Source organism: Tenrec ecaudatus, chromosome 14 (assembly GCF_050624435.1).
Source record: "Tenrec ecaudatus isolate mTenEca1 chromosome 14, mTenEca1.hap1, whole genome shotgun sequence".
In the NCBI taxonomy this organism is placed as follows: Eukaryota; Metazoa; Chordata; class Mammalia; order Afrosoricida; family Tenrecidae; genus Tenrec; species Tenrec ecaudatus.
The window spans coordinates 112,198,712-112,300,055 of NC_134543.1; the positions used below are offsets into that span (position 1 = coordinate 112,198,712).

At 42.5% G+C, this 101,344-nt stretch overlaps 1 protein-coding gene across 2 annotated transcripts; it reads left to right on the forward strand.

The window, feature by feature from the left end:
- Positions 1 to 4,748: 4,748 nt before the first annotated feature.
- On the forward strand, positions 4,749 to 72,090 carry AP4E1 (adaptor related protein complex 4 subunit epsilon 1). Of its 2 annotated transcripts, XM_075532137.1 has the most exons (21): positions 4,749 to 5,003; positions 9,583 to 9,654; positions 11,457 to 11,580; positions 14,698 to 14,771; positions 17,490 to 17,611; positions 20,433 to 20,592; positions 28,030 to 28,196; positions 30,408 to 30,481; positions 40,914 to 41,036; positions 41,140 to 41,249; positions 43,775 to 43,914; positions 45,046 to 45,158; positions 45,265 to 45,383; positions 49,091 to 49,393; positions 49,707 to 49,821; positions 54,742 to 54,865; positions 60,913 to 61,159; positions 65,379 to 65,918; positions 67,302 to 67,492; positions 68,866 to 69,023; positions 69,201 to 72,090. In XM_075532137.1, exons 1-21 carry the CDS (start codon positions 4,854 to 4,856, stop codon positions 69,359 to 69,361), a joined length of 3,387 nt encoding a protein of 1,128 aa, XP_075388252.1. In that variant the 5' UTR covers positions 4,749 to 4,853; the 3' UTR covers positions 69,362 to 72,090. The 2 variants fall into 2 exon arrangements, with proteins under 2 accessions (XP_075388252.1, XP_075388253.1); XM_075532138.1 differs by lacking the exon at positions 40,914 to 41,036.
- Positions 72,091 to 101,344: the final 29,254 nt, after the last annotated feature.

A 101,344-nucleotide genomic window follows, 5' to 3' on the forward strand; every position in this document is an offset into this window, starting at 1 on the left:
TTAGCAGCTGAGTGATTTAACCACTGCCTGTCAGGGCTCCTCAACCCAGCAGCGGGACCTGTCTGTAGACTCATAAAAAAAGCCAATCCCGTTCTCATGAAAAGAAAGGAGCCCAGAGGAAATCCAGTCCAAGAGGGTTTCATGGAATAAAGTCAGTCCTCATGCTATGCTGAGTGAAATGTCACGGGGCAGAGATGGAGATTACAGGAGGAAGAGGAGCCTGTATTGACCAGGGGTGGGGGGTGAGCCTAAATTATAAGCTCAAAAGAGAAACGTCCCAGCCTTTTCATTTGAAGGCAGGACTTGGGAGCCGACGTCTAGGGGCGGGAAGCCACGGCCAAGCTCTTCACTATCAATATCATGCGATGGGGGGTGGGAACGCTCCAGCCCCCAAGCCTAGATTTAGGGTTATGATTTTAGTTGTAGCCCTGAGGTCGTGTGAGCTGGGTCAAGTGGCTTCCTCAATCTGGCTCTCAGTTTTCTTTCCTCTGAGTTGATCAGCCATGTGGGTGACCTCCAAACGACCTTCCAGATCCTTCCTGCCTTCTAGAACTCTAAGCCCTCCTTAGAGCAGCGGTTTTCTCACCTGTCATTTCACTGCTGGACTTGGCTCTCTCTTTCAATTTTAGTTCTGAGAGGTGGGAACTACAGGAGGAAGGTTAGGGATTCAATCATGTTAGTGCTTAAATTACAGGTTAGGAAACTCTGCAGTTGTGTCAGCAATTTCCCACTCATACTCTGGTGAGCTGGAAATAACTTCATATTTTTTCCAAGTTTCTTTCTTTGTTTAAGATCTGTCTCCCTCCCTTATCACCATCAACTCTACTGGCCTGAACGCATTAGTGATGCAATGGAACAATCCCAGTCCTTCACAGTCCCTCCTTCAAAGAACTGAGCACTTATTGTGTACCATATAAGCAGTTCTCAAACTTTTGGGCTCCAGACTCTGCTATACTTTTGTTTAAACTTATATTTATGCTCAGGTTGTTTTTATCTTTTAAAATATATTTTATTGGGGGCTCTTCTAGCTTTTATAACAATCCATAGATCAATTGTATCAAGCACATTCAAAGTATTTTCTTGTACCTGAGCGCTTGGTATCAGCTCCTTTTCCTCTTTCACCTTCATGACCCCTTAATAAATTATAAATTGTTATTATTTTCATATCTTCATATCTTCTACACCATCCGCTGTCTCCCTTCAGTCTCCCTGGGATATGGAACTGGGGAGTTATACATTGATTATTGTGATTGCTTCTCCCTTTGTCCCCTTTCTCTCCCACCTTCCCCCTACTCTCATGGTATCATTACTCCCATTACTATTCCTGGGGGTTCATCTGTCCTGGATTCCCTGTGTTCAGAGCTCTTATCTGTACCAGTGTATAGCCGGTCTAGCTGTACCATGCTATACTCTTTTAAAAAAATCATCTTATACAATTCTTATCACAATCCATACATCCATCCATTGTGTCAAGCATATTTGTACATTTATTACCATCATCTTCTTAAAACATTTGTTTTCTACTTGAGCCCTTGCTATCAGCTCATTTTTCCCTTCCCTCCCTACGCCCCCTCCCTCCTGAACCCTTGATAATTTGTAAATTATTATTATTTTGTCATGTCTTACACTGTCTGATGTCTCCCTTTACCCATTTTTTCTGTTGTCTGTTCCCCTGCCTGCCCTCTACCCTCCCAGTATCACCACTCTCACCACTGGTCCTGAGGGGTTCATCTGTCCTGGATTCCCTGTTTCCAGTTCCTATCTGTACCAGTGTACATCCTCTGGTCTAGCCAGATTTTTAAGGTAGAATTGGAATCATGATAGTTGGGGGAGAAAGCATTAAAGAACTAGAGGAGAGTTGTATGTTTCATCATTGCTACACTGCACCCTGACTGGCTCATCTCCTCCTCATGACCCTTCTGTAAGGGGATGTCCAGTTGCCTACAGATGGGCTTTGGGTCCCCACTCTGCACTCCACCTCATTCCCAATGATGTGATGTTTTTTGTTCTTTGATGTCTGATGCCTGATCCTATCAACACCTCGTGATCACACAGGCTGGCATGCTTCTTCAATGTGGGCTTTGCTACTTCACAGTTAGATGGCTGCTTGTATATCTTTAAGCCTTTAAGACCCAGATGCTTTAACTTTTGATAGCTGGGCACCAGCAGCTTTCTTCACCACATTTGCTTATGCACCGATTTGTCTTCAGCGATCATGTCGGGATGATGAGCATCATAGAATGCCAGTTTAATAGAACAAAATATTCTTGCATTGAGGGAGTACTTGAGTGGAGGCCCAATGTCCATCTGCTACCTTAATACTAAACCTATAAATATATGCACATAGATCTATTTCCCCATCGTTATATTTATTTACATATGTACATGCCTGGATTTAGACCTCTATAAATGCCCTTTGCCTCCTAGCTATTTGATCTATTTCCTTTTACTTTCCTCTTGCTCCACTATCATGCTCAACCTTCATTTGGGTTTCAGTGATTCCTCTCGGTTACATTGCCCTTGATCAAGCCCTACCAGGCCTCTTACACCCTCCTTGGCACCGATTTTTGGATCACTTGTTGTTCCCTTGTCCCTGGGTTTGTTAACACCACTTCCTTTCCCCCACTTCCCTCTCTTCCATGAACCCCTAAAAACTTCAGTCCAGTTGTTTTCTCCTCCAGATTATTTTTCCAGACTATTTTATCTAGATAGATCGGCAGAGAAAATAGTATGCACAAAAACAAGACAGAGCAAAAGAAATTAAAACAACAACAAAACCGAAGAAAAATCTGTAAATAGTTCAAGGTCTGTTTGTTGACCTTTAGGAGTGTTTTCTGGTCTAGTCTGAAAGGGTGCCATGCCCTGGCCCCGAAGTCTATTTTTGGTATTCCCTGGGGACTTCCTTGCTCTGCTTCCTTTGCTGCTCTGTTGCAAGCCCTTAGCCTTTTGCCTCGGGTGTGGTAGGGTCCGATTGGGCGTAATTCCTACACTGTGTCTCCAGTGTTGTTCCCTGTATGGTCATGGATCAGTGAGGGATGTCGAGTTATAGTGGGGACAGCCCTATGGTCCTCTCTGTGCACTGGCTTCTCTGAGCAGGGATATTGTCCTTAAGGCTTGGTGGGCCAGAATGTGCTCCAATCTCTCTTCCTCCCCCTTCATTTGCTCCAAAGAGCTTTTGTTTATGTGAGTTATGTCTATGGGTGGTTTCTAGATTATTTAAAGAAGAAATTAATGAATTTACTGACAAATAACAATAAGACTGTTGAATATCACCCTATTTATACTTATTTGTAAGTGAAAATCAGCTATCTATCCAAACCAAACAAAGAAACAATCAGTGCAAGACAGTGGTGTGGTTTCAGAATTTTGCAAATCATCAAAATGTCAGGCTTAATATAAAAACTGGCTTATCTGGTCTGATTCTGCATCAATCTGTTGTCCCAGAATTTGTGTATCATATTTCCTGTGGTTGTCATTAATAAATTATTACCAACTTGGTGTCTTAAAAAAAAGGGTATTTGCTCTCTCACAGTTATTGCGCCTAGTGGTGCAACAGCAGCTCCGCTGGGCTAAACTCAGAAGACTGGTAGGGCTGAACATCTTGGGAAGGAGCCCAGGTGATGTAGTGGTTATGCTTTGGGTGGTGATCCGCATGGTCAGCAGGTTGAAAACACCAGCAAATCCATGGGAGAAAGACTGGGCTTTTTACTCCTGTAAACAGATATGGTCTCAGAGACCCACTCTCCTTCGGAGCCCTGGTGGTGTCCTGGGCTAAGGGCTAGACTGCTAACCACAAGGTCAGCATTTGAACCACCAGCCCTCTGTGGGAGAAACACGAGACCTTCCATTCCTTAAAGAGCTACAGTCTGGAAAACAAGCCCCAAGGGCAGTTCTACCCATAGGGGTTACTAGGGGTCAGGATCACATGACATGACTTGTGGCTTTGCATGGACCCAAGAATCCTCTCCTGGCCTCTTCTGCTTTCTGGTGCTGGTGGCCTCATTACTCCAATCTGTGCCTTCATCTTTCAGGGTCTTCCTCTCTTCTGTATGTGTTGACTACTCTTCTCCCTTGCTGTCTTTTTGTTAAACAAACAAACAAAACCACTTGTGATGATTTTCATCAAAGATTCTCTAGAAGATTCCTGATCAGAGGAGGGGAAACGCAGAACAGATTTTCACATTTCCACAGGACCTAGACTTTCTGGAGGCATGGTAGCTGGAGGACTTGGAGATAATCTGTGAGCCTAAGACCAAAAAGTATTTCCCGAAGTCTTCTTAGAACTGGCAGGGCTGCAGGTAGACCGCCCAGTGGGTGGTGGGCTCTGGATCTCAGGCTCCCTTCCCTCTCATAGGTCCTTCCTCCTTTTTGCACACAGGCTGGCAAACCCCAGGGGGTCGCAGACAGTGAAGATTGAATGAGCGCGGACGTCCCTAAAGAGGGAATCCAGTAATAGGGGTTTATCTCCGGCAGCATGGCAGCTAATAGGAGAGACTCCGGGGGGTGCGGTGGGGACAGGGGAGGACGGGGTAGGGATTGTAAAAGGGACGCACCCCGAGAGCTTCCACAACTAATTCCGAGGTGCCACCTAGGCTGCGTTGGAAACCCCAAGTGTCTGACCCGACCCTCCTACCAGCGGGGTTTTCTTCGCGGACTCTGGCGCCCCCTGGCGGTTGCTCGGGAACATGGTTTTGTTCACCCACGACGCCAATAAAGTTTTCGCCTTCAAACAAACCGGAAGTGCCTACGGAAGCCGGGTCGGCGACGGCGGCAGCTGCGGCCGGGCATGAGGCCGGGCGGCTCCGCGAGGCCGGGCGGTGAGCGCGAAGGCGAAGGCGAAGGCGAAGGCGGCGATGAGCGACATAGTGGAGAAGACCTTGACGGCGCTGCCCGGGCTCTTTCTGCAGAACCAGCTGGGTGGCGGGCCCGCGGCCGCCAAGGCGTCCTTCTCCTCGCGCCTGGGTAGCCTGGTCCGTGGCATCACCCTGCTCACCTCCAAGCACGTAGGTGCCAGCCGGGCCGAGAGGTCAGGGGTGCCGGGGCGCGGCTCCCCTCGACCGGACAGCGGGACCCGGGGGGGCCCTTCGGGGACGACCCTCTCTCGGGGTGCAGTGGGGGCGTATTTACCGGGACTGACCAGGCACGAAGGGCTTCCGTTTCCGTACTTGGCGCTGCTGCCGTCAGCCCTCCGCACCTCGTCAGCGTTTAGGCGCAAAGCGGTAGGTGAGGTGCAGGCGGTGACAGTGCCCAGTGCGACGGCGCCGGGCGTTCACCTACAAGGTCCCCCGACTCCGTTGCGCTCGCCCCTGTTCCCTTCAGCTCCCGGAGGTCAGACGCCCGTACAGATCCTGCCGCCTGGACTTGTAGCTGCACACTGTTGGGGGGCTTTTAGGGTCTTAGGTTAGACAGTGTTGCACAAAACGGGGGGTGCCGCTCCCTGGGGGGGTGTCTGGAACGATCCCGGGGTGTATGTGTGGTGTGTATGGGGGTGTTTGTATCCTACATTATGGGCTATACTACAAAAGTTTTTAACTGCCGAGTTGGCGGGGGCGGCTGATGAATTTATTTTTCTGTAAAAGGGTCAGCAGGCCGTATAAGTTTGGGAACCAATGGCTTCCAAGGGCCCTCAAACTTTTTAAACAGGGGCCAGTTCACTGTCTCTCAGACCCATTGGAGGGCCGGACTATAGTTTTTTTTAAAAAAAAAACTATGAACAAATTCCTATGCATACTGCACATATCTTATTTTGAAGTGAAAAACAAAACGGGGCAGAAACACCCGGTGGGCCGGATAAATGCCCTCAGTTTGAGAACCCCTGGTTCACTTAGACCAACAAGTTGGACAGAAAAAAGGGTAACTCTTCCCAAAAGGTACCATTTGCCAAGTAAGTTACTACCTCCCACAGTCTTAGTTGTAATGGATAGTTATTAAATTGCTGTAGGCATTTTAAAGGAGGCCCGATGACCGCTCCGTGGGAAACAGATGAGGCTATCTGCTCCTGGGAAGACTTAGAGCCTTGGAAACCCCTTCCAGTGTCTCCAAGAGTCGTATTGACTCCATGACAGTGGGTTGGGAAAGATTTCTTTTTTTCCAAATAAAAATATTTGTGTTTTTGGTAAAAAAAAATTACTAAGCAAATTAGGTTCCTATCTAACAATTTCTACATAGTTTGTTCAGGGACATTGGGTACATTTTTCACAGTGGGTCAAGTTTCTCGTTATTCCTCTTCTGGGTGGTTGGTTTCAGTACTCCGGTCTTCCTGTCTGGTTGCCTTCTCATATTTGTTTTTGAACAAATGTTGACTCTTTGGTCCCTTGGACACGAGACGGGTTTTTAAAGGAGCATTGGACGCACGGATGATACTGCTTATTTCACGAGCCAATCTGTTAATTTAGCCAAAAGCTCACCTCACAGAATAGTTTTGGTTCAAGATTTCAGGAGCACCTCACGGCTATAGTCTTGGAGAGTCCTCTGGTTTCAGTGAGTCCAGCGAGTCCAGCTTTGTAAGGATTTTCCTCCTGTTCCGCCTTCTGCTTCCATTCTCCCCAGATCCGTGTATTGTGTTGCTGATCAGACAGTTGGTACCTGGGCACCTTCTAGTTGTTCTGGTCTTGGATTAAGTAGGTGATGCTGTCGTTCATGTAGACTATTGTTCTGTGCACTAGTTTCTTTGGGTCTCTTCCGTCCTGACTCATAGAGACCAGTATAATTCATTCCTCACTTACCTGTATGGTTAGTTCCAAAGAGCTGATTGTTATGTGAAAATCAGGGTTGTGGGAAAATGAAGGATGACCACATCAGGTCACAGGAGGGAGTACGATGACTTAGTTGCCTAACTGCCAAATCACATCATTACATGATTGCCAAATCACTAAGCATCCTGGCTCAACCACGTGGACACCTAATCCTAACCAGCACAGTGACGTCACTCTCACCTCACGCCTCAGTGTTCACTACAGCCAAGCACATGTCGTCAGTAGTTGGATAGTAGAGTTTTTACTATTGTTTTCAATGCACAGTGTGTCAGAAAATGAGATAATCAGTAAGTGAGGAATAGTTGTAAAGTTACATGGACTGTGTAAGATATTGATCCAAAGCTCCGGTCTTATCACTTTATGGCATTATTTGTTTCATATATTAAAAAAATCCATTAACAAATGTAAAATAGATTGCTTTTTAGAATATGCCTGGGCAAGCATACAGCAGTTGAAGTGTCTACGTGTACAACGCAGTGTCATTGAATATATTCTCCAAGTTGTGCAGTGCTCTGCCTGCTTTTCGGAGTTTTTCCTCCTCCACTACCAGAGACTTGGCCCTGAAGGTTTCCGTCTAACCTTCCACATTGCTGTTGTCAGCTTGATTCCTCATAGGTAGTTCTTAGGAGAGCGTATTAATCAAGGCAGACTTACCTTACTACTTTTAGCTAAGCTGTGGTTTCAAGGAATGTTTTGTGGTCTACATTGTAGATGATCTGGAAACAGTAGTTGAACGTTTCACCTAGCCCCCGTGGCTCCAGAAAACCCATGAGAGTTTGGAATTCTGTTTCCCCTTTGATCAGGATTTTAAAAAGAGAGTCTTTGATCAAAATGTTCAGTAATGATAGACATCATATAGTTCTGGGTGTTAGGGAAGTGGACAGTTAGCCACACATTCCATCTCCTGCTCCTAGTCCTGTCTCTCCTGTTGCTCTAGGCATGTAAACTCCAATTGTCAGGCCTTTTCAGACCCCGGCACTAAACATGTGCAGCAAATTTTTATGGAACAAGGCTGTATGATACACAAAGAGGGAAGCGATGTAAAGCAAATTCTCTTCTAAAGCATTTGTCACCTACCCTGGGCTTAAGTGTACATAGGACTAGAATGCACTAGAAGTGCCACGAGAGAAGAGAAGCAGAGTGTCCTGAGAGTTTAATATGTTCTTTAAAACTAAAATAAGGTGCTCTTTTACTGGAGAGGGTTTGCTTCACTCCAGAATCATTGCGTGTGTGTGTGTAATTTTTGTCCTTTGTGTTTTACTCACTGGTAACTTTTCTGAGGTGCTGAATTAAAAAAAAAAGTTTTAGCTGGCATTTTGAAGCTGTATATAGAGTATCCAAATGTGACATCATTTCCCTAAGAGTTTATGATCCTCCACCTAAGAACACCTGCTCATTCAGTGTGATTTACAGATAGCTTTATAATAGCCAGGAGCCCTGGTGGGTGATGCGCTGGGCTGCAAACTGCAGTGTCAGCGGTTTGAAAGTACCAGCCGTCCCTTAGGAGAAAGACGAGACTTTGTTCTCCATGAAGAGTTAACAGCCTTGGACACTCCCAGGGGTAGTTCTGCCCTGTCCTATCGGGTCACCGTGAGTCAGTATGGACTTAGCGGCAGTGGTTTGGTTTGGTTTTTATAGTCTATTTCAAGTGCTAGCAGGTGAAGTAAAATGTGGAGGGTAAAGTGACCACTTTGGAGTGTTTATTACTCTGTGTGTTATGGGGAGCGAGGGACGGGCCAGTAGATGCAGAATTCGCAATAGATCACCCTAGAGGGCCATAGCGGACCTCCTCTGGCTCTCATGGCCATAAGACAGGGGTTCCATAGACCTCCAAGGTCCGTCTTTTTACCAATTCTGTCATCAGCTCTTCCTCCCAGGCCACTCTATCCGTGCCGGTTTTGATAATTTATTGCATTGACCACACAAAACTCACAGTTAAGGTGGTGTTTGTTTTTTTTTTTAGGGAAATTACCATATGTACTTGTGTATAAGCTGAGGTTTTCCAGCACATTTTTAATGTAGTTTTGTGGTAAAATTGGGTATCTCGGCTGATATTCGGGTCAACTTATACTCGAGTGTAGGCGATAATAGGTTGCTTCGAGTCAGAATCCTGAGACAGTAAGGATACAGTCATTGGCCTCCTCAGCCAGCAACCAAGCCTTCTGCAGTTCCCAGCCTCTCAGCCACATAGTCCCTTGGCCTTTGCCTCCTCGGGCCCTGGAAGGAGCCCACCTGTCACTCCATCCCCAAGTTCCATGGTCTGGGGCCAGATGAGGAGGAGAAGGTGCTCCCTAGTCTCAGTAGTGTTGTGCCTCTGAGTCTCTAGGCCACCCAGCTTGTGGAGCATCTGGTCTCTGTGGCCTTCGCCACTTCCTACAGAGATTTTCAATGCACTTTTCCAAGGTCCTCTGGGCTTCTCTCTTCTCCCGCTGCTTCAGAGATGGCCAGGGGGATGGTAATGAAAATTCACCAATCCCCTCTCAGGGTTACATATGCCCTGTTTGCATAGTCCCCCCCCCCCCCAGTTATTAGGTGCACCTTACTGAGACTTGAGTAGAAGGGCATATTATAAGTTTTCATCACACCACAAAATTAGTTTCCTCAACTCTTGTTTCCACCTGAAATCTCTTGACAGTCTTTGAGGGGAGTCACTCTGTGCTCTGCAGGGTGAGCCGGAGGCTGGGGAGATGATGCCTTTCAGCAAATGGTAAACAATTGATATACTCTGTTTTAGTATAATGTCTCTTTTTAATGACTTCTCCCTTTAAAATTAGTTACAGCTTAAAATGATAATTATTCAAATGTTTAAATACATTTTCTTTTTCAGGAAGAGGAGAAATTAATCCAGCAGGAACTGAGCAGTTTGAAAGTGACCGTGTCTGCCCCTACTACAACCCTGGTAAGTTTGCATATCTGACCACCCCGCCCCGCCCTCTGGTGGCTCTTGCCTCAAAGCCATTTCTATCAGAGTAAGGTCACTTTTGGTAGTAGTGAGTCAGACATTCACGTCAGCCTTGTCGTACCAGACACAGGACTTGCCTAATTGAAGCACTGAAGGATTGTTAGACTTTTAAATAATTGGAAAGACCTGCGTCCTTTTTGTACATTTAATTCACTGCCGTTGGGTTGATGCCGACTTCTAGTGAGCGTACAGGACAGGGTAGAATTTCCCCCAAGCTTCTGAGATGGTAACTCCTTGTGGAAGTACAGTGCCCCATCGTTCTCCTGGGAGCAGCTGCGGGTTTCGAACTACTGACCTTGTAATTAGCAGCCCAGTGTGTAACCACTACTCCACTAGGGCTGCTTTTTCACACTTATATAAAGATAAATAAGACCATGCACCTGTTCCAGCTTATACACTAATTTGACTTAAAGGTACACTTTAGAAGGGGTCTTATTCCGAGTGCCGGGACTCCCAGTGTGTTAGTGCACCGGGGTTGAAATCTGATCATTTGGCTGAATTAGCACTCTTACTGCTAATTGATATAGAACCAGGACTTCTAGTAGTTTTTGTTTTCGCATTTTCTTAATTAGTAGTCTTTGTGTGTTAATTAATTAAGTGACCTTTATTAAATCTTATTCCCACAAATCTTATGGGTTATTTTAAAAACTCTTTGTATGTATGATGGACTTTCAAAATGTTCCTGGAATATGGAATTAAAAGATAATAGAATATTTCCATGAACTTCATGAAGCCCTTCCATGTGTCCCTCCCTGCCAGAGTTGATTCCAATTCATAGTGACCCTCTGTAGGGTTTCCAAGGCTGTAGATCTTTATGGGAGCAGACAGCCTCATCGTATTTCCCTCAGAGTTGCTGGTGGATTTGAACTGCCAACCTTGTAGTTAGCAACCTAGTGCTTACCTGACAGTACCACCAGGCATCCTTTATGTGTTACCCTTTCTTTAAAATATTTAAATCTTTACTGAACCATCATGCCCCTTAGAGGATAATAGTTGTGATAGTTTTTTTTAAGCCTATAAAGGAAATTAATGCTTATTATACATAGTATAACTCTGAAGGAAGTATAGGTGCAATTTGATTTTTTTATGTGATAGAAAGTATCTTTTGCAGAAATGATCAACTTCTGTGAATTTATGGATGTTTTAATTTTCGATGTCACATTTTTGAAGCCAAGAGAAAGCACCAATCGATGAAATTTTGTCCATGTGCCCCAGAGCACAATAACTAAATTTAACAGTAGGGGCAGATAGAATTATCAGTAGCTATAGTTAAATTCTATGAGCCCTGGTGACATAGTGGTTAACTGTTGGGTTGCTAAACACAGGGTCATTGGTTCGAAAACTCCAGCCACTCCTTGGGAGAAAGTTGAGGCTTTCTACTTCCCATAAAGAGTTACAGTCTTATAAAACCCACAGGTGCAGTTCTACCCTGTCCTAGGGTCACTCTGAGTCTGCATCAATTTGATTCCATGGCAGTGTTTTTTTTTTAATATCTGAATTATAGTGTTGCCACCAATAAAATATTAAACTTCCAGTGAAATAATTTTCTAAAATTAATACTGTTGATAGTTAAGTTCAAGAGAAACTGGCATACAGTATACACACTCTGGAATTGTGTAATGATTTTATAATACAATCTTCACTGGCAGGATTGAAGTAAGACAAGATTGTACTACTAAGTGATGGCTAAACAAAACATTCTCTTTATTTATACAATTACTACATGTTTTGCTTTTTAGAAAATGATGAAGGAATGCATGGTGAGACTAGCATATTGTGAGATGCTTGGATATGATGCATCCTTTGGCTATATACATGCAATCAAGTTAGCACAACAAGGAAACCTCTTAGAAAAAAGAGTGGGTACGTATGTGTATGAGACGTTTGTATTTTAATGTCCTTAGAGTCCTAATGAGTGTATAAAATGAGTGAAAGTAGGTATAAAAATTGTTTCAAAACAATTGTAATTGTAATTTCCAAAGCTTTAAAACACTTCAAAGATTCAAAGCCTATCAAAGAAATCAGTTTTCCTAATTCACAATATTTTAGCATTATAGAGATGATTAAAAATTATCTGATCTTGGGATGGTTGTTCTATATCTCTATACATTTGTGAAAACTCGTTGAGTTGTTTACTTGAAATGGATAAGTTATATTGCCTGTAAATTACTTTTATATAGCTGATTAAAAAGTCTGTATAACCTCTTCAGATTAAAAGCCAGAAATATTTCTAAATATAATAAAACCGAAATCAAGTGGAACAATTTAAAATATTTTTTTCTTAATTTCATGAAAGTTAGTTTTGAGGATTAAAAGTTAAAAAGTTTTGTCTTTGATTTCAATAGCCTTTGTGACTGTTAGGGAAAGTCCTCCCAAGGACTTAGCTCTAGTAATATGTTCAGTGTTGCGTCAGAATTCCCAGAAGGAAGCATTGTGGAAGGAGTACCACATGCTCCTTATTGAAAACTAGAAGTTGAGAAGGGTCGTGCTGTTAGGGACCCACATTCTTCCACTAAATCCATTGACCTGTGCTGGGGTGAAGGGTGCCTTGATAGCGATTCTGAGACTGCGGACTGTGTTCCACTCAGAGAGTCTCTGCTCGCTCCTTGTTTGGCTGCCATGGAGACAAGCCCCACTTTGTCTTGCACCATCTTGTCTATAGGTAGAGAAGTTGTATTTTGTACTCCAAGGAGAATGCTTTCTGGCTCTGTGGATACTTGAGGCGACTCCTATCATCTGTTACCGTATAGCACAGGAACCATTTGAAGATTTATACCATCATTCCAGGCCATGCTGGTTAAATCTCTCTCCTCTAGTGTGATGGCTGGAGCTACTTCTGTTTGATGAAGCCTGCGTCATTGGCTGGGATCGATGATTTCCCAGTCCTCTACAGCCTGAGGGCCAGGTGTTCCCCACCCCTGCCTTATGGTGATGTCTTCTTAATGCCTGAGCTCCCAAACTCATTTCAAAGTAAACAAAGCAAACCTAACCTTGCCTGGATCCCTAAAATCAAGCTTTTGAAAACTTTACAGTCAGTAACCATGAACTGATTGAGTGGTGGTGGTTTTTTTTTGTACAACTGTTGACTGTATTCTGCTTATGAGACAACATATAATTAAAATTTTTCAATTTAATTTGTTTTTGATGTAAATTTTTACATGTTCTAAAGTTAAGAATTTATAAAAAGGTATATTCAGAGAAGTCTCACTTTCATATTTATTATGTCTGTTTAGTTGTCCCCTACGTACTTAGCCTTAAGTATGACTTTTTAATAAGTTGTATTCAAAGAAACAAGCCAGTGTGCACACACACTTATAGACCCTTATGTAAAAAGTAGCATATTACATTACCGTATACAGTTTGCACTTTGAAGAACACACTACAGTGCAACCTGTGAAAGCCAGACCTGGATGACACTGCCTTACAAACCCCGTCTTTGACAAGGTGCAGTCTTAGCACATCCTCTCACTTGTTTTGGTGAGGAATATTGTTTTCTTTCGCTACCAGGCTTCTGCCGTACATAGGTTCTAGCTGGCATAGATTTTACTGTATAGACTGTCATACACCCGGTTGTGACAGCTCATTGTTTTACATATGGATTTGCATAATCTGCTGGTTGGGTGCATTAGGGTGGCTTTTTTTCTCAGACTGATCCCATTCATGGATAGATATGTGGGTTGTTTGTTGGCTTTACTGTTGCACATAATGTCTCAGTAAATCACGATGATACATGCATTACTTCATATGTTTTAAGACCTTGTAGAATTTAAGGCCTAAAAGTAATTTTTATTGAAATCCATGTACTTGATTGCGCAGTTTTCAAATATATTTAAACTATTATAGGATATATGAATTATATGCCAATGAAAACTGTTTAAAAATACATATTAGCGGAAAGAAATAAATTCAGGTACTTGAGAAGTCTTACATTTTATTGCCAACTAGGAAGACATTTGTAGATATTAGATTGTCAGAAAGTTCATTTTTTATGGGAAATTCCATTATCTTTTTTTTAACTATGTATTTAAATTTTTGTACAAAACAACCTTTCACCATCAAAATACTCTCCATTACACTTAATACATTTTCCAAATATGCAATTCCATTCTTGGAAACATTTTTCAAGCTCTTCTGTTTGCATGGCTGACAGCACCTCCCTCATTTTTTTTCTTTTTTTAACATTTTATTAGGGACTCATACAACTCTTATCACAATCCATACATACATCAATTATATAAAGCACATCTGTACATTCTTTGCCCTAATCATTTTCAAAGCATTTGCTCTCCACTTAAGCCCTTTGCATCAGGTCCTCTTTTTTTCCCTCCCTCCCCGCTCTCCCTCTCTCATGCACCCTTGATAATTTATAAATTATTGTTTTGTCATATCTTGCCCTGTCCGGCGTCTCCCTTCACTCCCTTTTCTGTTGTCCGTCCCCCAGGGAGGAGGTCACATGTAGATCCTTGGAATTGGTTTCCCCTTTACACCCCACTCACCCTGTACCCTCCCAGTATCGCCCCTCACACCCCTGGTCCTGAAGGGATCATCCGCCCTGGATTCCCTGTGTGCATTATCTTTTAATGGCAGTTTCCCACAGCCTTTTTGAGGCCCCCTGTGCACACAGCAGAAGCTGGACCCCTTGGTGGTCTCAGCACGTGCAGTTGTGGGACATGAATTGCATGCTCCTACGTGCACAGCCGCACTCCCTCCTTCCTGAGCTGTACGGCCCTTGGTAACATCAGCTGACCCTTAAGTTACCTTGCTGGTCTTTTGTGTAAGCCCTGATTTTGAAAGACTTCAGGATGCAGACCATCTAAGTTAGCGAAATGTTTTACATCTCTTATCTCATCATTTTAAAAATATTTATATGTACTTGATTTCTTTGTTGCTTAAGAACGGTTCTATTTTGTCATCTGTGTAGCTTCTTGTGAACAGGTGTATTTTTTGTACTAATGAAACCTTTATCATTAACTTCTATAGGTTATTTGGCTGTTTCTCTATTTCTACACGAAAATCACGAACTGTTGCTTCTCCTTGTGAATACAGTTATAAAGGTATTGCATTTTGTGGGGGGTTCCTGTGAAGTTTCATTCACTCCTGTAGGCCCAGACATTTCTTCACAATTATATTGAGCTAGACAATTAATTTGGAAGAAAGTGGGGTTAGAACGAGCCCTTAGATCAGTGTCTGTGCCTGTAAGCAGCTGCTGTTCTTGTTTATTAAGGCTTCATCGAATGAAGCTCTGGTTGCAGCCTGTCGCACTTTCTAGCAGGCTGCTGTCTTTTCTCTAGACTCTGTGTAATGAAATGGAGTTGTAAATAGGACAACGGAAGACTGTACACTTTAAGACCCTTTAACAAAAGAGAAAATAGGTGAGCAGTGGAAATGTACAGATAATAAAAACCAAATTTAGTCCATACTCAACAATATTTTCTGCTAAATTTTCAAATAAAAGTTGATAATGAAGTGTAATTGAGTGCTTTAACTTTCATGAGTTATGATCAAGTGACAGTCTGTGGATAATATGTGAATATAGTGTAGTGTATAAAGTATAGTGTATGTAGTATAGTGTATGTAGTAGAGTGTATAAAATACTACAGGATAATATTTGAAGGAGTTTTCAAGATCATACATTTATGAGCTTAAGTTTCCCCAAACATTGGAGAACCTGTTTTCAGATTCTGTTATACTTACTTATAAACTCTGTGCATACCTCATCAGACTTGATCAGAAAACATTCATAAGGGTCAACAGACAGGCCTGGAAGTTTTTATAGGCCCCCCCTCCATGTTTTCCTATATAAGATAAGCAGCATAAATAATCCTGAGGTGAAAACAATGGGCTGATGGTTCTGGGGACATGGGGGAAGGGGAGGTGCCAAAGGAGAGTGTAGAATGTCTGGTGGGGTCTGATCAAGGGCAATGTAGTCAAGAGGAATTACTGAGAGCCAAATGAAGGTCGAACTTGATAGTGGGACAGGAGGAAGGTAAAAGGAAACAGAGGGAAGAACTATGATACAAAGATATTTATTGAGGATAAATATAGGCATGTGTATATGTAAATATATTATTTGTAACGATAGGGATATACCGTATATACTCATGTATAAGCCAAGTTTTTCAGCACAAAAAATGTGCTGAAAAACGGGTTCAGCTTATACTCGGGTCAGTGGTACCCCAGCGAGATGTAACATCTCACGGGTGATTGCCATTCTTCCGCTGTTCATTCAAAGCCCCGTTGACACTGCAGGGCTTTGCATGTGTGTTTACTCACATCTAACCAATCAGAGCCGTCCTATGACGTGGACGGCTCCAATTCGCAGAAGCACCTGTAGTGATTCACTTACACTGGCAGCTGACCTGGTGAGGATGTGTCTGTGGCTGCACTCCGGCTCTCCCCTCTGGTCTCTGTGTTAATTCATATCCTGCATGTCCCACCCTAGGCTTATACTAGAGTCAATCAGTTTTTCTGATTTCCCAGGTAATAATTAGATACCTCAGCTTATACTCGGGGTCGGCTTATATTCGAGTATATATGGTAGGTCTGTATACATATGTTTATATGTTAAATGTCCAGATAGCAGACGGGCATTGGGTTTCTATTCAAGTCCTCCCTCAGCACAAGAACACTTTGTTCTAATAACCTGGCATTCTGTGATACTCACCTTCCCAACACTATCACTGGAGTCAAACGGGTGCCTAAGCAAATGTAAAAAAAGCTGATGGTGCCCCGCTATTAGAGGATAAAGTGTCTGGAATCTCAAAGGCTTGAAGGTAAACAAGCGGCCATCTAGCAGGGAAGCAACAAAGCCCACATGGAAGAAGCACACCAGCCTGTGTAATCAGAAGGAGTTGACGAGATCAAGTATCTGGTATCAGAAGACCCCAAACAAACAAATACACTGATGCAAATGATGGGGGTCATAGTGGCCATTCCCTCACAGAAGGGTCACAAAGGAATGAACAGCCAGGGCGCAGTATAGCACCGATGAAACATGCAACATTCCTCTAGTTCTTTATGCTTCCTCCCCCCCACTATCATGACCCCAGCTCTACCTTACGAATTCAGCTAGACCAGAGCATGGACACTGGCACAGATAGAGCTCTCAGCACACGGACTCCAGGACAGATAAACCCTTCAGGAAGGAGTAGCAGTATCTTTGAGGGTAGGGGAGAAGGAGGAGAAAGGGAGACCTGATCGCGATGATCAGTGTATAACACTACCCCCTCCCCAAAGAGGAATGAGCAACAGAAACGTGGGTGAAGGGAGACAGCAGAGTGCAAGATATGAGAATAATAATAATTTATAATTTATCAAGGGCTTGGGAGGGTGGAGGAGGGAGGGAAAAAAGAAGAGTGGATATCAAGGGCTCAAATAGAAAATGTTTTGAAAATGATGCCAACATATGTACAAATCTGCTTGATACAATGATGTATGGATTGTTATAAGAGCTGTAAGCACTCCCAGTAAAATGATGTATATATTTAAAAAACTGTATATATAAGCATATATGAATGCTTGTATTTCATTATATATGATGTGGTGTAACTTCCTTTGAAAGTTCCATTCATATTATTGCCGATGAAGGAGTTTGAAATGGTTTTATTACTGGTGTAGAAAAGCTTTAAAGGCTGTAGTCAGGAAACTATTTTGGACAGTATCCAAACAAAGTTAGTGGACTGTACGAAGTCTATAGGACCAGGACTTAGTTGAGCTTACCACCCTAGTTTGAGCAGTTAGCTGGAAAGCTGTCTTTGCTCTCATTCTGTCAGGACTTGCAGAGTACCAACTTGGTGGAAGTCTGTATGGCACTTACAATCGTCAGCCAGCTCTTTCCCCGAGAAATGATTCCAGCTGTTCTTCCATTAATAGAAGATAAACTGCAGCATTCTAAGTAAGTGTGTTCTTTTTGGATCAGTTTCTGTACCATGTATTTCAAAGCAGAATATTTGTTATGCTCTGACGCTGTTAGAGTAGACACTACTCCTACTCCTCATTCATTGATGTGGCTGCGTTGCCAAGACCAGGTAGGCGTGCAGAAATGACCGTTTTGGGAACTTTGGTGACCACATGCTCCGGGGGCGCTAGGGACTGCTTTAGAGGCCGCTCTTCAGGACTTCTCCCTGCCCTGCAGCTTCCTAGTCAGAGTAGTTTGGACAGACAGCACAGCCTGGGGTTGCGGTGCCTTTTCAAACTGCGCCCAGAGCGACCAGGAGGGAACTGCCCTACCTCGACCTACACGGAGCCTTGTTTTTCTACAGAAACACCCACTCAACTGTAGTCCACGCGCCCCACTGCCCCCAAATGCACAAATGGCTGACTCTGGCATAGTGGCTCCTACATGTTCCCCTCTCCCACTTTCACCTTGACTCTCCCAGACATGCAGTCTGAAGCCACCAACCTGTGATCACAACTGAGAGTCAGCAAGGTTCACGTGTGCAGGCCTGGAGTACAGCACCCCCACCCTTTTTTTTTGTTTTTAATTCAAAACTCTTATTTGTATCCAAGATGGGGAGAGATGTGGGAGGGAAGGAGCCCCTTACCTGGCTTCCAGGTGCTTTAAGTAGATTTGCGAAATGTTGGGTAACAAGATAGTTGCTTAGTGAGTAGATGTATTCACTAAGTGCCAGATGTAATGCAGATTTATTTTTATGTGAATTTGGGACAGTGTTAGACTCCTTCCTAAAGATAAACAGAGACAGTGAGGCTCAGTATCAGGAACCCTGGCTTACTTCCCAGTTCTACCACTAACGAGCAGTGGTCCTGTTTTCCCCTTGACTTGGTGGGGTTGCTGGAAGCTCCTTCATTCTGCTCACAAAGTTGCTTGAGGATAACGTGGGATGATGGGAAACATTTGGAAATGGTTCAGATACCGTGAGTGCAAAGCGTTGGTGTATTGGGAAGATCCTGTAGTCTTTAAAACCACAGTGCTCAGTTTCTGTTTGTAGCAGAATATATCCAAGTGAACATTAACTTGTAGTGTTTTGCTAATCTTTTCTTATAGGATTCCTTAACTCTGCCCTTACCAGTTTGACTTACATTTTCACCACACTTTGAATATTACTTTATGTTCTCACCAGATTTGGAATTATTTTTTTTGGATAAAGCCCTTTAGTCTCATAATTGTTAAATCTTAGAAGCACTTTGCAGTCATTTTCCATTTTTCCTTTGTGACTATAATATAGACATTCTTGACAGAGAGTATTTTTGTTATTCATACTACGTTTCTTTAATTCATGTGCATCTCTTAGAGCTAGGAGACTTTGGGCTGTGAGTCTTTAGCTAATGTGATTGTATTTACTGTGTATTATAGTCTAATGACATACTTTTATAATCTGTTTACGTTTAGTCTGTGTTTGGAACAAAAGATGGATAGAGACTGTTACTTGGAAAGGAATATTTGCTTGTTTCAGATCATGATAGCCAGCAGCAGATTTGTAAATAACTTTTCCTCCCCAGTATTGTCTTGTGGTGGTAGCCCACACATAGGCCCCGTATGAAATCCTTTAGAGAGGTTTTCTTCTGCCTCCCATTCACGGTAGTTTCATCCTAGCCTCCTTTCTTTTCCTTGGAGTTCAGACTCTTGCAACCCTGCTTCTGCAGTTAGGGGCATTCCCAGCTTCATGCTTCAGGAATAAAGGGCTCCGGAATAGGGGCAGAAGGTGGATAGCCAGCAGGTGTCAGAAAGAGGATGCCGCAGACTTGCCTTAAAGTCCCTGCCATGTTTGAGCAAGCCAGACCAGAGCCAGAATCCAGTTCTGCTGGCGTCTTGTGAGGTACTGCCGTTTGACCCAGGCTTATGGATTCCTGAGCCTGTTCAGAGTTTGCAGTCTTCCTCCTCTTCAAGCATTTACCTACTGTCTAGTACTGGTTAGCATCCAGTGACGTTCGTATAAAGAACAGCTCCTCTGGAATGAGGATGGTAGAGACTTCACCATTGAAGAGACTCATGTTACTAGTTCTCTTTTTTCTGATTTCAGAAGTCAGATATGGTTGTTACACCTGCTCCCATAGACAAGAGACTTCAGTAATCTTTTTTTCACGTATTCAAGATTTCCACCTGTATTTAGAGAGATGCAATTAGTGTTCATAACTCCTAGTTCAAAGTTCTGTGCTGTTAGCAATGCATCATGTTTTTTACTCATTTATGAAATTTGATTCTAAAGGAAAACCACAAGTCAGTATGCCTCCATGGAACACCTGTGGACCATTGAGTAACTCGGAATTCAAACACATTACTATTGAGTCAGTGCTGACTCATTCTGACTCTATAGGACATCTATTACCCTTGGGAGTTTCTGAGACTATTTTTTTTCCAAAGCCATTTTATTGGGAGCTAGTACAGATATATCATTCTGTAGTTCGGTCATGTCGAGCAGTATTGTGTAATTGCTACCACAATCAATTTCAAAACATTCTTTTCCTCCTTGAACTCCTTGACATCAGCTCCCTTTTCCATCCCCCTGTACTGAAGGAGACTTCCGTAAGCTTGTGGGGAAATTTCCTGTCTTTCAAGTCCGTGAATTTTTTGGAGACCCTTCACATAACATGGATAGGCAAGCCTCTTGTTACCTGACCTTTTAGAGATGATAGTGACATTATATAACAATATATAAATTGTAAGGTTGTAGTCATTACTTTGAACTCATCTGGGCCATAATCTTGGAACTAAATACCGGTGACGGGGTTGTTGACATTTCATTTTTTGTCTTCAGGGAGATCATACGAAGAAAAGCTGTTCTGGCATTACACAAATTCCATCTAATTGCTCCCAATCAAGTGCAGCATATCCATATTAAATTTCGGAAAGCACTCTGTGACAGAGATGTGGGGGTTATGGCTGCCTCTTTGCACATATACCTTAGGATGATTAAGGTAAGTTGAACATTTTTGCAGGCATGAAAAATGAGAAAAAATATGGAATTAAAAATCTTCCAGCAAATAGCCTTATTAACATTTAAGGATTTTACTGCTGATTGACAGTAATTCTTGCAAATTAGAGTTGTCAGACTGGTCTTTTTTTTTAATGCCTATGATTTTTTCATAGCAATTTTTCATACGAACATAAGAACAATTGTGAAGGATGGACCAGACAGTGTTTTGTTCTGTTATGCATAGGGTCACTGTGAGTCAGAATGGGCTCAATGGTACCTGACAACAACAAGAATTTTTTTCATGTTACAGAAGCACGGAAAGATACTGGCTGTAGAAGGTGACTTAAATATGCAGATCAGTGCACGGGTATAGCAGTATCAGAGATGAGAAGTAGTTTTGAGCTTGTGCTAGATCTACCCAGGTGGTGTTGACGTCATATCTCAGCCCAGGAAAGAGGGGTGAAGAATGGCAGACAGGGCCTGAAAGGTGTCCTTGTACTTACTCTACCAATGAAAACTTTGTTGGGTTTTTTTTTTTGGATTAGCAAATTTGTCTTTTGTAAATTTAAAAATAATTTTAAAAACATCATCTAATACAACAGTTCTCAACATGTGGGTCGTGATCCCATTGGGGGTCAAAAGAGGTTGCCTAAGACCATCGGAAAACACATATATTCGATGGTCTTAGGAACCGAGACACCACTCCTCTATCCTTCTCCAAGCTGGTCCGCCCACATGCAGATGTGCTGATCTGGTGAGAAAGAAGCTATCTCACTCTTCCCACTGAACGTTGGCTTTTTATGCATACTGTCGCAAAGTGTAGCAATGTAGCTTACTGTTGATATATTAAGACTGTTACCCATGCTACACCATGCTTCAAGACAAAATTTCATTTATTGTAATTAGAAATAAATATTTCACAATTTATAATAAAATATTGTTTTTGTCATTAATCACTATGCTTAAATTATGTTCAATTGTAAAAATGCAAATACATCCTACATATGGGATATTCACAATTCATAACAGTAGCAAAATTATAGTTATAAAGTAGCAACGAAAATAATGTTATGGTTGGGAGATCACCACCAGATGAGGAACTGTAATAAGGGTCTTGGCATTTGGAAGGTTGAGAACCACAGCTCTAATAGGTGCAAATAGTTGGGGAAAATGCTCCAGGGTTTATTGAGAAACAGTAACCCCTATGTCTGCCCATTCTCTTCCCCTACTGCCCTGCCTCTGTTCTGTTTCCCAGTAGCAACCAGTATCTTAATGCTTTTGGCCATTGGCTTAATTGTTGGTTGTCTGAGTTAAGCCAGAGTTTGCATTGCTAAGGATATCTAAACAATTACCTATCCTGAGCTAGTCATGATTCTTTTCTTTACAGTATTGTATTTTCTTCTATTTACATTTTATTTGCTTAGTTATCTGGGCACCTGCTATTGACTTTTCCTCCTGACAGATCTATGTTGTACCTAGTACTTATTTCCCAAATGGATTCTCTCTCAGTTCCTTCCTCTCTGCTCTCACTGTTCCCTCAGGCAGGTGGCACATTGCTCCCATCTGGGGCCTCACTGCATTCCATCAAAAGGGACTTCAAAAAGTTCCTGGAAAAATGAATTTGAAAGATGATGGGACTTTTTGAAACCCCTTAGTAGATTCTAAGACAGGATTTTTGGAAAGTAAGTATCTTGAGCACTTGTGTCTAAAAATATCTGTATTCTTCTCTTACACTTGATTGATAGTCTGACCGTAGCATCCTCTGTAAAATCATGTTTCTTCAGAAATTTGAAGGCCTTGCTCCACTGTTTTACAACTCCCTTTGTTCGTAAGAAAATTTTCTAACATTCTGATTTTGTATCTTTTACACGAAACTGTTCTTTTTCTCTTTGGAAGTTTAGAGGATCTTTTATCCTGAAGATTTCCATGAGCCCTTTCAGTACCGAGAAGTGGTCTCATGTTATTTCTTGGCTAACTCCCTCATTCAGTCACTGCCATAAGTTAGTTGTTAGCTCCCTGCATTTGTTCTTTTTTTGTTTGTTTTTTTTTGTGGATTGTGTAAAGGTCTAGCGAGCTGAGCAGTTTTCCATTCAACAATTTACACGTATTTTGTTTTATGTCATTGATTCTAAGCGCCACCATGTAGTAACACTTACCCACGCCCTCCTGCTCTATACCTAGTTCCTGAGTGTCTTCTGCACTTAGTCCTGGGTAAATGATGCTGCTTTAATCTGAAATGGTTGGTTAGTCAAAGGGGTGCATATTTCCTAAGTGATACAATTCCCCTTCTAGACCTATTATTTGGGTGAGTTCATTTCCAGGCCTGAAGGGTGACCAATGGCAGGATTTTACCATTCTCTATTCTGCCAGTACACTTTTTTCCTTCTTCAGGATTTTCAGTTTTATTCCTCATTCCCTACTCTATCCCGGAATCCCTAATGGGGTCTTCTGCAGCACAGTGGGTGGGGAGCAGGACACACCCATCTTCTGGAGAGGCAGAGAAAACTGTCACACCTGAGAGCCCCGAGTTTTTCTTTGAACTTCCTCTTTTATTCTCCTAATATTCATTTTCTCCTACATTTTAGCAACTCTTAAAATTAATTTTGCTGTCATTTTATTTTCTTTCAAAAATTATTACTCTGAATGTTCCTTTGTATGTTTAAACATTTAAAAAATAGAATCCTTTTCTTATGTCAAAAATACTCTTTACTCTGCTTTTCTGAGGATATTTATATTTAATATGGGTGGTTGGGGTTTTTCTACCTGCACTGCCTTAGTGTCTTGTGTTTTTTTTCTGTTTTACTCACCATTTATTTTGATACAGCAATATTACCATGACTAGTGATGGTTGGCTATTCTTTTGTTTAAGAATGGGTCATTAGAAAGCTGATTAAAAGCTTGGTATGACTGGGTAAGAGTCAGTACTGGTTGACAGAGCCATGAGAAGACAACTAGGCTTTGTAATTATATAGACATTTGGCTGTAGCTTCTTTCTCTAAGACCAGGTTTTAGATGAGGATTCTCAGTTCTCATATTCGAGGAATGCTAAGCCTGCATGCCTGCTCTCTGAGAACTCGGCAGGGATCTCAGCACATAGTCTTCAGTGGGTTGTACCTACTCCGGGCCTGCTTATTTCCCCTTGCCACCACGTTTGCTTTATATTCCCACCTGTGGAATCTCTATAGTTCAATTTCTCTGGGAAATAATCCTCCCGTTTTCGATGGGATTATGTAAGGTAGGTGTCACTTTGCGCATTTGGGAAAAGAATCCTGGTGCTCTAACTACAAGGTGCACATACAGTCACTGAAGCTTCTTGGTTGTTTAATCTTGCATCTTCTCTTGTTAGTGCCTGGTGCCTCCAGTCATTGAGCCTCAGGAACTCTGTAAGGCAGGTTAAACTTATGTAGCTCCTTCCTGCAAGTCCTGAGATTAAAGCTTCCTTTACTCTGCTGCTAAGCTAACAGCTCTTCTGTTTCCTTTCTTCCACCTACCCAAACTTGATGCTAACTCAGAGAGACCCAATAGGACAGACCAGACCTGCCCATAGTGTTTCCCAGGCTGCAGTCTTGATGGCAGCAGATGGCTACACGATTCTTCCAAGGGTGGCTTCAGACGGCTGCCCTTTCAGTTAGTAGCTGAACAATTACATCCTGCTCTACCAGAGCTCCTTTCTTGTTCTTCCACAAATACATTGAAATCTTTCACTCACTCTTTTGTCTCCTCTCTCATTTTTTAAAATCATATTTTGGGGGGCTCATACAACTCTTATCACAATCCGTACATTCATCCATTGCGTCAAGCACATTTGTACATTTGCCATCATCATTCTCAAAACATTTGCTTTCTACTTGAGCCTTTGATATCAGCTCCTCATTTCCCCCCCTCTCCCTACCCCCCTCCCTCACGAACCCTTGGTAATTTATAAATTACCATTATTTTGTCATGTCTTACGATGACTGATGTCTCCCTTCACCTTCTTTTCTGTTGTCTGTCACCCAGGGCGGGGGTTATATGTAGATCCTTGTGATCAGTTCCCCCTTTCTAACCCCACCTTTCCTTTACCCTCCTGGTCTACTCTCATTATTGGCCCTAAGGGGTTTATTTGTCTTGGATTCCCTGCGTTTTCAGCTCTTATTGTGCCCGTGTACATCCTCTGGTCTAGCTGGATTTGTAAGGTAGAATTGGAATCATGATAGTGGTGGGGAGGAAACATTAAAGAACTAGAGGAAAGTTGTATGTTTCATCATTGCTACACTGCACGCTGACTGGCTCGTCTCCTCGCTATGACCCTTCTGTAAGATGTCCAGTTGCCTACAGATGGGCGTTGGGTCCCCACTCTGCACTGCCCCTCATTTACAATGATATGATTTTTTGTTTTTTGTTGCCTGATACCTGATCCTGTTGACACCTCGTGATCACACAGGCTGGTGTGCTTCTTCCATGTGGGCTTTATTGCTTCTGAGCTAGATGGCTGCTTGTTTATCTTCAAGCCTTTGAGACCCCAGACGCTATATCTTTTGATAGCCAGCCACCATCAGCTTTCTTCACCACATTTGCTTATGTACCTGCTTTATCTTCAACAATCGTGTTGGGAAGGTGAACATCATGTAATGCCAGGTTAATAGAACTAAGTGTTCTTGTGTTGAGGGAGTTCTTAAGTAGAGGTTCCATGTCCATCTGCTATTTTGATACTTAACCTATAAATATATGTACATAGCTCTATTTCCACATCATTATATATATGTATATATATGGCACATGTACATGCCTATATTTAGACTTCTATAAATGCCCTTTGCCTCCTAGTTCTTTCCTCTATTTCCTTTTACTGTCCTCTTGTCCCACTATCATGCTCAGTCTTCATTTGGGTTTCAGTAATTCCTCTTGGTTACATTGCCCTTGATCAAGCCCTACCAGGCCTCCTACACCCTCCTTGCCATGGATTTTAGATCACTTGCTGTTCCCTTGTCCCTTTGTTTGTTAACACCCACTTCCTCCCCCCCAACACCCGCCTTCCCTTCTCCCATGTCCCCCTGCAACCGTTGGTCCCATTGTTTTCTAGATTGTTCATCGAGCCTGTCTTATCTAGATAGACTGCAGAGAGGATCATGGGAGCTCTGGTGTTGCTGTGAGCTGGGTGTTGGGTACTGAGTGTAAGGTCCGTCGCTCAAACCCCACAGCCGTCCCTGGGGAGAAATAAGAGGCTGTCTTAGGAACTCTAAGTCGGGTCGCTGTGAGGCAGAATTAAGTTGGTAGCGGTGTGTTTGGTGTTTTTTATGGTCATTCTTTTGCCTTTAGGGATAATATCGACTTTATTTTTTAATAATTAAATCATTTTATTGGAGCTTGTACAACTCTTATCACAATCCACACATACATCCATTGTGTCAAGCACTTTTGTATATTTGTTTCCCTCGTCATTCTCAAAACATTTGCTTTCTATTTGATAGTATCTCTTTTGAAAACATTTTTAATTATCAATTTTATTTGCTCTTGTGTTGTGTTCAATCCTCCATGTTTAACAAGTTAAAAAAGAAAAAACCCAACTAAGCACTCTGAAGCACAAATAGCGTTTGTTAATTTTGGTATAGATTTAATCTTGTGAATTAGCATTTTTTTCATATGCATTCTGTAACCATGTTAGTACTAATTGACATTGTGCATTACAGACCTGTTTATATTAACATGCATTAAGTGTGTATAAAATATAGGTATGTAATTCATATATGTACACATTTACATACATACATAACTCGTACTTTTCTACTCGAGGGTTCTACAGTAAACCTCTTTATGCATATTTCATTGTGCCCCTAGGATATATTCTTACAAAATAAATTCCTAAAAGTAGAATGACTATATTTAAAAAGAGCAATATATATTTGTACCACTAGTTAACTAGAGGGCACTTTTCCTTTATTTTGGAAGCACGGCCAAAATACTTGCAACCTATGTCATAGATGAAAGGGTAATATCTTCATTATGGAAAGAGAAAATCCATAAGAACAGGATAAACAACCGAAGAGAAAGATGGTTAAACCATGTGGAAAATCACATTGCTGATGAGTAAATACAGTGGTTCACGACTGAATGAAGATGTGCCCTACGCCAGAGTTCAGCAGACTCTCTCCGACTGTCCAGATAGTAACTATGTCGGGGTTCACCAGCCTTGTGGGGTCTGTCACTGGAGCACAAAAGCAGCCCGAATGTTGTGCGTTGTCCTCCCGTCACCTCTGACCCAGCGTGTGGACTGGACGTCCACTGCTCAGGGTTTTCAGGGCTGTGACATTTGGAAGCAGACCACCAGGCCTTCTCAAGTGGGTGTGGATGACGGCCTTTGGGTTGGTAGTTCAGCACTAAAGCATTTGGGCCCCCTAAGGACTCCTTAAAGCAGATGTAAACCAAAGAGCCAACCCACTCCCATGAAGTCGATTCTGATTCATAGCCACTCTAGGATTTCTAAGGCTTTATTAATATACACGAGAGCAGACAGCCTCATTTTCATCTGCAGAGCAGCAGCTGGTGGATTTGAACCACCAACCTTAAAGTTAGCAGTCTAGCACTTACCTGACAGCGCCACGTGGGCTCTTTTCAAGCAGCCATTGGCAACACATAAATTAGCAAATGTGACTCGTTAAAAGCGAGTGGGCTATGGCTGCCATCGTGCACTTGCTAGGAGCTGGGGACAGTGGACAAAAGGACAGAAGAGATGTGTTTGAAAGCCACCTCCTTGATGACACCTTGCTGCTCTGTTTCACTCCATAGCACTTCTCACGTCCCAGTGTGCTATACGATAAAATCTGTACAGTGTACTATATGGTGTGCAGCGTACATTGAAAAAACACAATGTAAATTATGTGCCAATAAAACTAGGGGAAAACTAGTGGGCATTAATATTACCAACCCCTGCTTCAGCGTAGTAGTGACCAGGGAAGCGCCAATTACATCATGTTTTTCACACTGAATTTCAGACCCAATTTCATTTACACGAGACCTCGTGTAGAAAGTGTAGGAAGTGGAAAACAGGCCTTGGTTTTCATCAGAAGTAGAGGTTTCCCTGCCCTTTCTCTGCATGGCAGCTTGTCTTCCTTTTTGCCTAATTACTGCTTATTGGTTTTAAGGATTTTATCTAAGATATAATTATAAGAACTTTTAAAGTGTGATTGAACCATGTGTGGGAGGAAGAGGGGAACAGGGAAAGCTTTTCTGGGGATGATTCAGCTTGGGATCAATCAGGTAGCTGGAGTTTAATCATGAAAAATGATACACAGAATTAGAGCACTGCTTTATTAAATGTGAAACCTGCAACTTGTAATGAGCATGGATTCTCTACGGCTCTATACGTTGCCGATGGCACCATTTCCGCCATGTCTGTTTTGTATTTGATCAGGTACTATTATTGAGAGATGGTTTTTGTTCTTTTGCCTTTGGGGTGTAGGAGAATGCATCTGGGTATAAAGACTTGACTGGGAGCTTTGTCACAATTCTGAAGCAAGTTGTTGGAGGAAAGCTCCCAGTAGAGTTCAATTACCACAGCGTGCCAGCCCCGTGGCTACAAATCCAACTCTTGAGAATCCTGGGACTCCTAGGAAAAGACGACCAGAGGTAAGGTCTTCCAGGTAAACCACTCGATGACCCATCTTCCGTGATAGCTCCCAGGTGAGGCAGCTAACGGAGGCGCTGTGAGAAGGACCGTCCGCAGTGCGGGGCTGGTGACCTGCTCTTGCTGAGCCATGGGCCTGCGGGGCCCTTTTCCTCTGTGGCTTCTCTCTGTGCAGCGGTTGGCCACCTGCTCCTGGAAGGCCCAGGCAATCGCATGGATTGTGGGACATCTGTTACAACTTTTCAACCCCACTGTTAAGACGGAGGCTGTCGTGTATTATAATGTAAACGAATGAACATGGCTATATTCCAGGGACACTTTTTATGAACACCAAATCTTGAATTTTATGTAATCCTCCTTTTTTTTAACTTCCCCAAACCATTTAAAACTCTAAACCCCATTCTTAGCTTGCAGCTGCCTAGTAACGGGCATCAGATCAAGCCTGTGGGCCGAAGCTTGGCAGCCCTTGATCTAGTTAGATGTGAAGATTTCACTATCTTAATCTGATCATCTGAATGACTATATTGACCAGTAATTTATATTAAACTTTTATGGGTACCTTCTTATTATGCATGTATTTTTAAAATTATAGTAATACAAAAAGCTATTTATAGAAATTTCAAGATTAGTACACAGAACTCTGTTTACATTTTACCTAAATTCATTGGTTATTTACATTTACTTCATCATTCTTAGTTCTCTTTGCATGTGCATGTACATGCATGCACAGATTATTTTCATTAAAAAAATTCTTCTCATCACTTGTGAACATGCCCAACATAGATTGTAGTTCACTTAAGAGCAAAGTGGCTCGGGTTTTTTGTGTACCTACTGTCCTTGATAGATAACTTTTAAAGGAAATCTTTGATAAGCGGTGTTTTCACTTCCTGAGAGCTGGTTCTCTTTTGTGTAGAGTGTAATTTTACATTCCAATTTGTTAGTCTAGTTTTGTAATTAAACCTTCCTCTGGACTATTGCTCCTGGAAACTAGAAATGCTTGCAGTTTTGTTCCTTAACCCCTCACCGTCCACCCCCTGCCCCCTTTGTAAGACACTCCAAAACATAGCCCCAGAGAAGCCATCATTTTCACATTGGCCTCTTGGGGAGGAATTTTGTCGGCTTTGTGGTAGAGCTTTAGTACTCAATGAAGCACTGCGTTTTCCTGCAGTGCTTCAATAGCTTACTTTGATAAGTGACCATCACGACACGTGAATGACACAAAGCTATTAATCCCATGAGATGTAATGCTTTACAGTTAACGTATAAGATAAAAGTGCACTTACTCTCATGGACTACGTTTCCTAGAACCCCGTGCTACCCTAGAGGAAGTTCCTGAGAGTCGTCTGTGCCTTTAGCAACACTCTCGATGTGATGGGGGTGAGGGTGGGGCAAGAAAAGCTAAATCCAGCTATGTTAGTGGGGTAAACTTTTCTTCCTCCTGGAAGCTCCTAAAGAAAACATTTTCTTGCGATGCCCGTAGCTTCCAAATGTAAATCTCTCTCTTGCTAAGACAGGACCCAATCCCAGTAATATTAGGAAAGTGACCTCATGTGGCAGCAAAAAAGACAGCAGAGGAGAAATAGAACTGAGACATACCAGCAGCCTGTACTCAGCAAAGAGAAGCTGAGGATAGATGATCTAATGTATGATTAGAAGACTGTAATCAACTCAAATAGATGTCACCTTAGCATGCTTCCTTGCAAAAACAAGAGGATCTGGGGCCTGGTGTGAGCAATTATGGACTTATGTAAGAGATAACCTTATGACTCCTACCCTTATCTATTTTATTGTAATTTTTCCTGTTGTCCTGAGAACATGTGACCCATGGACACAGTCTTAAAAGTAAATATTGATATTCCTGCAACTAAAAATGTGTGTGTGTGTATATATAGAGAGAGTTGCTGATCAGAGAAAGACTGATGTTTGAATAATCTTGAAAAATATCTAGTTAAAATACAGATAATGCATTGTCTGTGATATTTGGATATGTGAGTTATAGCTATAGCCACTTAAAATGTGGAGATGTCTTACTGCAAAGAAAATTATAAAGGAACAGTAAAGGAAACCTTCATAAAGGGAAATTTATACAATTCATTATAAAATGAATTTATTTCACTTCGGTCAGTCTTCACTTTAAAAGCAAGAATATTTGGGAAAATTTATTTTGGTTAGAGTATTGTAATTCGACTATAAATAAAATATCTTTTGAACAGGACCAGTGAATTAATGTATGATGTTCTCGATGAGTCCTTACGAAGAGCCGAGTTGCACCACAATGTCACATATGGTAGGTAGTGTCTGTGCTGCTGTAATGACTAAAGGGGCCTTGTAGTGTCACAGCTAAATCTCTGTTACAGTGCTCGACATTCCGATGAAATTCTATGCATTATTTTTAGGATAATTTTTATGAGTTATTATTTTTTAAATGTTAGCACTGAATGACTAATAGAAATAATTTGAAATGATGGCATTGTTCTATGTTCTGACCTAAATTTGTTATTGTAATTTTCTCCTTATTAAGTCCATTCGTTACGCCTCCGATTTACTGTAAAATACCCCAGCAGATGTTTTGTATCTGTAACGTATATGTGAAGGATATGCCAGCAGTTTTGTAAAATGTGAAGCTAGCGCTCGTCAGCTAGTCAGCTAGTTGTCAGATATTCCTCAGAGTTGTATTTGTCACGAGGCCCTGTGTGAAGGTGCTTGGACTACAGCTGTGAATAAAACAACAGAACGGTGGGGCTCAGACTGGACAGATCGGAATGACGAGCGTTGTCGACGAGGGTGACAGGGAGACATGGGAGAATACACGAGAGTGCCAAAAGTTTGTGGGAAATGGAATGAAAGACAGTGGAATTTTTTTCATGCGTGTGTAAAAGTCCCCTGATTTGGCAGCGAGGTGAAGGAAGAACAAGGAAGGCTTTTCTGAGAAAGCCATAGTTTAGAGGGCAATTGAGTGTGAGTAGGACATAGAGAATTAGGTACGGGTGTAGAATAACAGCTTACGGTGCTTGTGAAGAGACCATACTCACTGTCAGTTAGAGCTGGGAGACACGATTAAGCAGGAGAGGAGGGTAGAGAACTGAAGAAGTGAAAACACCACCCAAGCTTAACAGCCAGTGGTAAGAACTAGTTATTAGTTCATTTTTAGACAGCTGGGAGAGCCGTATCAATGACGAAACTGACATCTTAAAGATACTTAAAAGGTAGGCCTGTAATAGTTTGAATTTTGCATGCTTTGGAAAATAGCAATACAGGAGACATTTTGAGAGGGATAACTCGAATGAGGAAGTTATTTCTTAATCTGATAAAATATTATAAAGTGTGGGTGATGACCATTCTTTCAAACAATGGTAAACTGATGTTAATTTCTAAGAACAATGGTTATGAAAGTGTGAGATAGAAATTGAACTAGTTGAAAAAGTGTTTGCCATGGACACAAAGAGCCAGGAGAAAGGGTAACATGCAGGAGACTTGTACAGGAAGAGTATGCACATGATAGTTAATTGCAGTAGTAAGCTTCGGAGATGGATTTGTATTTTGTGTGAGTAATTGGTAATTAAGGCAACAAGAATAGTTTATTCATAAAATAGACCAGTATTTATTGATTGTCTACCAAACAAAAACTTGATTTGTAAACTAGATATAGATTGAGGGAAAAGTTGATTGGCTTCTTCTATATTTGTCTGTGCTGTGTGAAAGAAATAATAAGGTAGACACAGACCTTGCCCTTATGAATGTATAGGATAATGAACAGTTGACATAATTTAAGTTCTTGATACATAGCACAACGAGGAAGGGACCAGCGACAAGGGTGGCCGTTATTGTCGCTGGTGGTTTGGTTGGAGGCTGTCAGAAAATCCAGGAACTAAAATAAAAGTTGAGATGTTTCGTTTGAGGTAACAAGATCTAGGATATATTTGAAATGATCTCAAAAGATTCTGCTTAAAATCTGCCCCCCAGCCCTTTTTTTCTTATAGAAAGTTACTATTTGTTTATAGTTGACATTTCAGCTTTGATTTTTTTTATTTTTTTGAATAGGTAATATTTGCACATGGTTCAAATTCAAAAGGGTATACAAAGAACAGTAAGTCTCCCTTCTGTCTTTATCACCCACCACCCAATTCCCTTCCTGGAGACTCCGCTGTGACCTGTGCTTTTTGTTATGGAGAATACTGTATACCTGAGGAAATTTATTTCTATTTATTTGTTTATTTTTGTTCTCACTGGAGGACTTTTATTAAGATTACTTGAACCAACACCAGCCAGTTTTTTCTTTGTAAGCTGTCAGTCAGTGTTTCAACTGGTTGTTGTTTCCGTGTACTAGTTCATTGTTCTTTATAGCCATTTGTATTGGTGCAGTCTAGAGCTTACATGGCCTCTATCAGTGGGAGAGCATTTTCAAGGAAACCTCATATGAATCTTTTTTTGTTTAAGAATGTGAATTTTCAATTATCAACTTGATAAGGGCGGAGACTGTGTCTGCCTTATTGCTCACTATATCCTCAGGATCTGGCCTTAGTTAGTTGATGATTAACAAGACTTAATTGAATTAAAGGAGGAAGAAAGTTATTTTTCTTTTATGTTACACAGTTGGGTTTGGGTTAATACTTCCTAAACCGTGTTTTTATAGTGGTTTATGTACACAGCATTCCGTTTTTTTAACTTATCCTTTTTTCAAATCAAGAAAGAAACCATATCAAGACATTCGTTAAGTATCTGCTATGTACCAGGCATTGTATTAAGCTGTTTAGCATAGTACAAGATATAATCTCTTTCCTTTTGGAGTCGACATATATTGGAAGGCATAACTTATTCATGAAAGTGTACTAATAGTATAAAAGAAAATACAAAGGGCTGGAACAGGGCATAACTGTCATAGCAGTCAGACAGAGATCACTGTGGACTGGAGGATAGGCCAGGATTTATTGATCGAATAGAGCCTTGAAAGATATGAAGGATTGGGCTAGACAGGGCGCAGGCTGAAGGGGATTCTCGGTAAAGGAAATCCGACAGAAGCTCCTAAGTGGGTATGTTTAAAGCCGTGTCAGAGAACACTGCGTCACCCTCCTGAGTGGAGCAGGAGGAACGGGGACCAGTGGAAAGGTAAGGCTGAGGAGGTTCTCATGGCAGCCAGAGGAGTTTGGAAATCAGAAGATTCTGGGTAGCGTACTGATAAGATGAGACTAGTTTTTTTTTTTATTAAATTGGAAAGATAGTATAGATTGGGGAGGTGGTGCAAGTGCTGACTATAGTCAGCCGCTAACTAAAGGTTGGAGAGTTGAGTCCAGGGACACATTGGAAGAAAGGGCTGGCAATCTGCTTCAGAAAAACCCACTGTGAAAACCCTGTGTGCACAGCTCCGTGACCCACACGGTGGCTGTGATTAGAATTAACTCAAGAGCAAATAATATATAAAGAATGGAGAACAATGGACAGAAGTACCCCCAAATACTTAGGACAGGGTAGAACTGGCTCTGTGGGTTTCTAAGACTCTAACTCGTTGGAGTAGAAAGCCTCATCTGTCCTACAGCATGGCTGGTGAGTTTGAACTGCTGAACTTGCAGTTCACAGTGAAAATTGTAACCCACTACACCACCAAGGCCCTTTTTACTTCCTACTAAGTACAACTAAATCCTGAGCATTATATATAAAGCAAGGATATGACTTTAAAAGATGGAGAAAAGACACAACAGCTAGGGGCCTTAAGACCCAAGGAACAAAGTTGAGGTGAGTCTCCCAGGTTTACTTTTTCATGGACCACAGTCTGGGTGCTGTAGTCAGCACCCTGCACACACACTAACCGAACAAACGCTGCACAAAGCCAGCGTGCTCTAGTTTACCCAACTCATCTGTTAGTTGTCGTACTCTGCTTGCTGACATTTTACCGACTTGCTCGAAGCTATGTCACTAGTACTTCAAATGCCAGGAAGATCAGCTTGCCATGGTAACTAAGTTTCAGTAGAACTTCGAACTAAGCACAGACAAGAAAGAAGAAAGGGGTGGTCTACTTCTGAATAACTGAGCACTAGGCGCCTTACAAATAGCAGCAGAACATTGTCCGTTAAGTGACCAAAAGATGGCCCCTTAGGAGAGAAGGCTCTCAAAATATGACAGGGAAAACTGCCCTCTCAAAGTAGAGTCGACTTGATGAAGATGGAGCAAGCTTCCTGGATGTCATTTACTGATGGGGACACTCAGATGAGACAAAACAATTGTGCACATCTATTAACAGATAGAATATAAAATGTGTGAACGTGGGAAAACTGGAAGTCATAGGAATGAAACACATAAACACCAGTAACTTCAGGCATTAATGAGCTGACATGGCTTGGCATTGGCCGTTTAAAATCAGACATTTATATTTTACTGGGCTGGGGAGGGCATTGCAGAAGACTGGCATTGCATTCATCACCAAGAAAGGCCGTTCCAAAGGCGTTCTTAAAGTGCCGTGCTGTCTGCGACAGGGCAATATCTCCTCACCTTTAAGGGAGACAATTAACACAACTCTTCACATGTAAACCCCAAACACCAATGCCAGTGATGAAAAAATTGAAGAGCTACTCTAGTGTGAAGTTGGTCAAACATGCAGTCAAGATGCAATGATAATTATTGGTGACTCTAATGAGCAAATTTGACACAAAGAGAAAAATCAGTAGTGGGAAAATAGAGCCTTGGTGATAGAAATGTACCTGGAGATTTCCTGATGGAATTTTGCAAAACCATTTTTCATTGCAAACATAGGGGTACTTTGGTTGTTGAACTCAGTTTGTGCCAAACTTGCCTTTGAACATTGAAAAGTTTGAGAACCGAACGTATTTTTCCCACATGAAATAATGAAAAACCAAATAACTAGTTTTGAGGCCTCCAAATTACCACATATACTCATGTATAAGCTGAGTTTTGGTGGTAAAATTAGGTGCCTCAGCAGATAATTCAGGCTGGCTTATACTGGAGTATATATGGTATATTTATAACTTTGCTTTTCTAGGACTTTAATAAAAAGTTAACAGCCTAGCTTGTGGAAATCCCTTCTAAAACATCTAAACACAATAAATACAGTGCTTTAAATACCCAAGCACCCAAACATGATACAGTAAATAAAATGACGGTATCTCACACAAAGCACCCCCCCAAAAAAAAAACGCACAATAAAGAATGTCCGAATGCCCTCACAGTGCCTCTCACTGTATGTTGTCTGAGCGAGGGTGAGCTTAGACTGAAGTGTCACCGCTTTGTATTCACAGCGAAACGTGACCTGTGACTCACTCTTAGCCCAGACAGGTTTCGCAAGAGTTTCAGTTCGACGATCAAGCAAAAATATGAACACCAAGCAGATTTTTTTAAAACTTTGCTCTTTGAGTACTGTAAAATTTCTAGCTTGGAGCAATTGGACATCCGAGGTAACACTATCTTTTTTCAGCAATGTAAAAGACAACTTTATGCCTGCACCTTGCCAGATGCAATATACAAGAATCATACTGCATATCTGTGGGAAGAGACTATGACTCACTATCATAGACTCAAACAAGGTAGGGCTGACGATGGAATCTCAATTGTTTGTATGAACTGTAGAATCTGAAGAAAATTAAACTCACAAGAGCCAAAAATGACCTTGAGTGTATATATCTCACTGAGACAATCTCACAGATTTAACACATTGAACATTAATGACTGAACAGTTTAATTGTGGGATAACACCAAAAACATCATACTTGAAGATAGCAAAAGGTCATTTAAAGGACAAGAAGGGAAAGAAAAAGACCAAAGTGGATGTCAGAAGAGACTTGGAAACTTGCTCTTGAATGTCGAGTGGCTAAAGCAATTGGCTAAAATAAAGAAATAAGGAAATAAAAGCTTAACAGAAAATTTCAAAAGGCAGCTCGAGAAGACAGTATTATAAAGAAATGTACAATGACCTGGCATTGGGAAGCCAAGCGGGAATACATGCTCAGTGTATCACACGCTGAGAGAATTAAAGAAGAAAAAAAACCAAGCCCCCAAGTTGGGCAAAATATTGAATCAGGCAGGATGCATCAAAAGAAGATGGAAATAATGCACAAGTCATTGTACAAAAAAAAAATCAACATCAACTAGTTCAAGTGATCGCATATAATCAAGAATAGAAGGTTTTGAAAGAAGTGCAAGCTGCACTAAAGGTATTAGTGAAAAAAAACCAGGCTCCAGGAATTGATGGACCAACACTTGAAATGTTCCAACAAACTGATGGTACAATGCTGGAAACACTAGTCTATGCCAAGAAATTAGGGAGACAGCTACCTGGCCAACTGATTGAAGACAACTATGTTTGCATCCTTCCCAAAGAAAGATAACCTGAATGTAGATGTTATCTAACAATATCATTAATATCACATGTAAGTAAAATTTTACTGAAGATCATTTAAAAATGGATGCAGCACTAACTTGACAGGGAGCCATTAGAATTTAAGCTAGATTCAGACTATGAGTGGGAAGGGATTTCCGATTCATCTTGGCGGAAAATGAGAATACCTAAAAGGTGGTTACTTCAGGTTTTCTTGACTCTGCAATGTGTGGGTCATAACCAAGTATTGATAACATTGTGAATAATGGAAGTCCCAGCACCACTAGTGTGCTCATGTAAAACCTGTACATGGACTAAGAGGTGGTTGAAACAATAGGGGATAATGCATGGTTTACAATTTGGAAAAGTGTGTGTTAAGGTTGTGTCCTTTCAACATACTTATTCAGTGTGTGTGCTGAGCAGATATTGAGAAGGTGGCCTAGAGGAAGAAGAATGCAGCATCAGGATTGGGGAAGATGCATTAACAATCTGTGATGTGCAGATGACTCTTCTTGTTGCAAGTGAAGAGAACTTGAAGTTCTTGCTGATAAAGATCATTGACCGTATCCTTCAGTATAGATTGGGACTCAGTGAAGAAGAACCAGAAATCCTCACAATTGCACCAATAGACAACATCGTGGTATGCAGAAAGGTTTAAATAGTTAAGGATTTCATTTTACTTGGGTGTACAATCGCCATTCATGGAAACAGTAGCCAGGAACCCAAGCACTGTATTACCTGGAAAAATTTGCACGAGACCTCTTTAAAGTATTAAAGAATAAAGATGTCATTTTGAGGACCTTATACGTTGCTCCTGACCTAGGCAATGGTAATATCAGTCACCTCATCCATATTTGGAAGCTGGAAAATGAATAAGGAAGACCAGAAAATTGGTGCATTTGAATTATGGTCTTGAAGAAAGAATATTGAAAGTATTGTGATAGGTGTGTGTCAACTTGGCTGAGCTGGGACTCAAAGCTCGGCGGTTGAGGCTTCCCCCATGATATGACCTCTGGCGTAAGGTAACAACTCCATGATGGGATTGCTGTAATCAGCCAAGCTATTAGGGGAAGATTAGGGTGGAGTGCAACCTCATAGTACAGCCACAGTCTGATGACGTCTCTTTGGGGGTGTAACTTAATAATTGTCATATACATATATGCATATACACACACACACCAATAGACACTGTGGAAAATGCTTTTCCCTGCTTGTTGGCCAGGATCGTACATCTGGTTGTTTACGACTTGGGCCAGTGACCTGCCTTGTAGCCTGCTGACTTTGTACTGATTAGACTCGGCCTCCACCAGCCTGCTTCCTGCTTCCTGGTGAGTTGGCACTCATAGGTGGATGAGTTGGGAAAGGCCTGCAGCTTAGCATATGCCTCACAGACTTGAGCACATTGGGCTTATTTCTTTTGTGTGTGTGTGTGTGTGTGTGTGCATAGTTCTTAGAGAACCCAACCTAACATAACCATGGACTTCCAGAAGAACAAACAACTCTGTGTGGGGAGAATTACAGCTAGAGCTCTCCTTAGAAGCCAGTTTGGTGAGACTTCATCTCATGTACTTTGGAGATGTTACCAGGAAAGCACTGGGCCCAGGGGGACATCATGGATGGTCAAGTTGAGACTCAACAGAGAAGCCGTAGCCCCTCAAGGTGATGAATTGACATCGTGGCTGCAGCAATAGGCTTCACTGTAACAATTGTGAGGGTGGAGCTGGACTGGACAGTGTTGTAGTAGGGTAGCTACGTGTACATCAGAACTAACTCAACAGCATATAACAATGAATCTAGTCCTAGTACCATGAAGAAAGAGGCCAAATAGCAAGACAGCAAACAGACAAATCCAATTATTCCTTTCAAGCACCGCACAGAACCAGCTGTGGCCCTACTCTTGCCACATAGTTCCAGTAGAGCGCCACGACTTCCACCCTCACCAGACTGTCATGAGGGAGCCCAAACCCACTACTATGGTTTTAGAAAAGACCGTGTGGAAGCCACTGGGCAGCAAACGGCCCCCTCCTGTGCCATGAGTGGAAGCCATGTGGGAAGCAGGATGTCCATTCACCCTGTAACTGGGTACTGCAAGGGTCAGAGTTAATGACTTCCCATTTCAGCAGTAATGAGGTGGCAGCCATGTGGGGAGCAAAACAAAGTGCCCTCCGTTTCCTAGGAAGGAAGTGTCCGCCAAGGACTCGGCATCTACTGCCCAACAAAGACACGCAGTAACTAGAACGGTAACCCCAGGGTCAGAGGAGACTGAGAAGAGGACCTGCGCTTCCATTTCAATCTTGTAGCAGTAAGGCTGTTCCCTGTTACCTGCTTCAGCATATCTCCAAGTGGAAGCCTCAAATCTAATGCCCACCACATTTAAATATAAAATCATAATATCAAGAACCAGAAGATCTCAAACCGAATAAGACAACCGATGCCAACACTGAGATGACAGATGTTAGAATTATTTGACTGGAATTTTAAAGCAGTCATCAAAATGCTTCACAGAGCAATTATGAACAAGCTTAAAACAAATGGAAACGAAGTTTAAGCAAGGAAATACAAAGATATCTTTAGAGACATTTAAATGTGAATGCTTAAGATAATTACTACATAAAAATAGTAAATCAAATGGAATTTTCCCCCCACAAAAAATATAGTATTAAAATAGAAAACTCAATGGATCAGCTCAACAGATATCAAAGAGAACTCATTTCAAGAATATACTGACAATTCTCAAAACTCAATGATAAAACTGTCCAGTTAGAAACTGAACAAAAACATGAAGGGACATGCCACTGAAGAGGACAGACACATGCAAAAATATTCACTATCAGCATCTAGGGAAATACAAGTCAAACATAACATACATTACTGTCTTAAATACTGTAAGTAGTGGCAATGTTAAATTCTGGGGCAAATGTGGAGAAGCTTGTTTTCGCATACTAGCTAGTTTGGGAAATTTGATTCTTAAAAAAATCAAGACATGGACTTTTAAATAAAAGTAGATATGGAATCTTCTGTCTATTTAAAATAAAAGTAAATTCTGACTGAAAGATAAGATGCTAGAACCTCTTTAAATTTTGATTGAATATAATCTAACCCAAAATGTTTATGATAAAACTCATTGGGTGTCACATTTGTAGTTTAATCATTTTATATGGTGACGTGTGTGCACGTGTGTGTATGCGCACGTATGATTTGATGAGGGGCGACGGGACAGGAAAGGGTTTGCGAGCCCAGGCGTGAGGACTTTTCCCAGAGCTGGGACCTCTCAGAGACCCAGGTGTCCAAGGTCTGGTACGAGTGCTGTGTCCCCAGTAGATGGTGACATTGCAATTAGAATTTGGGTTGATAACTGAAACATGAAAATAACTCTGTATTGCATTTTTAATTTAGAAATTGTCAAAAATACTTATATTTTAAATATTGCCACTTGGCTGCTGTTGCAGTTAAGGAATTACATGCATTTTTGTAGTGTTAAACAGTACAGGGACTTACGCAGTTCTAAGTGGAAAGTTAATATAAAAGTCTATTAACGTTCATTTTCAGTTCATTGCACTGACTGAGCTTAATAGTGAGTGCAATATTGGAACTAGTAATTTAACTCCTGTGGACTCCGTCCGAGGCCAGCGGTGGCACACATGTCAGTGTAGTTGACAGGTCGGTTGGTCAAACCCATCCAGAGGAGCCTTGGAAGACAGATGGGCCTGGCGCTCTGCTTCTGAAAGGTTGTAGGCTTGGAAACCCCACGAGCGGTTCTACCTTGCGCACATAGCTTGGCAGGAGTTGAAATTGACTTGATGGCAATAGGTGTTCAATAGCTTGTTCTATAAACCATCATGTTAGAGAAATAAGTTGAACTTGTTTGAGTAGTGGTCCTGTCTCTGAAATAAGTGTTCGTACATCCTCATTGAAATAAGTTACGGTATACCAGTGTTTGTATTAATTCTGGAAACTGCTTGAAGATAAACTATTAAATATTTAAGGAGTATTAGAATGATCGATTTACGTGGGACCAAGTGAGTATTCTATTTATGTGTCTTTTAAAATGTTAGCTACTTGAGAGCAGGGAGTTTGTTTGTTTTGTTCACTGCTGTATTCACAGTCCCAGAACAATGCCTGGCATATAGGAGATGATTAGCAAATACTTCATGGCATGAAGGAGTGTATCATTCACCTGTACTAGTAAATATGATTCTCTTTAAATTAAAGTATGTTAACCTAATCCTAATGATTATATAGGGCAGAAAACATAATTTTCTGTAACTAAGTTTTGTTTTTGAAAAAATTAAAGCAGGCCTTCTAATTAGTTTGTTTTATTATGAGTTCTACATAAATTTGCTGTTTAATTGTGCCTTAACACAATGCCTGCTATATTTATATTTTCTTTCTCTAGCTATTCTGTTTGAATGTGTGCATACAGTCTACTCTATTTATCCTAAATCAGAGTTACTTGAGAAGGCTGCCAAGTGCATTGGGAAATTTGTTCTGTCACCTAAAATAAATCTCAAATATTTAGGTAAGCTGATTGGCTGTTTTACCATAATTTACAAAGAGAGATTTTCAAGTTTGCTGGTTCCTTTGTTTCAAGTCACTCTGTGTAATACGATCTTTGTTTGTAGGACTGAAGGCTCTTACCTATGTTATCCAACAGGATCCGAGCCTGGCTCTTCAACACCAGATGACAGTAATTGAATGCTTAGACCATTCTGATCCCATTATTAAGAGAGAGGTAAACTGAATAGTGCACACAAAGTGGTACAAGCTTTAAATGACTCACTGGTGTTATGGAAAGAGTTTCCATGTGCTGGGCAGTGTGTATGTACATGGGTGTTCATATATTTTAACTTGCGAATACATTTCTTCCTACTAAAGTTTAAGGAACTTTTCTAAAAAATTAATTCTTTTTATACCCAAAAGAATGTTCGTAAAAGGTGAATTGGAGAGCTGAGGTCCAGATACATGGGGGGTTTATTACTCGCTTTTTGGTCTAAGTATTGTGCTCATAGGAAACCTGAATTTCTTTTCCCAGGTCTTCCTATTTGTACAACTTAAGATGCATTCCTGTTATCTGTTAATATATGATCTATTATGCAATTTCAGATCAATATTTACCATTTTTCTTGAATGTATAAAATTAAAGGCATAGGAATGTTTAAACAACATGATGGGAACTTTTTGAAAGGAAAGGTATATAATTTACTTAATTTGTTTTTCATCTATTTAGATAAGATGATTTTGCTTCAGTGTTTGCTTAAGTGTTTATATAGATAATCCTATTCTCATCACTATATAATAAATTTCTATTAATATATAGCGATTCTCTTATCACCATTTGAGATCATTTATAGGACCTGTCTAAGAAGAGTGAAAAATTTTGATTTTATAAGTAACAAAGATAAATTAAAACCTACCAATCAAAACTATTTTAAAAGCAATGAATTAGTAGTTTATTAAGAAACTACTGATTTCCATTAAAAATTGTAATTTTAAAAAGGTGACCAATTTTGAATTTTAAAAAGTACTTTTTAATTTATGAGAAACTGCCTTTTTAAAGTAAGAAACTTGTAAATGTACTAATGGATTTCTGTGTGTATGTTTTACAGAATAAATAGATATACAACCCTTCTACTTTAGACAGATAAGAGATCAGATATAGAACATACAAATTTTTCCTTAATTGACTGCTAAATCGAACAGGATCTGATTTAAATATAGGGTTGTTTTATAGCATTTAATTATTGCTCTTTCCTTTAGAAATGAGACGCAAGGGGAAAACCATTAAGATTGTGCATCTGATCTATTTGGTCTCTTTCCAGCCACGAGGAAAGTAGCTTGAATTCCTTGGGGAAGAAAGTACTGTAATGTTGTCTCCTCAGTACTATTGTCATTTCTAGCCTCCACCAGTAATAACGTGGCAGGGATATGGGTCCTGCCTGTTGCTCAGGATTAGGAGTTTCTTTTACCTGGGCATTCCACCTCTCTTTCCTACGGGAGAAGATAAGGCGAGAAGGCACTACTTCAGGCTGAAGAGATAAAGCTTCTAGCAATGCAATTCCCATCTCCACACTCCACGCAATTCTGGAAATGCTAAATTACTTAGTCTTCCAGTAAGAAATGAATAGAGTATCTTAAAATACATATCATTGTTTGGAGTTGATAAGGGAGCATATCTGAAGCAGCACCATAAGTTGAAAGCTGTTGATAGGAGACTTCTACACACACACACACACACACACACACACACACACACACTTTAAATGGAGTTGAGAAATAGCCAAGATAAAAACCAACTTCTGTAAAGTATGTGGAAATTATCTTGTAAGTAATATTGCTGATCTTAAAATGTCAGTAAAGAATTGATTCCTAGGAGCTATGATATTATTAGAACCTCTCTCTGGGGCTTTTGAAAGTCTGCCAAATGGAAGTGTACTCTGGCATTGATCTTCCTTTATCTCACTTGAGACAAGAAGTATATTTCTCAGCACCCAGGGGAAAAAACTCTCAAACCCAAACCCACTGCCATCGAGTCAATTCCAGGTCAGACCAACCCTGCGTTGGGTTTATCGGCATCTTTATAGTTGCAGACAGCCTCATGTTTCCCCCCAGGAGCAGGTGGTGGGTTGGAACCATTGACTTTGCAGTTTACAGTTCACTGCTTACCTGACAGTGCCACCATAGAGTAACTGTGAAATAGTTATTCCATGATATCTGAGGTTGGAAAGAAATGCTGGAAGTGCTTGAGCCACTCACCTGTGCCACGTGGAAGCGATTCACCCTTAACTGATCCTGTTACCAAGTGAGAGCTAAACCCACTCCAGTGCTCTTTTCTGTTGTTGAGAGTGGGAATGTAGTGTATGCACGTGTGCACGCCACTGCATGTGTGCCACACCCATGTGTGGGCCCACCCGTTGGAGCACATGCGTGCACAAACACATGCTCAGTACAATAGGTTGAAGAGGCTGTTATATTTTAAGGAAATACCTTTTAACTTGGTATTGTTTATGATGCGTATCATGTAAAAACTTCAAGACTTACAGGCTTTGGAATTTATCATAATTCATACTTTTTATAATAATTTTACCTTAAATTTTGTTAGTACTAAAATTTTCATTTCTTGAAAATGCTTTAATGACTGCTAAGTAGAGCTGCGTTAACGTGTATGAATCACTTATATTATAAACCTATGTTATTGTCTTTTTTGGTGTTATAATAATAAGTTTTATAATATGGTTTAATTTATTTCTCCTTAAATAGACGCTGGAACTTCTTTACAGAATTACTAATGCACAGAATATAACCGTTATTGTCCAGAAAATGCTTGAATATTTACAAGAGAGCAAAGAAGAGTATATCATTGTCAATTTGGTTGGCAAAATTGCAGAACTGGCTGAGAAATATCCTTTTTTGGGGGCCATGAATTATAAAATTCATGTTTCATTTACCCAGTTGAGTTGAGAAGCCTAGCATTGGTACCCCTTCCTGGTAGTCAGTTTTCTCTGGTCTAAAGCGGTAATTTTGCAGATTTATTAGGGGGTGACCTGCCCTTCCCCTCCTGGGTACTTTTATTCATTTGTCATTAATATGAGCAGGGAAAGCAAAGAGCCATGTGTCTGGTTCCTCTTCCACACCCTCTTCCTCTCTGACTTTAGTTCTTACTCCGTTTTCTTTCCGGTTAAACTCTCGTTTTGTTTTGTGGTTGGGATGACCATAGTGGTTCTGCCATGATTGATGCTGGAAAAGGGCACAGCGGAGCAGGGGGCGCCACTCACAAACTGCTGTGTTCACACTTCTTAAAAGTCACACTCGCTTAGACTTGGCTCGTTTAGAAGGTATCCCATTCTTTAAAGATGCCTATTATTTAAATCTAAGAGAGAAAGTAGTGAATAATATTCATTATCCTGGAAATTTTCCAGGTATAGTTTTGTCCTCACCAGAGTTAGCGCTCTAGCAATAGAATCATAAAATTGTAGAACAGACGAGGAACAGATGAGAAAAGAGGTTAGACAACATGCTCACTTAGACCAGCAGTTCTCAACCCCTTTGGGGGTCAGACGACCCTTTCATGGAGGTCGCTGAGTTCATAACCGTAGAAAAATTACAGCTGTGAAGTAGCAACAAAAATAATTTTATGGTTGGGGGTCACCACCACATGAGGAACTGTGTTAAACGGCCGTAGGAAGGCTGAGAACCCCTGCCCTAGACACATCACAGCATATGTCCTCTCTCGGGTATCTAGGTTTCTGTTATTTATTTGTTCATAGTTAATAGTTCCTCCCTCCCTTCACCCCCCACTGTTTTTGCATTTATTAAAAGCCTATTATGTTCCAGATTAGGTATATGAACTCAGTTTATTAAGTTAATGAAATAAGCTTCTGGGAAAACTGGGGCATAAGAACTGTTGCTGGAAGTTAAATGTGAAAATGCTTCTCAAGGATGAGTTGGGATTCTTTTTGTAAAAGTATCTGCCGAAAGGATAATTTTGAGAAGTGGTCTGTGGAAATGTACTTGTTCTTGACACCGGGCACATATGCTCCTGACAACGCATGGTTTATCCAGACAATGAATGCTGTGTTTTCAGTGGGAGGGGACGTCATGCATCCTGATATTCCCAATAACTTTCTCAGACTACTCGCAGAAGGTTGGTAAGCAATTGTGTTCTGCAAGATTTTAAAATAAAGTGTGTTTATTGCAGAGTAATTAGCGAGCTTATTGGATATTAAAATGCTGTATTAATTTCTTTATAGGTTTTGATGATGAAACAGAAGATCACCAATTAAGACTTTATGCTGTTCAGTCTTACCTCACTTTATTAGATGTGGAAAATGCGTTCTATCCACAGAGATTTCTGCAAGTTATGAGTTGGGTGAGCAAAATACATTAAATAATTTTTTATATTTTTATAGAAAACAAATATTGGCAAGATATATTTTCTTCCACAATCAAACAAAAACAAATTGTTGAGAACGAGGGGGGTTCAGAGCAGAGACCCAGAGCCCATCTGTAGACAGTGGGACATCCCCTCACAGAGGGGTCTCAGGGAAGGGATGCGTCAACCAGGGTGCAGTAAAGCACCGATGGAACACAGTATTCCTCTGATTCCCTGAGACTTCCTCACCCCCCGCTGTCCTGGCCCCAGTGCTGCTTCTCACTGTGGACTAGATCCGAGCATGTACACAGGTATACATAAGAGATAGAGCTCACAGCACACGGAATCCAGGAACAGGAATGGGAATAGCAATACCAGGAGGGTAGGGGGAAGTGGAGGGAGGAAAGGGGATCCAATCATCATGACTGACACATAACCACATACACCCCTCCCGGGGGAAGAACAACAGAAACCATGGGGAAGGGAGACAGTGATCAGTTTGAGATATGAAAACAATAACAATAATTTATAATCTATCAAGGGACCACGAGGGGTGGGGGAGGGAAGGAAAAAAAGGGGCTGATACTAGGGCTGAATAGAAAGTAAATGTCCGGGAAAGAACAGTGGCAACATATATACAAATATGCCTGATACAATTCAAGTGTGGATTGTAATAAGAGTTGTAAGAGCCCCCAATAAAATGAGCTTTTAATTAAAAATAAAAGAATATATTTTCTTGCAAAATCATTCATTGATACTCAGCTCTTTCAGCTGTCAGTCTCCATTCCCAGCGGCTACCTTCTGTCACCTGTTATCTACTCTTTCACTCTACTCTCTGACTTGTCCAATCTTTTCAAATATAATTGGTTTACAATTCATTAATTGTATTTTCTGTGTTGAGCCCATATTTGAATAGATACTGGGTATCTGTGCTGTAATACTTTCCAATAGCGATGTTTCCACATTAACTTTCCACAAACTTAATGGTTTAAAACAACACACTTTAATTATCACAGTTTCTGTGGATTAGGAATCCTGCCATGGTTTAGCTGGGCTTTCTGCTTAGGGTCTCACAGGCTGCAGTGAACATGCTGGCTGGAACTGTGGGTCATGTGAACCGTGACTTGGAAAGGCTCTGCTTGCAGGCTCACGTAGTTGTTGGGGGTCTCTTATTTCTAGCACAGGTAGTATTGAGCGTTACGTGCTGGCTCTTGGCTTTAGGCTTCCCTCTGCTCACAGGTCGCCATCAGTTTCTTGCCATCTGTTCTCCCAGCGTGATTGTCTGCTTCATTGTAGACAGCAAGGGAGAGTATTTTTGCAAGACAAAGGTCAGAGTTTTATTTAATATAATCGACATAATTGGGCATGCCCTTTTATGTATTCTAACAAAAAGCAAGTCATAGGTTTTGCCAGCACTCAGAGCTGGGGGGTGGAGTAGCAGTGACTCACATATGCGCAGGAACACCACCAGATGTGGATAGTTTTCTTTGCTATGTGGCCTCAATAGGAGAAAGTACATCTATTCAATTTTCCTAGATGCAGAAGTCTCTTGGTTTTTGAATTTGCAATTTAGGTTACTTGTTTTCTCTGGGACTGTCTTCCATCTTTCAGTTTGCCACTTTAGAAATTATCCTACTGTTTAAGGATTGAACTTAGCTCTGTTTTTCTTCTGTGTGGACAGGTGCTGTGTAGTCGAATCGGGTCTGACTTGTGGCAACCTTGTGTACCACAGACCCAAACACTGCCCAGTCCTGTGCCATCCTCAACAATTAGTGATATACTTGAGGTCATTTTTTTAAAATCATTTTATTGGGGGCTTGTAGAACTGTTATCACAATCCATGCATACTTCCATTGTGTCAAGCACATTTGTACATATGCCGCCATCATCATTCTCAAAACATTTGCTTTCTGCTTGAGCCCTTGGTATTAGTGCCTCATTTTCCCCTCCCTCTCCGCCCCCCCACCATGAACCCTTGATAATTTATAAATTATTTTGTCATGTCTTATACTCTGACGTCTCCCTTCACCCACTTTTCTGTTGTCTGTCCCCCAGAGAGGGGATTATATTTAGATCCATGTAATTGGTTCCCCCTTTCTACCCCACCTTCCCTCCACTCTTCTGGTATCGCCACTCTCACCACTGGTCCTGAGGGGTTTATCTGTCCTGGTTTCCCTGTGTTTCCAGTTCCTATCTGTACCAGTGTACATCCTCTGGTCTAGCCAGATTTGTAAGGTAGAATTGGGATCATGATAGTCGAGGTGAGGGGGGAGCATTAGAGGACTAGAGGAAAGTTGTATGTTTCATCATCGCTACACTGCACCCTGACTGACTCGTCTCCCCCCTGTGACCCTTCGGTAAGGTTGAGCTCATTTTTAAAAACCGTTTTATTGGCACATAATTTACATAAAATGCAATTCAATAGTGCAATCATAAAAAGAAGAGTTGTACAATCATTAAACACAATTTTAGAACATTTTTTTCTCTTTTGTACTCATTGTTAATAGGTCCTCATTTTAACTCCAACTTCCTCTACCATACCCCCAAGAAACCATTAATCTAGTTATCCTCTCTCTAGGTTAACTATCCTGGATTTCACATACAGAAACACATACAAAAAGAAAGAAAGCAGAAAAACTAGCAACAACAACAACAAAGTAAAACAGGGAAAAACCTCAGTTGAAAAGAAAGCAGAAAATATTAAACACTAGGGTAAATTTAAACTGTGTCAGCATTTGAGCGCATCATTGCAGCCTCCATGCCAGTCCCTTTCCTTCAGGACTTGCCCTCCTCCAGACGTGATGCCACCTTGTTACCAGCGATAAATGATTCTCTCGCCCATCGCCACCTTTTATATTTCTTTCTCTTTTTAGATTGTGCCACTTTACAAAGAACCCAACTCCCACTGCCATTGAGTCCATATTCTGGCTCATACTTACTCTGAGGCTCGGGCTGATATTCTATTAGAAATATGAAAATAGTTCATAGATGCAAGGAGACCTCAGAAGGCTTGTGGAACATTTCTTTAAGTTCCATTTTCCCACATTTTTTGAAGCTCCTTCATATTATTTAAAAAGATATGACACTCATTAAGTACCTGTTTATTAATTATTCTTAGAGCTATAGGATTGAATTAGTCACCTAAGTTAGATTTTTTAAAAGTGATACATGGAGGCTTCAAAATTCCATCCCCCACCCCCCAATTTTTGATAAACTCTTTGCAGCCCTTTTGTCTAACGCTATTCTTTAGAGTCTGCTTTGTGGACCATCTGTATCAGAATCACCTGAGGCTTGTTCAAAATGTGTGTCCTAGGTCCCAGCCTATTAATCTTTGGAGATTGAGTCTAGAAATACGTACTCTTAACAAAGCATCTCAGGTAATTCTTATCATCTTAGTATGGGAGAGTCACTTATTTATGTGCTTTTTGGAAAATAATAACAACGTTGGTTAGTGAAAACCAACAACCAGCTTTGTAATGTCAGAAGAAAGGTATACTGCTGTATGCATCGTTAACGACTGAGGCGTGGGGAACCTTTTGTATAACGTTGCAATTCTTGTTATAAATTTCAACCTCAAATATATATCTGCATCTTTAAAATTTTCCTTGCTGTGAGAGGATATTTCATCATGATTAAACTTACTCCGTTTAGTTTGCTGGATGAATTGTTCTTTGTGTATAAATGCCTTTTTGTTTCACTTGTAGGTGTTGGGGGAGTATTCCTACCTTTTAGATAAGGAAACGCCTGACAAAGTCATAACCAAGCTTCACAAGTTACTTTTGAATAACTCCATTTCTTCAGAAACAAAAACCTGGTTAATTGCCGCCGTGACCAAGTTGACAGCCCAAGCACATTCCTCTAACACAGTTGAGAAATTAATCCAGGAATTTACCACATCCTTGGATACATGTTTGAGGCAGCATGCTTTTGAATTAAAACATTTGCAGGAGAACGTGGAACTTATGAAGCGTGTGCTTCCGCTTGATAAGAGTTGTGACGACATGATGGTAAGACATCTCTTCCGTCCTTTGGAAATTTCATTGTCTCTAAATGTGAAGTGATGCTCGGACTTGTGACATATCAAGAATAATAACAGAAAATGACTTATACTGTTAGAGTCTTAGCTGGTTAATTTGATTATGTTTTAGAAAGCTAGAGAGTTGGGCAACAGTTTTAGAAAGGAAACTTCTATTTTACCCTTAATTTTTAATTTAAAAAATAGAAAAGCTGAAATAATTAGGTGAAGGTACAGCCTACTGTGTAGAGTTTGGGATTTTTTTAAATTCCTTTTTTTTTTTTTTTTACTTCATTTTAACCTAGGTAGATGCGTCCTTGTCTTTTCTGGATGGCTTTGTGGCTGAAAGACTCGGTCAGGGGGCAGCACCTTATAAACCTCACCACCAGCGCCAGGAAGAGAAACTTTCTCAGGAAAAGGGTAAAAAAATATTTTTAATTGGTGGAAAAATATAAGACGTTTACTAATTTAAATTTTCTATTGCTTGTTTTAGAGACACCATTTAGATTAATCAGGCTGTGCGGCCATCACCGGTTTAGAGTAAGGTCGACGTGAGGGCATAATATTTTGTGTAAGGGGTGCTATAGTCATATAAGTTAATAAATAAGGACATTCAGTTATTCAGTCTTTTACATTTAACCCTTTAACTCAGCTTGTGATTTGTTTACCCTGACCAGAACTTCATATTTAGGAAACAAGACTCAACAACCTTGTATGTGGGCAGACTCGATATGGATAGACACCTAAGACAGGATGAGAGCCCTGGTGGTGTAATGGATCGGGAGTTGGGCTGCCGACTGCAAAGATAGCAGTTCTAACCGACCAGCTGCTCCTCAGGAGAAAGATGAGGTTTAGTACTCCTGTAAAGATTCACCCTCCTGGAAATCCAAAGAAGCAGTTCTGCCTTATCCTTCAGTCAGAATTGACTTGATAGCATGGAGTTTGAGGGCAGGATGACAACCATCCTAGAATTAGAAAGAACTCGAAGATTGAATTATCATGTTGGTCACTGTTCTAAATGGTTAAAAAAATTATAGAAATTCTGGCTCCTATGCTCTCTCCTTTTTATCCTGAGCAGTCAGTTATTTCTTAAGTGTTTTAGGATTTTTCCTTCAGCACGACGTCTGGTTAGTGAGCTTAGGAACAACCAAGGAAGAGAAAAATGCCTACATGTAAGAGCTATGACCTGACAGGGAAAGCTTGTCATGAGTAAGATAAAGGGGAAATCATGGAGACCTGGGCTGGTGAGTGGGAAGCATTCATCTGAATAAAGGGAGATTAGTGAATACAAGCTATTTAGGAGTTCAGATCTATCTTAATACTGTGTAATGCTGGACACGGTTTTCATATTTTCTGTCTTTATTCATCAGTTAATGATTTAAAGAAGTACTTACGTTTTCTAGGTTTCGTACTAGGCAGGACATTCCTAGGTGGTACAAATGGTTAATTTGCTAACTGAAATGTTGACTTGAATCCATCCAGAAGAACCTGGAACAAAGGCACGTCAATCTACTTCCAAAAAATGCAGCCATTGAAAACCCCATGGAATACGTGTCTGTTGCCCCACACAGGTTACCCTGACTCGGAATGACTCGATGGCCACTGGCCTCTGACATCCGGGCATTTGAGTGTGACTGAAAAGTTGATCTTAAGATGAGACCAAAAGTTAAAATGCTCTTGTTAAGCCGGATGCTGTATGTTCACGGAAGCACTTTTTTTAAAAAAGGCTTTTGCTGTTGTATAGAACACACGGGTAACTAATGGTCTAGAGGATTTCATTCTCCCATTTTTTTTGCATTTAAGATATTTAAAAAATTATTATTGTAGATTGGATGGTGGTTTAGAGAAAATCAGCTTTCCACCAGTTTCTCTTTTCAAGAGTAATCAGTTTTCTTCCCATTAATGCTGTATAGCTTGGCAGTATGTAGCGGAACAAAAAAAAATTAAAATTCTGATTTACAACTGTGTGCTCTGTGACCCCCACAGATATAAAGGCCTGTGATACTAAGGGTACAGAATGAAAACTGCTGGAGTTCTGGAGTAGAGAAAAGCGATCTATTGCAAACCTTTGGGGACCATCAGCTGCCATAACTGCAAGCCAGGGACGGAGGGAAGGGGAGGTCAAAGAGCGTAACATTCTTGGCACTACCTGTTGTTGCTTTTTTATTAAAATTAAGTTTAAATAATTGACAAAGATGATAGATAGTCCTGGAACTCCCCAGCTGATGAATTCCTTTGCCAAGTATGTTGTGTTCTATAAAACCATTATCTTATTGGAGTTAAGCTTTTAAAGTAGCCTTTTCTCCTTTCCTTCAACATCTTTTCTAAATTTCTTTAAATCAAAAGAGATTTTTTTGGTCTTAGAACATCTGTTACATTATAGAAAGGGAAGCTGCCTTTGAGATAGAACACAGCAAGCACTCAAAGAATCCTTGGAGATACATTCTAAAATGTGTCTTAGAAATAGAACCGACTCTGACATAGAATAAAAATGGAAGAAAAATAGTATCAGTTCTGTTACTATTCTTATTTGAGTTTTAAAATAATCCGAGAGTGTAATAAATAAAGCAGTCAGTTTTGGACAAGATCCTTAGAAGAAATGATCTTGGGTAGAAAAATGTGAAGTTTATAAAGATAAACATCAGGGCGATATTTTTAGTTAATGAGAATTGACAGACGTAGATGGGCTAGAAGGGAAGAGAGTTACTACCAGTACTTACTCAAAGAAAGCATTTAGGAATTAGAGTGAATTAGTTGATTAAAAATGTTGATTTAGAAATGGTATAGCCCCAAGTTAGAAAACACCAGCAGTAGTAAAGAGAAATAGCAATGTAATCTCTCCTCTACAAAACTTTTCCTTTTTGAAAAACAGGTCAAATGTGGTTTATTAGCCACTCAAGGAATAAATAAATAAATTTGAACTGGACATGCAGAATATAGCCCAATGATGATGGTTTAAAAGAACTTCAGTATGAGATAAGATAAACAAAAATCAGCTGTCTTTGAGTTATTTTCAGCTCCTAGTGACTGTATTTTGCAGGATTTCAACGACTGGGGTTTTTGAAAGTAGATGATCAGACCTTTCTTCTGAGGTGCCTCTGAATGAACTTGAGCCTTCCGCCTTTCAGTCTGTTAACCAGTTAGCACCCAGAGACTCCCAAGTTAAAGAAGGAGGTGCATATAATTAAGGCCTCTGAAAACACGAAGGCTACAAACAGGTTAAATGTTGAATTACTTATCCCCTAAGTAATATACATGCTCTCTCACCTGAATTGCTTCCGTTCCTGTATCTAGTGAGTCTTTCAGGAACCCTGGCGGCGTGGTGGTTACTCGTGGGTCCGTGGGGAAAAGATGGTGCTTTCTGCTCTCCTAAAGCGTCACCGTTTCGGAGGCCCCAGGGCAGTCTCCCCTGCCCAGGATCACTGTGCGTCAGCATTGATGATGGCAAGGAGTGGAGGAGCCTTTCTGTCTCCAGTCGGGTCCTGTCAGCTTCATCTTCTGCTTTGTTCTCTAAATGGCCTCTCCCAAACAGTGCTCTGCTGTGATTCTCCTCCTCTTTGGTGATACAGTCGTAATATTAAAACAGCCAGACACCAAGTCATGTCAGATGCATCCCAGGACTTCAGGGATGGTTCAGCATTAGAAAATCAGTGTAAACATCTGGACAAAGGGAAAGGACCACACGATCTTCTCTGTGGCTGCAGAAAAAGCACTTCCTTGATGGAAACCCTAAAGAAAACCAGAATAGAAGGGAAGTTACTCAATGGGATTTAGGCCATATGCAAAAGCCAACAGTCAACATTACACGCAAATGTAAAAAGACCGAGAGTTCTCTCCTTAAAATGAGGAACAAGACCAATCGCCTCCTATTACCAGTGCATTCAGAATTACAATCAGACAAAAAGAAATAAAATTTCCATATTGGTAAGAGAAAGTAAAATGATCTATCTTTGTGGATGATAGAATCATATATATATATATATATATATAATTATATATATATATATATATATATTCCCAAAGAACTTTCACAACTAATAGCGGAATTTAGCAAAACTGCAGAGGCCAAAGACAACAAACAAAGGTTAGTTGGGTTTCTATACACCAGCAATGAGAAATCTGAAAGAATAAGGACATTTTTTCTTTTATAAAGAAGAAAATGCTTAAAATGGAATCTAACCCGGGACTTATACAATACAGACTACAAAACATGGCAGAAAGAGCTAGATGAAAGGAGACTTACATAAGTGAAAAGATGTTCTCATGTTCATGGATTGGAAGACTTATTTTATAAGTTGTCAATGCATCCAAAGTAATCTACAGATTCAACACAGCCCTTAACAAAAATCCAACAGCCTTCTTTCCAGAAAAAGCAGCAAAAGAAGGAAAAAGTTTTCTTTTACAGGAAGATTTTTCCCTGAAGCTGCTAACAAAAACTGTGTATGATTCCATTGGCTAGTACTCAGTCACATGGAGTCTGGGAATGTAGTTTTTCCTGAGTACTCATGTGTGTACCTCGCTAAGAACCAGGGGTTCTGTTACTTGGGAAGAAGTGAAGAATGGATACTGGGCAAGGCAATAGCCCCACCACAATAGCAATGTGGATTTTCATGGTTCTGAACTTGAGTAAACCTTGTACTTTGTCAGTAGGTCTATCTCACACTCAAGTAACAGAGTACCTTAGAGTGTTTTATTAACTCACCAACCAGTTTTGCATGAGAGCGACAGCTTTTTAGTCGGCAGGCTTTGCCTGTCCTCTTTCCCACTTGAAGTTTCCTATTTTCTCGGGGAGAACAAAAGAAAGGAAGGATAGTTTGCTTTGGTCACTTAGCAGAATGGAGATTTATTGTAGCTTTCAGTGAGTGGTAGCTGCTTTACTATTACTATAGTTAGTCCCTAGGTTAAAAACCTGCTTTGTGTGAGCGGTTCCTTGCTTTTTAATGTGAATGTACTTTCATTTTGCAGTGGTGGGACCAACTTCCAGCAACAAATTCATCGGTCACCTTCACTTGCTGCACATGCAGCTTTTAAACAATTGAAAAGGCTTCAAATCCTTTTTTTTTGCATAAAAGTATAAGTAAATAATTATATATATCTCCTCTACATTACCTGCAAGTCAGACTTCAGGACACAGCAAGGAGCAGATCTCGTTCGTATTGCAGGGTGCCACCTGTACTATTGATAATTTAATTGTGTAATTTCCACACTGCCGGTTTAAAAATTGTCCTCGGGCTTGAGTGTTCGAGCAACTTGGATCATTTTTCTCCTCTCGCCTCCTCCATACACAGAAGTTTTGCTTTGCTTTAATTAAGAAATTCTGTTATTGTTTTAAAATTCCAGTTCTCAATTTCGAACCATATGGACCCTCCTTTTCTTCGTCTGGTTTCACTGGACGACAGTCTCCTGCTGGCATTTCTCTCGGTTCCGATGTATCTGGGAATAGTGCGGAGACAGGGCTGAAAGAGTAAGTTCTTTTCTTGTTCAAGTTGAGAATGTGTGAGTGCTTAAATGTCTTGGTGTCCAGTTGCCTTCTGCATCGATTCATCATCGTCATCTACCTGTTTCAGGGTGACATCCAAGAAGCTTATTATTTCAGTAATTTTCATATAAATTTCCAAAAAAGGCACATTTATGACAATGTGTTTTAAGATGACGACTGAAAGGATCGTTGAAAGCCAAATTCTGTATGGGCCAATTCTTTTCTCTTTCCTGCTCTGAAGGTTTTGGTGTTACACTGTATATCCCTGTGGTTTAAGTGCTTATCTTCCAAGACAGGACCGAATGGGTACAAGTGTTACATGTAATAATAAAATAATAGCACATTTGGTATTGTTTTAAGGACTAATAGCTGAGCTTAAATACCTGATGTATTATTCTGCATTCTTCATAATCTATTCTTCTGATAAATACTTAGAACCATCTCAGTGCAAGATGGACAGATAACAGAGGTGAACATAAGATACTTACTTTACCTGACGAATCTGTCATCTTTGCTCAAAATGCTTTTGAAGCCTCCTTCCAAACATGTTGAGAATGGGTGATACGTTTGTCTAATTGTCTTACATGGAGCCACATATTCATCTGCTGAAGATAGATTTTGTTTTTAGAGTATCATTAAATGACCTTTAGAAACACAATAAGATTTTAAAAATGTGATAGTATATGTAAAATGCCTGTACAAATCAGTAACAGTAACTGATAAGTGGTAGCTACTATCGTTAGGAAAAAATCTCATTGTCATCATTACCTAGAAATTAAATTTACCAAATAAAATTAGCAATAAATCTGGATAATTTTAATCAGAATTCGAATGTGACAATTAAACTTTATTGTCTCTGAAGGTTAGAAAATGTTAAACATGGCTGGAGTAGAAACAAGGCCCCCAAATTGACAACTTTGAAAGATAACGTTTGTATTTTGAGATTCTGTGTATTCAGGGGTCCTCAAACTGCAGCCTGCCGAGAACATTTATCTGGCTTGCCGGGTGTTTTGCCCGTTTTTTTTTTTCACTTCAAAATAAGATGTCCAGTGTGCATAGGAATTTGTTCATAGTTTTTTTTTTAAACTATAGTCCAGCCCTCCAACTATCTGAGGGACAGTGAGCTGGCCCCCTGTTTAAAAAGTTTGAAGACTCCTTGTGTATTTATTAAATCAGTCACCTATTTTATGTTCATCATTTTATTTGTCAGTCTTCCTGTGGGATGGCTGTAAAAAGTAGTTTTCAGAATGATACAAATATACTATTAAGAATATTGAATGATATATCAAATGTATTAATCTATATTCAAATAACTTAATAATTTTTCTCCTGCTCTGTTGACACTAATATTTTCTTTCTCAGGCATCTCATGTTGATATCTAAGCTTGGGGAGCAGATACAGTGTTATGACAGGTGATGGTGGAGCTGATAGCAATTACAGGTCCTTGAGAGGCAGGAACCTTCCAAACCTAACAAAGGACTTACATTGCACCTTACAAGCACCCGTGTAACAGCTGACAGCACCTGCCTTTTCAGTCCTGAATTAGTATTTGGGGAGAGAGGGGTGGGGGTGGTAGGACCCTGCAAATCTTATATCTATCTATTTACCACCCTCAAAGAAATAGCATTTGACAAAGTTGGGGATCTCGAGAGTAGAATCAGGGCACATTTCTAATGTTTTGCAAGATTCTTAGTCAGAATCTACATCTGTGTTTTGATGGTCTGATTAAGACCCGTAGAAAGGCACATCATATAAAAACCTTGTATTATGTAACAGTGTCGTTAGAAACCAGACAGATGACTCATGTTTTAAAAAAATCCTTTTAAGAGATATTTTATGTCATAAGGACGTATAATTTGTGAATAAAATGGTCTTCTAGTTCCTTATATATTTCTCTGACTTGTAGACAAATTCATGTCTTGAAATTGGCAGGTATGTAGGTGAAGTTAGCTAGAAGAAAATTTTAAAATAGCTGAAGAATCTGCAGACTTCTTTCCCCACCATTCTCAATTTGCATGTTGTGAGTTAGTTTCCCTGGGAAGCACGTTCTGAGATGGAAATTGGCATGTGCAATATGAAGGCGTGCCCCTTGGAATCAGCACATGTGGAAAGGGGAAAGAAAGCAGATTTGGGCAGAGGGAGAAGTCAATGCAGTGCATACAGTCCTATCAGTAACCACTGCCAACCCCATGGGGGGCTCATGGGCTAAAATGGCCTGAGTCCTGAGTGGCCCAATATGGGTGGCTAGGACTTTGTATTTCTGTGGATCAGTCGGTGGGTGTGGACTGCCTGGGAAGGGGCGTGATCTCAGACTAGATAGTTCAAGCATTCTCTGAGTGGCCTAGGAACAATGTCAACTGCCAGCACTCCCTGTAGCTGTAGCTGCAGCTGCAGCTGCAGCAAGTCCTTCACTGGAGTATCACAGTGTTCACCCGCTCATCCCTTGTTTTGTTAAACTAGTACTTGAATTACCGTATATACTCGTGTATAAGCCGAGTTCTGCAGCACAAAGGGGTTCGGCAGTGGTGCCCCAGCGAGGTGTGACATCTCGCACGCAGGTGGTTTCCGTTCCTCCACTGTTGGTTCAAAGCCCTGCTGACACTGCAGGGTTTTGAATGTTTGTCTACTCACATCTAACCAATCAGAGCTGTCCTGTGACGTGGACGGCTCCAATTCGCAGAAGCACCCGTAGTGATTCACTTATGCCGCAGCTGAACTGGTAAGGATGTGTCTGTGGCTGCGCTCCGTCTCTCCCCTCTGGTCTCTGTGTTAATTCACATCCTGCATTTCCCACCCTAGGCTTATACTCGGGTCAATCGGTTTTTCTGATTTCCCAGGTAATAATTAGGTAACTCGGGTTATACTCGGGTCGAGTATATACGGTATTTATTAAGCGGAGTTATTTGGGGATTTGCCCCCTTTCTTAAAAAAAAGAAAGAATGAATGAAAGAAAGGACACAGCGTATGTTTTTGGTTAAAGGGGCTACGGAGAGAGTGTATCCTGCTGTGGGTATTCGTGTCCGTGAATCTTCTAGAATTTGCGGCTTTTGAGCATCCTGGAGAAAGAAGCTGGTTTTAGTGCTTCCCAGCTGCACTTTTGGATCTGGTCTTAGCAAGAACTGCCCATTTTCTTCTAGGGAGTTTATTAAATAGCTAACAGGTTTTTGTTACTGTTGTCGTTTATCTTTTTAAATTAAAAAAAAAAACAAAGCTCATTTAATTGCTTGTTCTTGAGAGGATGGGGGAAAAGAACAATATTTGTAAAGGAATACCCAGCAGCAAAAATCATTTAGGAGGAAGAACCAGGTTCCTTTTATTAATTATTAATATTTATTCATTACATTTTAACATTATATGAATTACATTCTTTATTAATGTTTAGATTTTTCTTTACTCTTTTATTCACTAGGTGGTATTAGTTCTCACTTAAAAAGAAAAATTATTTTGTTGTTTATGATATACTATAGAAAGTGGAATTGATATTCCTATTCAACAAATTGGATCGAAATAATACTCAGTGCAAATGCTTCTAAGTCTTCCTTGTAGATGCATTTATCATCTGTCTCATAGCACAAACTTTAAAAATGTTGTTTTAGAGCATGACAAGGATGCTTGACTGAGCCTCGTGCCGTGGGCACATTGCTCACCTAGAAACGATAGAGGAGGGAGTCTTTGATTGTGTCATCCTGCACGGAGGGTTGTATTAGTCACCCTCGATTCAGCATTGTAATTTTTTGAAAACTGTAAATGAGTCCAAAATCTAAACTTGGCCCTGGACTTTTTGCCTAGCAAAAGCTTTATCATAGGCACCTGCGCAGGACAACTAACTCTCAATCATTATGTTAATTCTTCTTCAAGTTAGGTATTAAAAGTTTCCAACCTTTATGGGTTTTCCTAAAATCCTCTTATCTTTTTTATAAAGCAAACTTTATATTTTTAATAAAAGTGTGCTAGTAATAGTTGAGAAAATGTAGCTGGTGCTAAGCTTTTAAAAAACCTTTGGATTAAAGTAATGTTATACTTAGGAGTTCATTTGAACAGTTTTTGGCTTTCAACAGTAATTTCTTGCCTGAATTTGTGTTGGTTTAATGTTTTTACTGGGTGGTAATAGCTAAGAAGCTGTCAGAGTCATGCCTGATGTGTATGTAGCCCATCAGATTTAAAGAGAAAGTAATTTTGAAAAATCAGTGGGGGAAAGGAACTGATTTGCTACAGTTCTCTTTTTATATAACTTCTTCAAGTAGTTAAGTGAAAATTAAATGATTGGAAGTTTTACTCAGTCTAGAGTTCTACTTTAAATTCTTTGAATGGAGTTGGGGCAGAAGATGTAAAAGAAGGTTCTCAATTATGAAAACATAATCTCGCCATCCAGATTTTACTTCTAGCCTTTACAGTATAATATGAAAGCTATTTTTAAAGGCAATAGGGTACGATTTGTCGGAGGCGCTGGGGCGCAGTGGGATCCCCAAATCCACTGTGCAGATTAGGTCTCTGACAGAACCCCTCTGAACACACTTGAGGGCCTCGACTAGCATTGCTCACCAGACAGAGATTTTGGTGAACTTGATTATGGTGGATGGAATTATTGAATAATATGGTACCTGCTCATTTGCCCTCCCTCGACTCCTTCTGGATTTGTTTTATATATGTGTATACACACACACACACACATACACACATATCTATTTGTTTTTTGACAGAGATTTTCTCCTTGGCTTACTATTATTTTTATATGAGTATACTGTTTTCATTCTATTTTTTTGTTTTTATTTTTGTTTCCTTGTTTATGAAATACAGAAGGTACAAGGAGTTGGGGTTGAGGTTGGGGGGTGAGAGTATTTGGAGAGCAACTAATGAACCCGAGATGGGGAAGATGCACTATAGCTGTGGTGACATCAGGTGGTGGTGGGGGGGGAGCAGGGGGGGGGGACCTAAAAGAAACTGGAATTTTTTTTCAAAACTATGTATTTAATATTTTTTACAAAATAACCTTATCGCCCTCAAAGTGCTCTCCATTACACTTACTACCTTTGTCAAATCTGTGATTCCATTCTGGAAACATTTTTCAGACTCATCTCTTTGGATGGCTGACAGCACTTCCCTTGTTCTTTTCTTCACCTCTTCTAAGTTATCACATTGCTGCCCTTTCATGTCCCTCTGCATTTGGAAAAACAAAAAAGGCACAAGGAGAGAGGTAAAGTGAGTCAGGTGTATGGGACAAGAGAGGCATACTGCTTTTTGCCAACACTGGCTCACTGAGATGGCTTTGTGAGCATGTGCATTGTCATGGTGGCAGAGCCAGTCCCCTGCCTGCCACAAATCAGGCCTTTTTTGTCACTCACTCACTGTTGCGTAATCTTTTTAGAACCTCTAAATAGAAAGTTTAATTAATAGTCTGACCTGGTAGAATGAACTCCAAATGCACTGAGTCGATATTTGTATCTGTCAGGGAAGCTGACGGGGTGTCCAGAATAAGGTTTGTCATCAATCGACATTTCACCTTTTATGCAATGAGAAAGCCACTTGTACACTTGAGTTTTTCCCATAGCGCTGTCCTTGTAAGCTGTGTTCAACATTACAACAGTTTCTGCGGCATTTTTCCCGAGTAGGAAACAAAATTTCACAGCTGCATACTGTTCTCTTAAATCGGCCATCACAAAAAACGAGGTTTGAGCGAAACTGTGTTTACAAAATTCACTGTGACCAGAGGACCATCCTAGGAGACACCACTGGGCGCACTAACTCATATTGAGTGGGAAAAATGCCTACTATGAAAGCTCCACTCTGCCCGCACAATTCTGGGTGTTTTGGAGTATCTCTTGGTAGCTATAACTCTTTTTAAATTTGAGTGAACTATAGATATATGTGGGTGAATTATGTTTCAATAAAACAATTGAAAAATTTCAATAAATAAATAAATAAAACAGCAACACATAAATAAATGCAATGGTGTGTTTTGGAAAAAGAATGGTGTTCAAGAAGAAAATGATTTAAATTTAAGTTGATGAGATGTTATATACAATCTCCTTAGGACAAATAGCTTGAAGCTGGAAGGTATAAAGAAGCTGTGGGGAAAAGAGGGTTATCTTCCCAAGAAGGAGAGCATGACCAGTGATGACGTGGAGCCAGTGGAGGCTGGAGCCCTGGAGAAGGTAGATCAGACGGCCATGAGGAAGGACCCTCCTCCCGCACTGACACCGTCCAGAGAGGAGAGAGAAAAGCAGCTGCTGGCATCCTCGTTGTTTGTTGGCCTAGGTTCAGAAAGCACCATCAATTTGGTAAGTCGTGCGTTACATTCATCTCAATTTCTCTGCTCCCTGTTTCATAGATATATAAAGGTTCTGGGGAAGTTCCTGGCTGCCCTTTGTTTAAGGAACCCAGGTGGTGCAGTAGTTAGGCACTGCGATGCCATCCAGTAAGCCAATAGTTCAGACCTACCAGCTGCTTCATGGGAGAAAAGACTTGAAATTTGCTCCCATAAAGATTTCAGCCTAGGAAACCCAGTCTGGCCATTGTGCCCTGTCTTGTAGGGTGCTGTGAGTTGGAATGGACTCAACAGCAGACAACAACGCTGTTGTCTACGTGGGGTGGGAATACATGTCTCAGGCTCGGGCTATTATCTTCCAAGCTCCTGTCACTGATGACCACTGAAGAGAACACCGAGTTGACTCATTTCAGTCAGTCCAGTCAGGGCGGGCGGCCCAGGATAGGGTTTACAGTACAAATGACCCAAGTACTCACTCGCGGGTAGATGAAACAGTTTCTAAAGAGAAAGGGTCTTGATTGGAATATTCTCGGTAATTACAGTTAAAAACTATTGGTGATGTTTGTAGGAAAAAGGTGAGTCCTGGTGGCTCCGTGTGTTAAGTATTGGGTTGCCAAGCAGTTTGGCCCTACCAACTCCCTCTCTGGAAGAAAGGCCAGACAATCTGTTCCTGAAAATATCGGTAGCCTCAGAAACTACAGGACACTGCTGCTAGAAAGATTTACATAGCTACGTAAATGGGCACACACACACACACACACTGTCCATGGACTGAACGCTAACATTTGATAAATACGTCCATTCTTCTGAACTCCATCAATAGATTGAATGAAACCCTGTCAAAATCACAGCAGGCTCTCTGCTAGAAATTGACAAGCTTACCCTGAAAAAAGACATGATAGAGATAGAGCATCCCGTCAGTCCCAGTCCTGTTGTTTTGCCCTAGTAACAGAGGAAAAGTTGGGGTTGAGGAGTGAGAAGGTAAGTGCTAATTTTACATAATCACTTGCTTCTGCTTGATGCTGAGACCGTTCAAATCACCTGATCCTCAAAGAACACAGGAAATACATGAAATAAAGGGAGATCAATTCCATCTTTAAAATTGTTTTTCTAGGACCAACCTACATTATGGAATAGCCCCAAAGGCTCAGCATTATTTAAATAGAAAAAAATCTAAAATTTTGCGATTTCATGTCCGCAAGAACAAAAAATTCGATACCAATCTCTGAAATTCTCTTGTGACTCTAGCCATGCACTGCGTTTAAAAGATTCACAAGGCAACGCTCCCCATCCTTGGTGTGACCTGACAGCTGAGAACTTGCACCTTCGGTGCCTGAGCACGTGCTGGCACCTTCTCATCAGTCTGCCTAACGGTTACAGATCCAGTATCAGCCACTGGGCTGCTAAGCTTCAAATGGAAACTGAGCGAGCACTGAGAGCTCTTAATGATTACTTTCAGGGTCACTGTGTGTTCCTAGTGCGTTGAGTCTGACAGTGACCAGAGCCATGGAAGTTTAATCGCCTCAAATGCATGTGCAGGTTTGAGAATGAATGAGACCACAGAACTGAAGCATTTGAGTGAAAGTGTTGGCAAAGAAAACTGACGAGGTCGTGACTTTCTATCGTCTTGTTTCTCTGCTGAGCTTTCGCTTACTTTACTCTTCCCCTTGGTGAATTAAAATCCATGTGTGGGTCTTAGGTGGGTATTTAGCAGTGTTGTAAGCTCCCCGTTGTTACTTAATTAGGATGGGGCTCATGCTTTTTGTGAACTATGCCAGTCTCTTATGAGACCATGATCCTCTAGCTTGCAACCCCAGAAAACCAATTTCAGGTGTTTGGTTATATCTGAGAAGTACCAGTTTTGTGTCTTCAATGAGGATATGCAACTGCACACATGTATTTATATTTACACGTACCTGTAGATATTTCTCTACTACTGTCAGCTTGTCGTGCTCTGGTGACTTGCGTGTTGCCCGTATGCCAGATGCCACCAGTATTTAAAATACCAGCAGGGTCACCCAGGGCGGTCAACGGAGCTTCCAAACTCAGACCGGGAGGGTTAAGATCAAGTGATCTACTCCCCACTACCCCCACCCCCCAAAAAACCACTGGCCACTGAAAACCATACAAATTGCAGTAGAATGCTGTCTGATATGGTACCAGAAGATAAGCCTCTCAGGCTGGAAGGCATTCTAGATACCCTGGGGAAGAGCTGCCTCCTCAAAGTCAGCCACAGTGAGAGAGATGGAGTGCAGTTTGGGGGATCTTCATTTGCTGATGGGGCACAACTTGAGAAGAAACAGCTGCAGACATCCATGAATACTTGCAGTGTGCACTGTACAAAGTATGAAACTGGGAAAATTAGAAGTTATCACAAGTGAAATAGAGTCCATAAAGATGTTCCCATGAGGAAGCTGGCAGTCTGAGTGCAGAGCACTGGATGCAGGGGGCTGCGGGGTCCTTGTTGATTGTAGCATCTACATCTGTGCCTCTGGTGTTCCTGACTCCAATCTTTCCCTAGGTCTCAGAGGTTCTCAGCGTAAAGACCCGGGGTCTCTGTGTCTCTTGAGACTTGATACATTCAGTTATTTTATCCATTAGTTAATTGATTCTAGCTTCTGTCTGTTCTACTCTATTGTGTGTTTCTGTTGCTTTTTCTAGCATAGTCTGAAAATTACCAACATTTCTGTGGGAAAGTTTCCCTCATCTTCGTGTTTTGGTTCTGATTGATCCCTAATGATTTTGTGTGTTTTGCTATTTCTTTTTGAACCTTGCCATTTTCCCTTCCTCCCTCCCTCCCCCCCTCTTTCTTTCTTTCTTTTCTTTTCTTTTCTTTTCTTTTCCCCTCTCTTTATCCACTCTGTTGTTATCGCTCTGAAGGCTGGCTGTCCACGTAGTTCTTTCTGTCTTGGGCCTCAGTGAGAATCAACAGCACTGTCTCAGCAGTGCCACGGTCTTGCTTCACCCCTCCCAGTTGCATAGCTCATGCATTACCTCTGCCAGTCTGTACCACTTAAAATATCAGACTACAGCTTCCACAGATTAGCTACCTTTCTATGCTCCCTGTTTGGGGTACTGCCCAGACCGTCCCAAACAGCTTGATGGGCAAGTGATCCTGTGTGTTAGTGGGCGGGCAGGTTCCTGCAGCTCTGGGCCCTCTCTACCCCTCCCCCCCTACTGCTACTGGACTCACAGAGTATGGAATCTGCCTGTGTGATTTTACTCCTTTGTCTTTTGGGTCTACTCCATCCTTCCTCAAATATTCCCTTGTTATGAATATTTTCCACTTAATTCAAAATAATTTCTCATTTCCTTTGTAATTTTGGGGGGTGCTATGTATGGGTTATTTGCAATGTGTTTTCAATTTTAAGTATTTTGGGGGGCTCTTTTTTATGTTTGTTTGTTTTTTTCCAATCATTTTATTAGGGGCTCATACAACTTCTATCACAATCCATACATACATCGATTGTGTAAAGCACATTTGTATATCATTGCCCTCATCATTCTCAAAACATTTGCTCTACACTTAAACCCCTGGCATCAGCTCCTCATTTCCCCCCTCCCTCTCCACCCCCCCTCCCTCATGAACCCTTGATAATTTATAAATTATTATTTTGTCATATCTTCCGCTGTCCGACGTCTCCCTTCACCCACTTTTCTGTTGTCCATCTGGGGGGGGCCCTATCGTATCAATTTTTCTTACCTATGATCACATGCCATGAAATCACGATTATTACAGATTATTGAACTGAAGTTTGGGTTATTTTGTGTATTTTAGGCTTTCTTACACTTCTACAGGACAATTGCAGAAACTAGAAAAGTGACTATTTTTGTTGTAAATGTATGTATCTATCTGTAGTACAACTTTTATGATTTCAGCATTTTTTTCAGGTATACGATTTAGGTTTCACATTTTTAAGTGTGTGATCTAAATGTTGAAATTTAAGAGGCTTTTTGAATTGTTCACAATTGACTTTTTCACTTTATTTTTGTTTCTGATTTCATGTGTTTTTAAAGAGAAAGTAAATTTAGCTAGTGATGCCAAAAGTAATGTACCTGTCAGGGTTTCAGGGATTAAATTTTTGTCTAATTATTTGTTAAGTTATACCTTATAGATAGAACCTTGGCAAGTTAGTACATTACTCATTTGAAACTATAGAAGAATATTTAATACTTCTGCTCAGTAAACAGATTTATTTTTATAATATTGTTGTTGTGTTTTATTTTTAAAGCTGGGAAAGGCAGATACAGTATCTCACAAATTCAGAAGGAAATCAAAAACCAAGGAAACAAAAAGTGGAGGACCAACCAGTGCTCATCCTAATTCTTTGTCAGATGCGTCATATGCAGAGGATTATTATTTGGATACTTTACAGGATAGAGGAGACAAAGAATTAAAGAAAGTTTCCCTCGATTCGGAGCTTTTAGATTCTGAGTCATTCACAGAGCTGCACTTGCTTGAAAAGCCCTCCGACTGCGACGGACCCAGGCCCTCTTTGTTTGCTGATAGCAACCTGGAAATTGTTCACCCTTCTCAGTCTGCTGGAGCCTCGGCTGCTACTGAAATGTCTGTAGCTGCTGCTTTGTTGGAAGAGCCGACTGAACACGTGCACTCCCCGGTCCTAGAAGTCTGTAGTGATGAAACCATATCGGCATCCGTCTACAAAATTTGGAAGGATGATTGCTTACTGATGGTCTGGTCAGTTACTGGTAAGAGTGGTGCAGACTTGAAAAGTGCTCACATAGAAATTGCTCCTGCCGAGAACTTCCAGGTAAGATAATGAATGATTCATCTTTTCTACCTGGAACGGACAGTGCTTACTCAGTGTTTCTGCTGCAGAAGAAGTGTTCCACACTTGTTCTTATTTGACACGGGTTTATTACTCTCTAAGTAGGGGGAATTGTTCAGTAGAGACAAAGCTGGATAAACAAGATAAGCAATAGGTGTGATGAAGGCCGTGTGGAGAGAGGCCCTCTCTGGAACGTGAGCTGTGTAGCACACAGTGATGTAGTGCATTCGCTGTACTCGGGCTGCTGCACTTGAACCTGAACCTCTGGTATTAGCAGTGTTACCCTGGGAAGCTTACTTTAATTGCTCCAGTGCCCAGTTTCCTCATCTGAAATAAAGATTTACTATTGTGCTCCTGTTACTGTAACTTACATGAGGTGTCTTGACTCTCACGGAGGTGCGTGTGAAGTGCTCTTGTGCTGGTATTTTAAGGGTGTATGTTGCATTCTCCTCTCCTGGACTCTTGAAATGTGCCATTTATATTTGTCCTAAACACGCAAACTAAACTCTCTATCACTAGGCTTGTGTTCATCCATGGATATTGGAGTAAGAATATTGGAAGACAAATGCGTATACATACCGTCAGATTCTTGTTCTCCCTGACTTATTCTCTGCTGAGTACATGGGTAGCAGCTCTGTTTCCCTGTACTTGTAAGAGGCTGCCCTTGGGATTCCTGGCAGGGGGCTTAGTGCATTCTCGTCTGGACACCCTTGGGGGTGTGTGTCATAGTGAGGTGTGGCCAGATTATCAGTCTCAGAAAAAGCTGAACCAATTTCTTGTTTGAGTTAGAACGTGTTGAAGAGCAATTGCAGGTGCCACTGTAAGGACAGAAGCTTCTGTCTCTAGATGTGTATTCGAATGAGTCACCAGGAGGATTTAAATATAAGCAAGTAAAAGCCAGTCCACCTGTCTGAGTTCTACAACCAGAGCTTTAGTAGAGGTGGAGAAATAGAAGATAGAAAGAGAAGATACCTGGTTGTGTTAGTGTGTATGTGTGTGTGTTTAATTCTTCCAGCTGTGGAAATCTGTTGTCAGCAGAATTGAGTATCATAAGACTAGAATGTAATAATCTTGTTTAAAAATTATATGTAGATTTTATGTGTGTGTGTATTGTTCTAATTATAATGTTTTCCCCCTATATATGTTATGTACTTATATATAAGTTTCAAGTATAATGTTATTTGTTCTATAATTATTTCTTAACTATCTGTGCTAGGGAATTTTTAAATGAGAGTGTCAGGGGTATTGTTCTAACATGGCTTGTTTTGACTTCTCACAGTAAATTCTTTACCACTTTAATTGAATAGAAAAATAGTATCATAAAATAATCTGTATTGATCGTCTTTAAAATACTTTTATTTCCAGGTCACTGAACAACTTGAAAGCTGTTTACCAGTAATCGAAGCAGAAAGCACAAACATTTTCCAACACAGTGTGCAGATGGAGAATCCTTTTACAGAAGGGACTCTTTCTGGTTTTATAAATTATCAGAAGATGGATAGTCACAGTGTTCAGCTGGAGTTTTCAGTGACCTTATCACTTTTAGATTTCATTAGGTAAATATTTTCAGGAATGTAAATTCAAATGATTCATTTGGCACACATTAATTATCTTCTCTGGACAGGGGCACTGTGCTAGGTTGTGCATATTGACTGAGCCGCGCTCCCAGGTGGGGAGCCATTGGACAGCCACTTCACTGCCTGTGTTGGGCCGCAGGGAAAGCAGCCACGGGCAGAGACTACACTGTGGGGCCTGGCTTACCTGCAGTCTGAGAGGAAGCGCCATTGACGCCGAAATCGCTTCAAAGATGACTCATGGCTCTTCTTTCTTTCTTACTTTAAAGCTTTGCCTTGATTTCTGTTTCTTGCTCTCATAAGATCTGTTTGTTAAGCTTTAGACATCTAGAGCAGAAAACAAGTTACCACATTTTCAGTAACTACTCACTAGGGTTTGGCCTTATCGGGGACACTGTACAGTGTTACCAACATTATTAGAAACCCTCTGTTAGCTATTCTGCCCTCTTTTGATTCTTCAAATACATTATACTGTAAGTGAGCCATTTTTAAGTAAAAAACATTTTTTTAATCTTCGTATATCTACTTGTTTTATATTACCGTGATTTTTCCTCACACTTTAATAAGTCTTTTAGTTACACTGTCTATGAGTCTGTCAGAGTGTTGATGCCAATGATGGTCATATAAGATAGAATCCTGCCATCAAAAGCATATGTTCTGTGACTGAAGGTTTGTCCCAGAGCAGTGAGCTTTAGTACCCTGAAGATGCACAGTATAGATCTACCTAAACGGTCATCTGCTTATTAAGAAAATCCTCTGTATCTTTAACCAAACAGTCTCTTTTGGTTATAAAATCAATATGTACTTGTAAAAAATTCACGTTACCGAAAAATAAACATAGAATATGAATTTTTCATACAATCTCATCCATAGAGATAGCTAGGTAATTATTTTACCTGTAGAGTCCCATTAGTCTTTAAAAAATGTTTTTTTGTTTACTTTTAGACATTTGTTAAAATTCTTAGTATAGTTTATACAAGGTGGGTCTTTGTATTTCTAATCTTTTGTGTAGTTCTGATGAATACCTCATTATCCCCAAATACAGAGTATACATGAAAGTAAGGTTTTGTATTTCATTTAAAGAATGTGTGACATTAATTGGTAAGATATACCTGGATGACTACATAGAGGTAGAACTGAGGAAGTTTATTTAATTACATCTGCCTTCACTATTTTATTTGATCAGATTGAAGTATTATGCTATGTGTTTTAATCATTATTGGTTTTAAAACACAAATATGTAAAATCTAGATTTCTATTGATCATGTTTAATTCTTGTATTTCACTTTAAGTCTATTTGCTTAGAGTCTTTTTGCTCTTCTGTATATAAATCTAATTTTGAAGATTATTTTCAGGCCATTAAAAATCTCCACCGAAGACTTCGGCAAACTTTGGCTATCCTTCGCAAATGATGTGAAGCAACATGTAAAACTGTCCGCATCTCACACTGCCCTGCCTTCTGCTCTAAAGACCCTGCAACAAAAACTAAGACTTCATGTTGTTGACATTATAGGTGGGTAAAATGATAAAAAGACAGCCAGGTTGTAATCGAGGCCTCTTAGAATCATAACCAGTTCTCTTACTAGTGTCAGGTTTCTTAGCGGCAGCTGTTATTTCTTGTTATGGGCGTCTTTCAGAGGGGTGTGTTGTTTGGGCAGTGTAGCAATTACAGGTCTGTGTTTCGTTGCAGGTAATGAAGGGCTCCTGGCCTGTCAGCTCCTCCCGTCCATCCCCGGCCTGCTGCATTTCCGAGTCCATGCTGACGTCTTAGTCCTGTGGGTCAGGTCCTCCTGCTCTGCTCTGCCTGACTACCTACTCTATCAGTGTCAAAGAGTGCTGGAGGGATCCTAGCGGAACCTCTGCTGTGCTTTCCTCCAGCAAAAGAAAAGGTTTACACAGATAAAGTTATTTACCAAAGTAAAAGCACTCATGGTACTTGTAGTGAACATGGGGATCATTATGAGCTGTGGTTTTGCTGTGTTTTATGACTGTGTCAAGAGGGTCCTCAAGAAACTATATCCTTAACCTTTTACTCAGGATTGTACAGTATGCTTGGGTCCTAAAAAACAAATGACCTAAGCTAATGTTATAAACTGCTAATGATTTATATATCACTTAGTGTAGAGGGACTGAAAATATTTATTTTGTTACAAATAATTTTATAGCAAATTTACTGCTAGCTAATTTGTGGTGACGTTTGCTGCATTAATCGAGACGAGACATAGACTTGACACTCCAAAGGAATTTGTCTTTGACTTTGGAATGTAGTGTGTCCTTGTTGGTGGGCAAGTCATGGTGTTTGCAAAGGTCCGTGTTGAACTAAATCGGCCTAATCCACATTTGCACTTATACAGGATTCGTGAGCATGCAGGGGGTGAGGGGAAATCAGTCTGGCTATGACAGATGTTTTTAATAGAGAGAATGTATTACATGTAATTTGAGATAATTTGAGTATCAAAATATATTTGTTTTCCAACTGCATTTGCTATTAAAATTCAAAGTGAATAGTGTTCTTATCTTTAAAAACTCAAAGCCATTTGTTAACTATTATCGTATAGAAACAAAATCCCTAAGAGCACACGGTACCAAAGCAGAAGGATATAAAAGAACTTGTGAGCTATGACAAGTATCTATGGCAAATAAGTTATAACTTTGGACGATTTAAACTTGGGATTAGATAAATGGCAAAACCATTGTTCCTGCCTTTGGGTCCATTGGTATTCAGAGAGTAGCTGAAACAGAGCCTATCCTAAGGTAACAGACTAAAGTGAATATGTTTATCTTAGCGCTGTGTCTAGGTGGCCACTGTCAGAACTATTACCAGTAAAAGATGAGCTTAAGTTTAATGAGCGGTAGACCAGAATATTGAGACTGTCCATTAGTGTTAAAAACTGACGTAGTGTTTTACCAAACTTCATGGTGCTTTGGGAAATGTTTATTCTTTCACTCTGTTGGATACTTCTCCCTGGCGACTCTTCCCAAGTGCAGTTCTGCGTCGTCGTAGCTCACAGTGGCACTGCTTATTGGCACTGTTTGTCCCTGTCAGGAACTCTGGTGGGAGGTTATCTCATTCATCACAGCTGATGAAGATGGTCAGGGCTTCCACAGAGCAGATAGATTTCCTTAGTTATCTGTGTCCCGAGTATGCCTCTCATACACAAAGGCAGAGGTTTTTGTTGTTCTTTTGTGGTTATTTTTAGTATTTTAAAATGTGACAACTTACTAATTTTGTTCTTTTGGAAAATCCAGTAAAATCTTGCTAGAAGAACAATAGGTTCCTTCAGTTGAGAGAAAGCCAGCCTCCTTCTCAAGCTCTCAGCAGTGGCCTGGTGCAGGAACATGCTGGCTTGGGCGTGGGGGCCTGCTGGGCCCTCCTGTCCTGAGCTTTCTGTTCCTGTCACAGGGAGAGAGAGAGAGAGAGAGTTCCCTGCAACTTCTTGAAGGAGTGCAGCTTACGGCCAAGGAGGTGGTGTGTGGCTCCCCTCCCATGAGTGCGAGGCCGTTGGACTTGGGTCCCTGTGAAGCACGGAGTGTGAGGTGCCCAGCGAGCACCTTATGAAGTGACCGCAGCAAGCTCTTCTGCTGCTGTCAGGAGTGGGTTGATGCGTGCACGAGCAGTTGCAGGTTAACACACTTGGTGCAGAGACCCTTTTTGAGAGAATGCATGTGACTGGAGGTTGGGGCAGGGCACGTGGATTTTGGCTCAGCTAAAGGGAATGTGGTTCACTTAGGTTCTTTCTGAATCCACTGGAGGAAAGGCAAGGTGACAGATTTTCTCACTGAGATATTTAGCAGAATGTTTACATTTTTTTATATTTTTGTAATAAAAAAGGTCGTTTTTAAAAACTTTAGTAGATATTCTGCCTAATCTCACTGACTCTTTTAAATTCTAAATCGGCACCACCAGTGTTTTTGCCGCGCTACAGTAGGAAGCGTGAGCTTTGTGTGTAGAATCATGCCCTTAACCCTGTAGCCACAGCTTAGAAGGGAGCAGCCTCCCGAGGGGCAGGAGTGCTGGGGGGGCGGGGGGCTCAGTCCCAGTTCTGTGCCCGGCGTCTGCGCTGAGAAGGGAGCTGCAGCGTGAGTGTGGTGAGAAGAAACGGCAGGCAGACAGGACAGCTTCGTGAGTCGGGGGAGGAGGGTCGGGCCCCTGGATGAGTAGCCCTCGTGGGGGCAGGAAGAGGGACACTGAACCGTGACCAGGTGCTGATGTGCCAAGCATGCCAAGCACCACGTGTGTTCTGCACGGGAGCATTCTTTACATGTACTCTGTTATCCACCAAAAGCATTGCGGTGAAACTACAGGATTTTGGTTTTTCCTTATGTTATTTCATGCCATTAACATGTTAAGATGTTGTGTTATCTGCCTTATATTTTCATGTGTAGATGTAGTCTTTGTGTCATGACTGCGAGCCACTGAGAGTGCATTGAACCTACACATGTGTCTTTAAGTGTTTTGCTCTGTTAACATTTTAGGAGGGAAAAATGAAAGTGAATGACAATTTACAGACATGAATTTCCTTACTTGAGTTGAATACTGTAATTTGAAAAGTTCATGTAAACATGTAATAAATATAAAGTGACCTATACTGTTTTATTTCTCTAAATAGTCTTTATTACCTAAATAGCTGAATAATAATTAAGTCAGTAATTTGGTAGAAGTTACAGGAAAAAGAGCAGAAGCAGTTTGTATGGAGTAGAAACAGCAATTGACTTAGGACAGCCCTGAAGCATCTGGTCTGACTGGTTAAAATGAAAGGTACAAATCTGTGTGTGTGCGCGTGTGTATGTGTGTGTATATATGTGTGTGTGTGTATGTGTGTGTGTGTGAGTGTGTGTGTATGTGTGTGAGTGTGTGTGTATGTGTGTGTGAGAGTGTGTGTGTATATGTGTGTGTGAGTGTGTGTGTATGTGTGTGTGTATGTGTGTGTATGTGTGTGTGTATGTGTGTGTATGCGTGTGTGTATGTGTGTGTGTGTGTGTGTGTGTGTGTGTGTGTGTGTACGCAGAGAGGAGTGTGGACCAGTCCTCAGGCTGGACATGCCACTCTTGAGACCCTAGCCAGACGGGAGCAGTCAGAGCAGTGCTTTCTGTTTGTGAAATCTTTCAGGGTACAAGAAACAAAGACCAAAGAGTCTATGTGTCCTGGCCACCCTGCACGGTGTAGCATAGACCACAAAGCCACAGCAGAAACAGTCTAAATCCCGCTGACATGTACCTCTATAGGCTGTAAGTTGTTACGGGGAAGTTTTGCGACTTGGCCCCTCACTGGGGCACTGAAGGGAAAATGATACTTACAGGTACCACACCCATTGCAGTCCGTGAACAGAAGAGGTTTGTTGAAAGGAGTGGCCGCCAGCTGGGCCAGGGTTAGTGGTTGGGCGACGCTTGCGTGTGTGCGTGCATGTTGAGAGCCTGAGCCTTTTACGACTAGGAAGCATGTGTCTGTATATTTTTAATTGTAACAATGTATACTGGGGGTTTCAAAAATGGGATGGAAAGGCAATGGAACCTCCCTTGTATGTCAGAATATTTCAAGCCCTCCCTCCTGTTTACAAAAGCAATTGTATTAATTAACTGGCTATTACCTTTTTAGTACGCTGTCTCCTATAATTGACTACCGTGTCCCGTAGAAATATTGTATGCACAAATGCATCTAATGGACCACTGACCCTCTGAACACCGATCACCTGTGCAGTTCAGTGACATGAAGTATGTCGCATGTTGCGCACTTATCACCACTCTGTTTCCAGATTTTTCCCATCACCCTCCACATGTGCTCATGGATAGAAGACTCCCCTGTCATATGCTCTATAGGTACCTTTTCCAGAAGTCGTGAACCACACAGAGATATCCTGAATCAGAGCAACTCTGTGTACAGTGAGAAAACAAGGCCCGGCTCTGCCTCGCAGTCGTTCAGTTCGAGCCCCTTGTTGCAGCCCCCAGTCCAGCTTCTCGATGGTCTCCCCCCCTTCCGGACCTGCTGTTCCAGTGACTTCTCTCCTGACAGCATGTCCCAAGTGCGTGAGATGAAGCCTAGACATCCTTCCAGTGAGCCGCCTGGCTGCACTTGTTCCAGACCGATTTGTCTTCCTTTTGGCTGTCCATGGCACTCTCGGTGCTCTTTGATAACAGCGCCGTTCAGATGCCCAACCTCCACATGTGCCTGAGGCATTGGAACTACCTTGGCCTCGGTCAGGCGCTCCTTAGTTTTTAAGCTCTTTAGCACTCTGAAGAGGTCTACTGTAGACCTTAAATTAAGCTCGGATTAAAACAGAAGCTCAGCATATCTTTTTATCCCCCCTCTCCTTTTGGGTCTCTGTTTGGCACCCGGTTTAATGAATTTCTCAGAAATAAAAGCTATTCTGTGTGTGTGTTTGTGTGTTTAAAGAACTGTATCGGCCACTCACTGGTGCCCATGTTTTATGTTAGCACTGTGCATATAACATCCTGGGCTGCAGAGGGAAACCCCCCAACCCATGGCCATCAAGTCGCCTCTGACTGAAACCAAAACCTCAAACCAAGTCCACTGCCATCAAGTTTATCCTGAATCAAAGCGATCCTCCCCGAGTTTTCTGAGGCTGCTTTCCCAGGAGGCCGCTCGTGGATTTGAACCGCCACCCTTGTTGTTAGCTGTCCCGTGCTCTGCCAGCAGTGTGCATCAGAAAGTCGATCCAAAGCTCAACTAAAACCACTCTTTACAAGAAAGGAAGTGGGTGCCACTAAAGTCGGTGTCGTGTGCTTACAGTACTATATTAAAAAGTTCCCTTTTTTAAAAGCTTGGGGGAGGGGAGGGAGGCCATGGCAAAGGTCTCTCCCCTGCTGGGCCCCATGTGGCTTAGGGGTGGGGGCCCGGTCCCCTCATTGCACAGGCAGAACTGAACACGTTTCTTATTCCTGGGGCTCTTGCTCACTCCCATCCATCATTAAGCACTGGCTATTGACATAGGCCTGATTGGGACAAGGACACTTCTCTACTGGCTTCTGAAAGGAGTCCGGAGCCTTCAGTCCATACTGGGCTTATAGGTTGGAGGTCCACAGGGTCCACCCTATTTAACACATGGTGTTCGATTTCCCCTGAACATCAGTCTCCCCACCGCGCCCCGCCACCGTCCCACCCAGCACCCGAATTACTAGCACACAGACCTGGTTGGGTCGCTGTAGGAGTGGGCAGACCGAAGCGCTCCAAGGAGTAGTGCTTGGTCTCCCTGAGGCTTAAGTGCCCAAGAGCACTTGGCGGGCTGTTTGTCCATTTCTCAGGCACACAGTGGCCGAGCAGCCAACCTGTGAGGTCCTTGCTTGTGGCCTTGGGCCCCACACAAGTGTCCCCAAAAGCCAGCCTCAAGTGATGACTGATCTTCAATGCCTCCACCACCATGCATGCCTCTGAGTAGCAGGCAGACCAGTGAGAACCACAGTCCCAGGGGCTTGCCTGTCAGCTGTTGCCAAAGAAGGCCTGGGTGGAGGGAATGGGTCCTGGAGTGGACCGCTGGAGCCCCAGGAGAGAGCTGAAGACTGGTCATGGTAGATCCTGTCCAGCAAGCCTAGCTTGCACACCAGCTCAATGCCTTCCTTCTCTGTGGACCAGGTCTGGTGGGCATTTCAGTGGCTTCAAAGTGTGGGAAGGACTCCGGACAGCAGCTGCCAGTAAGCACCTTACAGGCGCTCCACTAGGTCTTGCAGTGGTATCCCTTGCCGGCTCCCTCCTTGGTTTACAACTGGAATCCAGGTGATCGTATGTGGCTAAGAACTATGGATATGTAAGACCCCCCCGGGCCAAGTTGGTGGGTGCCAGCACTCTCAGCTGCATGCACACCTGCATGGAGGATTGACCAACAGGGTTAAAGTGGGTGACCACCTGACTACCAGAGCCGAGTCTTGAGAACAAAATCTGTCCAGAAGAGTATATGGTATGGATTGAACATGACCTCATTCATGTCCCTGAGTTACCCCTCCTTTCTCCAAAATGTCTGGTCTCGTTCACAGAAATAAGTCAGTAGGTTAAGGTTCCCATGCAGATAGCATGCCGATTTATGCCAGACGGGCGAGAGGAAGCATGACAGCTTGAGAAAGCCCTTACTCCCCTGAAAGCTGTCACAGAGGAATGCCAAGCCGCTCAAGAGCTACTCTGCAAATTCAATGCTACAGGTTCAGTTATGATGTGGGGAGGATGTCTTTACCGAATTACGTTGTTACTCTTGTGTCGCCCTGTGCATTCTGATTCATAGCAACTCCATATCTAGAGGAGCACAGACGGCCTGATTAGCATTTTCAAGGCTGTAACCTTTGGGAGCAGATCGTCAAGCTTGCCTTCTGCGGAGTGTTGGAGTGGGCAAAGTCTTAACTGACCTAAAGAGCTTGTTCTAGGATGGAAAGCAGTGGATCTTTGGTCAAGGAAGTTAAAGACAGGAAACTAGTGGACATGCTAAGGCCGGCTCACCAGCTCTATTGGCATCACCTGTGTACACGGGTGGGGAGGAGGACATGGAAGAATAGCATCAGCAGGCACAGGAAGGTTGGAAACGAAAAACCCTCTGAGATAAAGCAGCAGGAAGGTTCGAGTTACCTAAAAGGAAATGGGTGCATGAGACAGAACACTTGTTCTGATGGGTCCATGGACTCAGGTAGGTGGACGCCCTGGAGTGTTTCCGGGTGGTAGCTCCGTTCCGAGAAGACGGGCCAGTGTGGAGAGAAAGCAGATGGCGGCAAATCCCGTGACTTTCCCGGAGCACCTTCCACGCTGGACAAACAGTGGGCCCTGGTCAATGGCTGTAGCTAGATTGTAGGCTTCTTTCCAGGAAAAAGAATCCATTTCCTTTAGTGATTTTAAACGGTTTTTGCAAAGTGGTTGAGTTCTTTTCTTCCTCAAAACATTAGGCTGCCAATTCCATTAGACGGCTGACCTCAGGAAATTTTTCCGTGATGGGATCCAGCAGGACTTGAGCCAAGCAGATAGAGACTAGAGCATGGAAATGATTTGTGTTTCCGTGGGAGAAAAATACATAGAAACCAGATCAATCTCACATCTCCACTCCCTAGAGTCCATAACTTGTCTGTCAATTTACTGTACCGCGGTGGCTTGTGTGTTGCTGTGTTGCTAGAAGCGATGTCGAGGGCATTTCAGATGCCAGCAGGGCCACCCTTGTTGAACAGGTATGAGCAGACTGTCCAGACTAACAGTAGACCTGCTGGTGTACTTCTGAAAACTGGCCATCCAAGACTAGCAGCAGCACATTCTCTGACATAGAGCCAGAAGATGAGCTGCTCAATTTGGAACTCATTCAAAATACCAGTGGGGAGAGTCCACCTGCATGCCATGGGTGGAGTAAAACTTTAGTTACCAATGTGACATGACTCAAAATGAAAAGAAACTGCTGTACATATCCATTACTGACCAGAACACGGAATGTACCAAGTATTCCACCACCATTGAATTCATTTTGACTGAGAGTGACTTTATATAGGGTTTCAGAGACTGTAAATCTTTATAGGAGCAGAGAGTCTCGTCTTTCTTGCATGGAGCAACGGGTGGGTTTGAATGGCCAACCTCTTGAGGCCAGTAGTGTCACCAGTGGTCCTTGTACCAAATACGAATCTATGAAAGTGAAGGTCATCAGAAATGAAATGGAAAGTATAATGATTAACATGCATTAGACAGTTGAATTGGATTGGTATGGCCATTTTGACTTGGACAACCATTTGTTCTTCTGTGTCAGGAAAGACAAATGGAAGGTGAATGGTGTCACATTCATGGTCAAAAAGAACAAGGTCTTTATTTTTTTTTGACAGGACACCTGTCATTGATAGGATAATATCCATATGCCTACAAGGAAGACTAGTGATTACGAGTGTTATTCAAATTTATTAAATGACCACTGAGGCCAAAGATGAAGAGACAGAAGATTTTTACCAACTTTGTCAATCTGAACTCGATCAAACACCTAATCAAGATGCATTGATAATTACTGGTGATTTGGGAATGAAAGTTGGACACAAAGAATAAGATTCAACAGTTGGGAAAATCTGACCTTGGTGATGGAAATGTTGCCTGAGATGACATAGAGTAGACTTTGCAAAACCAATGGCCTATTGATGGAAAACTTTGATTTTCACAATGTAAAAGGAAACTCTCCCTATGGACTTTGTTAGAGGGAACACACACAAATGGACTACATGTGTGGAAACAATATTATCCACCAGAACAAGGCCAAGAATAGACTGTGGAACAGATCATCCATTGCTCATATGTATGTTCAAGTTGAAACTGAAGAAAATTATAGATAAAACCTTGAGTGTTTCCCACATGAATTTAGAGACCATTTCAAAAGTAGATTGGCCTCCTTAAACACTAAGGCCTGAAGAACACTGTGGATGACTTCAGGGACATCATACATGAAGAAGCAACAGGTTGTTAAAAAGGAAAGAAAGAAAAGAGTAAAATGGGTGTCAGAAGAGACTCTGAAACTTGCTCCTTTTTGAAGGAGGAGTAGTTAAAGGGAATAGAGGATATGAAGAAAAAAGAAAGATGATAAAGTAGACAAGTTGAACAGAAGAATTCAAGAAGACCAAGTTAAGTATTATAATGAGATGTGCCAAACCTGGAATTATAAAACCAAAAGAAAAGAGCATTCTCAGCATATCCCAGGTGGAAAGAACTGAAGAAGAAATTAAAATCTCGAGTTGTAATATTATATTATTCTATGGACGATATATCGCATGCTGTAGGAAGCACCGAACGAAGACAGAAAATACACAGAATCATTATGCCAAATCAACGATTTCTGAAAGTAGCAAATCAAGAGCCTATAACATTGAAAATAGTCCCTGGTGCACTGAAGGCATTGGTGAATAACAAGGCCCCAGGAATTGAGAAAACAGCAATTGAGATGTTTCAACAAATGGATGGAACGCTAGAAGCACTCACTCATCAAGGCCAAGAAGTCAGAAGACAGCTACCTGTCCACCTGACTGGAGGAGATCAAGATTTGTGTTCTTTCCAAAGATTCAACAGAATCTGGAAATTACTGAACGCGATTCTGAATATCACATGCAAGTCAAATTTTCCTGAAGATCATTCAAAAATGAGAACTAACAGACACTCAAGCTGGATTCAGAAGAGGGCATGGGACAGAGGAGGTCATTGCTGGCATCAGATGGACCTTGATTGAAAACAGAGAATACCAGAAAGATGTTTTCCTGTGTTTTATTGATTATACAAAGATACTTAACGGAATTACAACAAACTATGTATAACATTAAAATGAATGGGAATTCTAGAATATTTATTTGTGCTCATTCAGAACCTGTACTTAGACCAAGAGGCATTCATCAACCAGAACATGGGGATACTGCTTGGTATATAATTTGGAAAGTGTGTGTTAGGGTTGTATCCTTCTGTGTATATACTTTGTATGAAGAACATGGCTTTGGGATTGGAGGAAGACTTATTAATATGCAGATGACACAACCTTGCTTGCTGAAAGAGGGCTTGAAACACTACCCTACCCCCACCCACCACACACACACACACACACACACACACACACACGACAAATCTGTGTCCAGATTACCACTTTGAGAACTAAAGTGTTCTTGATCCAAGCCATGAGAGTTTCATTCACTTCACAGACAGTGGAAATATGAATTCAGCAGGGAATCAAGCCAGAATAACCTGCATGGAACAAATCTCTCTTGGAAGAAGTACAGCCAGAATTCTCTTTAGAGAGGAGGATGTGATACTTTGCCTTATGTGCTTTGGACATTTTATCCGGAGGGACCAGGCGGTAGAGAAAGATGGTATGCTTGGTAAAATAGAGGGTCAGCCAATGAAAGGAAGACTCTTCCATGAGATGAACTGACTGGCTGCAGCAAGGGGCTCAACATAGCAATGATTGTGAGGAAGGGCAGGACAGGGCGGTGTTTTGTTCTGTTGTGCACAGAGTCCCTATGAATTGGAATCAACTGGACGCCACCTACTGAGAACAGCAGCGCCTTCCCTGACAAGTAGAAAGGACGGACTAGATATTTAAGGAATGGAGGCAAGTGTATTCCTAGGGGAAGAGATTTTGTCAGACATGCAACCACATTGTTTAATGAAGTAAGGGCAAAACCCAGTGGCTGAAATAAAGTGGCTTCCATTGATAATAGATATCCAACTATGACCCTTTCATTCTTTCCCCTCTCTTAGTTGACTGATTCATGATTGATTGGACTAGATAGAATAGTTTTTGTGAGTTGTGGGAAAGATGAACTGATTTGAACTGAAATACTGAACCAGGCTTTATCTGCAGCCATAGATGATGCATATATTGGGAGCCAAAAAGAGATTGTGGAGGTATTAGGCGCTCACTTCTTGTTGTCTATAAAGAGGTGTAAAAAAACCGGAGTACTTTCTGGATGAAAACACTTGAAAAATCACTTAACAGCACTCAATTAAACTAGAAAGAATTTCTAGGCAATGACTTTCTTATACATTCCACTTTGTGGAAGATGATTACTCAAAAAACAAAAAGAACCCAACTGCCTTTGGGTTGATTCCCACAAGACAGGGTAGGACTGTCCCTGCGTGGGTTTCGGAGTAGAAAGCTCCATCGGAGTAGAAAGCTCCCTCATTCTTCCTCAGAGCTGCTGGTGGTGTCAAACTGCTGCCGCTGTATTTAGCAGCTCAGACCGTAACCACTGTGCCACCAGGGCTTGATCAGGACATTGAATATTGCATTTCCTGATAGCTGCCACCGAGACTAAATGCAGTCTAACACGGAATATCTGAACTGCGATAATTGTTTACATATTTTGTTATAGAAAATTCAAGCATATGCAAAAGAAACAGTATCATAATGGACCTCATGCACATCATCCAGCTCCAATAACTGTAAGCACTCTTCTGCTCGCATTTCTTCTCTACTTCCCTCGCCCTTGCCCCACCCCACCCATTGCTTTTTCGAGTTCTTATGTTTGCATATATTGTAATGCACAAATCAGAACTACTTACCTTTATCAAAGGATACTAAACTAAACCACACCCAATGCCACAGAGTCAATTCCGACTCATAGTGGTCCCGTAAGAAATCATTGAGCTGGCCCATAGGGTTTCTGAGACTGTAACTCTTCATGGGAGGAGGCTGCCTCAGGTTTGTCCTGAGGAGCAGCTGGTGGGTTTGAACCACCGACTTTTGGGTTAACAGCCCAGTGCTTAATCCATTCTGCCACTTTTATTGAAGTATATATCCATATAACTCACCTTACTATAAGCTGTAAAACATTTTCATGATCCCAGAGCATTTCTCCTGTCCCTGGCCAGTCAATCCTTGTGCTTCCTCATCCACCTGCCCTTTTCTGGTTTCCCCCTCCCCCAGTCGTGGTTATGTGTTGGGCTGCTAATTACAAGGTCAACAGTTGAAACCATCTGCTGCTCTCCAGGAGAAAGATGTTTTACTCTCCCAAAGAGTTATCGTCTCTGAAACTCACCGGGGCAGGTTTCCCCTGTCCCATTGGGTCGCTATGCATTGGCATTGACTCACGACAGTGGGCTGTTTTGTTTTGTTTATGCACATTTGGCTGCTGTGTTAGTCCGGGTAGACTAGAGAAACAAATTCATAGACACTCGTATGTGGATAAGTAAGAGCTTTATATAAAGAGTAATTGTATATTAAGAAAATATCCCGGCCCAGTCCAGATCAAGTCCATAAGCCCGATATAAGCCCATATGTCCAAGACTAGTCCATGAATTCTACAGACTCACCCAGCACATGCAATGATACCGAAAGCAGGAAGATCACAGGTCAGTGGGTGAAAAGGCTTGTGGAAACCTTTCGGCGCTGGCATGAATCTCCCCAATGCTCCTCCAGCTCCAAGGCTCTGTCTGCCATCAGCATAGCTCCGTGTGGCTTGTCAACAGAAATATGTCCCAGGGAGAGTGTGGGTGTCCAGCCTCCAGCGAGTTATTTATCTCTGCAGCCTCCAGATGAGGTCATCAAGCTGCGACCTGATTGACAGTCTAGACTCCACCTTTTCGCAAGTTAACAGAGATTATGTAACTGCCACAGTTGCTAATCGTAAGGCTGGCAGTTCAAAACCACTAGCCTCTCCTTGGGAGAAAGATGAGATTATCTATTTCCATAAAGATTGGCAGTGAAAATTGTGGCAGAACTCACAATTCTACTCTGTCCTATGGGGTTACTCTGTGTCTGAAAGGACTTGATGGCAGTGAGTTTGATTTTGAGTTAATAGATTAGTTTTGTCTTTTCTTCATGTAAATGGGATCATTCAGAATGTACTCTGTTGTGTCTTTTTTTTTAAGCCAGTGTTATGCCTGAGATCCACCCATGTTGCTGTGTGTGCCAGCTCTAAGGGAAACACTGGGGAGCCTGCGGGGAACCATGGGCAAAGGGCATGCGCAGGACCAAACTTAGGAAGTGTGAGTTTGATGGGATGTGCGGGTTGTCGGAATATTCCTTAACCTGACATGCGTCATGTTCCTGAGTTCTCATGTATTTTGTCCACCCGTTAATGCATCTCTGGCATGTAGAACAAATGAAAATGACATGTGAACGAAACACAGAAGGGTTGAGTTACAAAAAATAATATGATTTGTGAACCAAACTGAGAGGGAGATGTGGAGTTGGGAATTTGTGGTCAGGAAGAATAAGGGAGCCCCCTGGATGGTTTGCAGCAGACTCAACCATCTCCATTTTTGATATTTTCATCATGCATACAGGGATTATGCTCGGTGTGACCAATGTCAAGCACGGTGACTCCCAAACATTTTAGATGGTAACCCTCAGTAAAAAACACTGTGTATACCATGACCTAATTCACAGATTATGTATGTAACTAAAGTGGAAAATGCATGAAAGATCACTTAATCATACTCAGTGTGTGTGTGTGTGTGTGTGTGTGTGTAGTTTGATATTTCCTATTCTGATCTATTATATTTTTCCCTCCAAAAGCCTGTTCTATCCATTACATTGATTTCATCATCCAGTTTGGATTATGACTTGCCATTTGAAAAACACGGATATGGATGATCACAGCAAAGGGGAGTTTTAATTTAGAAAATAAATTCCCATTATTTCCTCCCAGAACAATTCAATTCCTGCAAATGTTGCTACATTGGCGTTCCGTGGCGAAGGGGAGATGCATGGCTTAAGATCAGCAAAGATGTGTGTCCGAGCTGTATCCTTTCACTGTATGAATTCAATCTGCATGTTGAGCAAGTAATCTGAGATGCTGGACGATTTGAAGAAGATTGCAGCTTCAGGCTTGGAGGAAAATTCATTAACAGTGTGATATGCAGGTGACACCACCTTCCTCGCGGAAAGAGAAGAGGACTTGAAGGATTTCCTGATCACAGTCAAAGACTACAGCTTTCAGTATGGACCACAGCGCTATATAAAAATCCTCGCAACGAGATCAGTAAGTAACGAAACGTCATGATAAACAGGCAAAAGATCGAAGTTGTCACAGATTCCATTTCACTTGGATCCGTAATCAATGCTCATGGAAGCGTCAGTCAAGAGAAGAAAGGACAAGTTGCTTGGGTAAATCTGCACTTACCCTTCGAAAATGTTGAAAAGCCTGGATCTTACTTTGAGGACGAAGGGGCAGCTGACACAAGCCATGGTATTTTCTGTTGGTATTTCAATTTTCATATGCATGTGTGTGGTCGTTACATAATTCCATGTCAACTTGATAAATAGAGTGAAGGGGTGGAATTTAGCCTGACAATCAGGTCACAGCCTGATGATGCTTCCTTGTGGGTGTGGCCTTCTCATGAGGATTCTGGGAACTTCCTCTCCTTCTCCTGGGAGGTGGGCCACGCTCTCCCTCCTTCACCTTCCTGAGGCGGGAGCCACCCTCAGAGAGCTGAAGGAGCATCACACCAGCTGAGATGCTTCCACTGCTGCTGGATCCACGAGGATTTTCACCCACCGGCCGGTGATCTTCCTGCATTTGGCATCATTGCATGTGCTGCGTGAGTCTAAAGAGGAATTCATAGACTAGTATCAGATATTTGGACTGATATCAGACTTATGGACTTGATCTGGCCTGGACTGGGATGTTTTCTCAATGTACAACTGCTCTGTGATATAAAGCTCTCTCATACACATATGAGTGTCTGAATTTGGTTCCTAGTTAACCTGGACTAACACAATGTGCAAGCTGGACAGTGAATAAGGAAGACCAAAGGAGAATAAATTTGCATTATGGTGCTGTCAAAGAATATTGAAATGATCATGGACTTCCCAAAGAACAAACAAATCCATCTTGGAAGAAGTACCACTTCTTTAGAATGCTCTCTAGAGGCAAGGATGTAGAGACTTTGGCTCACGTACTTTGGACATATTGTCGGGAGAGACCAGTCCCCAGAAAAGGACATCATGCTTGGTACAGTAGAGGGGCAGTGAAAAAGAGGAAGACCCTGGACAAGATGGATTGACATAAAATGGGCTCAAGTATAAAAAAAAATAATGGGGAGCAAATAGAAAGCAAATGCTTAGAAAATAATGATGGCAATATCTGTACAAATAAGCCTGATGCAATTGATGTATGGATTTCTGTAAGAGCTGTAAGCAATAAAATGATCTTTCAATTCTTTAAAAATTGGGAGGATGGTGCAGGACTGGGTAGTCTTTTGTACGTAGGGTTGCTATGAGTTGGAACCGATTGAGGGTCCCTAACAACCACCACCACAGCTCAACAAAATGGTCTCATGCAGCGGCTGCAATAATGGGCACAGGCATGACAATAGTGACGATGGCAGCGGACTAGGCAGCGCTTGGGCTGTTGGACACAGGTCACTGAGGGTGGGCAACGACTGGAGGGCACCCGCCGATAGCAAGAGCAACATCACCTGTGCTTTGAAACCTCAACTTCATTTCCTTTTGTTGAGCACTTGCCCCCCACCCCGCCCGCCATTTTCACTTTTTAAAAATCTCCTTTTCACACTCTGTTTTTCTGAAAACTTTAGTGTTTGTTCACCCTTATGTTCCGTCTAGTTTTAATATAAAAGATATTGTCTTTTCTTCAACTCTATCCCCCAATTTCATGTAGCTCTAATTTACGTTGTTCTTTTTACATCTTCCATCATTTTCTTAATTTTATTTAGCTTTGTTTTGAAACAGTCGTTATAACTTTTGTCTGTCTTTGTGGGCACGTTATGCTACTATGCTTTTATTTTCTGCAGGGATGCGATTTCACTCCTAATTTCGCCCTTTTTGTAATAAATGCATATGGCATGGATATTTCGATAATATTAGTTTCCCTAAATGTTTAGAAATGGTGTAGGTGGAAATTTCACGAAGCTCCTTTAATTTAGGTCATGTTAAGTGTTTTGGAAACTTACTTTCTGATATCGTCTGGCTCTGGCACACTTTCCCACTTTTATCCTGACCTTTTCCTTTATAGTTAATATCCCTGTCCTGCGCAGTGCAGTGAATTACTTCCTGTGGCTCTTCAAGACGTAGTTCTCTATTCGGTGATGTGCTGTCAGTCGGAGCCTCTCCCTCTGTGATTAAGGAGCTCTGGTGATGTTGTGTGTTATGGATTGGCCTGTTAGCCACGAGGTTTGCCGTTTGAAGCCACCAGCCACTCTGCAGAAGAAAGATGAGGCTTTCCGCTCCCAGAAAGATGTACAGCTTCAGAAACCCACACGGCCAGTTGTAATCTATCCTGTAGGGTCCTTATGAGTCAGAATTGACTCAACGGCCGTGAATTTGAGTTTGATGCCTATTTTCTAGTGATGGTCACATTTTCTAGTGAGTTGCACGTATGTTAGTGGGGGTAGAATTATGGTGGGATGTATCTTGCCTCGCTGCTTTGCTAGAGGCAAGTGAGTTTACTCGACTGATTTAGTTTCCTAGGGGAATGAAATACAAATGCTCAAACTTCTCTTTCATACTCTGGATCCTGCGTCGAGCTTGTCTTCATCTGACCTTTAGTTACTGGGATTTAAGTCAGTGGTCTATCGTCTGAGCAGATTTGTCAGCTTCTACGGCCTTGTGAGTCAGCAGCCTGTTGTCTGAGCTGCCAGTTTGGGTTCATCAGCCCTTTCAGCCAGTTCAGTCAGGAGAGGCCCCAGACTAATGTCCGACCCGTGGATTTCGGACTGGCCAGCCTTCACAGTCATATAAGCCATTTCCCTGATAGTTTGTGATTGGTTGAAGTATTGCGACAAACTTTGGGATCCAGATATGGAAAGGAGACTATTGAGGGGACAAGTTGTCGTTGATATTGGAACTGATGCAGGCGTATAGCAGCATGACATTTGGTACATCTTTAATTGCCACCCCATAGCCTTAAGTTGATTCTTCTAGAAGAAATTGACATACCTGCTCTTTCCTCCCACCTCCGAGTAATATGAATAAACTGCAACAAGAGAATGATAGATCATACTCACAGGAGCTATTATGCCTATCACCTTATTTCACAATAAATTGAACCCCAAATCTAGTCATCTAGTTTTGGCCTCCCTAACTTCAGTCTTCAAACTCTGGTAAACTCTCTCAGGATTTGCCCTCTCTGAACTGTGCCCAGGAAACTGCCCCTAGGCAGTGAGGGGCGGGGGCAATTGGAGAGCTTGCCTTGCTTTTGCTTCTCTTCTGCCAGGGAGAGTTTGGTGCTGCTGGTGTTTCAATGTCTGGAAATGCTGGTGTTTCATATATTTGGTCCAGTTTTCTAGTTGATTAAGTCACATGCCGAAATCTGGTTCTTGTTGTTCTAAAGGGACCAGAAGAGGTTCTGCCCTCACCAGGTTTTAGTTTCACAAAGGAGGCATTCCCAACCTGTTCTAGGAATTCCTGAAGCACTCCATCAAATTTACTACAGAATTTGGAAGGCAGAGGTGTCACCCTATGCAGATACACAACCCACTTCTTCACGTTTTAGGTTGGCTCAGCTTTTAACTGCCAGCGAAGCTGTAAAAGTTACTATGATTAGCATCAAAGAAGAGACTCTTGTTTTGGCACCAAGGTATTGGTTGAAAGAAGTGAGTGGAATTCGAGAGGAATTCTTAAATCTTCCTATCAGAACGAAGCTTTTGAATTTGTACTAACTGATCATGCTAAACAGCCTAGGAGGACTCAGAACTCCTGGCAGAGGGTGGTGGTGGGGTGGTGGTGGTGGTGGGAGTCTGTACTCTCGCCAGCATTTGGGGGGGGCGTAGATTGGAGGGGGTGCTCTCTGTGGGAGAATGCTGTGAACTTGAGACTACTGCCCCTAGCCTGTTGGCATAACAATTTTGTAAAGGGGTAGAAGAGGCTTGTTTCTTAAATCTCCTTCTGTGTATATCAAACTTGCAAATATTGGAAAATGTTGTTAGCCCCTAGGCTGTCCAATCGAGTCTCTCTTTCCTACCCTGTCTTCACATTTCCAGGTAAGGGTGTAAGTTGTAAAGTGTTGTCTCCTTAAAAAGCTGTCATGATAACCCATGGGCCTTTGTCAGTACAGACTGTACACACACACACACACACACACACACACACAGGGGCTTCAAAAGTTCATGGGGAAAAATTCATTAACTTTTAATTCCACCTGTCCATTAATGTGAAGAAGCCCCCTTCCTATCTATCTATCTATCTATCTATCTATCTATCTATCTATCTATCTATCTATCTATTTATCTATCAATCATCTATTGAAGTGACTTTTGAATGAAGGGTTTCCTGGCTGAAGAACTATTATTATTTATTTGAGCCTCTTTTGTCAGGTTGGTTACCGTACTCATGGCCAGGGCTCCCTTTGAGCCTCCCCAAAGCACAAACTCACTGCCATCAAGTAAATTCTTACCCCTCGTGACCCTGAAGGACAGACTAGTACTACCCCTGTGGGCTTCTTAGCCTGTAACTCTTTACAGGAGTAGAGAGCCAGGTGTTTCTTCCATGGAGGGGCTAGTGGGCTCAAACTGCTAACCTTGTGGTTAAGCAGTCCAACAAGTAAGCCCTCCACCATCAGGGCTCCTGCGGTTGTGACTCTTATGACTCTATGGGGCAGGGTAGAATTGCCCCCGTGAGTTCTAGAGGCTTAAACTTCATGGGAGTCACCTGATCTTTCTCTCGTGCTGTGGATGATGGTTTTGACCACTGACCTTGTAGCTGAGGTGTGACCACAACACCACAAGGGCTCGCTTTTGTGCATCCACAATTGGAAAGAAAAATGAAAAGGTTACCCATCCTCCAGTAACTCAACTTCAGAGCCCTTCTGGACAAAGTCTGCAGACCCATTATTACTAGTTCATCTGAGTTGCCACTCAAAGAGAAATCCACCTGTGCTTGCTGCAGGAAGCACATGGTATAAACGGGGCGGATACATCAAGCTCTCTCGTGTAGGGGGAACATTAGACTGCACTTGCATCTCAGGTTTTTCTTCAGGTGACTTGGCTGCGACACACAGTCCCCTTGGCTTCTCACGAAATCCAAAATGCCTACAAAAAACAGCCGTTCTGGAGCCCACAGCAGAGGAAGCAATTAGGGAGTGCCCCTGGCTCAGAAGCTGCTTTGAACACTATTATATATCATTTCCATCAAACACTGGAACGCAGAGAGCGTTTTTTATTTCACTGACGGGGAACCTGAGGCTCAAGAACTTAGGGGGCTTGCCAGATGTGGCCCCATCTGTCTGTCTGTCGCTATGGAGTCAGCACATGGACTGGGACTCTCTCCTCTTCCCTGAACAGTCTCTGCTTTTGTTCTGCATTTGTCCCCGCTTCTCTTTCACACCTCTTGACTCGGGTGACAAGCAGCTGGCCCTACAGGAACTCTGCCAACAAGAGGGTGTCATAATGTCTGAGTAGATTGGCAAGTCACAGCCTGCGGCAGGCACTTGCTTATTCTACTGGAGCCAGGCACGTGGGGCTGTCGCTTGTCTTGGTCCCCTGCAGGTCTGAGGCCGTTCTGCATGTTGTTCCAGCTCATGGGGAGAACACGGAGGGACTGCTGTCACCGACCTGATCACAGATCGGTTTGGTAGTTGTTAATTACGCTGTGCTTGTTTGAGCCCACGGAAGCAGATCATTGTTTTAGCCCATGGAAGCAGGAAAACGAGTTGCAGTCAGGGAATCAGTGTGAACGGATTATTCACTGCTTTTCCTTGTTGTCGTTGTGTGGTGCTGCGTTTGAGCCTAGCTTCCCAAACACCTGGGTCCTTGGTGAAAGGACAGCTCCTTGGTCCCGCCCCCTAGAGATTCTGATTCGTTAAGTTGCGAACAGAGTGGTGTCTTTTTATCACATCTCCCCAGGTGATTCCAATGATCAGCCAAGTTTGGGGACCTAAGTATTAAAAAGCAATCAACACCAACAGTGCGTTAGAAGCAGAGAACTCCAGCACTAATCATGTGTGTACACAGAGGGTTGTCCCTGTACACACACACACACACACACACACACATATGGAATAAGCACGATGGATTTTCAACATTTTCTTTACTTGCGTGACGTCCCCTTTTCAATAAAATTATTTTGCCACATCAGCTTGAGACGCTTGGAAGATATAGTTTCTTAGCCAACGACTCAGGATTATCTCCCAACGGGGTACCTGGCAGAGAGTGCTGGAAGCAAGTATGGGGGTGAGGCTGATGAGGTCTCTCTCTGCCTGAGGCTGGGTCCGCAGAGGCTGAAGGGCCCAAGATGCAACGTGAGGGTCTGGTCAGGTCTGTCCCAGAGGGCGGGCTGCCAGGACCCAGTCCAGAGAGGAGGAAACAGGGCAGGTGCCAGTTCCCTAGAGAAAAGATGAAGCTCGTCAGGAGAGGATGAGGGTGGCGAGGAGGGGAAATTGCCCCTCCTCTTCCTACCGCCCCTTCCTTCCTTTCATCATGCTTCAAGTACAGTTTTAAAACAGTTTTATTGGCAGGCCATCCACATAGCGTACCATTCAATAGTTCGATCACATCAAGAAAAGTGGTACAATCATGACCACAATCAGCGCATTTTATAGGTCAACCCTAGTCCTGGAGAGCGAGACCGGTGTCCTGCCTTTGGCGAGTTGCTGGTTTGGAGGGACTAGCTGATGACCCAGGCTGGACTGGCAAAGTGTCCAGGGGAGTGGGGCATGGGTCACTGTGGCAGCCCCGAGGAGACATCTCAGTGAGGTTCTAGAGTGTCCTGCTGCCCGCTGCTTGTGGGTATTGGGACAATGGCCTATTTCTTTCTAAATAGGGTGTGCTTGTTGGAAAAGCTAAGACAATTTTGGGAGGGTACGGGGCTTTAAAATCATTTACAGCATACAGTTTCAGAAGTATTAATTTTTTCTCACCCCAAACTGGTTTTATTGTATCAGTGGAGCAGCAAAATAATTAAAATCAATTAAAAAGCTGTTCTTAACCCTTCATTTTTGCTGGAGGTAAAAAAAAAACTATTCTTAACAAATGGGGGTGGAGTGGGGAACAATAGCTAAATCATATAAATCCATGTGCTTCAAAGAAAAATGGACACGTCTTTATATCGAATATCTTCTCATTAAAAAATAACACAGACAGGATCATTTTTCTTAGCATATATTTACATATCTTTAAAAAATATTTTTCTTGGGGGATCATAAAACTCTTTTTATAATCCATCCATCCATTATATTTAAATTTCTTAGTCATGTTTAACTCCCAAACTGTGTCACTGGTAGTTTTCCAAATAATGTATTTTTGGAAACACATCGTACTACCTTTTCCCCCCTTAAAATTACCTGCAGTCTTGTTCAAAAGTTACAGTGGATGGTCCCTAAATGGTTGGCTTTCTTCTCCAAAGTCCATCGTAGGTGTGAATGAGACAAGACAGTCTCTGAAGGTGCTGAGGGTGTTCATGAACTTGGGCAGCCTTGTTGACTGTGAGCTAGCTGCGTTGTCCCAGTGACCAAGTGGAAGGACTTGGGCCTCAGAGATTCACAGGCACACTCCAGAATACCTTTCCTTCACAAATATTTTTAGCAAACAAAGCTCACCACGTAATTATTTCTGAGTAGGCCTTACTGACATGTTTCGTCAAATTTAGATACCGCAAGATTGATGTGGAATATAAAAGTACCCACTTAACATTTGGACCGCCATCAAAAGATTCTTCCCATAAGGCGAGTCGAGCTTTTCCAAAGTGCAATTATAGAACGTCAGAATTAGATCGCATCACCCTTGAAGCATTCGTCATTTCATATGCTCAGCCCTCTCCTGGCTTTTGCAGAATGACATTTCAGTCTTTCTTTTAACACCCTTTGTCTTCCATAACGACAGTGTTAGAAAAGCTTCAAAAATAGAAGCTGTCGTCACTCCGCTCAGGGGCACTCCGATGAAAGATTTCCAACCGATTTTGGAAATAAGTGCAGTCGAAATGTAGAGTTTACAAAATGTCATTTATGCAAACACCAATGCCATTTAAGATCCTTGAGTTGATTTCAAAAGCAGTTCTTCAAAGGTTCAAAGGTGTCTGAAATCCGGTTGATGATGGGGAGTAATGGAAACATGTCTAGGGAATCCAATCCTTATCACAGAAGGGGGGGTTACATTAATCTGCTCATGAAAAGTACAACTACAGCAGAGGCCCAAAGTCCACCCCCACCTCAGGGTATTGCAATATAAATATGTGGCCATATAAATAAATATATTGCCATATAAATTGGCTTGGGCCAACACCTCTATTTTTGTGGATTAATGTATTTACATATGTACACCGCTATGTTTATACCTCTATCCATTGCTTTGCTTCCTTGGTCCTTCCTCTGTTTCCTTTTACCTTCCTCCTGCCCCACTGTCTCTTTCCCCATATTTCTACCTCTTGGTACCGCCTCTTAGCTAGTTTGCTGTTGTTCCGACACCCCTCCCCCCCTCGGATCCCTATCTCCTCCTTGTTATTGACTCCAACACCCCAGTTCCCCTGTCCATGGCACAGCCTGCTCACCACCCCTCCCCCCACCATCCTCACCTCCCAGGTCTCCCCGGGACCGTTGGTCCTGCTGCTCTCTCCTTGGCATGCCTCCCGTACTTATCCTGCATAGGTAGGCACACTGACTATGACATAGCCCAAACTGATTTTTTAAAAAATGAAAATAGTAAATAAATAAGAAAAAATTAAAAGTTTTAAAAAGAGAGAGAAGAAATATACACAAATCTTGGGTCTGTTTGCTGGCCTTCAAGCCTGTCCAGGAGCTGCCCCTCCCAACCTGGAGTGCCCCTTGGGGCCTACTCAGGGGCTTTGTGGCTCTGTCTTGCTCCGGCTGCTGATCTGGTGTGCTCCCTTCTTAGTTTGCTTAGTTTTGGGGGTTCAGACCTCTCTCAATACAAGAACACTTTGTTCTAACCAATCGGCAGTCTGGGATGTTCACCCTCCCCACATAGTCTCTGAAAACACAATGGGTACATATGCAAATGTGGTGAAGAAGGCGGATGGTGCCCAGTTATTAAAAGATATAGTGTCTGGGGTCTTAAGAGCTTGAAGTTACACAAGCCGCCATTCAGCAGTGAAGCAACAAGTGCACATGGAAAAAGCACACCACTGGTGCGCTCATGAGGAGTCATAGGAACTGAGTAATAGGCATCAGTAGACACATAAAAACAAAAAACATATTGTTGAGAACAAGGAGGACTGGAGCAGAGACCCAAAGCCCATCTGTAGACAGTGGAACAGTCTCCCCACAGAGGGGTTACAGGGAAGGGATGAGTCACCAGGGTGCAGGAAAGCATCGATGAGACACACTATATTCCTCTGGTTCCTTGAGGCTTCCTCACCCCCCACTACCATGACCCCAGTGTTGCTTCCCAATTCAGATTAGACCGGAACATGTACACAGGTATGGAACAGATGGGAGCTCACGACACCCAGAATCCAGGAACAGGAGTGGGAATAGTGATACCAGAAGGGTAGGGGGAAGAGCGGGGAGAAGAAGGGAGAAAGGGGGGACTGATCACAACACATAACCGTACACCCCTCTACAGGGGGAAGAACAATAGAAAACATGGGGGAAGGGAGACAGCGGTCAGTGTGAGAGATGAAAAAAATAACAATGTATAATTTATCAAGGATTTATGAGGGGGGGGGAGCTGATACCAAGGGCTCAATTGAAAGTAAATGTCTAGAAAAGAATGATGGCAACATATGTACAAACATGCCTGGTTCAACTGATGTGTGGATTGTGATAAGAGTTGTACGGTCCCCCAATAAAATGATTAAAAAAAAACCCAGTATCATTACGGCTGCAGTTTCGAGTAGATTCCCATGACTAACTTGTGACATTAGGTTATGAATTCACATGGTCTACAACCCATTCCACGTAGTTTTGTCTTATAGCATCTTGAGTTCTGAAGACCATTGGTCTGACTGCGGTGCTCATCTCCGTCAAGTTTGTATTCGTGCTATCACTGCACAAGTAAATAACGACCGCTTCAATGTCGAAGTTTTAATTGGTTTCACAGTAAGATTCACAAAACGGTCAAGCATTTCACTTCTGATAAGCAAAAGTTTAAAAGTTGCACTTAGATAAAAAAATGGGGGCATTATAATGAATTTTCTGCGTGAAGCATTTAATGACACTGGTGTTAAACTGGCATCATGTAACTGATTACAAAGTTGTCCTGTCGACTCACTCTTTTTTTCTGCACACGAAAAAATGTGAATAAAAATGAGCAAAATCAATTTAAGAGAAGAATCATTTAATCTAGACGAAAAGCCATCTTTTACAGTGTGACATGTAAACACACCCTTTGCAGCTGCATATATTAAATCCTTGCCCCTGGGCACCAAGATTCCAAAACCAAACTCAATACCAAACAGTCGTAGCAGCCCTACAGGACAGGGTAGAACTGCCCCTGTGGGTTTCTGAGACTGTCACTCTTTACCCAAGCAGCTGGTGGATTCCAACTGATGACCTAGAGATTAGCAGCCCAACTTGTAACCATGATGCCAGGGGGAGCCTCTGGGTACAGTTCTAGATGGGTACTGTTGCTTCCGCGGCAGATTGGTGTCTTCTAACGCGCGTAAGGTCAGTGAGGGCACAATGGTGGATGGTGTCTATCCAATAGCTCGGGTAAGTTACAGATTCATCATCAACTTTCTTGAGAAATGGAAATTTGGTACCTAGCTTTTCACGAAACATTTGACTGCATTTTTTCATCTCATTGTTGCTGGAATGATTTACTACGTAATATGAAATTGTTACCAAACAGAAGTAACGGTAGCTGAATATCATATAATCAATGCCGAGACACACAGTATCAAGACTGCTTGGGCAACTTTATGTATGTGCCGTACCTCTTTTCTCCTCACATGTTTTTTGTACGCTAACCCTACCACAAGGAACGCTGGTGGCATAGTGGTTATGCCTGGGGTTGTGACCACAAGGTTAGCAGTTCAAAACCACCAGCTGCTCCTCAGGAGACAGATGAGGCTTTCTACTCCCATAAAGAATTACAGTCTCAGATACCCAATGGTTTAGTCTGGATAGACTAGAGAAACACATTCATAGATACTCATGTGTGTTTAAGAAAGAGCTTTATATATAGAGCAATTGTATATTGAGAAAACACCCTAGCCCGGACCAGATCAAGTCCATAAGTCTGATATTAGCCCATATGTCCGATACCAATCTATAAATTCCTCTTCAGACTCAAGCAACAGATGCAATGACTCCGAATGCAGGAAGATCACAGGCCGGTGGGTGGAAAGTCTTGTGGATCCAGCAGCAGTAGAAGCATCTCAACAGGGCTCTGGCTCCATCAGCATAGCTTATCAACAGGAATGATGAAGCAAAGGGAGAGGGAGAGTGTGTGTCTGGCCTCCAGGGAGGAGGACCAGACTTCCCAGAATCCTCAGGAGAAGGCCCACACAGAAGCCTCATTGGCTATGACCTGATTGACAGGTCAGACTCCACCCCATCGCAAGTTGACAGGTTATGTAACTGCCACGCCCACAGTGGCAATTCTACCCTGTCCCACAAGGTCATTGTGAGCTCTGAAAGCAACCGTTACCCAAAATAGGCATCTAAGTACATGCATTGATGATTTGCAATAAAAAACCCGCTCTGACAATTTACTTCACAGTGCGTGAGAAAGTGGCAACATTGTAACTATCAGCAAAGATGGTATTTCAGCCACTCTCATAATTCCCCAGCTCCATCAGGGTTCTGGCCAATTTTAGAAGTTTCCATGTAAATACATGACTATAATCGTAGAGGGGGAAAAATGAAAACAGAACTAAATGAGGTCAAGTATAACATCTAATCCACAAATATTATGATAGGAGGTGAAATTATTTTATTGGTAGCTGAAGTGAACCTTTTTGTGGGGGAGGAGGTTTTGGGGGTTGCCACCAGTCTAAAGAGAAAGGGCTCCTAAATAGGGAAAAATCCCTAAATAGGGAGAGACGCAGGGAGGCGGCCTCTTTAAGACCTCTCCTTGTGTTAACGATTTGGTGGTGTCTTGAAATACTCGGCCCAGGACACTCATACTCATCATAAACGTTTACACTGGTGCTTTAAACCCCAACCAGCCCTGTTGCTGCGGAGTGTATTCCAGGGCACGGCGCCCTCAGGCGTTACAGAGTGGAACTGCTCCCTAGGGCTGTCTTGGTGGTCAGCTTTGTCCGCAGGCACTGGGAGACTGTCAGCAGGAGGTCATCGTGAAGAGTGCCCAGGATTTACAGCCATGTGGCCGCTCAAAGAGAACACGGAGAACAAAGAAACGGTCGCGCAATCGTGATAGCAGCAGACCCCTTCAGTTGCAGGCAGGGTGACAAGAGGAACCGTGATTGGGAGAGGCACGTTATTGCAGACAGAGAAGATTACAAAATTGGTTTAGGGCTGTCTGGCCAAGACAGTCAGGGCATGACTCATCACCGTGAGCTCCTCAAAAAAACCAAACAAACAAACCCCCAAACTTCCAACTCACGGCCATCAAGTCAGTTCTGACTCACAGTGACCCTACAGGACGGGGTAGTACTGACCCTGCGGGTTTCTGGGAGCATGAGAGTAGAAAGCCTCATCTGTCTCCCTCGGAGTGGCTGGTGCTTTTGAACTGCTGACCTTGTGGTTAGCAGCCCAATCAATGCATCACCCACTATGCCACCAAAGCTCCCATAGGACCCTGGCACCCAAATTCCCACCAAGGGCATAGGTAGGCAAGTCCCCGGCCTGGCTAGGGGAGTGGCAGCAATTCATTTCCAAATACACACCTTCCTGAGGACAAAGTTTTACCCATTGCCAGTCAGTGGTCAGAAAGAACGCCGTGGAGACAGAATCTATGTGGAGACCCCCCAAATGGTATTAGGGCCCCCCACTGTTACCTACAGCCTTTCCCAAACCTCGTGCTCAGAATTTAGGCTCTATAACACACCAGGTCCTTGGGATTCTCTGGGGGGGAACTTTCCAGATGTCTTTGACTCCCGGATGTGTTGTCGGTTTGGAGCAGGCAGACTTCAGGTAAGGGAACTTCAGCGTCTCCAGGGGCCACGCTGGCTGGGGCTGCTGTTTGAATGACACGGTATCAGGAGAGACCAGTTCCGGGAAAAGCACATCACGCGTAGGAAAGTAGAAGGGCAGCAAACAAGAGTAGGCCCCGACAAGATGGATCGCCACCGGCTCAGACCTAACGATAATGGGGAGAACGGTGCAGGACCGGGCGGGGTTTTGTTCTGGTGTACACAGGGTCACTGTGAGTCAAGGCGACTTGATGGCACCGAACAACAACGCAGGTGAATTGGGGATGCGGTACTTTAACAGGGAACCCACTTAGTGGTCGGCTAGCAACGACTGAAGCTCCAGACTTGCGCTCTAAGACTCAGAGTCCACGCCATAAAATCACCTGCAGGCAGAGAAGGCAGTCGGGGTGGGCAGGTTATTCATTTGGAGAACCAAGGGAAATGTCCAGGTCTTTTCTTGAATGTGGTTCTCCCTCTTCCTTCGACCAGACTGTAAGGGCGAGGAGATGCGGCTGTGGGGAGCAGCCAGCTGGCATCGAATCAGCTTTGGAAGTCAATGCAATAACGGGGAAAAGGAGATCTAAAGAAACCCTGACCCGTCACATCACTCTAGTTCTTCCAGGTTTCTTTATTTTCTGCGTCAGAAACCTGGAGCAGCTCTGGCAGGGCAGTGAGTACCAGCGGATGGTCACCATTTAAACACCTCCTGCAGAACTCTGTTTGCTCTTGCCCTGGTTTCAGTGGAAACTCAGCCACCTCTGGGGCCTTTTGTCAGGCACAATGAGGGGCTCTCAAAAGCAGAAGTCGGCCTTGGGAACAGGCACAAGTACACACATGCAACAACCACTGGAGGAGGCGTGGGAGCACATGCTGGGTCTGCAGGAGGCTTTGGAAGTAGAAGGTGATGCACAGTGGGCTCACAGAACCAGGTGGAACTCAGGGAACCGTTTCTGACATAAACACCCTTATTCAAATGCCACAGACACACTGTTTTCCTAAACAGAGGGGGGGGGGGAGGCCCTGCAGTTATACTGGAGCAAAAGATTTGGGTCAGAACCAAAGTTTTAAAGACGCTTTAATGAAGAAGTTCAAAGAGTCATTGGCTAGCAGCCAAGCACACTCTGATTTGTTTGCGCTTCCTCTGGGAACACACAGGCCAGTGAGGAGCCGGCCAGCCACTGCTGTGAGCATCGCCCCTTCCTCACACACACAGCCTTTTCTCCCTGGGCCTTGAAGAGGTGGGGGTGGAGAGCTAGAGGGCCCTGGGCCCTGTGATGGCTGATTGAAGCAGGGACCAGTCTCTCCTGGGGTTAGTGAGCTCACTAGTGAGCCCAGTGTGCCTTTGGTGGGGGAGAGGCAGCAAGGAGAGACTTCAGGGTGAAATTTTATCATTTCTTTTCATCACTTGCGATGGTTTGGATGGCTTGTGCCAGGCTCAGAGGCCTCAATCAAGTCTGTGTACCAATTGGCCCTTTTCCTGGTTCGAGTTCTTGGAGATCGGGGCTTGAGCTGGTTCATTCTCTTCAATCCTCTGCTTTTAATTTGCCTTATAGTTCCCTCCCCAAACCCAAACTCCCTGACATTGAATTGATTCCAACTCAGCGTGACCGTATCGGACAGGGCAGAACTGCCCCTGTGGGTTTCTGAGACTGTAACTCTTCGTAGGAGAAGCGAACCTCACTTTTCTTGCTCAGAGTGGCTGGTGGTTTCAAACGGCTGACCTCAAGGTTTGCAGGCCCATGCCTATCGGATCCTTATACATACTAGGGAATCTTGCAGACTCTGATTCAGTATATCTGAGCCGAAAAAGCACATTATCAGCAGGGGTCAAACTGAAATGAACCGGCTGGAAGCTCTGTTGACCAAATGTTCACTAAGAAACTTTCCATCGATCCGATTGTTTGGTGGAAGAGCTTTGGGAGAGCTGTCAACTAGATTTTATTTTAAGGAGCCCTGGTGTCTCACGAGGTTAAGCACTGGGGCTGCTAACCTCAAGGTTGGTGCTTTGGCCCCACCAGACACTAAGGATTAGGCGGCTGGCTTTCCTAAAGATGTACAACCTTTCTCTTGCCCTTGGGGGTAGATCTACTCTGTCCTATGGAGTGACTGAGTTCGAATCCACTTGATGGCAAGTTTGGCTTGGGTTAGATTTTACTTAAGGTATAGTTTATTGCTTAACATGCCTTGGAAGTTCAAAAGAAATGGCAGTCGTACCTACACACGAAGCATGTAGCATGAAAGTCCGCACCTTTTCTGGAGATTTTTATGAGATTGGTAGAAAATAAGGCAAAAATGTGGAAGGGTATGTGACAAAAAAAAGAGGAGGAGGAGGAGAAGGAAGGGGGAGAGGGGAAGGGGAGGGAGAGGAGGGGAAGAGGGGGGTTAGTGGGATTCAGAGGGTAGTGGCGTCATAAGCCCTGCTTCCCTGGGTAATCCTGACAGGTGGCTGATGGCCATCGCGGAGCAGCACCCATGGGCTCTTTTTCCGTGGTCAGCACAGCAGGGCAGGGATGGAGCAGGAGAGCCAGACGTCAGACATACACAAGCAGGGTGGGGCCAGGAGTGAGAAGGCAGAACACCCCAGACAGTGTGTCTGTCCCTGTGTTGAGCAGCCAGTAGGGGGAGATGCTTTAAATTCCCTCGCCTTCCAAATACACCGTGGGGGCGGGGGCGTCAAGTGCAGAGACTGGAGAGAGATGGCTGACTGAGTCTGAAGGCTTGGGTTGGAACAATAGCCCACATACATCATGATCATTTGAGTGGGGGGCAGCTAGCAGGCCTCTCCAGAGGTGTGGTTGTCAGATGGGTGCTTTCAGATTTGGGGGGCAAGCCCTTATGTTTGCAGGTCCTTAACCCAACCCTGGCCAGGAGTGGTCTGGTAAATTACTACAATAGTCCTGCCCTGTGATAAGGGACTTGCAGTGGGGTGGGGCGGGGCAGGGGGTGCCTGGCCTTTTGGGGAGGCCCGTGAACACCCTAACCTCACAAAATGCCTGGAGGCCTGCCTTTTTTGCCTTAGTGGCTGTAAGGTCCCTTTATGTGATGAAACGACTTACCTCTTCCTTCTGCCTTAGGCCAGCTCCCCTTTGCTCAAAGAGGGCTTGAACAGGACATGGTGACCGGGTGGGAAGCCCCAGTCAACCGGAAACCATGGGGCACCAGATGCACGTGAATGTGGAGTTGTTGCACCCCCGGGAGTGGGAGAGCCTTCCCTCGTCCCCCTCCTCTGTCATCACAGGGTCTGACTAGCTGGTGTGAGCTCAGGGCCAATTTTAAGATTCTGTTTCAGTACTAGCTGAAAGGAAGGCAGGTCACCCAGATTTTTTTTCCTGCCCCCCTTTCCCTCTAGTTTCCAGGACTTACACAGCCCAACTCCGGTACTTCCAGGAGGGGCCTCACAGAGGAAGACGTCTTTCACACTGCCTCTTGGGACTCTAGCTCTGGTGGCACCGTGGTTGGCATGCTTGGCTACTAGCCAGCTGTTGGTGGGAGACGGATGAGGCAGTGTGGCTCTGTAAAGATGACAGCCTTGGGACACGCCCCCCCCTGGGCGTGGAGGTGGGGGCTCTTCCTCTCCTCGTGTCCCATAGGAGTGGGAATTCACTCAACGGTAGTGGGTTTTGCTAGGGACTCTGCCTATTCTTCCTCGGGAAAAAAAATGAGACCAAATATAAGTCTCAACATCACAGGCAATTGACCGAAGAAGAAAATGGGCAGATGCCATTTAGAAGGTAATCAGGAGATGAGAAGTCTTGTGTCATCTTTGCGATGTTCACGAGGTCACTGTCATGGCCACAGTGTGCCTTGGCCTACATGAACGCAGGTGGTTCATCTCCTGGCACCAGACCAGACGCTGTTTCATCAACTAATTTTGGGAAGTACCCAAAATTACTAGACCACCCTGGGTTCCCCTGCTGGTATCTGAAACACCAGTGGCCTTGCTTGCAGTATTATAGCAACCCGTGAGCCACTGTTGGGCTGTGCACCACAAGGTCAGCAGTTGGAAACCACCAGTTCCCCCATAGGAGAAAGATGAGGCTTTCTACTCCTATGGAGTTATAGCCTTGGAAACTCACAGGGGCAGTTCTGTCCTATTCTCCAGGGTTGCTATGAATCCGAATAGACTTAATGATAAGTTTCTTCCTTCCCCTCCCTTCTGAGAGATCAATAGTGTGCAGGTGTCCAGAATGTCTCTCCTAAGAGACCCAGAACACAGACACAGGGATCTAGAAGTAGTCTTAGACACCGAGCACAACTTTTGCAGTTGAGGACGCTGAGGCCTGGGGCAGTAAAGGCTACCACCAAGCAGTGGTACAGGTAAGACTAGAACCTCCCAACTCATAGCTCCTTACCTGTCCTACTCAATCCACTACCCAGGAAAGTCCCAAAGAAAACAAACTCCCAGATACCCACCAAACCCGACACACTAGTTCTGACATGCACGTTGTAACCATTTCACGTCATCACTGAGGGAAAGAGGACCAGATCACTCTCCGGGACCTGCCCACTAGTTCCCCTTTCTCCACAAGTGGCAGAGTCTTAAAAAGTGCTTCTCTCAGTAGCAACCTAATTGCTGCTTCCCTGCTGGCCTCGGCACTCACTCTGTGCAAAGCTCTGGCTCCCATCCAGCGCCTCCTTCAGGCAGGAGCCAAACCCCAGACTCCCTTGTCCTAGGAACTGGTCCAGAATGGCCTTAGTGGTCAGCGAAGAGGAGCGTTGTACCACTGCCTGGGAGGCCTGGCTGGCTAAACTTCAGCTGCCTGGGTGGTCTGCCAGGACCCCTCTGTGGAGACCAGCCCCAGCTCCACAGGGAAAGGAAAGGTTCGTTTTAGGATGAGGTGCTGGTGGTTGCAGTGGGTGAGAGGGTACTTCCCAGGGCTGTTCTTCGTTTTCTAGAACTGGGGAGAACTTGATGTCCCAGCACCTGAATGCCATGTGTGTGTCTCGTTCTTCAGGAACAAGCCCTGGTTTTCTAGAACCACACAGACTCCTGATGCCCGGGCAGAACTCCTATTTGTACCCCAGCAGGTGAGACTAAAACCATGACGGAGTGTGAGCAAAGGCAGGTGAATTCTCTTTTTCAACAGGAGACTTCACAAGGTTCCTCTTCTTCTTCTCCTGGAGGCACAGAAACAGGCATGGTCACTCTGGGGCATCCGAGATGAGTATTGGTCTTGCCAGGAGAGGCAGGCCAGCTCTCTGATTTCTGTGTGGTTGCATTTCCTGACAGTTTTCAGGGGGGTGGGTGGGACATGTATGTCCAAAGATGCTGATTCCACCCCTCAACATCTGAGTCTCCACAAGTGAGTCATCGTCAGGGGCAGAGTGATATTCATTCCTTTTGTGGCAACTACATAGTCTCTGTCAACTTGCAAAGGGGTGGAGTCTAGCCTGTCAATCAGGTCACAACCAGTGAGGCCTCTGTGTGGGCATGGCCTTCTCCTGAGGATTCTGG

Bases quoted from the DNA above. Each gene is read 5' to 3' on its own strand.
- AP4E1 (XM_075532137.1), top strand. From the start codon at position 4,854: ATGAGCGACATAGTGGAGAAGACCTTGACGGCGCTGCCCGGGCTCTTT. The intron at 28,197-30,407 runs GTAAGGTCTTCC...TCTTTTGAACAG, and splicing joins CTAGGAAAAGACGACCAGAG to GACCAGTGAATTAATGTATG. The intron at 65,919-67,301 runs GTAAGATAATGA...TTTTATTTCCAG, and splicing joins CTCCTGCCGAGAACTTCCAG to GTCACTGAACAACTTGAAAG.